This window comes from Squalius cephalus (assembly GCF_949319135.1).
Source record: "Squalius cephalus genome assembly, chromosome: 1".
NCBI classification, from domain to species: domain Eukaryota; kingdom Metazoa; phylum Chordata; class Actinopteri; order Cypriniformes; family Leuciscidae; genus Squalius; species Squalius cephalus.
In genome coordinates this window covers 8,921,534-9,044,173 of record NC_137122.1, presented here as the reverse complement: position 1 = coordinate 9,044,173, position 122,640 = coordinate 8,921,534, and the positions used below count along the sequence as shown (strand labels likewise).

The window sequence follows — 122,640 nt, the reverse complement described above, 5'->3', positions numbered from 1 at the left end:
TGGAAGGGAGAGTGATTTCATCATGCTGAAAAGGGGACTGGATAGTTTACTTGGTCCACACCGACATTTGACTGAAGATTATAAATACCAAGTATTACTTGATCATCTCAAACTGCCTAGCGCCTACCAAATGGCAAAGAGATACATACATGACCCCACACCATACTCCAGTGCAATGGACGCTCTGCAGCATCGATATGGGCAGCCAAGACAGTTGGTACAGGGAGAATTAAAGACCATATTGAGCTCTCCTCCCGTGAAACCTGGCGACGTAAAGGCTTTCGAAGATTTTTCTTCAGCTGTAAACACTCTGGTGGGGATGCTAAGTCGCATGGATGGTCCTGCTCAGTCTGAACTGCAGTGCGGCTCCCACGTAGACACCCTCCTTGGTAAGTTGCCTGGTAACTACAGGGATAGCTTTGCCGAATTCTGTATTAAAAGAGGCATCATCCGCAGTGGGAGCGATCAGACATACACCTTACCCGACCTCGCTGAATGGCTGGATATGAAGGTTCAGGTGCTCCAGGTGTCTCGACGTGCAGCAGAATCCAACACATCTGACCCCAGTCGTATCACACTGAGAGAGAATAAAGCAAGTAAATCACAGTGGGTCAAACCAGCCTCTGTTTACTTCAGCAGTGACTCTACAACAGTCAAACATCAGCAGACCTCTCCACAGCGACAAAGGACCAACCTCCAGTCGGGTTCAAAGAAAGATCAGCCCACAAACAAAGGGAGGGAGCGTTTTAAGCCCTATTGTCCATATTGTAGGACCACCCAGGATCATTACCTCAACGGCTGTGCAGAGTTTGAAAGAATTACTACTGAAGAGAAAGCCACCTGGATAAAGGACAAAGGAAAATGTTGGAGATGTGGGCGTGGACACTCTCCAGAGAGCTGCACCCTAAAGAAACTCTGCTCCATGTGCAACAAACAACACCTGCTGATACTTCATGAAGTTGTGGCCCAAGACCCGCAGCTAAACATCCTCACTGTCAGTACCCCAACAAATGCAGTGTATCTGGATCACGCCAGCCACTCAGGGCGTGTCATGTTAAAAGTGGTACCAGTGCTGCTCCGTCATGGCAAGAGAACACTAAAAACACATGCGGTGTTGGATGACGGCTCTGAGCGCACTGTGATTCTGGCTGCTGCGGTCAAACACCTTGGGTTGAGCGGGGAAGTGGAGTCACTCAAATTGAAGACCATCAGACAGGATGTATTGCAGCTCCAGGGAATGGCAGTGTCATTTGAGGTGTCCGCTGACACAAAACCACGTACTTATCACTCCATCAATCAAGCTTTCACTGCAACCGAACTCCAGCTGGCTGAGCAGTCATGTCCAGGTGACAAATTAGCAAGGAAATACAACCACCTGAAAGGAGTCCCCCTACACACATTCACTAAGGTGCAGCCAATGCTACTGATTGGATCTGACCATCCTCATTTAATAACTCCGATCCACTCAGTACGTGCAGGACCGATAGGAGCACCAGTAGCAGTCTGCACCCGACTCGGCTGGGCAGTGCAAGGACCCACTAACTTTCTTCAACATCCACCTGGTGAGAGTTCCTTCCTTCACCTGTCAGTTGACACACCTTGCTCCAACCTACACAAAGATGTTCAACGCTTGTGGCAGCTTGACATTTTGCCATATAAAAGCGAGAGGGAGGTGACGCGATCCAAGCAAGACCAGGCAGCTCTCACCATGCTTGATGAGAAGAGCACCACTGTAATAGTGGATGGTGTCTTAAGATACGCAACGCCCCTCCTTCGGAAGAGGAAAGTAGCTCTGCCCTGCGCATCACCTGTTGCTGTGATGCCCCTCCTTCGCTCTACAGAACGCCGTCTATCTACCAATCCTGAGTTTGCTAAAGTTTACAACCAGGAAATACACAAGCTAGTGGAGGCGGGATATGCTGAGCGGATCACCAGTGAGGAGGCCAGTCGCTCTGCCGAATCCTGGTACATTCCACACCACTTAGTACATCATAACGGAAAGGCAAGGGTGGTATTTAACTGCTCCTTTCGCTACCAGGAGAGTGCTCTGAATGATGACCTGCTACCAGGGCCTTCCCTTGGACCGTCACTATTAGGAGTTCTGCTCAGGTTTCGAGAACATGCCGTCGCTATCAGCGGAGACATACGGGCAATGTTCCATCAGATCAGACTCCTTCCTGAGGACTGCCCACTCCTCCGCTTCCTCTGGCGCGACATGGAGAGAGACAGGTCACCTGATATCTATGAGTGGCGTGTCCTGCCATTTGGCACGGTTTGCAGTCCGTGCTGCGCCATATACGCTGTGCAGCGTCACGTTCGTGATCACCAGAGCGGCAACGAAGACCTGCTGGAGACGGTAATTACCTCGTTCTATGTGGATAACTGCCTGAAATCGCTCCGCACGCCACAGCAGGCAAAGGATCTTTTCGACCGCTTGAGAGCCCTCCTAGCGAAGGGTGGATTTGAAATAAGGCAGTGGGCATCCAACAGGACAGAGGTAATCTCTCACCTCCCAACTGAGGCACGATCAACAACATCTGAGCTCTGGCTAACCGCTGAAGGAGATGACCCGAGGGAGTCCACTCTCGGCCTGGTTTGGCATTGCATGACAGACACACTGGGTTATAAATGTCAGCCTGTGACGCCTAAACAGCCCACCATGAGAAATGTATATAGGGTACTTGCCTCACAATACGACCCGCTCGGATACATAATCCCCTTCACTACCCGTGCTAAAGTCCTGGTTCAGGCTTTGTGGGCTACAGAAAGACAGTGGGACGAGCCTATTGCAGATGAGTTACTTCCAGTGTGGCAGGCCTGGGAAGGTGAGCTCTCTCAATTGCAGAACATAGTTCTTCCCCGTTGTTATGTTCCAGAAGCTGCTGACAATGATTCATCAGTGAGGCAGATTCACATTTTTTGTGATGCCTCGGAGAAGGCGTACGGATCAGTCGCCTACCTGCGAGTGGAGGATCCAGAGGAACGCATCACTGTGTCATTCATTATGGCCAGGTCGCGGGTTGCACCCAAACGACAACAGACGATGCCGCGACTGGAATTATGTGCTGCACTCACTGGAGCCCAGCTGGCCAAAGTGCTCCAGACCGAACTGACTTTGTCCATCCAATCCGTAGTGCTGTGGTCAGATTCAACAACCGTACTGAGCTGGATACAGTCAGAGTCCAACCAGTACAAAGTATTCGTTGGTACAAGAGTTACTGAGATACTTGATCTTACCAAGCCCGGGTCATGGAGATACATTAACACGGACTTGAACCCCGCTGATGATATCACTCGCGGGAAGACTCTCCTTGAATTGTCCCAGCCAAACTGTTGGAGTCAGGGGCCTTCATTCTTGTATCAGTCCTCAGATCACTGGCCAGTGAACCCCTCAGTGCACATAGAGGAACCAGATGAGTTGAGAGCTCAAACCTTCTGTGGCCACATGTCGACTATCAGCAGTGATGAGCCCGATCCTGCTAAATATGATACATGGACTGAACTACTGCAGGCTACATATCAGTTCCTTCATGGGGCGGCTGCTCCAGCTATGTCTGCCGTCGACCGTATTGAGATGGAGACTACTCTGCTAAGAAGGATACAATCTGATAGTTTCCCGGAAGAATTAAAGGCACTTAAACAGGGCAAACCAGTCCATTCAGGCAGCCGTTTAAGTGCTCTAAGCCCTGAATACGACCAAGCATTAGGCCTCATTCGGGTTGGTGGTCGACTACGCAAAGCAGAGAATCTGATTGAAGGCAGTCTTCACCCTGTAGTCATCAGCCCTGAGCATCCGATCACACAGCTGTTGGTAAAGGATTACGACAACCGTCTGCACCACGCTGGTACTGAGAGAACTTTTGCTGAGATCCGGAGAAATTACTGGATCTTACGTGGTCGACAGGTAATTAAGAAACACCAGAAACACTGTGCAGAATGCTGTTTGTGGCGGAGCAACCCAGTAACACCAATGATGGCCGATCTGCCTGCTGCGCGGCTCCGGATCAACAAACCCCCGTTCTGGTCCACCGGAGTCGACTGTTTTGGGCCTTATACAGTGAAAATCGGAAGAAGGCACGAGAAACGGTGGGGCATTATATTTAAATGTCTTACTTCAAGATGTGTCCACCTGGATCTGTTGCCACACATGGACACAGACTCGTTCTTACTGGCCTTGCGCCGATTCATCTCAAGACGAGGCAAGCCATACGAGATCTTATGTGACCGAGGTACCAACTTCCGGGGGGGAGACAGAGAGCTCAAAGAATCACTGGAAGATCTCGATCCCACATTGAAGCAACAGTTGGCCGACCAAAGCATAACATTCAAATTCAATCCTCCTCTTTCACCCCATTTCGGTGGCGCGTGGGAGAGGGAAGTAAGGTCAGTGAAAGCTTCCCTCCAAGTTGTGTTGCGGGATCAAGTCGTATCAGAGGAGGTGTTGGCGACTGTCCTCGTGGAAGTAGAGGGCATACTTAATTCAAAGCCTTTGGGATACTCCTCTTCCGACCTGGCTGACCCCGATCCTATAACGCCTAACTTGCTGCTGATGGGGCGGCACGACGCATCGCTTCCACAGGCTGCATATGGTTCCAGTGATCTTCTAGGCCACCGCCGTTGGAGACATAGCCAAATCCTGGCAGACCGGTTCTGGAGCCAATTCACCCACCAGTACCTTCCTGACCTTCAGCGCCGCCATAAGTGGAGGACCCCTACTGTTGCCCTCACTGCAGACCAAGTGGTTATGGTAGTAGATTCCCAGCTTCCTAGGGCACTTTGGCCCATAGGAAAGGTCATTAAACTTCATCCCAGTGGAGATGGGACAGTTCGTTCAGCGGATGTCAAAATCAAGGGGGCAGTTTACACTCGTCCGGTTACCAAGTTAGTACCTCTCCCCAAGATGCCAGAGGACCACGTGTGCAACAGGGACCTTTAACAACAGCAGGGACTTGTACTTCTTCTACACATTCATACATGAATGTGGGGGCGGCTGTTGTGAATTCCCTGCTGTGAGGAGGTCACGTCACAGCAAGCTGCTTCATACAGAGTCTGAGGGACTGTTTGCGCATGCGCAGTGTGTTCGGGGAAATTTTCCTGTGTAGTCAATAGTTGGCCTTCCACCGACAGTCCGTGGTCTTCATTATTACTTTGTACAACAGTGTGCGTCGGTGATGATGTAAGTTACATGATGAGTAGATGTTGTTTATATATTGGAATGTGGCGCGATCTATTAATATTACCGGGGTAATATGTTTATTTGTTAACTTCCTATTTAGCATGTGTTGCTGAGCCCCGTGAAACAGACGGCCCGACATGTAGTTAATTACCTCACATTTTATTTCCTTATTCTACTGTTTATTTAGCTGTGTAGCTTTGTTTATTGAGGTCGTTATTATTTTGACGTTAATGTGTCAAATTACAGATCGGTAGTTGACAGGGTTTTTTTCAGTTTAGCTTGGTCACGTGACCTACCCGTGGCGCGAAGCTGTGGTGTTGTTTAATGATCCTACACTGACCCCTAGTGGCGATTTGCAGTATTACACACTGTTCATATCTGTTGTAATTAATGTTATTTTATCATTATTACCATTGATGCCACTGAACTTTAATTAGTATTAATATTATTTTACTGTTGTTATTTTCTGCAGGCATCACAAACCACACATACACATATTACAGTGCCCTGTAGAGTTGTAAAAGACCAATAAATTCATCTAAAGGAAAGAAGTTGCTGCGTCTTCTCTGACCGGAGGATTAGGCCAGTATACATACAGCCAGCATTTCATCACCGCAGCTGTTCCGTTACACCCGCGCTGCGGCTTCTTCCGACCGTGTTAAAGACACAGCGTTTGATTTATCTGGCTCCGAGGAGTTAGATATTATCTATTAACACTGAATCACGTGGATAGGGGGATTCGCCACCCCATATTCCCGTTAGTGAGGAGTTGCTGGAGGTTGTAATCAGGGCAGTGGTTAAATTAAATGTTAAATAGCCATATAATAAGCAGGAAGCGACTAAGAAAAATAAAATGAATGAGCGCTTCCTGCAGACCCAGTCACAATCTTCGTGTCAGAGACTTCCCTTTTTCACTGATCTCCATACTGAGGTATCAAGATCGTGGAAAAATCCATTTTCATCTCAATTATTTTCCCCCATGTATATATTTACTCATCCATTAGGGAATCTAATGAAAATGGTTATTAGGTGATGGCTCAGGTTGAGGAATATTTTGCGAAATATTTTCTCCCTGACATTGCGTCACCCCTGATAGCTCAGACACTTCCCTCCAAATTTCGTACATCGAATTTGTTAGGGAAAGCATATATGGCGGTGGTCGAGCTGGTGCATGCCCACACACGATGGGGTTATTACAGGCATACCTGGCTGACCTCCTCAAGCAGGTGGATGATAACTGGGAGGTCTCACTCTATATTACTGAATATCGTAGAGTATCTGACTTATCTCTCCGTATTATTAAAGAGACGGCCCGTGCTATTGGCCGTTCTATGGCAGCACTAGTCGTCTCAGAGAGACATTTATGGCTTATTCGCTTGTGGATCGGGAAGAAAGGCAGGGCTTTCCTTCTCGATGCTCCCCTTTCACCTTCTGGCCTCTTTGGCGACGCGGCAAGAACCGTTGTCGAGAGGCTTCAGGAGGCAGAGCGACAATCAGCTATCCCCAGTTGTCAGTCCAGGTCTCATGGGGTTGCTGCCAGGGGGCAGCCTCATGGGACAGCCACCAGCTCCTCATATTTTGAGAAGGTTTCCTCTCGTGCCCCCCCCGTATAAGGCTTGGGGCCAGAAGAAACATTCTCGCACGAAGCTCTCCATACCGAAGACAGGTCTGAGGATTGTCTCTCGGGCTAAGAAGGCTTCAACTAAGAGGTCTTGTCGTAACACGCAGACCCTTATGGGCGTTCCCCCAGGAGAGCGAGTACAGGAGTCTCGCCCCCTTATGCAGCCCTTAGGAAATCGATGTTTGCTTCCCGCCGCCGATGGCGCTTCGGGACACATCGGCTTCCAGCGAACACAAATCGCAGTATCTGCCCGAAGACGTTGCGGCACTGTCGAGTTCGCCGCCTCTCAGGAGGTCTGTAGAGAGCATATTTCGGTTAGTTCCTGCCAGTTAGCTGCTTCAGGTCACCAAAGCCATTTGGAAATTTATAGCCGAGGCCAGTCTCGAGGGACTGGTCCCCATAATGGCATATTTAGACACCCCGAGGGGTCTTCAAAATATAGCCTAGGGGGTCCTGCTTATGGTGGAGCTAATATACAAATATTATCTACTAAGGGTGGTTCACATGTCGGCCAGTCCCGAGCAGGGTCAGTTTTTGGAACAGGAAGTCTAGTCCCTCTTAACACAGGAAACCTCAAAGTGGGCTCTTCCTTGGTTACGGGAGCCCGGGTTCTACAGCTGGCACTTCATAGTTCCTATGAGGGGGGGGAGTTAGGCCTTATTTTGGATCTCAGGGTACTGGATCAACCTCCGAGGGGGTTCAGATTCAAGTTACCGACTGTCAGTCAGACCAGCTCCGAGGACTGGTCTGTCTTGATAGATCCACAAGCTCCTTAACTCCTCTTTCCCTTCTAACCCCATCACAGGAAGTTTCCGAGATCCGCTTTTGGGGGGAAAAGCGCATCAGTTCATCAGTTCTGGCTCATTTTGGCTCAGTCAAAAAGAACTAGCAATTCAACATCGAGATGTTGTTTTGCGCCATCTGAGGTGCGTGGGGTTGAGACTCAATGTCAAGAAAGGTTCCTTAACTCCTCTTCAGAGGACTACGTCCCTGGGAGTAGAGTGGGACTTAGTCACAATGCGGGCACAATTGTCTCCTGCTTGTATAAATACTATCTTAAACACAATGAAGAGTATTAGGTTAGGCCAGGCTATAACTGTCAAACACTTTCAAAGAGTTTTGGGTCTTATGGCTGCAGCTTTCACGGTAGTACCCTTTGGTCTGCTCCATATGAGGGCCTTGCAGTGGTGGCTCAGAAACAAGGGATTTTCTCCTCTGGGAAACCCTTTTCGTACGATCAGAGTTACGCGCAGATGCCTTCGTTCTCTTGTCGTATGGAAGAAACCATGGTTCCTGTCTCAGGGCCCGGTTTTGGGAGCACCATGTGAGAGAAAAACTCTGACCACGGATGCGTCCCTCACGGGCTGGGGTGCGGTTATGGAGGGCCGTTACACCCGAGGTACTTGGAAAGACCATCATCTCACATTGTATATTAATCGCTTGGAGATGTTGGCTGTATTTTTTGCCCTGAGGCACTTCCTTGTAGACCTCAGAGGCCATCATGTTCTTGTTAGGACAGACAATATGTCGGTGGTCTCTTATATCAACCGCCAAGGAGGTTTGAGATCTCGCCCTCTTAGTTTGACTGGCGCATCAAATTCTTCTTTGGTCCCAGGACAAATTTCTCTCTGTCAGATCTATTTATATTCCTGGGGTTGAAAATATGGGAGCAGACATCCTGTCGAGGCAGGGGCCGAGGCCCGGGGAATGGTGGCTCCACCCTGAAGTGGTTGAGCTTATATGGAGAGAGTTTGGCCGGGCGGAGGTTGACCTGTTCGCTTCTCATGAGAACTCTCATTGCCCGCTCTGGTACTCTCTCTCACATCCAGCTCCTTTGGGCTTGGATGCCACGGTACAGATGTGGCTGAGGTCACATCTGTATGCTTTTCCCCCGATCGCTCTGCTCCCTGGGGTTCTAGAAAGGGTCAGGAGGTACGGAGTGAGACTACTCCTTGTAGCTCCGTACTGGCCGGCCCAAATTTGGTTTTCGGACCTTATTAGTCTCTTGGAGAGTCCTCCATGGAAAATTCCTATTAGGAGAGATCTTCTGTCTCAGGCTGATGTTATATTATTTCATCCCCGACCAGAGTTATGGAGACTATGGGTCTGGCCCCTGAGGGGGTCCCACCCATAATTAGGTTGCCCTTTCCACCGAGGTGGTCAGGACATCCATACTAGAACCCCACTCTACTAGGAACTAAACAATTAAGTTAGGGAGGGCATCGAACCCAGTGTATTACTGCCCACTGGCTTCAGTTCTGGTGTTCCATCCCGCTCTCTAACGGGATCTCCTGTTCATGCTTAGGGCCTCTGTGGCGGCCTTCAGTGCCCTCCGCAAGCCTTTAAGGGTGTTCTTGAAGGGACGTTCCCACTGAAACTCCATGTTCCTGTAGATTGGAGAATGGATCCTTTTCATCCAGCCTATTGGCTTCAGGCTGATGGGGTATCCCTGGCACCCATCATGTCCTGTGGATGAAGTATACGATTATATATTTGAGAATATATAAGTATATATAGGAGAATCTATTGAGTCTGCTTCCTGCTCGTCTTACTCCCTGGAAGAGTGGTGGTGCTGCCCCCTCTTACTTGCTAGCGTGGGAGCCACTCAACGTTATTTTTGCCCGGTACTGAGGTACTTGTAGGCAATGTTAAGATTCTTCAGGTATTCCATCCTCCATCGCATGTGTCGGATGGTCAAGGTCGTAGCCTTTGAGGTTCCTACATTAGGACTCAGGCTGAGAGGAGTCAGTCCATCTAGTTATGCATCAAGGGTTAGGAGCTATTCCCTTTATTAAGAGTACAGTTGGTTATCTAAAACCACTCATATTTGAAGTACAAGGTGCGCTTCTGCCTTCACCTCTCATCTAATATTTTCTACAGTTGGTTATCTAAAACCACTCATATTTGAAGTACAAGGTGCGCTTCTGCCTTCACCTCTCATCTAATATTTTCTACTATAGAAGATACTCAATTCTCCTCAAGTGTTGAATAGTGTTATTGATAGCTGCAGAACACAGGGTAGTAACACGAATCAGCTTGAAAACCAGGAGTATCGTTCCATAAGAGATGGTACCTACTTCAAAGAAAACCCTTTCCTGTCAAGTGACGAGTTAAGGTTTTGTTTAACTTTATACATTGATGACTTTGAATTGTGTAATCCTTTGGGCACTTCAAGGAAGAAACACAAGTTGTGCAGCATATATTGGATTCTCAATAACTTGGAACCCGGTTCCCACTCAGCACTCACCTCTATTTATTTAGCAGTTTTGTGCAAGAGTAATTATGTAAAGACATATGGATATAAAAACATATTAGAGCCACTATTACATGATCTTGTCACATTAGAAGAGCACGGTGTTTATGTTTCACAGTTAGGAATTTTTGTCAAGGGCACAGTGTACTGTGTAGTTGCTGACAATTTGGGTGCCCATTCTTTGGCTGGTTTTCTAGAAAGCTTCTCGGGGCATTACATTTGTCGCTTTTGTACTGCTCAAAAAGAAGAGATCCAGACAACTGATGTTTATTGTGGTGCATTTTCTCTGAGATCCAAAGAAATACATGGCACACATCTGAAGACTGCACAGGACACTGAAACAAGTTGCTTTGGAGTGAAGCGAGCTTGCCCTTTAACTGAGCATCTCAAACATTTTCATGTCAGCACAGGCTATCCCCCAGACTTAGTGCATGATTTGTTTGAAGGGATAGTCCCATTTGAGCTAGCACTGTGTTTGAACATTCTGATTTCTAAAAAGTATTTCAGTCTTGAGTCTCTTAACACACGTATCCTCAAGTTTCCTTTCAAGTGGAGCGACAAAAAGAATCGGCCTCAGCCTATACCACACACCTATTTCAGGAGGAAGACAGTAGGTGGCAACGCTCATGAGAATTGGTGCCTTATACGTTTCCTTCCATTTCTGATAGGAGACCTCGTACCAGAAGAAGAGCTTGCCTGGCAAGTTATACTAGACCTGAAGGAAATTGTAGAGTTAGTTGTGGCACCTGTTCACACCAGAGAGACAATCGCCTACCTTGATGTCAAAGTGTCGGAGCACAGGGAGAGACTACTTGAGCTAATCCCTGGTGAAACACTGAAACCTAAACACCACTATCTTGAGCACTACTCGCACTTGATCACATGCTTTGGCCCTCTTGTGGGTTTATGGACAATAAGATTTGAGGCTAAACATAGTTTTTTTAAACAAGTTGCCCGGCACACAAATAATTTCAAGAATATTGCTTTTACTCTGGCAACCAAACACCAGCAATTAATCAGTTACCATTTGCATTCATCTAGTCTCAGTACTTCAAATCTGGAAGTGACAAATATCTCCACAATCCCTATTGATGTTCTGAATGAGGAGATCGTAGTGGCTCTAAGACAGAAATATCCAGACATTAGTCAAGTTAATCTTGCTAAGAATGTCAAGACTAAGGGTATCAACTACAGAAATGGAATGCTGGTTGTATGTGATTCAACTGCTGGAGTGCCTGAATTTGCAGAAATTCTAAACATGTGTATAGTAGGAGATGAGTTGAGCTTCATAGTTCGTTTGTATTTTGCTTGGTATCAGGATCATTTTAGGGCCTTTCAATTGACTTTGTCACCAGATAGAAAGGTTGCCCTTGTTCAGTTTGAGGAGCTAAGAGATTGCTACCCACTTGTGGCCTACACAGTCGGATCTAGACGCATGGTGACACTGAAAAGACATATAGTCATCAAAGGTATGATTCTCATATGCTTCACTGCTGTGACTGCAACCTTTATGATCTAACGAGCCACTTTACCCTTCGGCCACGCTAAATTAAACCCGTTTAGAGCCGCAAATGTGATGCAGCTTCACAAACTTTAGAAAATCTTATGCCATTTTTACATGAAACCACATTTTTTTCCCCTAAAGTTTAAAAAAAAAAAAAAAAAAAAAACTTCAAAATTAAATTTAACAAAAAGAGAAAGAATGGACACCAAAGAACCAATTATAAGAAAGTAAAATAACCTTGCCGAATTTAACAAAAAGAATCCCTTATTTCTTTATATTTATTCTATTAAAGCAAATCAATGTTACTCTGTCCTTGGCAGATTATCTTTGTTTAAAACAAGAAAATTAAATCCTGACATTTGGCTCATTTTAAGCATTTTAACTTATCAGTTATAGACTGTCTCCTGTCTGTGCCTTCTACTTTGGTGTATAAGTGTTTAAATAACCAAACTATTACCTGTCCACTCTTTCTCTTTAGATTAGCAAATCAGAATGCCAGGACGCGTGACTTTCAGAGTCCTTTTCGGAGGTGAAGGCGATGCAAGAAAACTCATCATTGAATCAGGAATACCAAACACCTTGGATGAATAGGCTCCTCAAATTAAGAATTTCTTTCAAGTGACTGAGCCATTCAAGCTTCAGTTCCAAGACAGAGAAATGAACGATCAGTTCATGAACCTTATGTTAACTTCAGAACTTGAAGATAAAGCCACTGTAAAAGTTGTATACATGCCTTCTGAGACAACTAGCTCTAATCCACTCACAAGAGATGCCAGGCCCACAGTCCCAGGTACTCCTTCCAGTGTAAGCTCCGCTTCACATGATGCAAATGATTCAGATTCCTACAGCAGCAGTGATACCATCATCGTGTCATCACCTGAGACCCGGTGTTCTTCTTGGCCCGATCTCTTTGTTATACCTCGCTTCTCATACTGTGCTGAGATGATGCTCCAGACTGGACAAAATGAGTTCAATGCACGTGGAACTTCGCTATCTCCTACTCGAAAAGTCCAATCATACCCCTTTTCCACCAAGGCAGAGCTGGTGCTGGTTCGGAGCCAGAGCCTAGTTTCAAATCGGTTCTTTGTTTTTCCACCGCCAAAGCACCAGCTCCGAACCAGTAAAACTGGTTCTTAAGTAGCACCAAATCATTGCAGGGTCTAGAACGGAGCCAAGAAAGAACCGCTTGCGTCAGAGGCTGGGGGCGGGGTTACCGTGACCAACAAGACGAATAGAAACTTGTGACCGCCATTTTTAAATAGCAGCTAGTCGAGCTAATAGCAGCTCGATTATAATATCCGTCTATGTAAGTTACGGCGAGCTGCACGAACGCGCTGGATTCCGATGTATTTTTGCAAACCCATGAGCATCCATAGTATTGCAACGTCCGTTATTGTTGATGGCTTGTTCGAGATGCATCGGAGCGGCGAGGACCGATCGGAGCTGCGGGAGTGTTTGGAGAGCATACGACTCCTTGTGCTTTTAGATCGCTATCGCAGTGCTTTGATGTCATGCGGCGATCGATCTGCGAGAAGCCGATGCATCTCGAACAAGCCTGGCGTGTTTGTGTTTGGCGCTACCGCACTAGCGGTTGCTGGGCAACATGAGACGTATACAGTGACGTAAGATCTGGCTCTGTTGTGGCTCTCTAGCCGGTGGAAAGGCAAACCGGTTCTTAGTAAGCTCGTCAGTCGAACCAACTCTGAACCAGCTTTGGCTCTGGCTCTGAATCAGCACCCGGTTCTTGTTGGTGGAAAAGGGGTATCAGATATACTTGAGGGCTTAGCTGAAGAAATCATAAAATACACAGTGTATCCAAAAGATGAGCAGTTGGAGGAGGTCGTCAAGGCTTTGGTACAGTCTCACCCATGTCTTCTGGAAAAAGGAACTCGCAGTGGCTACTGCGGTTGGAAGCACTACTTAAAGATAAAGATGATGAACTTCAGATCAAAACTCAGGTATGTTTTAATCAGCTTTGACTCCATCCGAAGCACCCTTTCTTCTGCATTAACCAATTTATGCTGGCGCAAGGTGGTGAAAGAAATTAAATTACAATTCAACAGAGTCATAGAAGTCTATTTATTAAAATGTTTTTCTTCTCAGCCGAGCTGGACATCCTGAGGTTACAGTCAACTCTTTGAAAAATAAACAAATAGGCCAGGAGAAGCTTGCTGCTAACGTGAAAAAGCCCAGGAAGGCAGAAGTTAATTTCTGTCCAAGCATGCCCAGCGGTGAAACAAGAGAGAGTATGGAGGCAAAAAGAGTGGCTCTACTGACAGAAGTAAAAAAGAAGAAAAAAGATGAGGCTGAGATAAAGAAAATGATGCAGCATACTTTTTCAATAAGGAGGCAAGAGGTTCTTCAGGAGCCAGCAATTGCAGAGTTTCTAGACAGATGGCCGGCACTCTTTGACGTCTGTGAGGTAAGTGTGAAGTGTAGTAATTTGTTCTATCAATGTTTACAAACATTTAAAATCAGAATCCTATGTGTTGTCTTTTACAGATCAACTTTGAATTTATGCGACTGACAACTGTACCTCTGACCTCCAAATTCCTTGGAGAACTGGACCGTCACTCTGGCAAACTGATAGAGATTTTTAATGCCAAAGGTGGGGCTGCAGGAAGAAAGATCAGCGCCATAATGGGCCAGATGAATAATGTATGTGTTTGTCTAATCTGATAACTATATGGTTTGTGTCATCTGTGAAGCTTGGGAAGATCATGTCAGTTTTTTTCTCAGACCTCTGACGTTTGTGAGCTTTACTGAGGTACCTAGCAAAAACTTAATTTTACCAAGATTTTTTACCTAATTAGTAGTATAAAATACCTTATTACTCTTCCATAAACATTGATATAAAACAATATCAGTTGTAACAACATTGGCTATCGAATCATTCGTCGTTGGTTTGAATTAACAAATTCAAATACTCTGTGTTGCTAAAAACATTTCTTCCTGAATACAAAAGCTGGTGCACTTTGAACTCGTGAGTGCAAATCAGGCTTTGGCTCCATAAAGACTGGAACCAATTGACTTTTACGACACTAATGTCACCTCAGAGACATTCCAAACCCCCCCTTTCCCCTCTCTGGACCACAGAGAGATAACGAAACTTGAAACCTTCTACACACACACACACACACACACACACACACAAACATCCTCCTATAGAAATATAGTTTTAATGTATGTAACTCAGATTTGGGTTTGATCTTCCTGTACGCATGTTTTATTAATTCGTTTGACCATATAATTATGATTTTCTAGAGGTGTGGTTTTGAAATGTATTCTTTAATCAATAGTGTTTTAGTTAGAGAGGGTTCACTAACATTCTCTGGCAATCCCTTCCCCCCTGTGTGGAACTGTGTTTTATTACCTAACGGAATGTTAGCCAGAAGAGCAGAATTAGGTGTTCATCCTAGATGTTTTATATGTATAACCATTGAAGAAATATGTAAGCCTGAATGTAATTTCTCTTTTTCATGATTGTTCTTCTCTGTGATGGGTTTTTGTATTCTTGTAAACCGTAAAGGAATAATGTTTCAGATGTGCACCCTTTTTCAATCATAGATATGCCATGTGGATCTTTCTAAAGTCCAATCTTCAATGCCCACTTATCAATGTACACCACATGTTGGGTTCATTTTATTCCTAGGTTGTTAGTTTAACTTTTAAGCTTATTTTTACAGAATAATAATCTATCTCGACGTGTACCTTCGAAACATATCTAATTCGGTATCCACGTAAAGCTCTCCTTGTACTGGAACCAAATGTATGCATCAGGATCTGGTAAAATGTATGATACTATGTTTACCCTCGTTAGAGTATAACTGATCACATAATAACGCTGCCATAAAACATGCAAATTAAACTGGGAACTAAGACAAAGACATTTTTCCCGCTTCAGACCTTTGGACGTTCATTGGTTGTTCGCGCGAACAGAGGCGTCAACCCATATTGTCCATAAAAGACCGACTCAGAAAACCTCTCTCTCTCTCATGCCTACGCTACTCTCCTTCCTCCTCCAAAACCCAAGTCCGGACCGGCTTCGGCCTGCTTCTCTTTTCTTTTTATTTATTTCTTTTATGTTTTTCTATAGTCTAGTTTCGTTTTCCTCTTCGCCTCTGTTCATTCACGAGCTGAATAAACTTAGCCTGAATCATTCCCGGCAACTCTTTGAAGCTCCCGCGCTCGCACGCGCGCCGGAAGACAGCACGCGCACGCCTCCCCTCAGACGACTCGCGCTGCTTTTAAAGACACGCAGAACCCTGCGGTCCTACACACCTCATACAAAGAGAACCATATGCCATGCAAGTATCGATTATTGAATTGAACTTATGATGTGATTTCTTTGTTGTGTCTTAAGGGTTACTGTCTGTGATTTTGCCATAGCCAACTGCGATCTCTGATCGCAGATTTTTGCTTTCACTTCCGATCTCGTCCCCCATCCTTCTCTCCATCTCTCGCATCTTCCGATCTCTCTCTCTCTCTCTATCTATCTCTCTCTCTCTCATTTTCGTTATTCATTATCTTGTATTGTTTAACTGTATTTGATGTACATAGACATATAATCCGTGTGTATTGTGTAGTTTGATATATTCCTTAGTTCGATGTATTGGTCCAATTATTAAATTCCATATGCCATTGACTGACTCTGATTTAATTGCCCATGTTACTTAGTCCCTGAAATGTTCGATCTTAGCTATATGCTTTATCTTGGTAGGCTACGATTTAAGTAACCTAATTTTAGTCTACAAACACCGAGAGTGTCTTTTCAAGGCCTGGAAAAGATACTCTTTCTCGTGTTTGTAAGAAGGATAATTTTCCTTGAGAGTTAATTTAATCTTACGTACAATCTGTTCGCTGGACAAACAGATTGTTTGATAACTAAATTAATTCCATTAAAGTTATCCCATAACTTCGAGCTGAAATAAGAACAATTGATGTATTAATGACGAACCATAACCCGTTATGGTAATCGTTCATATATCAATCTAGTTCAGCTGCGATAAATTAATGTAACTGTAACATACAAAATATTAATCATATTCATGATTAATTATTAAAATTCCCTATAGATCATTTGAGCTAATATTAATATTAATGTACGACCCATTGTTCTTACACAGTGTTATTGAAACTTGTTTTTAGCCTTTTATACTTTAAAGCCTTGTATATAGAATAATAAAATTAAACAACAATTAAAACTGAAATCAACGGGAGTTTACTTGTTTGATAGAAAGATGTAACAATCATCTTATTTTAAGGAGTCTGCAGTGTAAAACAAGGTGACTGATGTGGTCAAGAAGAGAAATGTCTTTGAATCTGTTGGCTTTAACAGATTGTTTTTTTCCCCCAGAATGAAGATATCAATGTGAGGCGAGATTGTGTGATGAGCTGTCTGAGCTTCTACCTCAATGAAGACCTGGACACACTTGTTAAAGAATATGTGGTATGTATCGGAATAGTGTGCCGGTAATTATTTCCATCTAGATAATATTGGGTGTTCATGAGAATGGAGTGGACATGATGACACATTGACCACCAGTATTTCAACATTGAGTCCATTGGGTTGTTTTGAATTAAAAAATCATGCAAGGTAAATGGTGGTAGAGCTGTCAATCTGAGGGAATTAAATCCGCTTGGTCCAGAGGAACCTGAAGATGAAATTGTCCGGGTTCTGGCACCCACATGCCCCTTCTCCGCCAGAAACTACAATCCTCGCCTAAACAACAAGGTGAGGACACAGGCATTTCCTAGTGCTCATGAACCAGCGATTTTTACTGCATTGATATGATTTTGGAAATGTTTAGTAAGAAATGCCTTGTATCACCAGGATGCATGTTCTGGACTGTCTGCTTATGAACTCAAGCGCCTTGAGAACATCGCACAGAAGGAAGCCTTCTTGTCGTCTCTGAAGATATGGCAAGTATGTGGACATTTTAGTAAAGGACTAATCAGCTGTTTTCCATTTCACTTGCCCTCTCCCTACCTCAGTCTCCACCCTACTCTCCTCTTAGTCTCTTTTTCTCTCCTTCCTGCTCTTTCACTGTTGTCCCCCACTGTACTGTCGTTCTCTCCTTCTCATTTATTTCTCTTGTATTCACTTGTTATCTTACAGGTGTAACTTCACATATAGATTTTAAAAATATGTAAAGTTTGATTTTTGGTGGGTTCTCGTATCTTTTTAACAATGTAGTTTACAAAGATATTGTAATTTCTGTCTTCATCCATTAGCACACCTTTTAGTATAATTATGGTTGCTGTCTATACAGAAAAACAAGGAGATAATTTTTTCTCTCTCTCTCTCTCTCTCTCTCTCTCTCTCTCTCAAAAGGCAGCGGAGGATCTGAGGCAGTCAGTGAAGCCGAAGCCAAAGCCGAATGTCAAAAAGTAAATAAAGTTACAATTACAAGCATGAATTTTTTTACTGTTGGGGCTGATGGATGAGGAGTAAGCTCTATCGTTTTATGTAGTGATATGAGCTTTATAGCAGTAAGTGACGTCATGGTGCACCTGCGGCTTATTAGAGTAATTTCATTGGAACAAACCGCTTCATCAGGGAGTTAGAGGATGGAACTCTTAAAGGGATAGTTCACCCAAAAATGAAAAGTTTGTCATCAATTACTCACCTTCGTGTTGTTCCAAACCCGTATCCCCTCCATTCATCTTCGGAACACAAATTAAGATATTTTGGATTTAATCCGAGAGCTTTCTGATCAAAAAAAAGTATTCTTGTTGCTTTATCATGTTCACATTGAGTGACCCATGTCACATGGACTACATTAACTATGTTTTTAGTAGGTTTGTGTAATTTGAATGTGCACTTTCAGTGGTGTCTATGGGAGGATCAGATCCAAAATATCTTAATTTGTGTTCTGAAGATAAACGGAGGTGATATGGATTTGGAACAACACGAGGGTGAGTAAAAATTTTATTTTTGGGTGAACTATCCCTTTAAGTTTCAGGCTTGATGGACATTTACATTTATTAATTTGGCAGACGCTTTTATCCAAAGCGACTTACAAGTATTATCCAGTAGCCAATTATCACTGTAGAGCAAATGGGGGTAAGGTGCCTTGCTCAAGGACACTTCAGTCATTGTCTGCTGGCACTGCGATTTGAACCCACAACCTTCTGCTTACAAGTCCAACACTCTAACCACCAGACCACGACTGACATACTACACTCATCCTGACTTGATTATAAATTGTTACCTTGGCAGAAAGGTGCACAGCATTCATGAGAAGCGTCTCCATTTTTAGTTACTTTTTTTAACTGCATTTTTTTGTGGCAGGTCAACGGCTTCATTGGAAGACAAATCTCTGCAGTCTCCCCGTAAATCCCTCCGTTCTAAAGCACAAAACCTTACCCCAAGTGAAGGGTTGACCCATAATCAAGTGAGAACAAGACTAATACTTGGATAATTTTCAGATATTATATTGTTGTTGTTACATTAATAGGAAATTGCACAACTGGAGATAAAAATGCATTGTGTTGTTAACATTATCCACAGCCTTGTGACTTTTTTCCAGGCTTTTATGGGGTGATCAGGTCTTAAGGTTATTATCCTGAACTTGCATCCATTCCATTCTCATGAATGCATATATGCTGTGTGCTTTAATGAAAAGTTGTGTGTGTGTGTGTGTGTGTGTAATATTATATTTTAAGTGTGTGTTTATACATTCCAGGACATTGAATCCAGAGAGGCAGAGGAAGAAATGGCAGGAAAGACTATGGGCATCTACAAAGTACAATCAGAGGATCATGGTCAAGGTGATGGACGCTTCACTGATGTCTGTGTTGTGCTGGAAGGTGTGGAGGTTCTCCACAACCTGCAGAGTGTCACTCATGCATTTGTTATGTTATATGGCCTGATCTACGCGCTCAATTTGAGCTACCCTAAAAGCCTGAAGTGTACATTTGAGGTGTACCAGAAAATCCTGATGGACCTGGACTCAACCAAGCTTTCCCCAAAAGTACAGACACTGAAACTGAAATTGCTCCAGTGATTTGGCTGGCAATAATGAACTTATACAGCCCCTACCCATTTTTTTTTCTCATCGTGTTCCAACCCAGAAATATGTTACAATTATTTCCTAATTCTTTAATGATACGTTAATTAGCAATAGCAACTGAAAATGGATCTCTGTAAAGTTTTATTTTTATTTTTTATTTATTTTTTTGGGTGTCCAAGCAGTCATGTGATGTTCGAGTGCGGCTGTGTAAGTGTGTTCATGGATGGTTTCCTAAATGTTGGCTGATGTTAACTTGGCTCAATCCAGAGTTTTGTATCAAAGGAAAATATAAATAAATCTGGAATTTTCAAGTTGGTCTAATTCTATTTTTTTTTTTATAAGATGGGGAAACAATTGCATAAATGTGATGCATTGTTTAATTTGGTTTAGTATATAAGCATACATTAAACATGATTCAAATAAATGTTATTTAACTTTTTTAATTATCCTGATTTAGTTATCTTAATTATTATGCAATTTATACAATAAACTTTATGTATTTTAAATAAATAAACTTTTTATTATTAATTTAGAATAATTACACTTTACATAAACTAATTACATAAACCTGAGGATTATGCATTTAAAATAAATAGGTTTTATTATCCTAATGAAAATAAATTGTATAAAGTTTATTTGGTAGATTTGTGTTAAAATTATGAAAAAAATATAAATGGGAATTTGTCATGTAATAAAATTACATAAATCTTAAATTTTGGGTGAAATATTTCTGTGAGTGTATGAAAGACAACATTTCGTTGATTAGTTTTGGATAGATTATACATTTTTACTGTAAAATATCTGCCACCTCAAATAAGCTTTTGTTTGCCAATATTTGCTCATGTTAAATATAGTATGTTTTGTCAAAAATAAAGTAATCAAATAATCAATCAAATCCTTAACTTTGAAATATGTATGATAAAATGTATACTTTAGTTTTTACAAAGAAAGATTACACTTGAATTGTTGTTGTAATTGTAACCTTTTTAATAAAAAAATATATTTACAAGGTAGATGTAAACAAACTATTAAAAGGTAAATATAAGCCTTTTCTTTAAATAATTTTTATTGTGTTTTATTAGTGACAAATTTGGGGAGAGGATAAATATTCCAAAACTGAAAATACAGTATGAGAATTAACTGCACAATTACTAGACATGTTTTCCTTGGATATTATAGGCCAAATTGCAAGCACAATATGTGGAAAAATAAAAAAAATTGAGATGCTTCCAACTGTTGCTCTTGCATTCTTGTGGCTCAGTGACTCACCTGAATGAATGGCTAATTAAGTATGCGGGCCCCATTGTCTCCTCAGGTGTGAACCACTCCGCATATTGCCTTTCCAAACAGAAAGTGCTTTGCAAAATTCAAATCAATGTATTGTGTTATGTGAATGATAAGGCAGGGTGATTTTCACATCATTTTGAAGAAAAAACACTAGGCGATGACATCCATTAGACAAAAGTCTTATTGGCACATATTTAGAATGTGTTTTATGGCCTTATTTCAGAAACTTTAGTTTTTAGTTTTTTCAATAACTAGTTTTAGTTTTTAGTTTTTTTTTATTGTTTTTTCAATAAAATTTTTTCAATTTTTTTTTGCCATTAATATGTTTATAAGCAACTGAAAAAAACACAAATGTCAGGGCATGTCAGAACATCTAAAGGACCCCAAAAACACCTTAGACCCCAGAGGGTTAATGCTAATATATAAATTGCTCATTTGCCTCTGGACACAAAAATATTGCACTGGTGTTTGATTGAAATGTGACATCTATGCAAAATAACCCTTGAAAGATTTCTCATTTAAGGCCATTGCTGTTTGGAATATGTGATTGTGTATGTCAACAATAAGCAGAAACATTGTGCATTTCCATTTTGTACTGTGGATCATTCATTACAAGATTTATCCTCATTCTCATGTTTAAGAATCTGTTTTCTGCTTGACAAATAATTTATGCTACTGCCCACTGACATGCTTTTAAAGCTATTGTTATCCAATTTTTTTGGCCTTCAAACACCTTAAGATGCACATATGTAGGTCTGAGAAATCCAAATTTTCTCGGGGGAGCATGTCCCTGAACCCCACTAACTTCCTCACATTTGAATGCGTGTGTCTGTGTGGTAATATGGGCTGGTGTGGCTACATTGCCAGGGCTGAATTAATGAACCAGTCTGCTCCCTGTATATATGCCTACAATATACATTATTCTCTGTATCGAATCATGTTATCTTGTTACCCACCCCCAGCCCCTGATGTTTTGGGCTCAGCCCCTGATGTTTTTAAAACCTAGAAACGCCCCTGGCCCATGTTAAAGGAGCTGTATGTAAGAAATGTATATCAATTAATCATAAAATGGCCCTGATATGTCACTAGACATTAATAAATCATGTTCATTTCAAATACTTATATCACTGACAACAGTAGTACGGCCAGGATATTGTCATTTAAAAGTTATAGTTGCAGCCCTCAACTGATGTTGATGTTGTCATCTTGTGTTTTGGCCTGAAGCGCCACCCTCCACCTATCTACCAATCACGAAGTCAGTAGTGTTTGGGCATCCGGGTTGCCAGCTCTGCTCTAGTTACCACAGCTGCAGCTCCTTGTAGCAGCCTACGTTCCTGCTGGATCCTGCAGCATATCTGGCAACCTCGAGTCAGGGGGGAGGGGGAGGGGATACAGTGATTGCAGTACCAGTTTTGGCCACAATCTTACATACAGCTCCTTTAATGGTAGTGGAAAAAAGCAATGTAAAATATATTTGCTGTTATCACACTAAAGTTAAGTATATTTTGCTAAAGACATAAATGCAGAGTAATGTAGAGAGTTAAAATGTTTTGTTTTTCCTTATAAATGCGATTAATGCATGGTGGCTAATGCAAAGCTATGTATGATAATATCAGAAGCACGAGCTTGCTGTTGAATTGCATGTGCATTTAAATGTTCTTTGCTAGTTTAAAACTTAATATATATTCACTGTATATGTGTGTGTGTGTGTGTGTGTCTTTTTATTATACTGTATATACTGTATGTGTTTATATAACATATAATATACATGTGTTCATATAACAGTTTAATATGGTTAAATAATAAATGCTTAAAAATGTGCAAACTTTTAAGCAGTATATACATTTTCTGTTTAATCTCGTCTGTCATCATAGGTGGATTGTTGCCTACAGTATAGATGTAGTAGAAAAGTGCAGGTTTTTTTTTGTTCAGAATTTTGTACAAAAAGATCCACTCACCCTCTGACTGAATCTTCTCTTTTAACTCTTTCATTTTTTCCTCCATCTCACTCAGTTTCTCCTCCAGTTCATTTCTGGCTCTTTTCTCTTGGGCTTTCACATACATCTGAAGTGAATAGGGTTTAGTCTTCATGTTCTCTATATAATCCTGTAGATCTAGGATCTGTCTTGAGTGTCCATGCTCCTTTAACCCCATCACTCTGTACTGACCTCCACAGAGACTGATTAACCTCTGAGAGTCTGTGCTGGATTTGACAAACTCTGTCACCGGTCCTTCAACACTGAGATCTGTTATGAAAAGTACCATGAAGTGCACTCTGGAGTCAAATATTTTCTGGATCTTCTCTATTTTTGCTCTGTTTTCTTCAGACAGTGGACTAACAGGAACTATGAGGAGGAAAACATGAACTCCAGGATCACAGAGAGACACACAGCGGAGAGTCTGGCGCATCACTTCCTCCTCTGAGAGCTGAACGAGAGCTGGAAGCTCCACCAGACTGATCAGACGCCCATGAATCCTGTCCTCTCTCTTCACACACTCTTCAGTGATTGCTCTCTCATGTGAAGGATTTATTTTTTTCCCTCGTAACATTTTTGACACAGAGACTATAGGTGATCCATCACTTCCACACAGCACCAGGTTCAGCTTCTGTTTTCCAGAGACATTTGCTGAAATACAAATGAAGAGACATTAGAATACAATGTTTACACTCATTCCAAATCATTGCATTTTTAATTTTATATCTGCCTGCATCTACATCTACACAATGCAAGTGTAATGTTTAGGGTCTTTCTCATTGACCTGTTTTTTTAATACATTTTTGCTTTATTTATTTTTTCGGGCCATGTTTGGTCCAAGGTGTTAACTGTTTCTCAATTAATTCTTGTATTCTAGTTCCTTGTCAGGTTCTTTTAAGTTCTGAGTTTGAGTTTAATAAATATAAGCCTACACTCATATTTACCTTTTGTAAAACAGTGCTAGTAACTTTCCTAGATACAATCAATAAGTTGAAAGTCCTCCCAGACAAGTTTGTGTAGCGACAATGGCATCTGCTTTTCAAATTAAGGAATCATGTGACGTCAAAACACATCGTCAAATGTCCTTGCTGGTTAATAATTTCCCCAGAGGGACATTTGAACCATAAAGAGGACCCTGTTTTAAGAATCCCTTGTAAAACCCCCTAGTTCAGCATGGACTTCCTGTGACTTTACAGCCTCATGACATTCCAGAACACACACCCCCACACACACAAAACCTCCTTTGAATGCCACTTCATGTAGAAATATGGCTCTTGAATGTATACCTTCCGATATGTATGTATGTGATTAGCTTTGCTTTATAATAGAGATGTGGGTTGCTAAGAGTAAAATCTTTAATTCTGAAGGTTCATTGAAAGAAAATCACTCAATAGTGTCTTGTAACACGACCTCCACCTGGTCATAAACTTTTATGGCTCCAAAGCTGCTGCTCATCCTTTTCCTGCAAGCCCACATTCCATACACTTCCACACAGGCGATCCAAGAACCATGTTTCTGATATGTATTTTTATGTGTGTATAATTTCCATGGCAGATTGAGATTTCCTATGTTCTATCCTAAGAAATCAATTGACTCCTAAAATGCTCAGAATCCTACATTAGAAATGCATACCTGTATTCCCATATTCTGTACACCATGTCTGGTATCATTCTAATCGTAGTGATCTCACGGAATTACATATATGTATGAGATTACAATGAAATGTATTCTTACGGGTAGTATCTTGTCTGAAAGAGGAAATACGAATTCTACCTCTCACATGACAAAGTCAAAGTAGGCGTCTTCCTCTTCACACAAGGAAATGTTCTTGCTTCAGATAACAAAATCTGATTGGCTGTTGTTACAAACAGGGCGTAAAACAGATGTCTGTTAAAAGGACGAGACCCCCACTCTTTGCTCTCTTCTCTCATCGATCCCGCTGATCCCACTTCCTCGCTTCTCCGGTCCCTGACCTCCTCCTCCTTCTCCACGTGCAGCGCTGCTCCAGCTGGACAGGCCTTGCCTTGGCCTCTGGGACACATGGCCCGCGTCATGTAAAAGCCTGCCGTCTTTGCAACCAAGATTTGCAACCTCTCCCGCCCTGGGAGATGAATCTTATTTTCCGGTAACGTTAAATTCAAGTGAGCCTTTACATCGTCTTGCGAAACGACCCAGAAGACGAAGCCAGACGCAAACCAGCCGGACACGCGGACACGCGCACACGCGCGCCTCTTTTATAGCATCGCCCTGAAAGAGTACAACAGCTCGCAAGTATCTCTCAAATCTAAACACTGAACTCCTGGTGTCTATCTTGTAGGTCTGTGAATTAAATTACCCTCTATCTCTTATCTCTTTATTTCTTTATTTCTTTCATTTCATTCTGATCACTTATGTTATTGTTTGGTTATATGTTTGTTTGTTTATTGTTTGCATTTTTACGTACGTTTATATTCGTAGCTCATATAATCTCTAGTTTTGCATTTATTAAAATTCATAAATACTTTTCACTGTCTCTGTGTTTGAAAATCCACCTTATAAGTCAATGAAACTTGAAAGATCCAATTATAAGCTACAAAGCTCGATATATAGACTACTTGAGTAGTTTTAATTAATAAACTCAGAAAGTTTGATGTCAGAACATAAAACTCTCTTGGAGTTTGTGAATACCACTTCTTAACTGTACTGATCTTCCATTTACTCGCTGGACGAATTAAAGGTTGGTCAGACCAGTTACAGAACAAGGTAATCTCGATAATTGATAAAATAAATGTACATGCGACTTATGAATTATGACCATGAGTCATAAATATTAATATTCCCAGAATTCCCCATATTCTTGAGCTAATTCACATTTACCCAGAGTCGTATACGCTACATTTGTGTGTTAAAATATTTTTGGAAGCTTAGTAAATACTGGCAGTATTTTTTCTATAGCTGCAATTGTAGTTCATGATCATAATCTCAGAAGCACAATTTTGAAAACAAAAACAAACCAAATCTTTGAATTACCTTCATCACTTTTCTCTTTCTGTCTCTCTTCGGGTTTTCCGTCATCTCTGTAGAAACAACTCTCCTGATGTTCTTCCTCTGAGCTGCTCTGCTCTTCATCCACTGATGTTCCTTTAACATCTTCATACATCTCACATGTGAGATATTCTTCCAGGTTTTCCTTGAGTTTCTTATCTATCATGTTGAATATCAACGAATGCCATTCTGGTTTACTTTCATCAACCTGCAGATGCCCTTCTCCACACTCCTTTATTAACTGTTGGACCACACTATCCACAACCACAGAACTTATCCTTGTTCGTATTGTCTCTTTATCAGTTGTGAGCACTATAGTGCGTTTAACCGCTTCTTCGCTGAATTCTTTCAGGACAGTTTTCACTCTGTATCTGTCCTCCTGAGTGAAGTCATTGTGCTGCAGAACGAGTATGAAGACATGAGGTCCTGGATCAGACAGATTCACACACTCTCTCACGGTCTGTGTGATGTGACGGAGTGACAGATGTGGCTGGAGCAGCTGAGGACTGTTGATGAGGGCCACACGTCTGTCCATCAATGTTCTTCCGACTCTCTGACTGCACTTCTGGAGCTTCCTTTTAACTGGAGGAGCTTCAATGTCAAACACATCTGTCCCTAAGATTAAGTTTCCCACTCTTTTGTTTTCTGACACACTCTTCCCCAGAAGGACAATCCTGAGATCATACACTGAAACACACACACACACACACACAAGAGAGAACCAAATCCGATATCAAAACTTCTTTACATATACACAGATATTTGTCAATTTGTGAATTGTATTGTTTGGCATTCACAACACTGAACATTAAGAAGTGACTACAGTCTTAGTTTATATTACATTAAATAGCTTATCTTAATAGATTTATCAGTCAAGTCACCTTTATTTAATAGCGTTTTTTACAATACAGATTGTTTCAAATCAGCTTTACAGAGATAACAGGAAAATAATGCAAAAAGTATGTTTCTAGAAGAAAATAGCATCACAGTCCAGCTTAAGTAAGTTCAGTGATGGTTCACCATGCAAACATGGTGCTTAAATCCTTAAAATAGGGCCCAATGTCTTCATCATATCACACTTTTTTGTTGCTGTCTTTAAGATCATTCAGTGAACTTACTGTTGGGACGATCCAACTCTGGACTTGTGCTTACTACACAACACAAGAACACAGAGCTTATAATACTCATTATTGTTAGTGTATGGCTTCATCTTCATATACTGTAATTTCCATAAGCTTAGCCATCCAAACCTGTGATACTGTTGAACTGTAATATAAATATTGAAACTAAATGATATAAACTGAAGATATCCCCAATATATGCTTAAAATTATTTTGTTATATTACTCTTTAAAACATGATAATTTTACCTGAGAGGCATGGGATATATGAGACTATCTAGAGGAAGCATCTTGAACATAAATGTTTTACTTTAAAGCTAGGGTAGGTAATCCTGTTCAGAAAAAAAAAACATTCCAAATTTGTTTAAACTGTCTTTATATACCAATACATAACTAAAATGTAAGTACTCTGAAAAAGAAAGTATAAAAATCGAGTGTCTGTAGACCTCTCACGACTGTTGTAAACACAGCTCATTATTTCCATTCACTCCACCCCCTCCCTTCTGGGCTCCTTCCAAAGCCACGCCCCCAAAACACATGAACGCGCGACACCAAACGCTCAGCTGGAAGACGCATTTATTACCTGAGACGAGTGGAGAGGAGCGCAGTTCATGCAGTGACATCATGTCAGAATCACATGTAATAAAATACCTAACTTTATCACTATGAATATAAACAAATATGATGGCTTTTAGTACTCACTATCAAGCTAGCATATCGATACTGGTAAAGTTTAAAATATATTTTGTTTGATTCGGTAACGAGCTATATTTAGGCTATAGGTAACGAGCTATATTTATAAGGCAAAGCTAGGTTGCATTGATACACGTTTTTCCATTACCATCAGTTAAACTGTGATGAAGGTGAATTTCGTGTAAGAGTCATAACATATACGGTGTTTTGCATGTAAGAGTTTCCATGATGAAAACATTGTTGACTCTGATGAGGACTAACGTTACACTCCGGTGACAAGTACCGCATCGTCGGTTCGAGGACAGGTCCACTCCGGGGTCGGGGACGAAGCAGAGGAGGTCGTTCAAGAGTGCGGGCAGGGTCCGAGGAACAGGGCCGGATCTACCATATGGGCAATCTGGGCACGTGCCCAGGGGCCCTTGCGCAGAGAGGGGCCCTCCGTGATCGGAGTTTTTTTTTTTTTTTTTTTTCGTCACGTACGCTGCTACATAAAAATAGTATACACAAGGCTTGGCCTCGATCTTGATAATTATCCAATCAGAATATAAAAAAGTGTATATTACATTATATGATCTCTTATTCATGCAAATGCTTTTAAACAATTCATGTGCGACAAGACAAAAGTGTGACTGTGACACACACACATATACAGAAAGACGCGCGCCAGTATCTTGCGTACAGACAGCACGCCAGAATGCAGTTATCTTTCGTGCTTGAACTTACAATAACACACACAATTATGCCAAAATGTCAGTTTTGTCGAGTATCTTCATAACATAAGAGCTGTCTTATGATGAACGTGAAGAGTTGTGAGAGAATGAGACGTGTGTGAGATCCGCGTCTCCGTCAGCTGGTCTTAAAGAGACAGCAGCCAATAAAGCTTTCTGTCAGTAAAGTTAATCAAAGAACAAAAAGAACAGAGAAAATGACTCACTGCTGGTGACTAAAGTTTTTTTTTTTTTTTTTTTTTTTAATATAATAATAAGGATTAGTCTATCTATCTATCACCTGTTATAGGCACAGGTAAATATGACATTTATTTTTAACTCTTGCATTATTGAGACAAATAACAATATATATATTTTTTTAAAGGGGTCATATAATGCCATTTTTGTACAAGCTAATATGATTCTTTAGGGTCTAAATTAAAAGTTTGTAATATACTTTAATTAAAAATTCTCATTAGTATTGTAAGAAAACACTAATTTCACCTGGTCAAAAACAGCTCTGTTTTCAGCACGCCGTTTCAGTGCATGTGTCTTTAAATGATAATGAGCTTTGCTCACCCCGCCCCTCTGTTCTGTGCGTACACCGTTTCTAACACAATAACCACGCGTTGTTCATTATAAACGTGGGATTATGAATTATATTGAGAACGTCGTACATAGAAAACATGCCGTAATGTACCTGAGTGTAAACCTTAGATGCATTCATCATGAAGCGTGCAGCAAGGTTTGCAAATTTGCAAAGATTAATATAAATATTAATATAAAGGTTAATAAAACATCACACTCACTTCTGGAGGTTCAGCAGGAACACGTTGGTACCGATCCGTTTTTTCTCGTTTGTAAAGCTGTCTGGGTGTGAAATGATTCAGCAAACAGGAAAGCGAAGACGATCGTGGGGAATCCCCGTGAGGGAATCCCCGCGTCAATCCTTTGGGCATATCCCTTCAAAAACAAAACTCAGCCACTGCATCTTCAACTGTTCGGATTTAGGAACATCAAAATGACTGCTGTGTTCCTTGTTACACCGAAGAACAATCGCAGACGCCATTCTGCTCATAGACAGCGCTCCAGTGAGGGTATCAACAATGACGCGCGGACTATGATTGACAGCTCGCTCATGAGCGAGGGCGGGTCTGTGTTGAAACGCTGCAGCTGTCAATCACAATCGTGGGAGGGGCGTCCGACCGTGTGACGTCACACGGTCGAACGGCTTGATTTCAGAGAGTGTCAAACATATAAGGAGATTAAAAAAAAACCACTGGATGGATTTTTATCATTTTATGATGGTTGTGTACAGGCACTGCCAACACACATTTCAGTACAATCAACTTGTAAAAGTGCATGTACCATTATATGACCCCTTTAAATATTATTTTAATTTGAAAACACAGTGCATTTAGTTGTTGTTTCTAGTTTCAGTTGAGAAATAGGCTACAAATTTCAGCATTATCACTAATCTGTGTGTTCATTTTGCTTGAGAAATAAGCAAGTTAACTCATGAAACCATTTGTTTCCTATATCGCATATCGCAATATTGACCTCAATAATCACTATGACATTTTCCCCAAATCGTGCAGCCCTACTTTTCAGAAAAAAAAATATTTTGTATCATTGTCTTGTGAACTAGTCATTCAGCTTTTGATCAATAGTGATTGGCATGTTAAAGGGATACTTCACCTCTGGAAAGATGAATGTGTATTTAAAATTTAAAAGAAATGTGAAGAAATTTTTTAATTTGGAGCTTTCTAGACTGAGAAAAGCCAGAAAATGTATTTTTGGCTTATGTGGATGTAAGACACACTGTAAAAAATTTCTAACCCTCCCAAATCAAAAATTTCAAGTGACCGATAACATCTAAATTTTTCAATTGGCCCAAGTGAAAATCTGTGAATTTAATTTGATAATTTACAGAATTTCACTTGGGCCAAGTGAAAAAATTAGATGTTATCGGTCACTTGAAATGTTTGATTTGGGAAGGTTAGAAATTTTTTACAGTGCAACAACTCCCAGAATGCACTTGCTTCGCTGCCCTATGAGGCCACGCCTACCGGTTAGAGAGCGCAGTTGAAAACAACAAGGTTAGGCTACCAGTGAGTCTCCGTGACGAGTCTGCCTGGGATTTCGAGATCTTTCGAGGCTTTTGCGTTCTACAGTCGCCATTCATCATGTTTACTGTGGCGAGCAGGACGAGGCTGACGGCCGCGGGAGAACGACACGAGGCCGGTGGCGTCATTACTGAGACGCGTCGGTCTCGTATCTCTCACGGAGGTGCGGGAATTTTCTTAGCAATGTTAAAACGCACATCAACCGATCACTTGTTTAGCGTTCATGTAAACACTACATTCAGATTCACCAATCGGAATGAATTCAGTTAGATTGAAACAAAAGGTGTGCATGTAAACAATGAATGGCGACCGCAGAAAGCAAAAGCTGAATCCCGGACATTTTGAACAATCTCGCCCGCCCGACAAGTCCGGGAAAAGGAGGATGGTAACCCCTACTACTCAGCTTTCTCCTACTATTCAGCTTTCTGCACAGAACAAGAGCCTGCTAGCTTAGCTTCCAAAGAAAGACGGCTGACACTGTGTGTACATTCTGTGAGTGAGATCCCACCCTCTATGGGTGGATTGAACAAATGCGGAACAGCCCCTACTACTGGCTGTAGTCTTTAGCCTCTGGCCAGAAAATCCTCCGATGACGCAAAATGACGATTTTTGCGTCATCGGAGGATTTTTTTCAGACAAAAAATACATAAATCTCTCCTCTCAGGGGGATATGAGGGTGGAAAGTACGGTCACTCGAGAATACTACAGGTTTTCTACTAATACAAAGCTTAATGCTAAATCCTGAAGTATCCCTTTAAATCCCACACCTGGGCCACCTGTGTGTGTGTGTGTGTGTGTGTGTGTGTGTGTGTGTGTGTGTGTGTTTCTTTGGAGGGTGTGGTTGTCAGGTAGGGGAGGGGGGCCCATGAGCTTCAGTGCCCAGGGGCCCCTGGGGGTACTAATCCAGCCTTGCCGAGGAAGTAGTTTAGCAAAGTAGCAAAGCTGGCATTGGTACTTTTTGCTGCATTTTCTCAGCCATTGTGCCGCAAACTCCTGCTTACTCGGTGTAGTGAGCAGAATATTTCCGGGAACGGTGACATGTGATGATGAGTGCACGCAGGGCTGTGCACGCAGTGGTGCTCGGGCACGAGACATGAAGGCATCTGATTGGTTCTTTACATTCGCACCGAATGGCAGTGATTGGTAAGAGTTTTTACTGTCCTACAGCTGCTACAGAGGTCAGATTTTTTCCATTCCTTTTTCTGAACACATAATGTATTGACTACTATCAGAATGGAAGGACCATTTCACCCAGTATAAAAAAAAATGTTTCTGAACAGGATTACCTACCCTACCTTTAACCCACTGGTAAATTATCAACCTAAATTATGCAAATTGCTTCTAGTTTTCAGTTGCTACCAAATCCAAAATAAAGGACAAGAACTTCTTGAAATGCAATATTTCTTTGAGCAAACCTTTTATTTAACAAACAATTATTGGTATACCTTTAAAAAACACATTTTACTGTAAATTAAACCGGTTTGTTAAAAAATGTCTAACAGCAGTGTGATATCAGCTGTAATTGTAAAATACTTACTGTCCACTTGATCCAGTGACAAGCTCTGTTTTGTCTCCTTAAAACCACTATAAGTGATTATTTCATCCACTTTTTGAAGTATTTGAGAGTGTTGTGTGTTTTGAAGTTGAAGATGTCCTCCTCCAGATTCTTTTGATATTTGCTGAATCAATTTATTTTCTTTTTCAGATTTCTGTTTATTTATGTGCGTATTGTCATCAGTAGTCAGAATCATTGTGTGCTTCATCACCTGCTCACCAAAGCAGTTCAACACTGAAGTTAATCTATCTCTATCCTTCTCACTAAAACTCTTATGCTGCAGCACCAGTATGATCACATGAGGTTCTGGAGGAGACACCTCAGACACTTTCTGTGCTATTGTTTGTAGTTTGAGTTCTGGATTGAGCAGATGAGTTGTGTTGATGACAGTGATGTTTCTCTCCTCCACTGTTTGACTGACCGTCTGTACATCAGGTTGTGGTGTTTTCTTTCCAAATACTTTTTTAGCTAAGATTAAGTTTCCCACTCTGTTGTTTTCTGACACGTTCTTCCCCACAAGGACAATCCTCAGAGCACTCACTGAAACACACACACACACACACACACACACACAATGTTGTTAAATGGCAGTTGTAAAATCCTCTTTGTATAATAGTGAATTAAAAAAAATCAACAGTTTTTTGAGTGCACAAAGTTTAGGATTAACTTTTGTATGAAGATGTATGATTTACCATATTTCTACAGCTTCATTTATATTCCATTTATATGTCTCAAGTTGTACAATAATATAAATACTACACTGTAAAACTTTACTGTAAATTTACAGCGAATTTCCTACAGAATTGTACTGTATTTCCATAATACAGTATTAGGCTGTATATTTTACAGAACAGCTGTAAATATACAGCACATTTCTGTTTTCAACCCGATAAATTCGTAATACAGTATCATACTGTAAAAGCACTGCATTGTGGGATTGATTTCTTTCGCGCTCAATTCAGTTCAAATGTGACGCGAGCCGACATGTAGCTACTACAGGCAAACTTGATTTGTCAGCGGGATTCAACTGAACAGAATAATCATTCCTGTTAACAAGATAAACAGTGTCTGCGAATCTGTGAGCAATTTTTAAGCTTTTGTGAGCTTCGGTTCGTGTTTGAAACATTAGTTGTCTGTGACGCAGCAGAAAATGGGCGACATTAATGTTACATGAAGACGGATGGAAGAATTTGTCATCTGAATAACCTGCGCCTGTGACGATTAGTGGGATTTAGAGTTTGAGAAGATGGAAAATTGTTCAACTGAGTGATACGGTAAGCCAATATATTTTGTTTTTTTGCGTTCGCATTTCTACATTGTTTTCACAAATGCTTATTTGGTTTGATTTTGCGATCGCGGTTTTCTACCGCGGCCGCGCAAACAATTCACTCTGTTCCACCTGTTTACCAAGTAAGTTAACGTTAACTTCGATATTTCACATAATAGGCAACATATACCATGTTATTTGCATGACCTGCTTTTGATATATATTTTTCGTTTCAGGCTTTGTAATCTGATGACGGTCCAGTGCTAATGTAAGTGCTTTTAAGTAGTGTTACAGTTATAGTCTATGTGGTAAAAAAAAAAAAAAAAAAAATGCTATCAAATGCTGTCAGTTCTGTGATCGTGCTTTTGAATCGTTGTCAGAATTTTCAATTTTGCTAGCATAAAAAAATCCATGTTAATGCTGTTTTCAAATGTAGTATTCCTGATTGCCATGCCATATGTTCCTACAAATTGCCTAACAATTCAAAGAGAAGTTAGACGGTGTTATCCTTCAAGCAGATAAGTAGATGATATTCAACAAATCTCATTAATCTGTAATATATGTTTTATGTTTTGGTTCTGTTGATCATGGTTGTGCTGTCCTTTTTAAAAATTGTTTCAGGAATTTGCAACGCTGATGTCCAGCAATCTACATTTGCCAGAGAGTCCACGCCTTATTTCCTGGTATGTAAACATTAAAGGTTTAAGTTTAAACCTAAAATGAAAAGCCATCATTTACTCCACTGCAAAATATGTTTTTCTTAATTAGTGTTTTTTTCTTGTTTCCAGTCCAGATATCTAAAATTCTTACATGAAGAAGCATTTAATTGACAAGTAAAAAGTGTCTTGTTTTCTGAAAGAATAAGTAAAAATTTTGTGAGTTTATGCTTAAAACAAGCAAAATAATATGGCAGTGCGTTTTAGTGTTCTTCTAACCCTAATCAATTTTAATTTTTAGGTGAAAATTTTAATTTATAGAACTATGAATAGATAGACAACTACATCGAACCACAGTGGAACCCACAATAGTTATTTTAATTATTAATATTATTTATTAATTCATTTTATTTTATTTTTTTTCAATTACAGGTCAATCTCTAAGCAACCAGTGCTGGACATTACGTTTGGAAGGTCAAGGTGTGTGTGGAAAGGATCACAGCCTAGCTTCATCGCTGGCCTGGCAGCGCTGTTTGCCTCCTCCTATAACTTCAGCTTGCAGTACAGGAAGAGGCAGCACCTTGAGTTTGTTCAGAGGTTAGTCATTAGCATATTTGCCATTCATATAAATATTAGACTGAATTGTGACTTGTCTTGACAGTATTTATTAAGCTGACTGACTACTGGTATGAACAATATGGCCCTGGTTTCCATACTGGGCTTAGCTTAAAGGGTTAGTTCACCCAAAAATGAAAATTATGTCATTAATGACTCACCCTCATGTCACTCCAAACCCGTAAGACCTCCGTTTCTCTTCTGAAGACATCTTAAGATATTTTAAATTTATTCAGAGAGGATTTCTGTCCCTCCATTGTAAGTGAATATATACATTTTGGTCCAAAATGAACAAAAACTACGACTTTATTCAACATTGTATTCTCTTCCGGTCTGTTTTCCATCCGCGTTCACGAGTCCACATTGACGCTGCTGACGTGTTATCTGGTGCGTCAATATGGACTCGTGAACGCGGATGGAAAACAGACCGGAAGAGAATACAATGTTGAATAAAGTCGTAGTTTTTGTTCATTTTGGACCAAAATGTATATTCGATGCTTCAAAACATTCTAAATAACCCACTGATGTCACATGGACTACTTTGATGATGTCTTTATTACCTTTATGGACGTGAACAGTGACACGTCCATTGACTTACAATGGAGGGACAGAAAGCTCTCGGAATAAATCTAAAATATCTTAAGATGTCTTCAGAAGAGTTCAGAGGTCTTACGGGTTTGGAGTGACATGAGGGTGAGTCATTAATGACATCATTTTCATTTTTGGGTGAACTAACCCTTTAAGACAGGTCTAGGCCTTAATAAAATTAGGGTATTTAAGCAGCTTTTATAAAAATGTCTAATAAAAAAAAAACATTACTGGTGTGCATCTTGAGACAAAACAGTGGCAGTCACATATTTAAGATATGTCAGTGCAAGTTGTTTTCAGTTGAAGGATTAGTGAAAATTCTATCATTAATTACTCACCCTCATGTTGTTCCAAACCTGTAAGACCTTTGTTAATCTTCAGAACACAAATGAAGATATTTTTGATGAAATCTGAGAGGTTTCTGAACCAGCCATAGACAGAAATGTCTTTGCAACTTTCAAGGCCCAGAAAGGTAGTAAAAACATTGTTTAAATAATCCATGCAACTACAGTGGTGCAACCTGTTTTGTGCACAAAAAAAATACAAAAAAATAACGACATTATTCAACAATCTCTACTCTTTCACGTCATTCTCCTACGCTGTTGACGTAGTGTAAACAGTGTCAAGTCACCTTCATTTATATAGCGCTTTTAACAATATAGATTGTTTCAAAGCAGCTTTACAGTGATAATAGGAAATTACAGTAACATAGATTGTTTTGGCTTTACAGCAGCTCTAGAATATAGTTATTAGATCGACTATTTTTGACTGTCAAAATGCAGGCGGACACAGCTTCCGTGAGTTGTTCAAAATCTTTATTTTTGGTAAACTCTGTGTACACAAACACTGTTCTCAATGCTGGAGTTCATGTGTAGAGCCCCTGGTGATACTTCGAGCACAGTTTCATGTTGTGTCGAGCCTCCTTAGTGTTTTAAAAAATAGCGATTTTTAATGCTATCATAGTCCAAGCACTCCCATTCAAAAGGCAATTAGACCGAAAACGAAAATACGGTCAAACTTAAGTGGCGTTTCCATCCTAATTATGCTTTTAAATGAAAGTTTGCCTCTGGTAGATTAACAAAAAGACCCTAGGTTGCATTTTGGCGAGAGTTACCCTTTAATACACTCCGGCCTACTCATCCTCACAAAACAGTGTAGGAGAATGACATGTAAGAGAAGAGGTTATTTTGGGGTTATTTTGCACACAAAAAGTATTCTCGTCACTTCATAATATTAAGGTTGAACCACTGTAGTTATATGTTCTATTTACCAATGTTTTTACCACCTTTCTGGGCTTTGAGAGTTGCAATGACATTGATGTCAATGGAGGGACAGAAACCTCCCAGATTTCATCAAAAATATCTTAATTTGTGTTCCGAAGACGAACGAAAGTCTTAAGGGTGAGCAATAATGACAGAATTTTCATTTTTGGGTGCAAACATGCATTTTAGTCTGGTAAATGTCATGTTTAACATTATCATGTAGTCATGTATGCAATAAACATTGCAAGGCTTGCAATTAAAGTTAAATTATTTCTGTCACAAAGGTTTGGGCTGGATTCTGGCAATGTGTGCTCTATATAAACAGAGTCTATGGCTGCCTTTCCACTGATACTCTGATGGGACCTGATGAGGGGATGATATTAAAAGTTGTAGAATAAAACTTTAAATCTGGCAACCCCACTTCCAAAAGTTTAGTTAGTTGACAGTGCGCATGTAAACAGACACATTGAGTTGATGTATTTTAACCAGGGCAGAAAAAATATCAGTTATTGATCACAACATCCAACATTGCATTTTTTTTTATGTTGTTCAGTTTTATCCAAACAGATTAGTCGTTAAAACCGATATCTGTTTTTTATTTACACATCTTTTGTGCTGTCTCTCTCTGTCAAAATATATAAACTCAGTCTATAATATTTCATTGTTTTTTTTCCTTTCTTTTCTGCCTTTTAGACGATTTCCTGACATCAATCCTGAACGTGGATCAAAAACAAAGAAAGGACAAGTAACTTCAAACAAAACTGGCCAAGTTGTGCAAAAAAAGAACACTGTAAGCCTACAGGTGTCCTCACTTCTGCGAAAACTTGAAGACTTTGAATGGGATTTCGTTTGCACTTGTATGGACTTCAAAACAGAAACAGCAATTCACTGCCATTATAAAGCTTGGAAGAGCCAGGACATTTTTTAATATATCTCCGATTGTATTCGTCTGAAAGAAGAATGTCATATAGACCTAGGATGACTTGAGGGTGAGTAAATTTGAGCTAATTTAATTATTTGGGTGAACTATCCCTTTAATTAAGTGCTAAGTGTTACCTGTTTGTTGTTAAGTGTTAAAATTGCATTTTATGTTTAAAAAAAATTCAGCCAACATGTTCACAGAAGGCAATTTTCTGATCTTTGCTTTTAACCAAAATAAATGTTTTAAAACCCAGAAAATGTTGTTTTCTTTTTCCTAGTGTGACTACTATACAATTTATTGCTGTAGACAAGTTTAATATTGTAAAAATATGTGGTATATTCTGTATTTGGTAATTACAGTGGAGTACTGTAAATGCTGTTTACTGTACTAGTGCTGTAAAAATACAGTATGTGGCTGGCAACCCAGCTGCCAGTATTATAGTAACACCCAGTGCAATGCTGCGCCAAGCGCGACGCAAGTGTTTTTTGCTAGTTTCAGTCCGATGCAGTTTTCATTTTCATGCCCTGTGCCACGTTGTTTAAATAGCAAATGCATTAGCGCCCATTTGTGCACCCATGGGCTGCTGGTCTGAAAACGAGGTGTGTTCTGGTGCATTGTTGAAGCGTTGCTATTTTGAGGCAACAGAAATAGACTGAGCCATTGACCAACTGAAACCTGCTCTAAAGTCAATGGCGCAATCAATTTTTTTTTGTTATTGAAAGAACATGTTAGTAATGTACGGACCGACCTAAGTGAACTTGCGCACTGCGCTTTAGACCATGCGACCACCCACGTTTTTTTACTGGTCAATTTTGAGATTTTTGGATATTTGTCTTCAATAACATGTCTTCTTTCAGACTTGTGGTGAAAAAAAGTCTGAAATACACATTTAGGTCTTTATTTTACTACACTTTGTCTGTTTGCACCTGTAGATTTCTCATAAATTCAACAAAAGTTGGCGTTCTTAATCAACACGCTGCTCCGCGAATGTGGTCTGCACCGTCATCACATGGACTGCTGGAAAGCTCTCTCTTCTGTACAATGCTGTAGGATCCAAATATGGTCATTTCCTTTTTATCAGCAACCAGTCGTGAAAGTAAAAGGGCTGAATGCGCAATCTCATTGGCTGATGATAAATCTTTAAAGCCTGTTTTCTCAAAATGACTTTTCTCTCATACTCCAAGGGCCCTATCTTGCACCCAGCGCAATTGACTTTGTACACCGACGCATGTATCATTCCTATTTTGCACCCGCGCAAAGCGCGCTTTTCCCTCCACAGAAGCACGTCGCTAAACTAGGGAATGAACTTGCGCTCCCTGGGCGGTTCAGCGCAAAAAAGGAGGCGTGTTCTGGCGCAAACGTTCCTTCATGCTATTTTGCAGGTTTAGAAAACAATTGCGCCACTAACCAGGAAAAAATAGTTTAAAGTCAGCGGTGCGTTGCGCATGTAGTGTGTGCACAACGCGCATACACTTTGATTCTCTCATCTACACAGAAGCAGCAGCTTTCATTTTTGCAAATCATACATTATTACGATAGATAGATAGATAGATAGATAGACAATTTATTATAAAAGCATACATCTAGCTTACACATTTACCCAAATTATCATACGCCTTTTTAACCGAAGTTAATTTGGGTGGGTTTTTCCATCCCCAACGTCCCTGACGAGAGCGTTGCTCTCCTTGGCTGTGAACCGCTCCTGGCGCGCGCCTGGCGAATCCGCCGTTACAATACGAATCCGCTTTAGAAAAAGCTCGTCTGCTCTTAACCCCCTGAGGTCGACAATCGCGCCGGCGCGATAGGCTCGCTTTTTAGCGCAATTTTCCACCGGACAAAATTGCGATTGTTAACTCATGATTTCTGTTCTGTCTGTGCGCACCAATCTTGCACTTCTATCTACTCCTCAAACAGACCACCTAGAGACTTTGGGTTTTCGGCATTATGTTAAGGAAGGTCTAATCTCGGGAACGCACAAAAAAAATCCAGGAAAAGATTTACTATCTCTTAGTGTTGTGATCCCATGACGTGAGAAAATTGCGCTAAAACACTCATCGAGTTTTTATTACTTGTTTTTTCTTTTTCTTTCTTGTCTTGTTGCTCTTTTGTTTCCTTTTCTTTCTTGTCTTGTTGCTCTTTTCTTTCTTTTTCAGTCACTTCTTGCAGGTGTGTATAGAGCAGTTCCAGTAATTCATATTGTTCCTGACGTTCATCCAGCATCTCTTTGAGTTCCTCTTTTCTGTCTTTGAAATCATTCAGTTCTTCTGCTTTTTTTCTGGCTTCTTCTTCATATTTCTTCATCATGACTTTTATTTTCTCTTCATATTCATTTTTCATTTCATCTCGCTTTTTCTCTTCTCTTTCTTTTTTCTCATTATCTTCTGTTTCTCTCCTCCTTTTCTCTTCTTCTTGCTTTTTATTACTTGTATTCAGTTCAGTTCAAAAGAAATTAATTTTGCTCTGTGGACTTTGATATTACAAGCAAGTTTCATACATCAATCGATTATGTTAAATGTGTGTTATTTTTGTGTATACTCACAATAAAAACAAAGTGTTGTGCTTTTTGCCAAATAAAGAAAAATAAACGTGATGCGAGTTCTGCCTTCTCTCTGTCAGTGAAGACCATTCTGAAACGCGTCCAAAAATGAACTGTAACTCAGCGAATACTCAGTCAAACAGGCATACAGACACACAGGCATGAAGCTTGAATTCTCTTCTTTTAAATGAGGTAATTTATATAAAAAACAAATATTCTCATCTTGTGAAATCTGTATTAAAAGAGAGCGATTCCAGTCGAGCTAATTAGAGCTCATTCAAATGTAATGTGAACCCGCCCACGGAGAGCGCGTGCTATTCAAACGCAAATTACTGAGGCAATCCAAGCAAACCTGTGAACGCCCCCCATATCAGCTCCAAGAAAACACAAGTTTAATCATATCATCGTAGCCTACGTGTTTACACCATCTGGCAGCGCTGTGAGGAATAATAATAATGGAAAATCTACCTCAGAGTGCGGGTATTGCGAGGAGCGAGGAGCGAGGATCCGAATACTGTAGTAAGTTTTTTTTCCTTCTCAAGTTAATCGCGTTTCTGTGAATGAATGAACGGCAGAGATGCGCACAGTTTACCACAGCTCGCAAAAAGACAGTTTAAATTTAAATTGCGTCTCTGTGTGAATGAATGATGTTTTAGCAAACTGTATTGCTATACTGAGTTGAGTAAAAATCGACAGAAATATGTTGAAATAAAATGTAGGCTATTTGTATAAGCAACGTATTAAACTGAAAATTAACATTTATATGCCCTAATATTTCATAAAAACAACGTTACAGTCAGGCGTTTCTGTTTGTGAATGAATGTTTCGGTTTTAGCAAACTGTATTGCTATACTGAGTAAAAATCGACTGAAATATGTTGAAATAAAATGTATTTGTATAAGCAACGTATTAAACTGAAAATTAACATTTATATTTCTTATAATAAAAATGAAAGACCTATGTTACAGACATATGAAAGACAACATTTCATTGATTAGTTTTGGATAGATTATACATTTTTACTGTAAAATATCTGCCACCTCAAATAAGCTTTTGTTTGCCAATTTTTGCTCATGTTAAATATAGTATGTTTTGTCAAAAATAATCAAATAATCAATCAAATCCTTAACTTTGAAATATGTATGATAAAATGTATACTTTAGTTTTTACAAAGAAAGATTACACTTGAATTGTTGTTGTAATTGTAACCTTTTTAATAAAAAAATATATATTTACAAGGTAGATGTAAACAAACTATTAAAAGGTAAATATAAGCCTTTTCTTTAAATAATTTTTATTGTGTTTTATTAGTGACAAATTTGGGGAGAGGATAAATATTCCAAAACTGAAAATACAGTATGAGAATTAACTGCACAATTACTAGACATGTTTTCCTTGGATATTATAGGCCAATTTGCAAGCACAATATGTGGAAAAATAAAAAAGAATTGAGATGCTTCCAACTGTTGCTCTTGCATTCTTGTCGCTCAGTGACTCACCTGAATGAATGGCTAATTAAGTATGCGTGCCCCATTGTCTCCTCAGGTGTGAAACACTAAATATGCATGATTGTTGACGCCCACTCGAATATTGCCTTTCCAAACAGAAAGTGCTTTGCAAAATTCAAATCAATGTATTGTGTTATGTGAATGATTAGGCAGGGTGATTTTCACATCATTTTGAAGAAAAAACACTAGGCGATGACATCCATTAGACAAAAGTCTTATTGGCACATATTTAGTATGTGTTTTGTGGTCTTATTTCAGAAACTTTAGTTTTTAGTTTTTTCAATAACCATGCATAAACATTATTCTCTCAAAAATGCAGACATGTACATTCTTGATGCTCACATATTATGGTAGCCCGGTTTGTGCTAAATAGTGTGTAATTTTTTTTTGCCATTAATATGTTTATAAGCAACTGAAAAAAGCACAAATGTCAGGGCATGTCAGAACATCTCAAGGACCCCAAAAACACCTTAGACCCCAGAGGGTTAAAGGGAATGTAAGATGACACTCTGATTGGTTTATTTCACGTTACGCCCAAACCACACCTATGAATAATGAAGCTACTTCAGACCAACCCATTTTAGATTTGCGCCTGGCGCAAGAGTCATTTATCCCGCCGGGAAAATAGCAACAGCGCCAAGACCCGCCCACAAAGTTACTTGCGCTTTGCGCTTTGACATTTGCGTTTCAGATCGTTAAAATAGGGCCCTCAGTCTGAAATCTCCACTTCAGTAGCACCTATATACACCAAACTTTCCAGTCTTGTACCTAGTTATAGTATGAAGACGTTTTTGTAAATATATTATTCCCAGCCTGATTTATATAACATTTTATTTAAAAAAACATGGTGACAATCATTTTTTAAGGCTACTGACAGTATATTCTGATTTACAGGATAGAAAAAAGTAGATATCCATAAATCCCTCTGTAATTTTTTTCCCATCTAATATGTGAACACAATGAAAAAATAATTTTTAACCTGTCTTTATCCAATACTCAGATTTAGTGTTTAGGAGACTTTGACTGTCTGAATCAGATTTTAATTAGATGAGTGAACCCCTCTGGGTGCCTGTCAGAGCACAGTTTAATATATGGATGAGGAGACAGTTGAGCAGGTTTAGATGATGTATTAATATAAGATCAATCCACAGAGGTCACAGGTAGGTATTACAAGCAGTAGAGGAATTAGTCTGGAAAACAAGAAATACCATAAAAGGATAGTGAATAACAAGGTTAAGCTGGGCATATACAATATTAAACATCCATTGGTACATAAAGGCAGCCAAAGCATACTAAATCCTCATCAGTAACATTTCTCCATAGAATATACAATTCAATATGTTCATCACATTCTGAATTATAAACCATAAGCAACCATTTAAGATGATAAACATCACTCCATATATGAATAAGAGAGCACGTCAGATTTACATCACTCATCTGGTATAAACAGCATTCCAAAGGAATGATAAATTTCCATCAAAAAAAACAAAAACAGTGATATACATCTCAATAAAGAAGAATAATCACATATAGAACAGCGTCACTAAGCTAAACTAAGAGAAACAATAGCTGAGGGCATGTGTGGACATGCCTGCGTGAGGCAGTTATACATAACTAAACATTTCGATCTCTATAAACTCTATAAACTCAAACATAAGGCAAACATGCTTACTTGTAGGTCAATGACTAATACCTCAAGATAACGTAACCAGCAAATATCACAGGTAACAATGTCCCCTCAGCGATCGGCGCAACATAACCGTTCAGCAGGCAACAGCTACTTCACTCACGAGAGCGCTCAGTCCGAAAACGATTTTCGGTGTCAGAATAAAAGTCCTCTCTTAAAGCAGCCTCTCTTAAAGGAGCCTTTACAACATTTAGTTTTTTAAAATATATGCAAATTAGTGCATATTTAATTAGATATTGCCTAATTTGCATATTTAAACATTAAATTACAGAAAACTTGTAATACATTTTTTTTCTCATCTTAATGTAGTTAAAAAAAATTACCCTATTCACCTGTAGTGTCTCGCCTTCATTTTTAATTAGTCAGATAATTATACTTTTTACATATTTTTTATCCTTATTATTATTTATGGGCCTAACAGTTAATTCATTATAATCAACACCTGCAAGTGTGCACTTTGAAGAGCTAATTCAACTTTATTAAAACTGCATATGGTAATCAAATTACACTTCCATAACTCATACATTTGTGAAAAAAATAACTAAATATACAAATTTCTTTTAAGAAAAATAAATAAAAGGAGAGTCTAGTCAAAAGCCGGGCAATAAAAGTCGGTAACCGGAATCAGTCCAGGAAACACCAACAAATCCAGAGGAGAGATGCAAGCCCAGAAACCAGTAAGCAGGCATGAGTCAAAAATCAAGAGGACAACCCAGGACTAGAGAGTGTGGCACTGCAGGCATAGGTAAACTTGGCAGAGAACAAAGCAAAACTAGCAAGAGCAGACATAAGAAAATCTAGCAAAGAAACGAATGAGACTTAGCCTAAATAGCAGAAATAAACAGGTGTGCGAGCGGTTACAAAAAAAAATAAAAAATTATCTGTGTGTTTCCAAAAAATGAAAAAAAAAAAACCATTAACGTGCAACAAGTTTGCACTTAAGTCGCTGTCTGTTCATTGAGTGCTGAAATGTCAATTACTCGTCATTTACATAACATTTTAATCTGTCATATATGATCGTGTTATAATGTACTCCTCCAATGGGGCATGTTGTCACATTTCACTTACATTCTTCCGGGGTAAATCAAGAAAAAAGTATACACTGTATTAATTAAAGGAGTAGGGCTGGACCCGATTATTCGAATATTCGTTTGGTGGGTTGGCATTCGATTTGAAAATTTGACATTCGAATATTGTTGTTTTTGTTTTTTTAGCGCAATTTTCCACCGGACAAATTGCGATTGTTAACTCATGATTTCTGTTCTGTGCGTCTGTGCACACCAATCTTGCACTTCTATCTACTCCTCAACCAGACCACCTAGAGACTTCGGGTTTTCGGCATTATGTTAAGGAAGGTCTAATCTCGGGAACGCACAAAAAAAAATCCAGGAAAAGATTTACTATCTCTTAGTGTTGTGATCCCATGAGGTGAGAAAATTGCACTAAAACACTCACCGAGTTTTTATTACTTGTTTTCACACCTGGCATCCCCCTCGAAATGGTTCTCATTTGCGCTTGAATATGTTCAACACTATAAAATATGAGGAAATATAGATAGACATGCAAGACGCAACATGTTCAGAATTAATAAACTTTTAATAAACTACAGAACAGTGCAAGCGGGAAGCGGCGCACCTCACGTGGGCAGGGCTTATATGCTCCTAGAACTCTTTTTTTCAACTATCTTATATAGCCTAGCCATTTTTAATAGGATGGACAGTTGAAGGAACCCAACCTCGTTATTTGCTTCTTCTTGGCCTACTAAAGTGTTCCTGCAACGGGAGTATTCTCTGGCTAGAGTGCTGGGCTGGGTTTCCCGATAATGTTGTCTCTTAGTGCGCTACGAAGACTCTTAAGGTATAACTTAACTAAAGGTATACCATTTCTAGGCGTGTTCCCCCGAACTATACCTTAGAAAGCTGCTTAAGATATTCCTTCTTACGTGCGACGTTACCGGGTGCTGTCCGTGGCGATGCTGCTGAATCTGCTGATATCGATGGCTAGAGAATCAATTATTCTCTCGTGCAGGGGCTGTTTATGTGAGAAAGCGGTGTTCTTTATAAAATAAGCACTTCAGAAATAGTTGAAATTGCATTTATTAGGACTCATGGGATATTATAAAAAAATAGTCCAAACTATAATAATAGCCTAGCCTACATATTTTAAAATTGTATCATATATTGCTGCCACAATAACCAATTCAAAAATTGTATGTGCTTTCTTCTCTTTCCCATTTTTGTTCGCTGAGGTGGAGCTGCGATGAAATATTGTTCTTGTAAATACTTTACAGCATTTCAGTAAATAAAAGTGTACATCTTACATATGGTACTCGGTAGTGATAAAAAACGATTTAAACAGTGAATTTTGAATCTCTTCTTGTAAACTCAGAGATGTGGATTCAGACGGCAATTAAATTCCCACACGACCTGTTTGTTAAAAAAACAATTTGGCCAGGGTTGGGTGAGAAAAAAAGACTGATATTATGGATTCGGATGGCAATAAAATCACTTACCCCTGTAAATGTTTAAAATACCGTACGAGCCCATGAGAAACAATTAGCATCCGAATAGGACTTAACTGACAGTCTGCTTTCACTGGCCTTCAGGCACGTGCACACATAGACATCAAAGAACCTGCCCTTTTTATTCCTGGAGAGAAAGTGCCCTTTTTTCTGGGGTGCTTTTTTTTTTTTTTTTTGAAAAATAATATATATTCCTGTTTGCGCACAGCTTCCCTGTCATACAAATATATTTATTGAAGAATAGTATATCTAAATATCAGGTCATGAGTTCTGAAGCGTTCCCTCTCTCTCTCTCTCTCTCTCTCTCTAACTAAGTCCATGTCAGTCACCATCAGTTATTGTGTATGTGTGTGTGTGTGTACATGCATAGCAATAATGATATTAATGTGTTGATTTTAAAGTGTTATGTATTCTGATAACACCAAAATAATTAAAATGATGTAGTGCCTTGTGCAAAAATAAACAAATTATTAGTAAAACACGCCCCTCTGCTTGATGCAGTTATTTAGGTTATTCTAAATATATACTTGAAACTAGTAGCATAGAAAATGTTTTCAAAACATGCACATTGTGGAATGGTTTCCTTTGCTGCTCTATAAACCTAGTGAATACTAAGGAGACCATGGTTTCTGTGTGAACTGATTATTTTGTAGACATCTTTTAAAAATGAAACAATTGCGTGAGTTTGAGGAAGATAAAATTAATTAACTTTTTTAATTTTTTTTTTAAAAAGGAAGTCAGAGTTGTGTTAATATATATACTTTTTTGTTAAAAAAAAAAAAAAAAAAAAAAAAAAAAACGTAATTATGAGAAGTGCCCTTTATTTCACTTTAGCCCCTGCCCCTCAAAATGTCTGTGCACGTCCCTGCTGGCCTTTGAAAGCGTTCCCCGGACCGGGGACGTCTTTCAGAACAACTATGCGCTGTATCGCTGGCATAGTTTAAGTAATCTCCCCACCACAATCATTCCCTTTTAATAGACTATTAAGCCTTTAATGGTTCGGCAGCTGATGCACCTTTGGATAATATAATTAAAAATCTAACAACAATCCATATAATGACAATTTTATTCTTTGCATGAAAACACTTGAATCAGCCTAATTGAACACTGTCTGGGTGTATTAAAACTTCAGAATTATATTCATATAGACCTGCAACAGTGATAAGGTAAAGCTAAGAGTGGTCCAGACCAACCTTCCGAAAGTATGACTTACAGAAGGTATACTTAAAGGACAAGTTCGGTATTTTACACTTAAAGCCCTGTTTACAGATCGTATCTGATTAAATAGAACGGGTAAGATTAAAATTTGGACACATGCTGCTGTTCCGAGAATTTTAGGTTTATTTCGCTTTCCCCCCCACCCCCACAATGGATGTCTATGTGCACTCGAACATTCATTCCTAAAACACATTAAACTTTCGTTTACAAAGACGTGAAACTCACCGAGTGGTCAGGGGTGTTCACTGGTATGTTCACTCAAAAATCGCTGAAAATGATGCATTCCAACAGGTGTTTTACCATTCGTTGTAAAACTGTGGATCTATTTTTCCAAACGTCTCACACCCGTAAATTCTTCCGTTGAGAGCTTGAATAATAGACACTCCAGCCCAGTTGGTGGCGATAATGCACCTTTGCCAATTGCAAGCAAACCACTGGCATTTCATTGAATACACAGAAGAAGCAGAAGAAGAAGCGGCGGAGTAATACCGTATCGCACACAGCCCATCCAATTCAAGTCAACGGAGTTGGACAAAAACTACGATAAAACCTGTTGGAATGCATCATTTTCAGCGATTTTTGAGTGAACATACCAGTGAACACCCCTGACCACTCGGTGAGTTTCACGTCTTTGTAAATGAAAGTTTAATGTGTTTTAGGAATGAATGTTCGAGTGCACATAGACATCCATTGTGGGGGTGGGGGGGGAAAGCGAAATAAACCTAAAATTCTCGGAACAGCAGCATGTGTCCAAATTTTAATCTTACCCGTTCTATTTCATCAGATACGATCTGTAAACAGGGCTTTAAGTGTAAAATACCGAACTTGTCCTTTAACTAAGAACGTTTCGGGAAACACGTATTAAAGGTCCACTATGTAAATATTTTTGATCACAAGAGGGCGCAGTTTCCAACAAAAACAAAGGCGAAGCTTGATGACGCTATGAAGGAGGTGACGATGGGAGATGTCGTAGGTCTACAACTTTCAAGATCATTCAGGCTAGGTCTTTTAGATGTTGAAAATGAGTCACATTGATTTACAATGAGTAATAAATATACTTTTTTCAGACATTTCAGACATTGTTTTGACATAAATTTCACATCAATTTGACGTCTTTTTTCCTGACATCAAATCAACATCGATTTAATGTCAATGATATTGACCTGAGATGTAGGGACCAGAAAAAACATGTCAGATTGATACCTTTGTTAGGCATCTTTACAACCACAAGGAAATAATTACAAAATATAATGAAAATATGCATATTCATGCATGTCATACATGGTGGTCAAAGTCTTGACTATTTGTTGATGTCAAATTGACGTCAAGGTGCCTGCTGGGTAGCACGTAGAACGCGTTCTCGCGCGTTCATGTTAAGTGCATTTTTGGGAAACCGCGTGGAATTGCGGCGAGCGTTCGTAACCTTGCACGTAGAGAGCGCTCCTAAGAGCTAAGATACGGGAAACCCGGCCCTGAACAGCAGAGTTTGTATGGACAGAAGTGCATGCCTTATGAAGTGCCTGAGCTTGTATTTTTGGTTAAGCTGCGTTGCTTTGACATTGTGGAAAATAGAATAGAAACAAAATGTATTAAGCTTTTTACCCGTTATTATCTATCTAAATTAATCTCGTTTTTAATTGAACTTAATTTCGTTTGTATTTAAATTTAAATTTCGTTTTTCTTTATTTAAATTTCGTATTTTCTTTATTTAAATTTCGTTTTTCTTTATTTAAATTTCGTTTTTTCTTTATTTAAATTTCGTTTTTTTCTTTATTTAAATTTCGTTTTTCTTTATTTAAATTTCGTTTTTTCTTTATTTAAATTTCGTTTTTTTCTTTACTTAAATTTCGTTTTTCTTTATTTAAATCTAGTTTTTCTTTATTTAAATCTAGTTTTTCTTTATTTAAATCTACCCTTTACTGTATCAGTAATTTGTTAGTCAGAAAAATATTAGACTACCTTATTAAAAGTATCGCTTAAGTTAACAGACCTGTGTGTGTGTTACATGCGAGTGTATTTACTTTGTGTTGTTCATGGGGAAGATGTGTTTTATATCACTAGTGCAGTGTCCGTTCTCAGAGCATATAAGCCCTGCCCGCGTGAGGTGCGCCGCTTCCCGCTCGCGCTCTTCTGTAGTTTATTAAAAGTTTATTAATTCTGAACGTGTCGCGTCTCGCGTGTCAAATGCGACACTGCACTCCCTTGTGAAGTCGATTGGATGAACGGTTCTCGAAATAATCAAAATGCAAACGGACAGACACATAAAGATTTCTGCCTTTATTAGAGAGAAGAATATGTTCAGCCCCCTCTCTCCGAAGCTTCAAATATTCGATGTTCATTTACTACCGAAGCTTCGAAGCTCATAAAATGGTATTCGGACCAGCCCTAGAAACCACATAATTGTACTAGACATGCAAAATGAATGTGGGGGGAAAAATAAAAACTCTGAACCCTAAGTAGATTTACACAAACTGAGAAAGACAAAAAGTGTTAGATTGTGCCCCGCTCTCCCTACATATCAATAGTTCCAGGTGATTTAACCTAACAATCTACACTGGTGCCGGGTTCTATTTTCTGATGCTATTCCACTGAACGTGCAAATATAGCCTATATAGTGTATACATATAGTGCAGATAGTCAGTTAAGATCAGCATAATTTAGTGACATCACTATACGACCAGCGTTTAAGTTTGTTGCTCAGCTGAATAAAATTTTAAACCAATTAAAAATAAAAAAGGAAACAAAAACATTTAAATAAACTTAAGGGCCTACATTGATTTGGCTTTTCCTCCACATAAATGCAAGTTTTGTCTCTGCGTGATTTGAACGCAATTTGTTTTTCAGTAGCATCACACCAGCCAGAATGCACAACTCAAATCAACAGTTTGCTGTAGGCTATATTAGATATGTGAAGATTTAAATTCTGAACTGCTCTCTGGACAAGCACGTTCTTCTTCTGACTCTCCTGCCGCTGCACGTTAAATAACGAATTAATATAATCAAATAATAAAAAAATGAAAATAATTACAATTAGTATCGGATTGTACGGAAGCCCTGAACCACAGAGAAAAAAATTGTTTCTACAATTACAAGAATAAAGTCGTATCATTTCGAGAATAAAATCGACATATTTAAACTTTATTCTCGAAATATTTCAACTTTATTCTCGAAATATTTCGACTTTATTCTCGTAATTGTAGATTTTTTTTTTTTACAGATTTTTATTTTTTTATTTTTATTTTTTAGGTTCAGGGCATCCGTAAAAACATGTAATACATAATAGTTGAAATGAAAGTGATCAAATTGATAATATTAAGGAAATAAAGACAAACCTGAGTGTTGATTTCTGAGTGTGTCTTCTGTCCAGCCCCAGACGTCTAACAGTAAGTGAAAGCTCTCTGCTTTTATCACAGGCTTGTTGGACTGCAGGCAGCGCTGCGACATCAAAGTATCGCGAGAGCGATTGGAGAGCAGGCGCTGCATGTGCTGTTGAGTCGCTCTCGCGATACTTTGATGTCACACAATGACTGTGCAGCGCTACTTGAAGTCCATACACAGGTTTTCTTGAAATCACATGATTTATTTGAAATCACAACAGAGCAGTTCATTGAAATAACACGACAAAGCAGAAATAGAAAGTTTTTGTATTTGTACTTTTTAAAAAAAAAGCCTGGTATATATGATAGAAATAAGTACAAACAGTTTTGTACAGAACCTTTATGCTATTTATTTGATAGATTGTCACCTTTAAGTCATATCTTTTTTGCTTTTAAATTTACTGAAGACATTGAGTAATCATTCACACCTAGCCAACATTTATATGTGGGGCCATATGAAATGGGCATGTAGGATTGTCCATGGGTTCCATAATGGCCCCATGTTAATTGCCCAGATGAATTTCATGTAGGATTGCACTTGGTACTATGTGGGACCCAAGTGGGCAGCATGCACAAGACCCATCTCGGTCCCAGCTTTAACCCCGCCGACATTTATATGTGGGGCCCATGTGGGTTTGAAATAGGCTCAGTAATGGGCTCTGTATGGGATTGTCCGAGGGTTCCATAATGGCCCCATGCCAACTGCCCACATGCATTTCATATAGGATGGCACTTATAAACAGGTGGGCCCCAACTGGGCTACATGCACAAGACCCATCTTGGTCCCAGCTTTAGTTTTTTTGTGGGTACTACAAGGTTACTACATGGGCCGAAATACAGGCTGTAAGTGGGTTTGTCCATGGGTTCCATGTTGGCCCCAGAAAGAGAGATTGAAATCTTTTCAAATTTAAATTTTATTGAAATTACCCATCATAGTATATATTCTGAAATTCAAGAGACAATATTTAAAGAATCAGATTTATGTCAGATTAAAGAGTATTTCTTTAAAGTTATATATCTAATTGTTAAAATACATATTTTTAACCTGTATTTGCCCCAGTCTTTGCTGAAAGCTTTGAACATTTGAACAGGAAATAAATTGGACGACAGTCATTTGTGCATTCTAATAATAATAATAATTTGTTACATTTATATAGCGCTTTTCTAGGTACTCAAAGCGCTTTACATGGAAGGGGGAATCTCCTCAACCACCACCAATGTGCAGCACCACCTGGATGATGCGACGGCAGCCATATTGCACCAGAACGCCACCACACACCAGCTGACTGATTCTGGACACTGTCCTCCATCTCTTGTCCCAGACTAATTTGAGAGTTCCCTCTCAGTTTCTTGCCAGTTGATCTGTGCAGTCTTCTTAAGAGCCACTGCAAAACAATTTTTTTTTTAGAGATATGATTTTAGAGAAATCGTGTTACTTACACATGTCACAATACCTTATGAAAGAATAACAACTTTTACTCAGGATAAAAAAAACATTCAATTGGAATGTCACTGGAAGGGCATTTGGGAAAACAATAGAGAATTACTGTTTATTTACAGTACAGTATTTACAGACTATTCCGATTTAATTTTGTATTAATAAAACCAGTTTATAAAGTATGAATATGTGATGTGTTTGAAAGCATCAATTCATTCATTGATACAAGTTATCCATTAAAAAAAAAATATAAACAAAAATAATAATACTACATTATTTGTCTCCAGACTTTTTTGTCATTTTAATATTAGGTAGTTTCTCACAATCAGATCCTCAGTCCATGATAGAATGGGCCGACAAAATTATGCATAATTAAAGTATTTTAATTATTTTTTATTTATGATTGCTTTTAAAGTAAAAATATAAAAATATTATTCTTTGTGTCTTTGGAAAATAATTGAGGTGATCACAGGTGTGGATGATTCTTAAATTTCCAGGATGGCTCGACTTAAGAGTCACAGTTTTAATAAGTTAGAATTAAGTTAAAATGAGAATCCCGATTCTTTTAGTGTTTCAGACAGAGATCATGATTCTGAACAGACAACTTAACAACATAATATCACGAACTGCTCCGAGGAATGAAAGTTAGATCCAAACGCAGCTTCATTTAAGGGTATCCAAAAGCGTAATCCAAAGTACAGGCAATGGGTCAAAACACAGGTAGGCAGTCCAAACAAACAAACAAACAAACAGGGATCAGAGGCAAGAGAGTAATCCACAGAAAAGGCAAGAAATCCAAAAACCAAGAGACATGAAACCAGGGAAAACGCTCAGAAATGCAGTGCAACAACATTACAAAACTTCGCCGTGAGTGATGGGATGAACCAGGCTTATATGGGGTGAACTAAACAAGAAGATGAGATACAGGTGAATGTGATAATGAGTGCTGATGAGTCCAGGCAGAGAATGATGGGAGATGTAGTCTGTGAGTGAACGTGAGAGTCTGGTGTGGAGTGCTCTCTGGTGGCTCTCAAGGGCACTCCAGCTGGTGACCGTTACAATAACATGTAATTTACTAGAGGTTCTGACAAAATGTTAATTTCTGCAGTCGATTTAAAATTTCATTTCCTGAATGAAAAAAAAAAAAAGTTTGAATGAATGATTTAATGACTAAAATATGCTTTTCATTACTGGATGAATCAGCATTTTTGAGCGGATCTCTAGAATGAATGATTAGAGTTTCAAGTGTCAAGTTTCTTGCAAAAGTTGATGTACTTTTGATTGCTACTGTAGACAGTGTTTATATCTGAACTATAAACTTTTATCTCAGTACTTCTGTGATCATTTGAATTACAAGCTGATGTTGTTGTTATATTATTTAAGAATATAATAAATGACTGTTGTGTCAATCTAAAATGATCTTCCCACTCAACATCATTCTGTGAAGTGGTGCAGGACAACGTTGTCCAACAAGTGCTTGTTTCGGACTCTCATCTGCAGATGCCTTGTTCTGGGCATCTGGGCTTCATTTTTTTACTGCTTGATTAATATAAGCAGCACGGCAAAGCTTTGTGTACTCCGCGTCTCCTGATAAGGACCTGAAATAGGTCAATATAAGTGTGCTTTTTAAAACAGCGGAGGGTGGTTAGTTTGTGACAACAGCAGGAAACTGCATATTACGTTCACATCAAAAGATTAAATCAGATTTGAAGCTTGTGACTTATAAATGCACATCAACCCGATGACTTGGCATTCATGTAAAAACTATGTTCAGATTCATCAATCAGAATGATTTCATTCTGATCGAAACAAAAAATGTCCATGTAAATGTGGCTACTGACAGCGCCAATGCAGATATAAATGTTAACTGTGATCTTACTTGACAAAGGTTTAAGACAAATCGTTGTCATTTAGGAAAATATTACGTGGGTATTTGAATCGAGATCAAAATCTTTCAACAATTTCAGCTCTAATTTCTGATAATATATGTGGCTCTGTATTTCTGATATGTAGAGAAACATTACACTTAATTCAGAATCCTAACTACACATAGTATTAAAGTAGTTCACTTTAAAAATGAAAATTAGCCCATGATTTACTCATCCTAGGTGTGTATGACTTTCTTCTTTCAGACGAATACAATCGGAGTTATGTTAATAAACACATTGACGCTTCCAAGCTGCATAATGGCAGTGGATTGCAACCATTGCAACCATCAGATTGAAGCTCAAAAAAGTGCATCCATCCATTACATAAGAACTCTACGCGGCTCCGGGGGGTTAATAAAGGCCTTCTGAAGCGAAGCCATGAGTTTGTGTAAGAAAAATATTCATATTTACAACTTTATAAAGAAAAACAACTAGGTTGTGGGCAAACAAACATACGGATTCCACTTAAGGGTAAAGCGCAACTTATGCGAGTAATGTGACGTACTGCTGATATTTACTACCCCATGATGCACTACGCTACTGCTGACGTCACAAGTTGCGTAAGTTGCACTTTATACAAAAGTAGACTGTGTATGGCCGGAAGCTAGTTATTTTACTTTCTTAAGTTTTAAATATGGATATTTTTGAAAATATGGATACATTTTCAGAAGGCCTTTATTCATTTTTTTTTGTACCATTTTGTACAATTTGTACCATTCCTTTAAACAATATTAAACAAAACGTATTTAAATTGTACCAACATTTGCGATTATTAAACATTCAGACAACATGAACAAATGGTCCCCAATAGCTCCCTGCCGCAGCAGAAACGGCTGCCCACTGCTCCAGGTGTGTGTTCACAGTGTGTGTGTTCAATACTCACTGAACACACACACACTGTGAACACACACCCGGAGCAGTGAGCAGCCGTTTTTGCACATACATGTCACGTCACATCACACAATTGTAGCTTTGAAAAAAGCAAACTGGTACACCAAAATCAAACAGACTATCTAATATTTTTACCTGTCGCCACATTTATCCTGTTATGACACGTCTGAGGGTCTTTCCCTTGATGCTCTTCAGTGAACTAAATAAAGGACTGATGACGGTGACATGTTCTCCTTTCTTTGTCACTTTAGAGGAAGAAAGAGAAAAATGTCACGGTGTGACAAAAATTAGAGAAAAGACTAAAGTCCTTGTGAATGCAGTGTTGTTGTGGAGACCTCCAGTGGACACCCGTCTCTATTGCACTGCGAATCTGTTGCCATGGCAGCAAGGCCAATTGCCCGATTGACAGCAGGTGTGGAGTAATTACAGAGAGTGTTGTGAGAGGGACACGTATCCAGATGGGGCTTTAAAAATAGAGAGGAAGCAGACTGTCGTGTGGTTCTCCTCCCGTGAGATACTGTGTTTGTCGGCAGGCTGTTTTGTATTTGAGGCTGGGCTGTTTCACTCGCCGTCTCCAAGGAAGGTTTTGATATATCAAGCGCCCAACTTACCATTTTGAGATAGCCCGGCTCTGTTAATGCTGAATGTTTTATATGCTGTTGAACTGTTAAACCCTGCTACATTGTTACAGTGTACAGCTGAAGCGGAGCGTCTCGCTTAAAGCATCCTCCCTGCCTGGTGGTCTCCACACGCTCCTATCGAAAGTCGCTGCCCTGTTCAGAAAGAGAGAAGGTATTTCAACTGAATGTTTATTGTGCTGTTGAATAGTTAAACCCTGCTACCTGGTTACAGCGCACAGCCGAAGTGGAGTGTCTCGCTCAAAGTGTCCTCCCCGCCTGGTGGTCTCCACATGCCCCATTGAAGGCCTCCGCCCTGTTCAGAAAGAGAGAAGGTATCACTGTTGAGTGCTTGTATACCGCTGAACCGTTGAACTCTGTTGTATTGTTGCAGTACACAGCTGAAGGGGAGCGTCTCGCTCAAAGTGTTCTTCTGCCTGGTGGCCCTCCATGCCTACGTTGCAAGCCGCTGCCCCTGTTGAGAAGGAAAAGGAATAGCTGCGGCACGTGCCTCGATCGAAGTGTCTTCCTGTTGTCCAAGGTTCCCTCACGTCTCGGCTAAAGGCCCCCGTTCTAACTGGTTTGGCATAAAGGACACTTACCGGGATATACTTGCCTGTTTCCCCTCCTGGCCCGGTCCGCTCGCCACCTGTGTCCCTGTGCTTCGTCCGAGTCTGAGGCAACCGCTCCCTGGGTACTTGCCTCTGGGGCAGCATCCGGGACTTGTTCCACTCCCGCCCATGAGTACTTACCTGGTTCCAGTCCGAATGGGGTCCGTATAACCACGACTTCCTCTTGAGTCCTGTAAAGAGTACTTACCCAGTGACCTACCTAGACAGAGTGAGTTTCCTCCTGATCCCTCTCCAACGAGCTGCAGGGCCGCCACGATCGTTCTCCCCTCTACGGTCCAGGGGGCCATCGAATTCCCTCTGGTGACAAGAAAGATTTTAATTAGGATTCTTCAAATTACTGCTCTTAACTTAATAAAGAAAACTGTTATTCCTTTATTCCCTTGTCTGTCTGGTCCTTGACACGTTCCTCGAGGTGGTACCCGGTTTCCAGGGGTGGGTGCAGTCTGGCTTGGCCCACCCCGACCTGTGACAAAAAGGATAAAAAGTTACTCAGATTTGTCACTGGTAGATGAAATACTTTTGATGATGAGAATAGCCTAATACTTTTAACTACATAATGTTACTCCCAATGTAAGGTTTAGAAGCAATGGTTAAAATTGACTTGCATCTTACTGAAGTTGATAATCGTGGTGGATTTGTCTCTCTGTTGGGTGCCTGCTCTCCCCAAAAAAATCTTCTTCCAGTGCTTGAGATGTAAGTGACTGTTTTATCAGTCACTTTACTCAGTCGGATGCTCCTTCCCTAGTAAAAATAATTAACCTATACAAAAATATACATTTATTTCATATTATACTTCAAATCCATTAAAATATTTATTGACACATCACCTAAGACTTATATTTAATTTATAATTAAACTTTATTTGGAGCATTTCTTTAGTACACAATGCACATTTATTTAATATATGACGACTTTTTTTTTTTTTTTTTTAATATCACCATTAATAAAGTGTACCTAAAGTATACTTGCAATAGTTCCACTTTAGCACAATCAAATACACTTAACCTCAGCACTACTTCCAGAAAACTAAAGTGCATTAAGTACAACATTTGTTGTTATATACTCCGGATATGTTATATACTCCGGGTCCTGCCCGTTCCACAGATGATTAAATTGCTTAATTTTCATTTCAGTGCTTCTAACTCAGTGGCTGTGAGTTAGGAATAGGATTTCAAGTGATTTTGAAAAAATGGCCAAAAAAAGAGAATCACATACCCCACCTTTAAGTACATAAATAGATAGACCCTGACTTTTTGTTAATGACAGCTTAATCATATAAACACACACACACACTATATATATATATATATATATATATATATATATATATATATATGTGTGTGTGTCAATATCAATATATAAATTGAACACAAAGCAAAACACTAAAAATGAAAACAAAGCTTCAGCATTTGTACATTTATGTATTTTACATAAAGTTCTATTTTCTTTTTTTTTCTCTCTCTTTTTTTACTCAAGCATTTCAGAATTAACCAATTTTAACCAACTTTTTTTTTTTTTTGGAAACAATTGAATCAAGCCCAGTTTTTTCGTGTGTGTATAGATAGATAATGTAGAAAAAGTGACAACATTCTATGCAACTGAGATGAAGGGAACCATGTTTATTAACTATGGAGAAGTCGATGGAGTCATAAACCCATACGGAACGAAAATATTTTTCCCATATATGAATGATAAATATATTAAATGGTTTAACCGTATATTTGAAAATATACAGAATAATATATTGTGTTAATATATTACAATATTTGAATAATACATAAGGAATTGACACTGTGGTGGAAAACAATTTTCTAATACTGAATAAGAGACAAACAGGTATCAATTGTCTTTAACAATTATTTTTTCCCTTGCAAGGAAAGGTCAGCAGTCATACAGTCGTTACAAAGTGCCTGCAGAGTGACCACGAGTGGGGCATCCTTCATTCTTTATAGTTGTTCCTCCCCCAAGGTTGCTTACCTGAGGCTAAATTTACATTTATGCATTTGGCAGACGCATTTATCCAAAGCAACTTGCATTGCATTTCAAGGTACACATTTACATTCTTATCAGTTCTTGCTTTCCCTGGGAATCGAACCCATGACCTTAGTGTTGCAAGCACCAACACTTTACTGTTTGAGCTACAGGAAAGCAAATGAATATATCTCTCAGCCATAACTAATACATTGTTTATCATACGCTACCCTTGAGTCCCTCAGTCTCGGTCAACAATTTAGTCACACATTACTTTTTGTCTAGTCACGTATACAAGGTCATACACATATTCATAAGGGTATGTATCGATACTACATTCATCTGATTATCATCATATTTCTAAGATTCTATGAATATAATGTAAGCAAGCATATAGAACATATTAAAATTCTTCCACAACAAAATTCCATGCTAGATGGAAAGACATTGAACTCTCAATAATGAAGGATCCGCCAATCTATGCTGTTCTAGCTTATACAAATTTGGATAAACATATCAAAATGATTCAAAACCCTTGGATTAATACACAATTGAAAATATGGCGTAAAGTCAAGGGAGAATATAATTTGGATGACAAAATACAGATATTGCAGTGGTGTGCATTTGACCCTGGGTTCAGCCCCAACCAGATAGACAGAACATTCAAATACTGGATTTCAAAGGGTGTGATGACCTTTTATTCACTCACTCATAATGGGAATATGAAAGATTTTGACAGTCTTAAAAGTGATTTTAAGCTTAACAATTTAGATTTTTTTAGATATCTCCAATTGCGGAACTATTTCCAGCAGAATATTATCTCCAAAACTGAGATAGATGACCCAATTTTGACAATTTTTCTGAATGCTTTTAAAAACACTATAGTTAAAGGTGCTATCGGCAAGTTCTATAAAGGGTTTCTGACAAAGAGGTCTCACTCTACGGACTACATCAAAGAAAAATGGGAAAATGAAGGACATTTCTCAATAACTAATGAAGAATGGTATGAAGTATGTGAATCCTCTTGGAAATGTACGAATTCCCATAAATGGCGAGAGTTTAGCTGGAAATGTTTAGTGCGCTTTTTCCTAACACCAAGGCAAAAGGTACACTTTGGCACAGGCACGGCCTGCTGTTGGAGGTTGTGTGGGGCTCGGGATGCAGGGCATTGGCATATATTTTGGGAATGTCCAAAGATTAAACTCTTTTGGCTTGAATTTCAAAAAGCTTTAATTAGTATATTTAAGGTTAACAACATACCACTACAGTTTTCTACAGTTTTTTTGGGAAATTTTGACAATATGCATAGACATGAAGATAAATACCTGTATACTATTTTGACAGTAGCAGCCAAAAAGGCAATTACAAGATGCTGGCTCCTTCCCGAGCCCCCCGCGATGACTGAGTGGATAAACATAGTGAATGAGATTTATGTAATGGAATCCATAACATTTTCAATTCGCCTTAAAAGGAGCACTTTTGTTAAATTATGGAGCAAATGGGTTAGATACATTCAACCCTTACGACCAGATTTTGTAGAGGTTAGAATATAGAAAATAATCCTCTTTTTATTTATACCCTTTTTTTTTTTTTTTTTTTTTTATCCCCTTTTGTACTTGGTGTCGGATATGTGCATGTTGTTTATCTCTCCCTAATTGTTCAGTTTGTTTTACTTTTTTGTACAAAAAAAAAAAAAAACGAAAAGAAAAGTGGATAATGTTTGGACATGTCTTATTGTAACATTTTGTTATGCTCCACTTTTTGAAAATAAAGAATTAAAAAAAAATAAATAAATAAATAAAAAAAAATTCTTCCACAACGCTTTTCATATATTGAAAAATGTGACAAAATATTTACTAATATATCATAATGTATGTCATTTTATTTACAGTAATACACTTCATAATATATAGATGTGCTGTATATAAGATCAGATATGGCACTGCATGTGTAATACATTTCAGACATATTTACTCATGCATCATAAACACACATATATAGAGAAATATATAATGTAATATATTTTCAAGCTAGTTATCAAAAGCACCTGCATGTACTAACGCATTTAACCGAGAGACTATCACTGTGCTGAGGAGATGAAAGACATTACTTTAAAATATAATAATTATAATAATAATGTTATTTGTCCAATCATCAACCGAACCACAGGCTCGACTCTTCAAGACAATGGCAACCACAAAAACTCACACATACCAGAAAACATTATAAATAAAAAAAATAATAGAGCATTAAACACTAACAGATCTCCCTCTATATTAATATTGAGCGAAACACATTAAATAACACTTCATTTTAACATTTGCTCTCCTTTCAGAAGTCAGTCAGAAGCAAAGCATGCTGGGAACTAGAAATTACTAAAAACTTATTCCGTGAATGTGTGTGTGTATATATATGTGTATAACATACATTCACATTTATATGGGAACATGTAAGTGCAATATATGTGAATGTCGCACGGCTGGAAAAGGCTCTCAGCCAATCAGATTCGAGAACCAGACAGAATTGTTGTATAAAAAAAATGTAAATGTATTGCATTTGTTTATATAGAAATTACTTTGTCTATAAAATAGCACTTTTGTTTAGGAAGAAAATGAAATATATATTTCCAGATTTTTACAATCACAATGCAACAGATTAATTAATCTATAAAAAAAATCTGTTCAATTTACGGTAAAATACCGGCAGCTGTGGTTGCCAGAAATTTACCGTAAAAAATACGGTAGCAACATTTTAGATTTTACAGACTGTACTTAAATTTACAGTAATAAACCGTATTTAATTATGTGATATAATGTTAATTTACTGACCTATTGAAGAATTTATATCTGTTTTGTACCATAATAATACACTGACAACCACCAATCACAGTGGAGATGAGAGTCACATGATGATTAAAGATCATCACAAGCAGCTCTTTCACAAGAAAGTTAATACTAATATATAGAAGCTGCACGGTGTCATTCATACAAACACTAAACACCATCATGGTAACAGATGTGAAATTTTAAAAATGCAATAAACATTAATTTAACAACATTAAATGTAACATAAAACCCTAATGTCATAACTGATTAGAAAAAAAACTAAGAAAACTATGAAAAAAACAGTTATTTCAACACAAATACATCAAATGTGACGTGTCACGCAGGGAATTGCGGGAATGTCAATTTACGTTTTTTTTTTTACTGTAAATTATACAATGACTTGTACTTTTTCACTTCCAAAAATTGTAAATTTAACAGTATTTTACAGTAAAATTACATTAAATGTACCGTTAGATCCATCAAAGTTGTTTACCATATATAGTAAGCAAACTTTCTCTTAACCAATTAACAATTTTTCACTGTAGCATTTTTACAGTCTTTGACCGTTAAAATCATACAGTATATACTGAACATAGCAATCTCAAAAAACTCAATCCAATTCTCATCAAATCTTTTAGAGAGCCGAATTAGAAATTAGTAGATGAAGATTTGGCCTTCGTTGTTCAATCAGATTAACTGTGGCCCTTTTTTTTTTTTCTTTCGCTGTTGTTCCTCCTACCACTGCTCCTACTGCTGCTCCTACTGCTGCTCCTCCTACCCCTCCTCCTACCACTGCTCCTACAGCTGCTCCTACTGCTGCTCCTCCTATTACTGTTAGTGCTGTTTGCCCATAGTCTATCAGTTTTTGTTTAAAAGCCTCTAGTTCAATCTTTCTCTGGGCTTCTTTAAATCTCTCATTAGTGTAGTGCTGTCCTCCATTGATCCTCACTATTTCATCAATCTTCTGCAGCAGTTCTGTGACTTCAGAGCTCATGTCTTCATTGTTGAATGAGTGAAATCTGCCACCGTACTCATCAAGAAGAGCCTTGAGATCATTACTTTCACTGATATATTCATCTAATGAAAGCCCCCTCAGATGATCAGTGTGAGTGAACAGAATGATGGTGTGATGAGAAGCTTTTTCTCCAAAGTTTTCCTGGATCCATTTCACTGTTTTCTTCTCTTCTTCTGTGAATCCTACATCCAGTCTGATGACCAGCAGAAACACATGAGGACCAGGAGCAGACATGTAGATGCACTTCTCAATCTCTTTCTTTAGTTCTTCTTCACTCATTGACGTATCATATAGTCCTGGAGTGTCGATCACTGAGATGGTTTTATCCTCCTCCACTGAAGTCACATGTCTTTCACAGTGTCTAGTAGTAGACTCAGCGTAAAAAACTTGCTCAAACACAACTTTGTCGATGTTGTTTCCTGTTGAACTCTTTCCTGATCCAGTTTTACCCAACAGCACAATCCTCAGATCTGATAAAGAGAGAGGAATTTAATTCATTTACGCTTTAAGAATTATAATAACTTAGCATTTTGTCTTTGCTCAATAGGGGCCCTTTACTCAGTGGGCCTCAAGATCACTTAAAATGACTAAAGACAAGACAGAATAATATAAAATAAGTTAATTAACATTATTTGAATTTACCCCTCAGCAGTTATTTTCCAATCAAAAAGCCTGGGTTGCAATTGAAGAGCTATTTTCCAAAACGCGATAAACGCCATTTAAAAAAAAAAAAAAAAATTAGTTTGTCATGCCATTTTGCTGTGTAGGCCTACTGAACCTATTCACTGCTCCATCAACGTTTCATGGCAAATCGCTATATTTCCATGTTTAAAATGTACAGTTCCTTTCCAAACCGCGATAAGCGCCGAACCTATTTTTAGCCTAAACGCGATATCCTCTCGACTAATCCGAATTCGGTGAGCGTTCTACGCAATCCAACATGAAAAGAAAAATAAGACTCTCTCTCTCGCGCGTCTTTACATTGACTTAACATGGAAATCACTCGCGCCAGACACTCTATTCGCGTTTGGTGTTAACGCCACTTACTCTCACTCACACACACACACACACACACACACACACACACTCACTCTCTCTCTCTCTCTCTCTCTCTCTCTCTCTCTCTCTCTCTCTCTCTCTCTCTCTCTCTCTCTCTCTCTCTTTTACACACACACTCACTGGCTCTCTCTCACACACTCTCTCACTCTCTCTCTCTGTCCTCCCACATACTCAAAGGACATCTCATTAACACACACTATGTGATTTGTTTTATGTAGGGGTATAGACTGTGCCTACAGTTGAGACATGTGTACAGTTAAATAACTTGCGTTTCAAGCACAAGTTGTGTGATTTTTGCTGTGCACATGCGTATTAGTGTCCTCTTTGATCGTGGGAAATTTGAACAACGGACGCATCTCGGATCCGAAGATATCGGAAAAGTTTTTTTTTTCTAAGGTATGACGTTCACTTCACCATGCACTCTCCACAATGAATAGCTTATTATCCTTATGTGACTGTTAAACGTAACTGGTATCACCACAAACGTTATTATGTGCCCTAAAAACTGGCATATTTCATGGTATTGTGTCATGCAAGGTAATTGCAAAATCTAGAGAAATGTGCGAGGTGGCCAGCGGAGGAGACACACGTGTATTTATACCCCGATAGAGCTCTATTAGGTCACACACTGTTTAGGTGTTCAGTGTTATGATAACAGGTTAAAGCATAGGACACAAATGAAAATAAAATTTTATATTTGTGATATTTAAATGTATGTGTATTATTAATAAATATTGTTTCATATCTTGTTCCTGCTTTATAAATTTTAACCAGTGCTAATTTACAGTTTTTCTCGATTGTTTACACACATTTTCTGAAAGCATGCCTCATATTCTCAGAACTCTACACACAAATCCAAAAAAAACACACACAATGAGCAAAACCCCTCAATTATCCTGCAAAATTAAACTTTACATTCAAAACAATGTTATTTCTTCTCAAAATGGTATTTTGTTTTCAAATGACACACACAAACCATCACATGAATAGACATTTATAAGAACCAGTTGAACACTGATGTGCTCAATGTAAAACACTATGATGATTGGAAAACACTTCTTCTCCATTCATCATAATGACTTAGGCCTTTTTTTGGTTCAGTGTTCCACTTACTACAGACAGTACATACATAAATGTGTTGTAAAATATCTGAAAATATTGTTTTTATACTCAGAACACACAAATACACGGTAAAGAATATATTTTATTTTTCCCACAAAAACAATGTACACAGTGTACATCCCAACCAACACAAAGTTGTTCATACAGTGGTCTACATACAAAACAACAGAATAATTGACTGTATACAGTAAAAAAAAAAAAAAAAAATCCAATGTTGGCATCCATTGCTCCATTGAAGAGCTCTCCTGTTGCACTTTCATGCTAAAGCTCTGATTGCTAATTGTAAAACTGTGTGACGGGTGTTTGTCCATGTGATGAGTCATGTTTATTGTGAACTAAAACATTGTATTTCTGTTCTTGTAGAAACCACACGCTCACACACATACATTAATAAAGAAAGATGCTGTGTAATTGAAGTGACTGGACTGGATTGTTCTTACCGACACCTCCACTGGTTTTCAAGCCAGCCACCTACATCTCTCTATCAATCCTCCTTTTCAATTTATAGCGTTTTGAAAAAAATTGGATTTACAGCATTTAAAAAAATAAATAAAAATTAACTTTGAATTTATCATCAACAATATTGTTGTTTGATTTAATAATCAAAAAAAAAAAAAATCAATTGAATCAATCAATTGAATATTCACAAAATGTGTGGGTCTAGGTAAAAAAAAACAATTTTCCTGAAAACTATTGAAATGTATTTATAGCGTTTTGAAAAAGAGCTCCTCAATTGTTTTGAAAAACCTAGATATATTGCACTGTAAAAAAAAAAAAAAATCCGTAAAAATCCGGTACAATGTACCATATTATTTTGAAGGAATTTTCCGTATTTGTCTTTTACAGGTCTTTTACCCGCATTTTGAATTACGAGTTGCATTGTGGGAACCATAACCTGATCGGCGCGAAAAGTTTGAGATGCAAGCGCCATTACACACGCAGATGACGCAGCTAAAGTTTCTTTTTAAAGTCAGATTTCGGATGTGTGGAAGCCATTCTGACACTTCTGTGGTAAAAACCGAAAATTATATTTAGCTATATGTCAAATAAGCTGTTTACGTAACGTTATTTAGTTGAAATCTGGCATGTTAGGCAAATGAATGTCGGAGCCGTTTTATCATTTTATGCATATCGTCACACATTGAAAGATTTAGTTTACACTCGGGGAAGTTCCCTTATTGTATGTTATATTGTCCTCGTTGTAACTGGTGTATTGACTTTTATTTGTAGGTGGTGCGCATCCGTTAACCAGTTAACGTTATGATAAAGACGTGCAGTAAGTTAACTTATGTTTTTGGAGCAGTTTAATTTTTTCCTACAAAAGCTAACGTTACCAGAGGAATCGTCAAGAAAAGGAAAGGCCATTCAAGACTTAACTTAGTTGATTTAAAAGGCATGAAGATACATCATGATACGTGAAGATACAGTAAAACCGCCAGATGAGGTAAGTTAAGTTAACGTTAATGTTATGTTTATGTTAGACTTTTTGTTGTCTTGTTTTACACATATTATATGACTTTAAACCCCAAATAATGATATTGAAAGATTAATTTACACTTAACACGACTGCTGTAAATACTTCTGCCTGTAACATTAGTCATTCTTTACCAGCTCCCTCCTCATTAGTTTGTTTGTGTTTCTGTTGTTGCATGACGATACAGTACAACGTGAAGAGAGACTGTACGTGAAGATGCAGTTTCAGACTTAGGCCCCGTCCACACTACTGCGTTTTCGTTTAGAAACGGAGAATTAAAACGAATACGATCTCCGTCCACACCAGCGTTTTAGCTGCGTATTAGAATTGATCTCCGTCCACATTAAAACGACTGAAAACGCGGATCACGTGACTATTCACCAACACTGGGCATGCGCGTGCCGGTGTAAACATAGAGACTTTCAGACATAGACTGTAAAAAAAATGCTTTCAAACATCAAAATGTCATTTATTAATATGTATTTGTGTCAAAATTACATATTTTCCTATTCTATTTTGCCTGGAAACGCTTCCAACAGGTATCGCATGAAAAATAGGCGTCGGTTCTATTTATAACATATGCACGTGTTTACCGCGCGAGCCGCGGCAGTTTATTACTGTAAGAAACTGTTCCAGCGGGTGAAGTTTACTGAATATTACCTGTGTACTCCATGACTATTGACACCCAATCATAGAGCCGAGCGTGAGCCTCTGCGTCATCGTTTCTAAAGTCCTCCGTTTTGACCCGTCCACACTAAAACGCCCTCCGGAGATTCAAAACGAAAAACGGGTCGGCAGCGTTTCTAAACTTCTCCGTTTTGGGTCTCCGTTTTTGCCGTTTTAGTGTGGACGGGAGGTGCAAACGTAGCAAAAGGTCTCCGTTTTATAAACTAAAACGCAGTAGTGTGGACGGGGCCTTAGGTAAAGTTGGTTTTATATTCGCACATTCGCACTTTTTTGCTTAAAAACTGTCTCAATAACAAGCGCAATAAAGCACATTTTTGCTAAATAAAAGCAGCTACATGATCTTTAGGACAAAGATGGTGAACTACAACACTCTCCACAATCATTCAAAATGGGCAAATATTGTTTTAATGGCATACATGTTCACTGAACATTCAATTTGTGTGTGTTAAAGAAGATTAGGGACCGTCTAAAAAGTTCTATTTTTTTCCATTGTGTGCAAACAGACAACTACATTTTTGCAAAGTACAGATGTACCAGAAAATCTCTCTCACATTATGTGTTCTAATGCTATTGATTGTACTTTAGCAACAATAAAAAGTGCATTATAATGATTGTATTTAGGAAACCTGCCTCACTTTACATAATGTACATAAATATTTTTAGAATAAAATTACATTAATTCACCAAAGGGATTTTTTACTATCCGAAGGTTGTAGCATGTTCCTAGTGACCAGACTGACTTACTACAGGTGAAATTTTGACAAAAACTCCCTTACTGTACGTACAGTTGACAAATGTTTTTTTTTAAAATTACTGTAATTCACCCTAAGTATTTTTTCGTGTTCCAAAGGGTGTAGTGCTTTCCTAGTGACCAGACTGACTTACTACAGGTGAAATTTTGACAATACCTTCCTTACTGTACAATTATCAAACATGTTTATGTACTGAGCATATTATTACATCTGTTTATTACATATGTTTATGAAATAAACTGTAAATCACCTATAGTGGTGTTTTTTTTATATCCCAAAGGTTGTAGTACTTTCCTAATGACCAGACTGACTTACTACAGGTGAAATTTTGACAATACCTAATAATACTGTTTTACATAATAATATAATCCTGTAATTTTTTTTTTGTTTTTTTTGTTTAAGGTTGTAGTACATTAATAGGGGCTACATTATTATTAACAGTAGTGACTGAACCTGTACGCATTGGTGCAGCAAATCTGACAGATAATGAACTGCAAGATCATGGAGGCATTCAAGATACTGTACAGTGCACTGTTTTATTTCTATTATCTTTCTAATTGTTCATGGAATACCACACTGGGATTATACATAAAAGTTGTAATTAATTCCTCGTGGTCAGCGTAATATTTCAATTTCACCTCTTCAAAATTTTGCTGTTGTTGATCCTCTCTTGGTTTAAGTTGTTCTTATATTATCATAAACCCTTTAACTGATTGTTTTGTCAAGTACTTTTTACTTTACTATATTTTCTTTTAGTGAAGTGACGTAAAAGTTTAAGTAAAACAAATGTGTGTGTTTGAATACAATTTTTTCAAATGTTTTCAGTCAGGACTACTTTGGGTAAACAAAAATATTTAAGCAATTGAACATGTTATTTAATATTTATTCATTGCATTATGTAATTGGTTAACACACATAACTATAACTATTAGTGGTTTGTTACATAATTAATCCTTGTCATGTTTACCAACGTGAACAGTGCCAAAGATGGTACCCAGTGTATGCTGCATTGGACTATCACCAGACAAGCTACCTGGAAAAGATGCCCAATGGTTGTGCTCACTGTGTACCTTAAACAGTGGAACATCATTAAAGAATATCTATGTCCTTGTTTCAATATGGATTACCACTGTATATCTGTATTTGGGACTTACAGTTAAAGACCCAAGGACCAGATAGGATTTATTAAGAACGGGCGTTAGAAGTGCAGTCAATTTAAGACAAGAGTCAGAATTATAATAAATTAAAGGAAATTTACTGAAGATAAGTTTACAGTTTCATCAGGCAGAAGTCAGCTTCAAGAATCACAAGGAGTGATTACTCCAGTGATCTAAAGTAGGCCGCTTCCCCTTACATTTACAAAAATCACAGCAATTATACCCTTCACCAAGGTCTAAGCTTTGTCATTGCTTCAGGTTGAATTATTCTGATTGGCTAATAAATAATCACACTTTTTCTACACATAGATAGACTGAAGCATATCTCCATCAATTATGCGGCTGACATTCGGACCCTGCATTTAGGCACGTCGTGACCTTCCACACTTGTAGTGATTGTAATGATTAGTAATTGGACCAATTTTTGAGTCTGTAGGACCAACTCTATAGCACCACCACCAGTTCAAAAATTCCACATTAAAAGGCTTATAGCTTTTGAACCCTTTGATGTAGATGTGAATGTAAATAGATATAAAATGAAACTTAGTACACCTGATTCCACTCATTATGGTAATCACAATCAATATCTTACAATAAGACTCTGCCCATTACAGTAGTGGCCATTTTGAAAAGTACAGTGTTCAATTTTTTGTGTTACTCCTCATTCAAATTTTGTTCAATTTTTATGAAAATTGGCTCAGATGATCTTTGGACCGAGCCACATAGAAGTGACTGAACAGATTTTTGATTTTTGCTACCGTTCCCGATATATTTTTCTCCAAATTTGACCTGTATTTGTTGCCTTATGGTAGTTAGCTTAGCATGCTAATTGATTAGCATGAACCATGAACCATTCCGGTTGTGGGTTTGAATGCTGTGTGGCACATTCCCAGATCGCAAAAGGTATTGTGGCCTTAAGTGGTGGAAAAGTTGCTTCTGTTCCAGACATGGTGCCTATATGTGAACGAACTCGATAAATACAACATGCAGCAAATTTATACAAAAATTATTCATTTTGAATTGCTTCTAACTTGAACTATTGGACCTTCTTCATCTTGCCAAAAACACAACTTCCCAGTGGCGCAATGATATGAGTGACAGGTATCTGACCCAGAGATAATGGGTTCGAGCCCCACGTGGCATGATTTAAAAAAAATTGGGTCTCATTCATGAAACATGAGTAAATATGTGAGTGATTTGCACGTAAAGAGACATTCCCGAAAATTCTTCTCCTGATTCACAAATACTTCGTAAACGTCAGATTTGATAGTGAAATGTGTGTGTGGGTTAATGAATTCCAATCAGTTGTAAATGGGACGCGCGTGCACGCTCATTCTTAATTACCATAAATCCCGCCCATTAAATCCGACTGACAACTATGTATGGGCATCATATTATGACACGAAACGAAGGATTTCAACATGTCTTCTCAAAAGCGAACGAAGAAGAGAAATTTCTCTGACGCAGAAATTGAAGTTTTTATTATCAGAAGTTCATTCAAAACGCCACATTTTATTTTCAAGCGTACATAGTGGCGTATCAGGTCCTAAAAAAATTATTTTTTAGGTAATACCTAAATGCTTTAGGTAAAAATTCTTGGCAGCATATTACAGATGCAGTTAATGGAGTTTCATCTGTTAATCGAACAGTCCCAGAAGTGAAAAGAAAATGGTTCGACATGAAGCTTGACTGCAACACTTGTGACTTGCGGACTTGTGTTCCGTTTGCAGATGCTATTACTGGCTCACATAATAAAAGTAAAAAGAAAGAAAAACCGTATGTAATTACTATATATAATATTTTTTCAAAATGCTGTGTAAATATGTACCCGATTAAGGTGAAAATGCAGCCTTATTAATGAGCAAAACGTTCGGATGTTAAACGCACTATTTACGCGTGGCTGGGAGCAGGTGTAGATTTCTTTCGTACCAGCTAACATTTGGGAAATACGAACATTTTAATGAATCCGAAAATTTACGCCAGAACCACTTTACACACGATTTACACAAAAATTCGTTCTGCTCGTGTTTCATGAATGAGACCCAATGTGTGTAATTTTGTGTCATGTTGATTCCTTTATTATTCAACGTTGTACTAATCTTTCTTCCTCTTAATGTATGTCTTGTTCATTCTATGTTCATTCTCATCTGAACTTCTGTTCATTTTCACCTATACTTCTAAACCAGCTCTTTTTTCTTCAATTTCTGCTGTTTTTACTATTACTGCTCTTACTGCTGCTTCAGGGGCTTGGCCCCGTATCGCTGCTTGCAGCTATATTTCCACTTGTTCCTTAACCTGTAACCAAGAATACTAACACACACACACAGTTTCTTCAAGATTGGATTTGGTGAGGAGGAGAGTCTTCTCAAAACATTAAGATAACATGTTCTTTCTCTCAAGGAGAGGATACTTTAAATCTAACTGTAAAGTAAAGACTTTAACTAAGAAATGGTCTCTCAACTATAGGTTTCAATGACTCCTGAGACCATTGCTATCAGGGTAGCCTAGAAAAGCAGATGGATGTAGTGACACCTGTTAAAGAAGTCCATATTTCATCTCTGGAAGCCGGGCTAAATGAGCAAGCACTGTTACTGCATTCCTGGCATGGGCCAGACCCTTACGTTACACCTCAGATATCAAATACAGACATTTAAAGGATACATGAAATAACATTTTCGATAATCACACTGGTAATTTCTATAACAAAGTAAAATCTCATAAGCCTAGAGAAGTCATTCAACTCATTTGATATACAGTATAGAAGGAAAACTATTGATTAATACCTTGATTATAATAACTAATTAGATATACATTGAATTAACAGTGTGTTCCAGAATCCACTTCTTCAGGACTTCATAACAAAAACTTAACTTGAATCATTACAATAACGGTGTTGCTTATTTATAACATTGAAAACATGATTAACCTAAAATATCTGCTTTTTTTAATCAATGAAAGAATTGTGTTGTACAAGGAACAGCAGTTCTAATACATACTTTTACCTAATACATTTATCAAAGTTAATTGAGTGATCACTAGGAACATACTATAACCATTAGAACATGAAAAAAGGAGAAATTACAGTATTTTTTAATAATAATATGTTTGTACTATACTTACAGTAAGGGAGGTATTGTCAAAATTTCACCTGTAGAAAGTCAGTGTGGTCACTAGGAAAGCACTACAGACTTTGGAACAGGAAAAAAATACTTTAGGTGAATTACTGTAATTTTTTCTTAAACCTATTTGTTAATTGTACGTACAGTAAAGGAGGTATTGTCAAAATTTCACCTGTAGTAAGTCAGTCTGGTCAATAGGAAAGCACTACCTTTGGAACATGAAAAAAATCCCTTTGGTGAATTACTGTAACTTTTACATAAAACATATTTGCGTACTGTATGTACAGTAGCCTACACAAAAGTACACTAAAGCAGTCTAGGTGAATACGCAGCAAATATCAAACCTGAAACTATTTTTACCCTGGATGGCAACTTTTTTGTTTGTTTACTTGACTATGTTCATGGTGCTGTCCACAAATGTGAAACTGAGGTCCTACATGATCAAGTCTGCAACTTGGGTAAAGTTGGTTTTATATTTGCATATTCGCGGTAGTTCATAGTTCCGCGTTCAATATCTCATGAGCTGAATATTGTTACTACACAAATAACATTGTTTTAATATTTAAATCTTCCTCAAAACGAGCTTTCCTTCGGGTTTGCACTTTGCAGATGGTCCCTTCTTAGCAGCCTGCGCATAGAGATCAATGTATTTTGTCCAGTGCGAAGGGAAGATCGTTTTGAGGAAAATCATGTTGTAGCTTCTGGTGTTTTATCTGTAGTTATATGTGATAGGTGTTTTCTGCAGCAACAACGTTTAGTTCACGAGTTATTGAACGCGGAAGTCCGTGAATGTGCGAATATAAAACTAACTTTACCTAAGTGCAGTTCAGCTGGATCAAGGAAAGCACCTCCACCTTTTCTGCCAAATGAGGTAACAAAGTTATGTTTACTTTAGACTTTTTATTGTCTTGATTTTGTTTTAGACGACACACATGACTTTTAAGACCAAATAATAACCTTGAAATATTAATTTACATGTAACATGACTTCTATTATCTATACTTCTGCCTGTCACGTTAGTCATTCTTTACCAGCTCCCTCCTCATTAGTTTGTTTCATAGTGTTTCTGTTTTTTTCTCATCTATTGACAGGACTTTGCTGCTGTACTGTGCATCCCACCACCTTATGGGTTTGTATTTTGTTTTATTAGCATTTTTTTTTATCAATCATTATGAGTGTTCAATATTGGCAAAACTAAATTTAAATGTTTATAGAAAAAGTTGGTTGCTGAACACCCCCTTCAAAGATTTGTAAGCTTATATGGTCAGTAGAAAAACAAATTGTATAGGGAATATTTAAACTCTTTTTGGAGCAGTTTTCTGAAGTGATAGTGTAATGTTTTTCATTTTGTAATATCTTATTTGTTTAAGATGATGGGCATTCAAGATTGCTGTCATTCAAGAAGTTATTGACCACATCTCCTACCCCATTGAGGCAGTGAGCTACATGGCACTTATCCTGGAGTTCATATAAAGGTAAGCAACAGATTTTTAATCAAATTATTTATCTCTAGCATGTTGTTGTGTTGCCGTTTATGTAGTTGAAAATAATGAAACACATTATAAGGTATAGTTGAGCAGACAAACTAACATAACATGCAATTGGAGTCCACTGGAAACAGAAGTCTTAGCGTTTTATACAGTGTTTGAATTTGAAAGAATTAGGGATGGCACTTGATAATTTAACGAACGTAAAACACTGTACGATTGTTTTTCAACCTCAACCTGGTCTGCCTTATACTTTGTAGTTCAGTTTCTTTCATTTAATTTCTTGTGTAGCTAAAAACATATCCATTTTTTCTTCATATATCCATTTCCTCTGCAGAAATCCTGAATGAAGGTCGAAAAGGCTGAGATGAAGGAAACCAAATGTCCACACATTACTCAAAGACTTCTGAAGTTCCTGTATGAACAACTTCGAAAATCCATGTAAAGTTTAAGCTTTTGTCAAATCTCAAAATGGACCTTTAACTGAAAGTACCAAAGGAGGAAAGTTTTTCACCCCAAAATTAAAATAATGTCATTAATTACTTACTTCTGTTCATCTTCAGAACAAAAATTAAGATCTTTTTAATGAAATCTGAGAGCTTTCTCTTCCTCTGTTGACAGCTTAAATAACTACCACTTTCAAGCTCCAGAAAGGTAGTAAAGACATCATTAAAGTAACATGAGAATACTTTTTCTGCACAAAAAAACCCCCTAAAATAACGACTTTATTCAACTATTCATGTTCTTCATGTGGGCCTCTGAGAGTTCACGTAGTGTAAACAGCACAGAGCTGATGGGTTGTACATCGGAACGTAGACTCACTATTGGCCGACGTTGGTTATGCGTTTGATGCTGGCCAATAGTGAGTCTACGTGCTGACGTACAACCCAGAAGTGCTGCGCTGTTTACACTACGTGAACTCACTCAGAGTCCCACACAGAAGAAAACAAATAGTTGAATAAAGTCATTATTTTATTTTTTTTGCGCACAAAAAGTATTGTCGTCGCTTGATATACTTATTGTTGAGCCACTGTAGTCACTTGGACTATTTTAAACATTGTCTTTACTAACTTTGTGTGCCGGCAAGTTTCAATATCATAGAAGCCTATGGAGGAGTGAGCCAGTTCTCAGATTTAATCAAAAATATCTTAATTTTTGTTACAAATATGAACAAAGGTCTTACGGGGTTGGAACAACATGAGGGTGAGTAATTACTGACAGAATTTACATTTTTGGGTGAACTAACCCTTTAAGGAATATTGTGTTCTCTTACAGAAAAATGGCATCAACACTGTAACATTTCCCTCTACTACACTGCATGAAAAGTGGGATTTTCGACAGTTACCGGCGCTGTAGATTGTCGTGAAAGTTCAGGTTTACGACTGCAAACGGCAATTTACAGGCAACACTGCAAACTGTCGGAAATTGTCGGAAATTGACGTGGGACTTGCTTGCCCCATGACCCCCCTCCCTCTAATGCTTTAACATGTAAATGAGACTGCTGTGAGCTTTACAAATGCAAATGAGGGTAGCAGGGGGAGTTTTATCCCAGGTGACTAAAAGGTATTAACTTAATTCTAAAAAAAAATACAATACAATACAATATTTATTTATAACGCACAATTAAAAACAGCCAAGGCTGACCAAAGTGCTGTACAGGGCAATAGATAAAATGCAGGGCAGAAACAGGACAATTAAAAAAAAAAAAAAAAAAAAAAAAAAAGGCAATAGTTGTATCATAGTCAAGGGGTATTAAAAGCAAGAGAAAATAAATAAGTTTTCAAGGATGTTTTGAAGATGGAAATTGAGGGAGCTAGTCTGATATAGAGGGGTAGACTGTTCCAAAGTTTTGGGCCTGCAGTCGCAAAAGTGCAGTCGCCTCATTTTTTAAGTCTGGATCTGGGCACGATGAGAACACAGTGATCACTGGATCTCAAAGTACGAGATGGAGTGTACGGGCAGAGGAGATTGGTCAGATATTGGGGGCCGGTTTGTTAAGAGCTTTATACACAAATAGTACATTTTTTAAATCAATCCTGAATGTGACAGGTAGCCAGTGGAGTTTGAATAAAATAGGGGTGATCGACTCATATTTGCGTGTCCCGGTGAGACCCCAGGTAACATTTTTCTAAAAGGTATTTACTTAATTCTAAGAAAATCTCTGGTATTAATAGATCAGGCTCAGTAAAGCCTAATTATAGACTTTAGCTTAAATTGATATATTTAATGAAAGTAGCTAGATTAGTTACTATGTGTCATTAGCAATAGCCAATGTTATGTAAAAAAGACACAAAACCATTTATTTCAACAAGTAATTTCAATCAGGCTTTGCCACAAAGGTAAAATGTGCATTCCATGCAAACAGCATCACAATCTCTTAGAGCCCAACCACTGTGCATAATACAACACAAACAGAAGATTGTATTTGACTCATGCTGCATACACACACGCAATGACAAGAATTATGCCTACTGTACATATAGAGTTACAACTACGATTAGAGTTGTTTGCATAAAATGTACCGTGAACATTCACATGTTTGCCCTGTGATAGGCCACAATTTATCTCTATAGGCTAAATACTATTTTCTCAATTCTGTGCATATATTTTTACTTAGATCAATTGACATGATGCTGATAATGACAATATTGTGTGTAAGTAACTTTTTTGTTACTTTTCTGGCCTAGTAGTAGTGTAAATATACCTCGTTTCTATTTTGCATTAAAAATGTGTGTGGCCCCTTTAAGAAATCCTTCTCTTCTCGCGCTACTATTCACTTGTGCTGGACGCGTGCGCGCGACCAGAGACGCCATTTTACACTGTTCAGGAGAGCTCCATGACGGTGCGTGCATCGAGCGGATTCTGTGTTATACGTTCTTCTTTCTTGGTAAATATTACTCCAATATCTTTAATATGCACAAATAAGTTGTGAAGCGAAGTTAAAAGAACATTTGATGTGTACATTTTTGTTTATAGATTTATTTGGAGCGCATGTGTGACGAGTGAACCTCGTGGTGATCGGACGGTAAAGGATTGGGTATGTACGTTTCATGGTTTATGGGGGAAATTTTCTGATGGCATGTTTATTTGATAAATCTGTTAATTAGTTGAATCTATATTCTGTGATTATACAGTATAACTTAATGGTTAAATGCATATTTCTGGTTCCGCATGGCATGATTAAACGTGGGTTGTGGCTTTGTTAAAGTGCTTTTATTTCTCTTGTAACTTATGGTGCCTTCACGTGCTATGGTAATTATGGTAAATACCAAAAGCCGACATGGAAAATGCACATGAACACCCCCTCATGTGGTATTTTCCACTGGGCAACTCGTAGAATATTTTGATGCACGAGTTGCCGAGATGAGATAACCTTTGACCTTTTCAAAATGGCGGAGAGCAACGCAAGAGTCGTGAATACTGTTAGCGGATAGTTTTTGTAGCCTATACAATGTTGTGTCATTAACGATTGTAATATAATGCGTTAACACTCAATTTTCAACTTCGCCGCAATTTCCTTGGTTCATATTTAATCATTTTATGTCATGTTTTATTTTTTTTTAATTATTAATTATGTTTTAATAATCAGAATAGCACCACATTTACGTTTTTTTTTTGTTTTTGTTTTTTTTGTAAAGATAAAAAAGATACTCTACTGACACAGACCTTGCGGGTACTACATTACGACAACAAAAGCACTTGAACACAACACACTGGTAAATACCAGTTCACAAGTGGAAAATATCATCTTTTCCAGAGCACGTGAAGGCAGCATTAGGCCTAACGTTACCTCAGCCACTGCCATATTCCAGTTTGTGTTGTCATATTTAATTGTAACGTATTTTGGTTTGGAGAAATCAATTTAAATCTGACCAGTTGCAATGTATTACACTGCATTTCAGTTTGAATTGAGTTAAGTATTCTGTGGATTTGGGCATTGATCCACTGGTTAAGCTTTTTGTGACATTTGATTGTCATCTTCAAATTTACTGTAAACTGTTTCTACAATTTCTTTTTTTTTGTTGTTTTTTTGTTTAACTAGTGAAATCTATTTTTTTTTCTTGTGAAATCTCTTCGAACAAGGCAAACTTTTTTCTTAATCAGACTTTTATGTGTTTAATTGTGCTTCCATTGACCGCTGTCACTTATTTTAAACAGCAGTCAGAATAAAACCCCAATTTCAAAAAGCATAGTTTGCTTCCGGTGTGTATTTCTTGAATTTCACCCGGTTGCATTTTTTCTCCTTTATTGTTTAATATTACTGTGACTTATGTTGTTCTTATTAATTTAACTGTGACTTATGTTGTTCTTATTAATATCACTCTCAATTAATTGTTTTCCAGCTGCCTTTAAGACATTACACGACAGTGCGCAGGAGCTTCAGGTACAAACAACCAGATCTTGCATTGCAGGCGGAAGCTGTGGTGAATTCAGCTGTGGTGAGTCGAGCGATAAGAAAGACGGTACGATTTATTAGATTAGTTTTTGCTCAATGTGACTATTTTTCAGGTGCATTAATAGATGTGTGTTGTCCATACGCAGTGTATTGCGCAGTATTGATTATCTTTATTGGTTTTTACAGCTGCTAGAAGCGAGACAGAGTGTGCTAGCTGAGGATGAAGTGGGCCTTCGGAAGTGTGCTACCATAGACCTGATGTCTGATGAGGAAGACGGCATCGTCGGCGGGATGTCTGGATGGATTGTGCGACCTCCGTCCTTTCGCAGCCAGGAGCTCACCGAGCTCTGTACCACGCTGCAGTCGAGATTAGAGTCGACTTGTAAATAATCCTGTAATTTACAGGAAGCAGTATGCCATCTTCTCAACTCTGAGACAAATTGTGGGCGCTACGAACTGGAGCAAGGTAAAAAAAAAAAAGAATCTTACATTCTTTTATTTTTTTTTACTTTCATAAAAGCTTACAAACATTTTAAAGGTAAGATTCAAAGAATATGCTTTCATTCTCTTGTATAAGAAAATAGATCCGTTATAGATACTGATCTTAATCATACATTTTGTTTCCACAGAGTAACATCACCTCATAATGATGGCTGATGGCTATTATTTGTTTAATGTAAATAATCCTGTAATTTACAGGAAGCAGTATGTCATCTTCACAACTCTGAGACAAATTGTGGGCGCTACGAACTGGATCAAGGTAAAAAAATAAAAAAAGAATCTTACATTCTTTTATTTTTTTACTTTCATATAAACTTACAAACATTTTAAAGGTAAGATTCAAAGAATATTCTTTCATTCTCTTGAAAATAGATCCGTTATAGTTTACGATCTTAATCATACATGTTTCCACAGAGTAACCTCGCCTCATAACGAGGGCGTAACCTCACATTTACTCAGAGCCATGTCTGCAAGTCCAGATTTTCATGACGCTGATCATGACGACATTGTAAGTAACTTTTACTGTTTTCTCCTTGTTTCATTTTACTGTGACTTGTGTTGTTTTTATTCATATCACTCTCATTTAATTGTTTTCCAGCTGCCTGTAAGACATACTACGAGACAGCACGCAGGAGCTTCAGGTACAAACAACCAGATCTGGCATTGCAGGCCGAAGCTGTGAAGAGTTCAGCTCGGAGTCGGGCGAGAAGAAAGAGGGTAAGATTTTTAGTCAATGTGACTATTTTTCATGTGCATTAATAGATGTTTTGTGTCCATACACAGTGCATCACAGTACTGATTGTCTGTATTGTTTTTACAGCTGCTAGAAGCGAGACGGTGTGCTAGGTGAGGATGACGTGGGCATTTGGAAGTGCGCCACCATAGATCTGATGTCCGATGAAGTTCAACCACCAGCCAGGAGCTCACAGAGCTCTGTGCTACGCTGCAGTCGAGATTAGAGGCGACTCCTAAATACAGGGCAACACACCACAGACGTTTTCAAAGTGGATCGAATTCAGAGAGAGCGCCGCTAGTCACCTACAGCTCCGAAGATGAAAACAGACACTGAGCTTCCAATATGTTGTGTGTGCAGATGATCTATGCTTTGTACATAGGTGTATTGTTTTGTGTTTGTGCTAATAAAGCTCTTTCTTTGAATAAACAGCATGTCCCTGGCAAATTTTCCTTTCCTTTATAAATTCATGTCCTTGATGGTAATAGTGTAGTAGTCGATAGGTTAACAATGACATGAATATACCACAGAATAGCATATTATGAATATAAAAAAATAATTTATATATAATTTATATGAATATTATAATTTTTTGAATTTATAATGAGCGAGGGTGACCAATAGTAACAGATCTGCCAACCAATCACGAGTGATTTTTCTTGTTTAAACCACGTGGGTTCAACCAATAGTGAGTGAGGAAATTCAAGCCTTTCTCTAGCGGGAGCTGCTATTCATATGGTAATTAGAGCCATTCACACCTCCGGCGCGAGCGCTCTGCATACGTCATGGTTCGTTTCCGACAATATTCGGCACAGACGAACGCGACGTTCACAGGCTGTAAATTGTCGTTAACTGCCGAAAATTAGGGAGATTTACGGCCGTTTACGGGGTCGGAAATCCCAATTTTCATGCAGTGCTATTAACTATTAGTTCTCTTACGAGAGTTCTCTCGTACTGCGTTTTAACCAAAACGCTACGGGAAAAGTCTCTTTTTCACGAAAAACACTGAAGCAAAAAATTATCCTTTAATTTTCATATATGTAAAACGCGTTGCGGCAGCAGCAGTCAGCTATGGCGAGAAGGCTTGTTCGCTCATTGGCTGCTCTGCGGCAACTGCATAAGCCTATCGAGCGAGGCCTGAGGTGACGTCAGGCCAATGAGGGCGCTTTGCGCCCTCCTCGCCACTTCCCGCCGAGACGGGCGTGGCTTACCTCTATAAAAGGAGCTCGAGAAGGCTGATTCACTTGATTTTAATCTCTTCAGCGAAGCTCACGCATCGCTGGATCACGAGGAAGCACGCGTCGTCTGATGCAAGCACTTCAGCGGGACGAGCCCTCGAAGCCGCTGGCCAACGCCGCCTTCTACCGCCGTACATGCTGCGCTTTCCGACGCCATATCCTTTACATTCTTTGTTCTTGTGTATGTGTGTGTGTTCGCTTTGCAACACTCACCCCTAAAAGAGCTGCGTCTTTTTCAAGATGCCTTCTCATGCAGCGCTCGCGCTCGCTGACGGCGAAACGCCTTCACTCCGAGCCAATTGCCTACGGTGACTCTGAGGACTCGCCGGGCATCCTTTCCGAGGCTGCCCTTCCTGGAAGCGGATGGCGGGATTAGTTTTTTCTTTACGTTACAAGAAAAGCTACCCTGCCTCCGCACGCGTCATTCACCGGCGAAGGAGAAAATAGTGTTCTTAGTCCCACCGTTGGTCGGTCTGACCTCTTTTCTCTCACATTTCTCAGTTCCCTGTTCGGCAACTGGAAATATTATGGCAGCAAGTGAGTCTGTTATAGCACGCTTGCCTGCCAGCAAACGCCGAAGAATACATGTTGACGCCGCTTTCAAAAGCCTGTATCCCCCTGTGGCTCAGTGGTGGAATTATAGGTTTTCCACACGGGCAGACCGGAGTTCGAATCCCGGTCTAGCGGCATATATATATTTATGCCGCCAATGCTTGCTCTGTCAGTCCCCTGAAGGCGACTGCAGAGATGCATTTTGCAGCCAGCGAGCGCGTAGTACCCGCTTGCCTGCAACCGAACACCGTTTCTACGGTTCCCGTGCGTCACTGGCGAAAGGAGAATGGAGTGTTTTCAGCCCCGCTGAAACTGGGCGATATCCACTCTTCTCACATTCTGGCATTTTGCAGGCGTCTGAAAATGCAAATCACTCTGTTTGTTCCCCGAGAGGCAACTGCAGACGTGTTTTTTGCAGCCCACGAGCACGTGGTACATGGCCGGACTTCCACCGAAGTCCCGGCCACGGCCGATGATGCTATATGTGTAGAGAAGATGCCCACTGCCTAGTGCCCATCCCTACACACTAGCACAGCCCTTCACACAGGGCCAGCGCTCATATATTCGACTCGGGTCGATCACGCACACAACATAGTGAACGTGCCCACTGCCTAGTGCCCACAAACACTATGTTCTGCATCCCTTGTGGTTTCTGTAAAGACGAAACCTGTGTGCATTCACTCTGCTCAGACAGACAGTGCACTCATAAGGGCGTGATTTCTGGTGTCCCGGCGAGAAGCACCTGGCTGCAGCCTGCAGATTTGGGCGGGGGTGCACCTGGGGCGGGGCTGCACGTGCAGCCCCGCCCACAATGATTCTCATTGGTTAGTGGCAAGTGATGACGTCGATCGAGGCGGGGCCGCACCTGGGGCGAGGCTGCACGTCTCTTCCCGCCAATCTCTTCTCATTGGTTAGTGGCGTGTAGTCATGACGTGATTCTTCTAACATGTTTTCATTTCCGATGTTCATCACTGCATGGTGAGTACAGGCAAGCTACTCTTTTTTTGTTCTAATTTTATTTACATTTTATTTTACAATTTTTAGTGTGATGTTAATTGGTGTAAAAATGAGATCGTGTAGTGCTAACTTTACTCATCATATCACACAAATAACTAGGACAGCGTAGGTCTAAGTGTGTGTGTGTGTGTGTGTGTGTGTGTGTGTGTGTCTGTGATTTTGGTGGGATTAGGATATAGTGTTAAAACCATAGGTTAAAACATAGGCCCTTAAAAAGAAATACAGTGGCAAAACTAAACCAGGAGAAGAAATATAGGATTTAAGAGTTAATAGTAATATACAAAGATATATTGTAGGATATTTTTTTCTATGAATACATTGATTAAATGTATTTTGATATTATTGTTATTAATATATATAAATATATATAAATATAAGGTTATGAAAACCTTCAAGCTTTTAAAACTATTTCAAACTTTTAGGATAGGCTTTCTCAAGCCAAATTAAAGTTTGTGTTGACAAACTTTTTTAACTCGTTTGTTGTTCATAAACCAAGTAAGTCTCTTTTTACAGACAAGTAAGTATTTTACAGACAAAGCCAATAACACTCAAGCATATCTTGTCTAACATTTTCCTATAATATGTACAAAATATATAACAAATAAATTCCTTGTATGACTCTGTACTATGTTAATGCCTCTCTTTAAAATGATTCCATATTGTTTGTTCTGTATTTTATCTAAATTAGGTGTTGTGAACTGGAGTGCATTTTCCAGACAATATAGGCAAGAGTTCCGGGTGCCCTACTCACTGACTCTGTGCTTGCACTGCACTGAAGTATTCAAGGACTGCCCACCTGGGTCTGTGGGTGATGGCCGAAGGGGAGTCCTGCGGGGACTTTATTCTGAGAAGGAGGTTGAGGGCTATTGCTCTGTTGACTGTTTTTTTTTTTCAGGCTGAGTAGATTGTGTGTGTGAGTGTACGTACGTACGTACGTGTGTGAGTGTACGTACGTGTGTGAGTGTACGTACGTGTGTGAGTGTATATGCACACATACAGATAATCACGTACATCAACCGTACACAAACACGCGTAAGTACACACACACACACACACATACACACACACACGTGTACGTACGCATACGTATATACACAGACAGACGCGTACGTACACACACACACACACACACGTATGTAGTACGCACACTCACGCACTACGTACGTGTGTGTGTGTGTGTGTGTGAGTGTACATACGTACGTAGGTGTGTGTGTGAGTGTACAAAACATGTGTGAGTGTACGCACGTGTGTGTGAGTGTACGTACGTGTGTGTGTACGTACGTGTGTGAGTGAACGTGAGTGTACGTACGTGTGTGTGTGTACGTGTGTGTGTGTACGTGTGTGTGTGTGTGTGTGTGTGTGTGTGTGAGAGTGTGAGTGAGTGAGTGTACGTACCTGAGTGAGTGTACGTACGTGTGTGAGTGTACGTACGTGTGTGTGTGTGTGTGTGTGTGTGTGTGTGTGCACGTGTGTGTGCACGTGTGTGTACGTACGCGTCTGTGTGTGTGTATACGTACGTACACGTGTGTGTGTGTGTGTGTACGTACGTGTGTGAGTGTACGTACTTGTGTGTGTGTGTGTGAGTGTACGTGCGCATGTGTGTGTACGCACATACGTGTGTGCGTACGCGTGTGTGTACGCATACGTGTGTGCGTACGCGTGTGTGTACGTATGCGTCTGTGTGTGTGTGTGTATGTACGTACGTACACGTGTGTGCGTGTGTGTGTACGTACGCGTCTGTCTGTGGATACGTATGCGTGTGTGTAGGTACGTATGTACGCTTGTGTGTGTACGGTTGATGTATGTGATTATCTGTATGTGTGCATATCTCTTTTACACAATTATTTTTGTTTTGAAATAAAAGTTATCACTGGTTTGAGTTTTGTTTTTTTTGAGTTGGCATGCATAATATGGGATACAGACAGAGATTGACAATGTACTATATGTAGTTAGTTTAACTTAAAACTACTTTATTGGCATAAATGTTTTATAATAACCTAATGCACAAAAATAAACAAGAACTATTACAGAGGAATGATTAAAATAAAAAATATATAAGGTGCCATTAATGTTTACAGTAATTTTGTAATTTACACAGTGAAGTGCAACAGAATGTAAAAAAAAAACTCTGTAATTCCTTATGTTTACCTTAGATCAGACATAGTTAAAACTATGGGTATATGCTCAACTACTTTTTGCTGCTTTCATTATTACTTTAGAATTGTTTTAATACTTTATCATTTTATTAAAGTATTATTTAGAAAGAGTAACACCGCACTCACGAACAACAAGATGCCAGACAAACAAAACTGAAGATCTCAAAAAATAAAACTGTCTGCACACTTGAATCCTTTCAGATCCTTTCAGATCCTGCACACTTCAAATCCTTTCAAATTTAATAGCCAAGCTTTCGGTCAAACGACCATAAAGTATTATTTCAAATTTGCGCAAATACGACGCATGCGCTGTCAGCGCGATATGGCACAAGAGTTTTCAACCGCATTTCCTGTTTACCGTGGCGTCGACGTCATTACTGTGCCACTAACCAATAGGCTTGTTTGAGATGAGCAAAATCTGCGCAGAATCGATCACCGGTGATCAGCGCGAGATACATGCCGGTTAGAAATGTGTCCGAGTGCGGTCCGCCTTGCTCTGATGTCATGCTGACGTATGTCAAAAATCTCTCGCGAGCGCAAGGCACACCTGTCGGATTCTGCAGTCGAGCGCAGTTGCTCTCCACTGACTGCGCTGATCAAAAGCATGATGGGAAACGACTTGCTGACGTCACAGCTTAATGTTCATTGGTTTAAACAACCGTGATGTATTTGTTCTCTTTTAAAATGTTTGATTTTAAAACTCTGATATCATGGTTTATGTGTATACTGTACGTTATGTGTGAATATTCCTAAACTATCTAACAGTGCGACCACTATGGGTTATGCAATGTATTTTTTTATAAAAAAAAAAAACACACAAAAAAAAAACACATGTCTGTATTAAAGAAAAAAAGACTGATAAACATGTATTTGGAATGGAATTAAATAAGTAGGCTACTTTGGGTGTCTTGTTCATTATATTTACTTTTATATAAAAGCATGAACTTAAATTCCATCCAGTTTATTAGCAACAACATGTGCACGAGCGTGAATCCGGTGAATCCTGCGATATCCGTCTTTGATCTCGCAGGTGTCAGATCCACTGCGAGAAGAGAGATCTGTCCGGCTTGCCTGCGCTTTTTTCACTCCTCCCCTCACTGCAGCCGCCTACTCTCGACTACATTTCAGGCGAGGCAAGGCGCATCTCAAACAAGCCTAATGAGAACCAGGTGCGGCCCCGCCTCGATCGACGTCATCACATTACCCCTAACCAATGAGAAGCGTTATGGTGCAGCCCCGCCCCGATCTGCAGGCTGCAGCCAGGTGTACTTGGTCCCAGCCACGGCCGATGGTGCTATAAATGTACTGTCGATGCCCACTCCTCAGTGCCCATCCCTACACACAAGCACAGCCCTACACTTAGGGCTCGCGCACATAAAATCGACTCAGGTCGATTGCGCTTCCAACATAGTAAAAGTGCCCACTTCCCAGTGCCCACGAACACTATGTTTAACAGATCACAGGCTCTCTGTAAAAACGGGACCTGTGAGCGCGCGCTCTGCTCAGGCAGACAGCGCGCCCAAAGCAGTAAATGTGCCCGCTCCCAGCCCACATCTACTCGCACACTTGAGTCCCACGGGACTTTCGCAGTCCTCCTTCACTCAGCTAAGCACTGTAGTAAGGTCGAGGACGAGCGTTCCGCCCGCTGTATTAAGCGCGCCCCCCGCCTCAAATGCCACAGGCATAACGCCTATGTTTGTGAGCCCCGAAGCGCCTCTGTCGCACGGCGAACAGAGCGCGCTCTGTATCTGGCCCTTAGCCAACCATGCAGAGGCATGGGCAGCGCTTCCAGGGGTTTCGGACTGGGTCCTAGGCATTATAAAGAGAGGCTTCTCGCTACAGTTTTGTCGACGCTTCACAGCGCGCGTCGAAACGTCGGTGTCGTTGGAAGTAGCACACCTACTTCGCGCCGAAATATCAAAACTGATAAAAGGGGCGATAGAGCGTGTTCCCCGAGCTCAAAGCGAAGGGGGGCTATACAGCAGATACTTCCTAGTCCCCAAAAAGGACGGCGGTATCAGACCCATTCTGGATCTAAGACGGCTGAACAGAGTATTAGTGAAACGCAGTTTCAAAATGCTCACGACCAGCAAAATTCTCGCGCATGTTCGCCGAGAAGACTGGTTCATGTCGATAGATCTGAAGGACGCGTATTTTCAAATACAGATAGCGTCACATCACAGGCGATACTTGAGATTCGCCTTCGAGGGTCAGACATACCAGTATACAGTCCTGCCCTTCGGCTTGTCCCTGGCACCTCGTACATTTACGAAATGCATGGACGCAGCACTCGCTCCTCTCAGACTCAGAGGCATGCGAGTGCTGAACTATTTGGACGACTGGTTTATCCTAGCTCAATCACGATCTCAGCTCGTGGAGCACAGAACCATTTTACTCGATCACCTCGAGAATCTTGGTATCACGGTCAATTGGGCGAAGAGTTCACTGAACCCCAGTCAAACGATTTCGTTTCTGGGTATCGTTCTGGACTCGCAGTCTATGACAGCGCGGCTGTTGCCACAGCGCGTGCTGCACATTCAGCGCGCGGCGAAATCTTTCCGCTGCGGCGCTTTCACCCCGCTCAGGAAGTTTCAAAGGATGCTGGGTCTCATGGCCTCAGCATCATCAGTTCTCCAGCTGGGCTTGCTCCGCATGCACCCGCTGCAGTTCTGGTTGAAAGCGCGGGTACCGCGTGGAGCGTGGGTGTCCGGTCGATTACGCCTCAAGGTCGATCAGAACTGTGTTACAGCCCTGGTGCCTTGGACGGCGGACGACTGGTACCGATCAGGTGTAAGCCTGGGGACTTCCTCGGGAGTGAGGATGGTGTCGACAGACGCATCCACCTCGGGATGGGGAGCGCTGCTCGAGGGCAGACCGTTCTTCGGCCTGTGGTCGGAACGAGAAAAGCTCCAACACATAAACTGCCTAGAAATGCTGGCAGTGCACAACGCGCTGACACGTTTTTGTCCCCACATCAAGGACCAACACGTCACAGTCCGTTCGGACAACATGGCTGTGGTGTCCTACATAAATCGCCAGGGCGGTCTGAAATCCACATCCCTGTACAGGTTGGCGAAACGCCTCCTAATATGGGCTCAGCACAACTTACGCTCGCTGAGAGCAGTGCATATACCTGGGCTTCAGAATGTGGGCCCAGACAGACTGTCCAGGAACAACGTTCCCCCGGGCGAGTGGTCTCTACACCCACAAACAGTCGGCTGTTGTGGGAGAGATTCGGCAGAGCGGGGGTGGACCTATTCGCGTCCCACGAAAACGCTCACTGCCCCGCGTTCTTTTCCAAGAGCGACAGCGCGCTGTCCCGAAGGTGGCCGCGCTGCCCGCTATACGCTTTTCCCCCCGTCTCCCTCCTGCCACAGGTGTTGGAACGGGTCAGGGAAACAAAATGCCCAGTGCTGCTTGTAGCACCGTTCTGGAAGAACCAAGCATGGTTCCCAGTCCTGATGCAGTTAGCAGACATCGCTCCATGGCCAGTGCCGTTGAGGTGAGATCTCCTCTCGCAGGCCGGGGGCTTGATTTGGCACCCACACTCGGAGCTGTGGTCCCTTCATGTGTGGGCGCTCAACGGATATCCGTTGGTCTCGCAGAGGGAGTCATGAATACCATCACTCAGGCTAGAGCACCGTCGACTCGGCGGCTTTATGCTTCGAAGTGGTCGGTTTTCTCCGGCTGGTGTACAGCTTGGAGCCTTTCACCCCTCGAATGTGAGGTAACGGAGGTTCTCTCCTTCCTACAAGAGCTGTTGGATAAGGGCAGATCCCCTTCCACGCTCAAAGTGTATGTGGCGGCTATTTCAGCGTTCTCCGGTTCAACGCTGGGTCAGTCACTGGGAAGGAATGATTTAGTCATCCGCTTCCTCAGGGGAGCTAGAAGACTGAATCCACCCAGACCTCCTTCAGTCCCTATGTGGGACCTTTCTACGGTCCTGGCGGCCATGAAAGGTGCCCCTTTCGAGCCTATCCAGTCTATTAGCCTCAAACATTTGTCTTTCAAAACAGTGTTTTTGATGGCTCTCGCTTCAGTGAAGCGCATAGGCGATCTGCACGCGCTCTCTGTGAGCCCGGCGTGCTTGGAGTTTGGTCCTAATGACTCTAAAGTCATACTCAAACCTAAGCACGGCTATGTGCCGAAATCCCTCAACACGCCTTTTCGGGCTCAGGTTATTTCCCTGGCGGCCCTGCCGGCATCGAGTGAGGAGGGGGACTCGAGTTTTCTTTGCCCTGTTAGGGCTTTAAGAGCTTATATGTCCCGCTCTGCTGTCTTCAGACAGACAGAGCAGCTCTTTGTCTCGTTCAGCGGACGTTCCAAAGGAATGGCTGTTTCGAAACAAAGTCTATCCAGATGGATAGTTGACGCCATAGCGCTGGCTTATACTGCCAAGGGCATTCAATGCCCGTTGGGAGTTAGAGCGCACTCTACGAGGGGCGTTGCCTCCTCGTGGGCCTGGTCCAGCGGGATTTCCCTACAGGATATATGTACGGCGGCAGGCTGGGCCTCTCCGTCTACATTTATCAGGTTTTATAACCTAGAGGTTCCCGCCTTACAGGCTAAGCTTTTGTCGGTGTAATCTATTCAGCTGTCTAGTCAGACCTCTGAAATCGCAGGCGCAATGCGCTACCGACTATCTTGGGCAGAACTGTGTAAGACCCACATTTCCCACATTAGTTCAGGCTCCCTACCCTGTCTATGTGATGTCATATTTGCGTCTGTGGACATGTCTATATAAGGACGGAGGGAAACCCCTCCTGTCTTTAGACTCTCCCTGTGACACGTTAAGGTCACGTTAAGTCTGCGACGCTACAGTATAGGGAATTAAGGCTCCCCCCCTTATTCCCTGACTCTGTGTGAGTCAATCTGGTGATTATGCACTGTATGCCTGAAATAGCTTCCGGTGATCAGTGTTTTTATCCCAGCACGCACGGCGTTTTGCAAGGGGTTCCTGTAGCGTTTTGGTTAAAACGCAGTACGAGAGAACTCTCGTAAGAGAACGTACTCGGTTACTAACGTAACCTCGGATCTCTCTAGAAGAGGGAACGAGTACTGCGTTCCCTGCCGTGCGTTTGGTTCACTCTGGTTCGCTTCGGCGATCAAAATCAAGTGAATCAGCCTTCTCGAGCTCCTTTTATAGAGGTAAGCCACGCCCGTCTCGGCGGGAAGTGGCGAGGAGGGCGCGAAGCGCCCTCATTGGCCTGACGTCACCTCAGGCCTCGCTCGATAGGCTTATGCAGTTGCCGCAGAGCAGCCAATGAGCGAACAAGCCGTCTCGCCATAGCTGACTGCTGCTGCCGCAACGCGTTTTACATATATGAAAATTAAAGGATAATTTTTTGCTTCAGTGTTTCGTGAAAAAGAGACTTTTCCCGTAGCGTTTTGGTTAAAACGCAGTACTCGTTCCCTCTTCTAGAGAGAACCGAGGTTACGTTAGTAACCGAGTACGTCTAAAGCTATTTTTAATGTAAAAAGCAACAGCCCTGTCTTTGTATTCCATTTGGTTTTGTCTGTGTGTTTCTGTATTTGTATTGTTTTGCTTTTGAAAATGTTTTGAATCTTTCACAGTTTGATTTTTTTTTAAAGAATTTTTTTTTAGCTATCGGGTGCAACACCAATATTGTGCAAGTACCTGCTGATGTTTTTTCCCTTGTTTGTTTGTCTAAAAATGTATTCCACAATACAAGCACTTTTTAATGGTGTTTTGCACATTGTTTAATTGATGTAATATATATACCCATTGAATGCATTTAATAATGTTTACATGAAAATGTTTACAAAAATAAACCATGTTCAATTTGTATATATTGTTGTTGAATTATTTGCTACTAAAAGATATGCCATACAATTCTATAAAAATAGAAATTTCTGTATAAGGATTATCCGTGAATAGTACGGAAAATGTACTGTTAATATATAGAATTTTCCATTTTAGATTTGAAGGAATTGTCCGTAATTTAACAGAAAATGTCCAGGTAATTTTCTGCCAGTACATTTTCCGTTTTTTTACGGATTTTTTTTTTACAGTGTGTACGAGGTCAGCTAATTTTAAAACTGTGATTTACGTCTTAGTAATGGTATACCATTAGCATAATTCATGACCAGCTGTTGCTGGTTCTTTGCCTCAATATCATGTTTGTTTGTTTTTTGCCACTCCAATCAATGCACACCAAACCATAGATTATCACTTACATGTATATCATTTAACTTTTTACATGAAAATCTCTCAGAATTAAAAGAAATAAAACCACAAATGGCTAAATATTTACCCAATTTTATGAGCGAACTTTCTCTAGCAATCTTCTTTATCAGTCTTTGCATCTCTTCCTGACTCTCCACCTGTTTCCTGAGATCTCCCTGGTCTGCAGAATCCTTCAGGTAGATCTTATGGCTGTAGTTCTGTCCTATAACAAAAACATATTTTGTTATTTCAGGATATTAAGTCGTTATATGTCATAATGTCTCATTATTTCGACATAATAACTCACTATTTCGAAATAATAAGGGGACATTCTAATCTGCATTAAGCCACATTAAGCGCTCTTATAATGGTTTTCTATGGGAGGAAAATGCTGTTCATATTCTGGGCTCATCTGATTTTTTGTACATAGTATAGCCCACTTTATTATGATTTTAGCATCATAAAGATTAATAAATGCACGCACAATTATCCGTGAACTTGATAAATGTTGCAGATATGTTTTACTATGCACAAACAAATGCCTTTAAACTTATGTGTGCAAAATTCAGAATTAAATGAATGTGCAGTGCAGCAATTTGTACAAATAGAGAGTATGTAGGCCTACTATACGTGTAGCCATTAAATAAGTGCATTTAGTTTAATATTTGTTCAAATATTATAATGTTGTTTTTTTTCCATCTATGTTGATAATGAAAAGTGAACAGCACGAGTAAGATAGGATGTGCTATGTATCGAGAGACATGGAGTGGGTCATGATTTTGACCACCTTATTAAAAACCCTTAATCGCTGTTTGGGGTCAAAATGACCCCAGTGGACTTTTCCTTCATTTTTTAAAAGTGTTACCTTCATCGCAGGGGCATGAAACTCTGTGACTTTTCCTAAATAATTTATCTAAACATGCACAAAAAACTGGGCTTGATTTGGTTGTTCTAAAGGTGTGTAAATTTCTTTTTTACCATTTAAGGTGTTTGGGGTCAAAATGACCCCACATTGAAAATGAATGGGAAAATGAAAAAAAAGACTTTTTTTAATTTTGTTTGTCAAAAAAAAAAAAAAGTAAATCCATTATAAATCTGAAATTTTTTACAAATAAACCAAGGTCTGGTCCTAGAGCATAAATAAAAAGTAGAACGAACTTTCTATCTCATACACACACACACACACACACACAAACACACACATGTATGTGACTGCAACAGAGAGCATTTTTACAGAAATTGGCAAATAAAATAAACAAAACTGGCATAAATCTAAAAAAAATTACATTTAAATCAAGGTCTGGTCCAAGAGCATAAACCCAAAGTGGAATGAACTTTCTATCTCATACACACACACACAAACACACACGTATGTCACTGCAACAGAGAGCATTTTTATAGAAATTGGCAAATAAAATCAACTAAACTGGCATAAATCTGAAAAATGTCACATATGCAACATGGAACAAGCTTTCTTTAAGCTTTTCCTTTCTTTAAAGTGAAATTCGTTTTGTATAAATTGTATCTTAATTTTAATTAATTTTTCATCAACCAATTGAAAACTACTTTAAATTAAAACTACAAACTTTTTCATACATGATGCTGACATATTATTGTAGCAGAGTTTGTGCTAAATACAGTGTAATTAGACTTTAGCCATGAAAATGTCACAAGAAATAAGCACAAACGTCAGAGCCTGTCAGAACACCTCAGACCCCAGAGGGTTCATTTCTTTCAGTGCTTGTTCACAGCAAGTGTTTGAATGATTCAAAGAATGTGTCAGGAACATCATACTAACCTTAAATAACATTCTAGTAACATTAAGGAAACTGGACATTTTTAGGTTCTCACAATGTTACAAATGAACGTTTCTAGAATGTTAAATTGTTAATCAAAATAAAGTTAAAGTATGTTTGAGGAACATCAGACCTTTTAAGACACGTTAAAGCCCTGTCTTGGCTCTTCCCCGGTACGGTTCGTGTCGAGCCATTAGTCTGGTTGTTTGATGAGAAAAAGATGAAATGTAGTTGCAATAAACACGTTAAGAATCCGCACATCAACTGCAGCAGCGGAGGACTTTTATTCTGCTGTGGGGAACTGAGGAAGAACTGATGATGGAACAGTTTGATCTTCAGCTGAGAAATCAGAGGAAAGGCGCATTTCATTCCCACCCACGTGTAGAGATTGAATATTCAAGCTGTTTATTCATTTTTCTACCTGAGAACGAAAAACGAAAAATCAAGCTGGAACTGCTTTCTCGTTTTTCTACTTTCAATATTAAATCAAAAAATGAATGAACGTACACGGACCTGTGAATGATTTAACACTGTTTTTACAGGTTGTAACCTGACAAACTAGATATACAGTGTTCACTGTTATTTATTACTTTCTTTTCAACTATTTACATTTCTGTATTTAAACATAAACTTGGAGAACTTTTTAAGAGACTTTACTTTAGACAAAATTAGATGCATTTCTGGCCAGTTAAGGAAGATAAGTTCAGTTAGTTCCTGTTTCTGATCGTCAAGCACACTTACTTTTATTAGCCTATGTATTATTGTTCTTGAGAAATGCGTACTAATTGTAAGCTTATTTAACGTTATTGCATCTACACAGTGGGTATGTTACGCATTTACTTTGTGTTTTGTCGAAATGAACATGGTGTAAGAAGAAAATACACAAACATTTCCAAGTAAGATTGAGTTTGCAGTTTTACAGAAGTCTGCAGTCATGGGTTCAGTGGAAGGCAGTTGTATAAGAGGATTTGAGTGTGGCTGATGAAATACTTGCAGTGAACTTCAGCAGGACTTCCATCTACTGGACATAGTAAGTAACACTTTTAAATTAACTATATGTTTAACGTATTGAGGGCCTTTTGCACACTAATGCATACTAATAATAAGTTCATCCATTTTCTCCTTTACATGAATGTGACCGATGCACATGTTTATCTCTATTTAGTGGTTTCTCTTTTAACTGATCATGTTTGTTTTCATGTTGTTCTCTGTTGTGTTGAAGCTTGAAATGTTTTTGCATAAGAAAATGCAATTTATGATATATATTAGAACTCAGCCTGCATACTGTACAGCATTAAATACCATAAATAATCAATTACATTATCACATCATTTGGAGTATCAGTTACAGCATTAAAACAATGGATTTTCCTCCCACTGTGGCCAGCAAATAATTAAAAGTAGAAATAAGAAAGTACATGTTCTACAAAAAATATATCATACTTTTCTTTTAGACGGACTTACTTTTGAGTCGATCATCATCGCAATCTTCGCTCACTGCAAAACAACACAATAAAACACACAGTTAGTGAATCTGATGAACATTATGGCTTGCACTAATAGTGATCGACCGATATATCGGGCCGATATTTGCGGGTTTTGTGTATCGGCATCGGCCGGTACGCGGCTGCTGCGTTCGCCGATAGTTTTTTCCCGCCATTATTTACAGACAGGCGTCCGCGCGCGGGCAGCTTTGTGTTGCTGGAGACAGTTCAGGTGCAGCCCATGCACTGCCCCTCCCACACTAGCAAAGTGCTGGAAGCCTCTTCAAGACAAGGCAAGTTTTAAACTTTCAAAGCATCTTTTAACTGTTTGACTTAGCTGAAATATTGCCATACACTTTGAAAGTGGAAACACGTTGCTCTATATGTGCGTGCAACTATAGCTAAGCAAGTTTGTGGGTCCAAATGGAAAACGCGAATGCCAAATGCCTCGTATAATATAATATAAAACTGCTTGTCATTGTATTTAGGGAGCTGCAAATAGCTAAGTTTGAGGCTATCCATATGCAAACGACAGCTGTTACAAACACTGGTCAGAGGATTAAATAATGCCGACGTTGTTCCGTGATATTTGTGGGAGTTTAATTCAGTGACCACCTGGCTGAGATTTGGACGTGTGCTCATAAAAGAAGCGATGCGGCTGCGACACGCATGTTTGTCTATGCACGCATGCGATGCAGCGCGCTCGTTTGTCAAGGTGCTCCTCCTAACATTTAAACTTTTCAGAATGCAAGCGCATGCAGGTCATGTGAGAAAAAACAACTGACCTTTCCATGACAACATCGAAAGCTCGGCCGAACAGCTGATAGCTGGACAGGACAGGTTTTTATTTCTCATCTCCATAAATATATGTAGTTGTAAAGGGCTAGAAATAAATGAATCCTTACTTCCTCGTCATCATGGAGATCGCTCATGGTTGCATAGCAACGACAGACGGCACGGGAGAAAGGAGAAAGCTGTGCGGCCATGCTTTCCACACGTTTTTTTTTTTAGACACGATATGTGAACAGTCCCTAATTCATAATAAACTGAGAATCTATTTGGTTTAAAATCGTTTTTGTTTTGTTTAAAATGGAGATCACGATTACATATATCAGACAACTACAAAGAATAACATGTTCCAGTCTATTTATTCTCGAGGTCGGACATCCGGGACTTTCACTCCCATAATGCACTGCGCGCGCATAGCAACACGGCGAAAAAGCGCCAGCCATTAAGCAACACGAAGCGGAAGACAAACGAGCGCAAATCCTTCGGCAAATCATGCCGAAAAACTGTTCTGTTGTTGTCTATATACTGATAAGACATTCTGTAATAGAAGAAGAAGAATATCTGTATTCGGATCCCGAGCCACATCTGGCTCTTTGGCAAAAATCATGTGGCTCGCAAGGTCTCTCACCCTTTACCAACAACAAACCATCGATGAAACAATTAAGACACATCAACAAAGATCGGCTCTCTGCAGAAAAAGCAACCAATTACAATTCCCTTGTTGTAGCCTAGTACAGCCTACTAAAGTTAATGAAAAGTTTATGATAATAATAAGTACCGGCAAAAGTGTGTGTTCAGTGCTGTTCGCGAGTGTCACGAGTCACCACAGCAATCAGCTAACCACTTACGTTTCTGGTAACCTACAGCTCCTGCACTGGCGAAAATATAAAAGTAGACTTTATTAATTTTAATATATAATTTTATTGAAACGGGTACTTTTACTGCGCAAAGAGACATTTCACCCACTGACCGCTGGTACTTTCACTTTTGCCTCAGAGACCCTTTATGTCCTATACATGTGTCGTAACAATCTGCGCAGATTTCAGTTGACGATTCTGTTTAAAGTTATTAATAACAAAACATGAATTAATGAGAAAGAAAAGAACAGGATGTGCTATATATTGAAAATAAATATTAAAAGCGCGATAAGTCGCGAAAGAGAACTGAATTCTACTGACAGGATGCTGTGCGCGCTCCGAGCGCAACACGGACAAGCATAGTATAGCCTTTGTCTTCGGTTGCGCGCCTAAACGGCCAAATAAACACAGAAATATTTCAAAATGCCAAGCCGAGTATTCATGTAAACACAGCTGATGTAAGTAACTGTTACTGTGTGCATTCACTCTCTCTCTCACACACACGCACACAAAAGAGGATTTATGCTAGTCACTTGGTAACTCAACCTCACAGTGAAAGCCCTGCACAATTAATTCCATATTGCAACTTATTTATGGTTTGCTGAATATTTGTTTGTTTTTAGTTGTCTATGGACCGTTTTTTTTTTTACTTTGGCTAAAATGCATTATCCAATAGCCTAATGAAAAAATGTCTCTTTGGTCAAAAAGGTTCCTGACCCCTGATATAGCGCCTTTCACAGATATGTAACGTTAGCTAAGTTAGTCACAAATGCGCTTTACATGAGTGTTTTATTACATTCACATCTCACCACCGACATACATTCGCATACACGGATATAAAGTAGTCCGTTAGTATCCATAATCCACAGCAAAACTTCTGTGAATAGATACCTTTTTGATTTGGCTCGGGCTTTGCCTTCGGTTTGTTTTACCCTTCAAACATGGCGGTGGCTTGTTGCTATGCAAGTCACATGATTTGTGACGTAACGCCGACCAAGAGAATAAAAAAAAAATAACTAATTTGAATCATTAATTCAAACACGTTTAAAACGAATTAATTCAGTCTCAGCAGTAAATAGGGCTGCACGATTAATCGTATTTTAATCGCGATAACGATATCTGCCTCTCTCGATTAATTTTAAAAAAATCGTCGCGATATTTGCCCGCTCGTTTTTAATCCTGAAAACGCTTTTTTATTAGACATTTGCATAATCTTGCATTGTAAACAAGTCCCCACTAGCATTGATGTTTGTGGTTGCCAGATCTGAATATCTTAAATCTCCCAAATTACCCAAACAGAGCTTTTCTCTTACATTTTATGCCCCGTGTTGTACTTAGTCGGTGCAATCTGGCAACCCTGCGCGCGCGCTCTATACTGCGGAAAAAGCACTGATCTCCACAGCGATATTCTGTTTGCATGAAATTGTTATACAGCTAGACTTTCTTCACAAGCCACCTGTGCTGTTTGTGTGACTAAATCTGTTTCTAAATGAGTTTCGCTTTCTATTTTTTGATGTTTAAGTTAATTCATTTAAGTTTAAGTTTACCAGTTTGCATGATGTGTCGTGAATCAGTTGAAAACGACAGCCACTGCCCGTTTTGGTATCAACAAGTAAGTTATGGCGCGTTTCCACCGAGCGGTACGGTACGGTACGGTACGGGTCGGTACCCTTTTATTTGCGTTTCCACTGCCAAAAGTTGAGAATGGTACCAAAAAGCCGAACCGTACCGTACCACTTTTTGGGTACCCTTCCGTTGGGGTACCTAGCACAGTGGTACGGTACTAAAAGGTGGAGCTAGACTCACTGCAGGACGTTGATTGGTTGACAGAGAATCGTCACTTGCGCGTGCTACGAGGGGAATGACAACATAAGAAGCGCCATTTTTTATATACAGTTTAATATAATACTACTGTTACTGTGTCACGAAATGTAATTTTAAGAGTTTTTCAGGCGAGAATGTAGTTGTTTAAAGCTCAAATCTGTGGTTTATTTATAAAGATGATTTGTTTTTCCCCGGTTGTGAGATCCATGCGATCAGCGGGCGCTCGGCGCTCATGTTTCCCGGCTGGGTGAGCCTTTCCTCGGCTAAGTTAGTTCTTCTGACGTTCGCCGATGACTCCGACGGTAGTGGTTAAACATGAGATATAATTCGTCTTGTGTAGACCTAACGGGCGATCTTTGGTCTCGTGAATATATAATTCGTTCCCTGTCAATCGTTTTGGCTGAGGGCTAAGTTTAGTTTCATAGGCTATTTGTATTTAACGTTAAATTTACTGTTGAAATGTTAGACTAGAGCGCAGCATTTGGACATTTGACTGAATTGTTTGCTTTATTTCTTATTGTATAGCTTCTTGTACCTTTTACTTAAACTTTTATATTGGCTATTATTGATAAAACTGAAATTTTACTAAAAGAAATATGGTTTCTTGTCATTTTCTTATTACAAGATTATCACTGATGTTTATTGCAACATTTGTACAAATGCATATATTGCCTGTAATATGTGTAATTTTTTTTATTATTTAAACGAAAAGAGGTAACGTTAGGGTTGTGTTTTAAATTTCGTTTTGTTATAGAATAACGTATAACGTGCAGTGAATAATCAATATGCGTTGCGCATGAACCACATTTGTGTCCCTATAATGTTTAATTTATTTAAATGAAAACGAAAAGAGGCAGAGTAGTGTTTTATAACATATTTCGTTTTATTGTTGCTTAAAATGAACATACAGAGTAACAGAGATAAGTAGTAGCAGATCGCGAGCTGAGTGACGCTTTTAAGAACGCGCTGTACCATTTGCATGTAGGAGTCGCACATGGCAAGTACAAACTTTGCGTACTTAATAATGAGAAAAGCCAAATGTCGGCGCTTGTCTTCTTGTGACAAACATGTCGAGGAGCAAGAACAAGATCTGCTGTCATCCATTGTAGTTTACTATGTTCTTCTTCGCGCGAAAATGACGTCGATCGAAACACCACGCCTATCAAGTAAGGGTACTGTTGGCAGTGGAAACGCTAGCCAGATCATGGTTAACAGACCCGAACCGTACCGTACTGTACCGTACCGTACTGTACTGCTCAGTGGAAACGAGCCATTAGACTATTTTTCTTTGCAGTAGCGTTAGGCCTACGGATTTGCTGAGCGATCTGGATCTGTACTTTCTCATTTTCAACCGAAATGTGTCGCTTAGAAGATCTAATGTGAAGACCATAGACTGTAAAAAATATGGACAAAGCGTCTGCGACGTCACCCATAGACTTTCTGAAGAACGGGTTTGAAGCCGTTTATGGGGGGTATGGGCGGCGCCATCTTGGAAAATCTTGGGAAATCCTAACCCCGCCCACCTTCTAACGCAGCGCGCGTCACTCAGCTCGCTCTGCTACTTTGGTTATCTCTGTATATTTTAGGCAACGAAATATGTTATAAAACACCATACGAACTCTTTTCGTTTTCATTTAAAGAAATCTTTAAGGCAACGCATATTGATTATATTCAACTGCACATAACGTTTGCCTATTTATGAAAAAACAAAATATAAAACACAAACCTGCCTCTTTTCATTTTAAATATAATATAAAAATATTACACATTTTATGGTCCAGGCAATATGTGCATTTGTACTAAACAACAGATTTTGCAGTAAACAACATTACAGATCATCTTCGTTGTATTAAAATTTAAAATTAAAAACTCAACCCAGTCTCTTTTTGTTAAATTTCAGTTTTATCAATATTAGCCATTATAAAAGTATACGTAAAAGGTATAAGAAGCTATACAAATAAAGCAAACAATTCAGTCAAACATACAAAGTCAGCGCTCTATAGTCTATACATCGGTAAAGTTAAATAGCTTATAAAGTTATGAAACTTCCCCTCAGCCAAAACGATTGCCCAGGGAAAAAAATTTAGATTCACGAGACCAAAAATCGCCCATTAGATATACACAAGACGATATAGATATACACAATATCTCATGTTTAACCACTAAAGAGACGCCAGAGTCCGCGGCATTGGCGGCAAACCTCATAACGTCAAGCCGATGAAAGACTGTTCCAGGTGGGGTACATGAACGCCGAGCGCCCGGTCATCGCTGGATCAACTGGATAAAATTTTCATAAATCTTTAAATAAACCACAGATTTGAGCTTTAAACAACTACATTCTCGCCTGAAAAACTATTAAAACTACATTTCATGATACATAAACAGTAGTATTATATGTCAACTGTATTAAAAAATGGCGCTTCTTGTTGTCATTCTCCGTGGCGCTGCCTTGTCAGCTGTCAATCAAGCTGTCACTCAAAGTTAACCACGCCCTTATTGTCATATATTTTATATCTAAATACGATCAACAAGTTAGAAAAATATTCACCCCCCTCACAGTTGTCAGGCACTCGGAACCTATCGAAAAATACAATAAAAGTCCATGGGACCTGTCACAGTGAGGATCTGTGACTAGAGACTCTTATTTTGGAAAAGACTCTTAGTATGACACTGAACTGAGAAAATACATACATACAGACACTTTCACACTAACATCTTAACACACTATCTGTTTTGCGCAGTTTTACACCAGTTAACGCAGATATATGTGTGTCACTGATTGTGTATTGTTTCGTGTTGTACCTGTCTTCACCATGCCTTTTTTTTTTCATTTACTGAGTTATTAATTTCTCGTTGTTGATTTATATATTGTAAAGAACTCAAACAAGACCGGTAACCATGTTATATGTTTATTGATTTCAATTAACCTCTTACATAATAATAAATTGTCATACTTACGTATAGGAACATTTTACTTTACCAAACAGACGAAACCCGGTCACAGGAACTGCCACCATTTTGAATGTCTCTTTCCCGCCAATAGGCACAGTTAATTGTTGTCATGTGTGAGGGGGAGATTGGAGTTCTGTTTGATTCTTTGATAAACGTTGTTCAACATTAATAATTAATTGAGTTGTTTTGTTTTCAATGTTTATATATTTTTATATTATTCAAACTGTTTATCTCTTTGTTACTGTTAAATCTATTTTGATTTGTCTTCTTTAAATGTCATTTATTATCTTTAATTACCAAATGGTTTGGTCCAAGTAGGAGGGGCTTAGCCTTTTTAAGAAGGCGCCTCAGTGTGATTAAGAGGCTCGTAGAGTGAGTGTTTAGGAGTTATTGCTCTGTTTTTGGGCCGATTTACTGGTATAGCCAAATTTTGTGTGCAGATAACTTTAAACAGTTTATTTTATTTATTTTTGTTTGATTAGTTTTTTTTTTTTTTCTCTTCTTTGGATTTTCACTGTAAATACCAGTTGCACCTATTGGATTAAACACTGAACTTTTGACCTCATCATCACGTCACTTCATTTTTTCGCCTCCATCTGCCGGTACATACAGAGCAGTGGTGCTGCTGCTGTTGGGGCCTCTTTGTGGCACCCCTGTCTCTGTTACAGTTGGTGTCAGAAGTTTTTTGTACCGCTGAGGTGACGTGGACAATCTTGTTTTTATGCAATGCCACCAAAGACAAGGAATCAGCCTGATGAGAGCACAAGGCCGGATGTGGAACAGAGTGAAGTGGAGGAGGATCCAGATGAAGGAGTGAAGTCTACAATGGTTTCTGGGGCTGGAGCTGATACTGCTGTTACTGCTCTGGCGCAGATGTTCAAGTCCTTTATGGAATATCAAAAGGATCGAGACGATCGACAAGAAAGAGAGACAGTCCGACGAGAACAAAATTTTAAAGTGCTCAGTCACCATGTCACACAGATGCAACTCGACATGGAACGTATCAGTCATGGAGCAGTTTCCGACAAACCAGCACCAAGGGTGATAGACCGGGAGCCACGGCTTGCGAGACTGGAAGACTCCGATGATATTGAGCACTATTTGCTGACATTTGAGAGACTGGCAGAGGTGTACCAGTGGCCTAAAGAAGACTGGGCCATTCACCTTATACCGTTGCTAACTGGTAAGGCCAGAGCTGCGTTTGTTGCAATGGACCCTTCACATACACAAGACTATGATGTTGTTAAGACAGCAATACTGAAAAAGTATGAAATCAATGCTGAAACTTATAGACTGAGGTTCCGTAGCCTAAATACCCCGGTCGACGAGTCGCCACAGGAGCTTTACATCAGACTGAAGGACCTTTTTTGCAAGTGGGTGCACTATTCCAGCAGCAATAAAGAGGATATTATGGAGGCCCTTGTTCTGGAACAGTTCTTACGGGTCTTGTACCCAGACGTGAGGACTTGGGTCAAGGAGCGTGATCCAACGACTGCTGCTGAGGCTGCAAGACTAGCAGAGGCATATATCACAGCCCGTAAAGGAGCAGGAAACTTCCGCTATGCAGGGATCCTCCCTTCGGCCAGGGGTAAGTCTGAGGGGTTGAGGAGCTGTTCAAACTCTCAAGATAGAATCCTAAGACTCACACAAAGTAAAGCCACTACTCCGCATGTAACTTCACAAAGTGTAGTTAAGGAGGATGTTGTCTGTTATCATTGTGGACAGCCAGGCCATACTAGACCTCTTTGCCCCCTGAAGAAACCGAAAACGGCAAGCCTTTGTTATGTTCCTCATTCAGTTCAGTCATCCCCCATGAAATGCAACTCACAGCCAATTAGATCTGTCTTGTTAAATGGTAGACCAGTTTTAGCCTTGGTAGATACTGGTTGTACATATACGCTAGTGCAGAGCAGATTTGTGCCCAGACAAGACTGGAATGACACAGAAACAGTTACTGTTTGTTGTGTACATGGTGACAACACTCCATTGCCTACTGCAGAAGTGTATATTGAAGTCTTGAATCAGTCTTATCTGATGAAGGTTGGAATTGCTAAGACTCTGCCCTATCCCATCCTCCTTGGCACAGATATGCCAGTGTTGGCTGAATTACTGCAGGACACAGAATGGTGTGGGGTAGTGACAAGGGCTCAGTCAAAGCAGGCAGTGCAGACAACACACAACCCAGACCTAGACGATCCCTTACAAACCTTGCCTTTTTGTTCAGCTGATATTGAGACTGAGTCAGGAACAACAGAAGACAACAGGTTGCAACAGCGTAGAGATTGGGTAACAGACTTGATGGGCACCTCAGAACAGGCTAACGAGGATATTGCTGAACCTGAGTTATGTGAGTCAGACATTGTGATTCCGAATGGTCTAGCCCAGCTGCAGAGGGAAGACCCAACCCTAGCCACATGTTTTGATCAGGTTAAGAAGAAGAAAGACTCTGATGTATTACTTGAGGATGCTTTTGTGTTGAAACATGAACTCCTGTATAAGCAGACTAAAGAGGGAGATCTTCGACTTCTTGTACCTAATGCACAAAGAAGTGAGGTGTTACAGTTAGGTCATTCCATTCCATGGTCAGGTCATTTAGGGTTCGCAAAAACATGTTGGAGAATCTCTAAAAGATTTTATTGGCCCAGAATGTACACAGACATTAAAGAATACTGCCAAAAATGCCCTGAGTGCCAACTCACTACTGGTCGGACTCCTGCTTATGCACCACTAATTCCTTTGCCTGTGATTGATGTACCTTTTGAGAGAATAGGAGTGGATGTTGTTGGACCAGTTGAGAGAAGTCAGGCAGGAAACCGGTTTATTCTAGTAATCTCAGATTATGCCACGAGATACCCTGAAGCATATCCCTTGAGAGATGTTACTGCTAAGCAGATAGCTTCAGCCTTGTTGAAATTATTTTCGCAAGTAGGCATACCAAAAGAGGTTCTGACAGACCAGGGCACTAACTTTATGAGTCGCACACTGCAACAAGTTTATCAGCTATTGGGCATTAAGAGAGTACGAACAACCCCATATCACCCTCAGACTGATGGTCTTGTTGAAAGATTCAATCAGACTCTAAAGAATATGTTGAAAAAGTTTGTTTCAGACTCTGGCAAAGACTGGGATAAATGGCTGCCGTACCTCCTTTTCGCCTACCGTGAAGTACCCCAGGCTTCTACAGGATTCTCTCCGTTTGAATTGCTTTACGCCCACCAAGTAAGAGGTCCTCTAGATGTCCTGAAAGAGAGCTGGGAGGCGACAGACAATCCAAAGAGAACGAACATCCTCACTTACGTGATGAAAATGAGGGAGAAACTTCAACAGAGTACTGCCTTGGCACGAGAAAACCTGTTAAGATCCCAAGTACAGCAGAAACACTGGTACGACAAGACGGCTAGATCTCGAAGCTTCGAACCAGGGGATGAAGTCCTGTTGTTGCTTCCAACCTCCGACAATAAGCTGTTAGCGAAGTGGCAAGGCCCATACCAGATAAAGAAGAAGGTAGGTCCGGTGACCTATCAGATCGAAATTCCCTCAAGAAACCAGCCTCTGCAAACATTTCATGTGAACATGCTGAAAAAATGGCATACGCATCAAACTCCAGGCCAAGCAGAGGAGAGCAATGACATTGCTATGCTGGTGAGAGCCATAGAGGGTGAAGAGGAAGTAGAAGAACAGTATTTACCGACCTGTCGCAGTGACAGCAAATTGAATTTGCAGCACCTGAGTGAAGAGCAAAGACATCAACTATGGGAATGTATACCTGAACATCTGTTCATGGATACCCCTGGCAGAACAGGCTTGGTCGAACATTCTATCATCCTCACGGACCCTAAACCTGTCCGTCAGTCGGTGTATCGTGTCCCAGAGAAATTACTATCTGTTATGAAAGAGGAATTACAAACCATGAAACAACTGGGTGTTATTGAGCCATCGTCAAGTGAATGGAGCAGTCCCATAGTGCTGGTGCCGAAGAAAGATGGTACCCTGCGGTTCTGCTTAGACTTCAGGAAGCTGAACAGCGTAAGTAAATTTGATCCTTATCCAATGCCACGGGTGGATGAACTGGTGGAGAGGCTGGGAAGGGCGAAGTACCTGAGTACGCTGGATCTCTGCAAGGGATATTGGCAGGTACCGCTGAAACCAGCATGTAAGGAGCTTACTGCCTTCAGAACTCCCTTTGGCCACTTTCAGTTCCGAGTCCTTCCTTTCGGGCTCCACGGGGCCGCGGCAACATTTCAAAGGATGATGGATAAAATCCTCCATGGTACAGAGGACTATGCTGCAGCTTACCTTGACGACATCATAATCTTCAGCCAAAGCTGGGAAGAGCATCTGGAGCAACTTAGGGAGGTGTTGAATCGCATCAAAGCTGCAGGACTAACCATCCGTCCTGATAAATGTGCCCTCGCCAAACCAGAAACCCAATATCTTGGATTTGTACTGGGACACGGTGTGATCCGACCTCAGGTGGGGAAGGTGGAGGCCGTTAAAGGAGCAGGAAGGCCTGTGACAAAGAAGCAGGTTAGAGCGTTTCTTGGACTTGTTGGCTGGTATAGGAAATTTATTCCAAATTTCTCAGCCAGGGCAATAACCCTAACAAATTTGACAAAAAAGAGCCAGCCCAACAATGTAGTGTGGACGGAGGACTGTGAAAAGGCCTTTAAAGACTTAAAGGATGCATTATGTCAGGAACCAGTTCTGCGGAGTCCTGATTTTGGGAAACTCTTCACAGTGCAGACTGATGCCTCACAACGTGGCATTGGTGCTGTACTCCTTCAAGAGGAAGAAGGTCAACTCAAGCCAGTTGTGTACATTAGTAGGAAACTCCTGCCCAGAGAGGTAAACTATTCCACTGTGGAAAAGGAGTGCCTTGCTGTTAAGTGGGCCCTGGACTCTTTAAGGTACTATTTGCTTGGACGAAAATTCCGGTTGGAAACTGACCACCGAGCATTGGCCTGGTTAGGCCGCATGAGAGACACAAATGCTCGCATTACTAGGTGGTTTCTGGCCATGCAGCTATTTGACTTTGAGGTGCTGTACAGATCAGGGTCACAAAATTACACTGCAGACTTTCTCTCGAGGACACCATAGGCGGTGTCTGGAGAGGGAGGGGGAAATGTCACAGTGAGGATCTGTGACTAGAGACTCTTATTTTGGAAAAGACTCTTAGTATGACACTGAACTGAGAAAATACATACATACAGACACTTTCACACTAACATCTTAACACACTATCTGTTTTGCGCAGTTTTACACCAGTTAACGCAGATATATGTGTGTCACTGATTGTGTATTGTTTCGTGTTGTACCTGTCTTCACCATGCCTTTTTTTTTTCATTTACTGAGTTATTAATTTCTCGTTGTTGATTTATATATTGTAAAGAACTCAAACAAGACCGGTAACCATGTTATATGTTTATTGATTTCAATTAACCTCTTACATAATAATAAATTGTCATACTTACGTATAGGAACATTTTACTTTACCAAACAGACGAAACCCGGTCACAGGAACTGCCACCATTTTGAATGTCTCTTTCCCGCCAATAGGCACAGTTAATTGTTGTCATGTGTGAGGGGGAGATTGGAGTTCTGTTTGATTCTTTGATAAACGTTGTTCAACATTAATAATTAATTGAGTTGTTTTGTTTTCAATGTTTATATATTTTTATATTATTCAAACTGTTTATCTCTTTGTTACTGTTAAATCTATTTTGATTTGTCTTCTTTAAATGTCATTTATTATCTTTAATTACCAAATGGTTTGGTCCAAGTAGGAGGGGCTTAGCCTTTTTAAGAAGGCGCCTCAGTGTGATTAAGAGGCTCGTAGAGTGAGTGTTTAGGAGTTATTGCTCTGTTTTTGGGCCGATTTACTGGTATAGCCAAATTTTGTGTGCAGATAACTTTAAACAGTTTATTTTATTTATTTTTGTTTGATTAGTTTTTTTTTTTTTTTCTCTTCTTTGGATTTTCACTGTAAATACCAGTTGCACCTATTGGATTAAACACTGAACTTTTGACCTCATCATCACGTCACTTCATTTTTTCGCCTCCATCTGCCGGTACATACAGAGCAGTGGTGCTGCTGCTGTTGGGGCCTCTTTGTGGCACCCCTGTCTCTGTTACAGGACCAACTTGTAAAAACATGAATTTATGCTGTGAAAACGGACATTTTAACATGGGGGCTATGGACATTTGCTCCCTTTTGGGACCTCCCTCTAGCGGATTTTCGATGTATTGCAGTTTTTCGCACTTCCGGGTAGGCTTCATTTTTCAGATCAGAATGTTGCCGCTTGGTGAAGACGCATCACAAAGCGCTCATCTAACGTTAAAGGGGGGGTGAAATGCTCATTTTCACTCAATCTCCTGTTAATCTTGAGTACCTATAGAGTAATATTGCATCCTTCATATCTCCAAAAAGTCTTTTGTTTTATTATATTTTTGAAAGAAAGATAGGCTGTACCGAGTCTTTCCGGAAAAAAAACGAGCGGCTGGGGGCGGGCCGTGTGGGCGAAGCTTAGCTGTGCTAACGCGCCGAGCTAGTGACAACACACAGAGACATTTGTTCAACAGTTTTACTCACCGTCCGGTTCCAATGCACGACCGCAAACCTTTATCATTGCGACTGCTCGATCCTTAAGCATTAGACGATCTGCAAATCCGTCGATCTGGGCTTTGTTTATAAAACAATCATCGTCGAAATGCAGGGAACAACAGTCTTACACAACTCCATTTATGCTCAGGAAAACAAACTCCATCCACGCGTTCCTTAACGCTGGGTTCTTTGGGAATCTGTGCAGGGTTGTCTTGCCCTGGCAACCAAAAACACACTTCTTTGGTGACATTGGCTTCCCAAAAGCCGGGCAGGGCGTTTTGATGGCGAACTGCTTTCACTCTCTTGCTCTGGTCTACGAGTGCGCGCGCGCCCGCGATCTTACCGGAGAAGTGCCCTTAGGACCCATATAAGGAAATTCCGCTCTATCTTACGTAAGCCATACTCGAAAAAAACTTTCCGAAACTTGTGACAAACCGGAAGGAGTATTTTTGGAACAAAAATACTCCTTCAAACGTACAACTTAGTTTTTGAAACTTTGTCCATGTTTAGCATGGGAATCCAACTCTTTACCAGTGTAAAAAACTCAGTATGCATGAAATAGCATTTCACCCCCCCTTTAAAAGGGTGGTTGATTGTGATTTCACTTTTTTCATTTTAAATAGTGTGTAATGTTGCTGTTGGTGCATGAACATTATCTGCAAAGTTGCTGCGCTGAAAGTTCAATGTAAGCAGAGATATCGACTTTTAAAAATCAGGAAGTTTAATGCCTACAAAAACGACTCGAATGGGACTACAACGAGGTACTTCCCGGGTTTTATATGTAACTAACCCATGCAAAAAAGGGGGCATGGCCATATTTCTGCGGCTTTGTCGAAGAGGAGGAGTTATAGTGGAGAGCTGTAGCCATGCTGTCGAAAGTGTGTTATTTTCACCCAGCTGCCAGGTCTTCTGTGTTCGGGCTTCATACGGACGCTGTAGTTCGTCAACAATGGCTAAAATTTATGTTTGATTATGTTCCTGAAAATTTCAATCGTAATAGCTCTCTGTGCTGCGCATTTTACGGAAGACAGCTTCCAGAATCTCCACGAATTCAATGCCGGATTCAACAAGAAACTGTTACTAAAACATGAAGCAGTTCCAACTTTACAACCAGAGACAGCAGTTGTTGGGCCACAACCTGTAAGTAAGACTTAATAATTTGAAATGTATTTGCATGTATAATTTCAGACGTAATGTTTTAGTTTTATCAAGGACGTAAACAAATGCCAGCGCTGGCTTTAGTAGCCTTACACGTACAAACGCGTACAAACATTTTGAACCTGAATTTGTAATTATGCACTAATTTTGTCAATGTATTTTCCATGTATATTTTATGACGATCAATTTGATCAAGACCGTAAACCAATGCCAACGCTGTTTGTTTATAGCCAGTTAGTTCGATGCTATTTTGTGTGTATAAGACAAACGTGTATAAAGTAAAAAAAATATATATGTAGCCTAATCGCAACAGCAAACTTCAGCTGCTGAAGTTAAAACAATAACTTTAAAAAACGGTATTACTCAGTCATTTATTCAGTTATATTAAATGTTTAATCAGGAGAAAACCGTATCTCAAAAGCTAACAAGCAGCAGTAGCATTTTCAAGTAACAGCATATCGAAATACATATATAATAATAGTAGAATAGAATAGAATAATAATAATAAAAATGTACCATTCAGAAACGTTTTGTAAGAGCCGTGTTTGCGGAGGTTGCTTGACTCTCTTCTTTGCCACTTTCTGGGTCTGATATTTACATTTGACCGGAGCACATGCGACCGGAGCACATGCAACTTTCGCCCGTAAAGGTAATGGGCGTGAAGTTTCCAGACAACATGCGCTACGCAGTTTAGCCAATTACAACACACCAGCCCAACTAACCAATCTGAGCCCATTGCCTGTTTCCGAGGGAGTGTTTTCATAGAATCAGGAAGTCAACCGGTCGTTCAAATGACAGAGGAGAAAGCGGCTTACAATAAAGGAGAAATTTATGAAAAATAAGACTTAAAAAAAAAGAAAAACCCCGAAGACATGTTATATTGCACCCCATAAACACAATCATGCAAAGAAAAAAAGCAGTAAACCACCCCTTTAAATCATGCCATTTGTATTGACTTGCTGTCTGAGGAAGTTGTAACGTTAGTTGGTTAAATTAAGTCTGATGGTTTGAAATTAACACCCGCCAAATGAAAATGTTCAAAGTTCTAAAAATGAACTTTGGCGGGTATCGCTGTCAAATCACTGGCCAATTTGGCATGTTATTAGGTTTACTCACTTGCTGGGGAAATTCATGTAAACCAAATATGCTCGGATTTTGCGCAAATACTCGTGCAAAACCGTTAACTGTCTTCTCTTTCTCTGTAGTTTCTCAAATAAGAATAATCGTGATTAATTATCGCGATTATAATTTTGAGCAAAATAATCGTGATTATCATTTTAGCCATTATCGTGCAGCCCTAGCAGTAAAGCAGTATCTGCTCCAAATATCGGCCCAAGAAAATCGGCAGCCTGTATCAGTCATTGGCTAAGGCTGCTGAAAAAAAATCGGTATGGGCACTAAAAAATCCATATCGGTCGATCCCTAGAAATAATATCAACAACCCTAAAGTTGAAGACAATTCTCTTCCATGTGCATTTCATTTAGGGGTGTTACGGTTAGTATATAACCGTGAGACTGCCGGTTATAGTTGAACACCACATTAGATCTCTATAACCGCCAAAACCGTGTTATTAAAATTTCCAATATTAAAATACAGTTATTTCCAAATGTATTTGATTCTTTGCCAAGTACCAACGCAATTTTTGTTTTGTAAATCGTCAGACATGATTTTTACCACTTCATTAAGTTTTTCTTTGTAGAAAGCTTTTCTTTAAAGCGAATTTCGTTTTGTATAAATTGTATATTAATTTTAATAAATGTTTCATCAACCAATTGCATGTATTTAATATATAAAAAGCAAATGACAATATAATAACCGTGACATGGAGGCGCCGGTGCGCCGCATTCACTTGCATTCCATTGTTAAAAGCCTTTCTTTAAAGCGAATTTCGTTTTGTACAAATTGTATCTTAATTTTAATAAATGTTTCATCAACCAATTGCATGTATTTAATAAATAAAAAGCAAATGACAATATAATAACCGTGACATGGAGGCGCCGGTGCGCCGCATTCACTTGCATTGCATTGTGAACTAGAGCGCATCTCATCGTAAATAAATGAAACTCAGCGTAGGCCTATGCCTCATACATTAGCAGTAAATATTTTTGCTGCATCCTTTCTAGAACAGACAAGGGCTTTCTTGCGGCTGACATCAGCAGGTCAATTTTGTCTAAATTTGGTCAAAATGGTGCGGATGATGAGTTTTGTGATGCGGTTGCGGATTAAATAATACCCCATCAAACTCTCTATCTCTATCGATAACAACATTGAACACTACACAAATATTAATTTTATTTTATTTTATTTAGGCGATCAAATAGCTTATCAGTGTCTGCTCGTTTATTCAAACTAAGTTGTCCTATAACAGACGCACGTAGCATGTGCCTATTTCTGTTTGCATTTATTTATTAATGTTATTTAGTGCATGGTTTTGATCTTATTTTAAATGAATGTTTAAGAAGAAAAGAGCAAATTTATTGTCAGAATCATAATGAACATATTAGATGTTTTAGGCCTACTCAAGATTTCATCGTTTTAATACAAGGCCTGATATATTTCTGTTAAATTTAACTTTTTGAAGTGGCAGCGACATAACAACAACAATCAGTGTCAATGCATTGTTTGCTTCCAAAGTAAAGTTTAACTTTAATGAAACTTCCGTGTGTATCAATCCGTTGGACTCTCCGTTCATAAACGCCCCTTGAAATGCGCAATTCACAAATAAATCATTGCTTAATTAGGAAGAGGTTTGATGTCTTATATATCATAGACGCATTTAACATATAAATATACATATTTTGTTGTTAATCAAACCTTACCAGCATGCTTCGCCATTTTGTGTTCAACGTGGACACGAACAGAACCGAAAGTGAAACAGTGCGAGCTCTTCTTCTTCTTCTTTGTTTTTAACGGCGGTTGGCAACCAGCTTTTGGTGCATTACCGCCACCTTCTGCTCCGGAGTGTGAATCAGACAATAGGCTTACAATCTAGTTTCCACATAATAATAATAATAATAAAAAAACTTATAACATAGACACAATCATTCATTACCCAACACACTTTCCCATATCCCAGTTTATCCTCATAAGCTATTAAACAAACCTGTTTCCCTTAAGAAAGTTAACAATATTCTAACCTGTGCTCTGTCACCTATACTCAACAATCCTTTTAATGTTAATTCCTGCACCCCTAATTCCCTCAAATTATTCCTCATTATCACTCTCTGTTCCTCATACCTCCTACATCTTATAATTATGTGCTCCACTGACTCCTCTTCTTGACACCACTCACACAAACCTGTCTCGTGTTTTCCTATCATTTTCAGTGATTTGTTTAGAGCACCGTGCCCCAGCCTTAACCTTGTCATTACAGTTTCCTCTCTCCTGTACCCTACACCGACCTAACCTAGTTATTTTTACATTCTTTTGAATTTGATATAAATGCCTTCCTTTCTCCTCTCTCTTTCTTGCCACATTTGATTATTTTTTCCCAGATGATACTTTTGACCTCTGCTTTACTTATTTTAATTTGCATTTCTATATTTCCCTTCTTTAAAGCCTTCTTTGCCAATTCATCCACCTGCTCATTCCCTTTCACCCCTACATGTGCTGGTACCCACATAATTGTACCTGTCCTCCCTGATTTGCTATCCTTGTTACTGACTGAAGGACTTCATATAACACATCCTGACGGCTTTTTGAGTGAAAAGACCTTAAACTCACTAGGACTGAGGATGAATCAGATAATATCAGCACCTTTTCTTGTCTTGTTTTTTCCACCCATCTTAAAGGGGTGGTAAAACACCTTTTTTCGAAGGCTTGAATGTGTTTGTGGGGTTCACTGTAACATGTGTTCATGCTTCGTTTTTAAAAATTCGCATTATTTTTCACATATTTAACCATTATTCTACACTGCTCTGTCCCTCCTTGTAAAAACAGTCGGATGGATTCCGGGTTCTATGAAGCCCCGCCCTCAAAAATACGTAATGGGCTCAGATTGGTTAGCTGGCCCAGTGTGTTGTGATTCGCTAACCGCCAAGTTCACGTTGTTCAGAAACGCCCCTTACACTTACCGGTAGTTTGTGCTTCAGTAAACAACGGCGTTAATATTGCCATAGCTGCTAACGTTACCAGTTTGAGCCCGAATCAGACCCAGAGAATGTCAGTGGAGAGGATCGAGCAGAACATGTTCAAGAACGGCTGTTAAAGGACGTTTCAGAAAGGTATGTTTTTTTAAGACTACAGATCTATTGTGATCGTTATATATGACACTGTTAAGTTACTTTTGTATATTTAGAACGATTGTAGCTAAATATCTGTCGCCAGAACTATTAACCCAATACGAACACTAAACATTGGCTTTACAACAGTAGCAAAATCAAACACAAACCATGTTTAGCATGCCTGCAGATAAACAATACACAAAAGCTATAATCAAAGAATAATTTACAGTGATCGCATAAACGACAACAACCACGAACATTCCAAGTTCGCTGCGCTGGTGATATTAAACACACGTTTGTATGTGTTTGTCGGATAAGTATGAATTAGCATTTAACAAACTGGTTTGTGGAGACGAACAGCGTTCTCATTCGTTTACTTCCTCGCTACAACGTACAAATAACAATACGAACTATTACAGGAAAACGCATCAGCGAAAAAATCATACTTACAGGTTGTGGCTCGTAAACAACAGCTTCTCTTTTTAAAGTTGGAACTGCTCGATCTTTCAGGACAAGCCGTTGTGCGAATCCTGCATTGAACTCGTGTAGATTGAGGAAGCTTTCCTCTGGAAAATGTGCAGCATAGAGAGCGACATTATTATAATTTTGAGGGACCGAGTTAAAAATAAATTGTAACTGTCCTTAGGAAGACTGAACAAAGTGGACCTGCAATCTGGGTGAAAATAACAGCGTTTCGACGGCATAGCGGCAACGACTCTCTACTACCACAACAACTCTTTTCCACAGCAACATAAAATGGCCTCGCCCCCTTTATGTATTGTGTTCCCAGAGGAGGGGTTTATGTAAATATTGGGCTTAGTGATGTCAGCAAGCCCACAGGAATGTCGTGTAGTCCTTATCAGCCGTTTTCTGTAGTTCTTAGAAATTGATTTCTTTAAATGCAAATATCTCCATTTGCTTTAAACTTTGAACGTTGTAACTTTGCAGATGTTGTTTGTGCTTAAACAGCAACATTACACACTAACTAAAGTTAGAAAAGTGAAATCGTGTTTTACCACCCCTTTAACGCAACTAATACTGCCGCCATTTCCACTGTGTAAACTCCTAAAAAATCTGATGTTCTTCTATTAATTCCTATTCCTTTAGCAGGAATTGCCACCCCATATCCTGTCACTCCTGTCTCCGGTTTCTTAGAACCATCTGTATATATATGTATGTATGAATTCTTTATAATCTTTATTTATGTGGCGCTTGAATGCACTTACCAAATCTATTTGATCTTTTCCTTTCCTTTTTAACTCTAACAAATACCAGTCAATATCAGGCCAAACAAGTACCCATGGAGCCACCATCGGATATACAACTGCAGGGCTCATCTTCATATCAAATTCTCCAAATTCTATTGCTACCTCATTGCCTACTCGACTAAAATTATCTCCGTTATATCTTGCATTCTCCCATGTCTCCTGCAACACTACTTTAGTGGGGTGGAAATCATTATGTCCCTGCAAATTAGCCCAATAATTTGTCATCAACTGCCTCCTTCTTAATGCTAATGGCATTTCTCCCATTTCTACCTGCAGTGCAGGTACTGGTGAAGTTTTAAAAGCACCACTACACACTCTTAAAGCCTGTGCCTGAATCACATCTAGTTTCTTTAATAGAGATTTGGCTGCTGACCCATAAGCTACACTGCCATAATCCAACACAGATCTTATCAGTGCCACATATATTGTTTTTAATGCAGAGCAACTAGCTCCCCATTCCCTACCTGTCAAACATCTCATCACATTAATTACTTTTTTGCATTTTCCTTCTATTTTCTTTATATGATCTGCCCATGTTAACCGTGAATCAAAAATAACTCCCAAAATTTGAATGTTCCAACCCTTTCTAATTATTTCCCATACATATTTAACTTCATCCCTTCCTTAATTTGTTTCCTGGTGAAAAAGACTGTTTGTGTTTTTTCTATTGAGAACTTAAACCCCCAATCATATCCCCACTCCACCACCTCATCAATTGCTCCTTGTACTTTCCTGATTGCATGCTCCATATTCCTTCCCCTTTTCCACAAAGCTCCATCATCCGCAAACAGTGACCTCCCTACATCCATTGGCACCTTTGCGAAGACATCATCAATCATGATGATAAAAAGTAGTGGGCTAATCACACTGCCTTGAGGTGTTCCATTGCCCACAGCGTACTGACTTGACATGTCTGACCCTATTCGTACTTCAATTTTCCTTTCAAACAAAAAATTCTTTATCCAGTTAAAAACTCTTCCACCTACACCCATCAAATGCAACTTTATTAACAATCCTTCCTTCCACATCATTTCATAAGCTTTTTCTATATCAAAAAACACTGTAATGACTGATTCCTTATTGGCCTGAGCCTTTCTTATTTCATTTTCTAGTCTTATCACCGAATTCATGGTACTCCTTCCTTTCCTAAAACCACTTTGATAGTTTGCTAACTTTCCACTTTTTTCTAGTATATACGATAACCTTTCTGTTATCATCCTTTCCATAATTTTGCAAACATTTGATGTTAATGCTATTGGTCTATAACTAGTGGGTTTAGAAGGATCCTTGCCGTGTTTTCTAATTGGAACGACTACTGCCTCTTTCCATGCAATCGGTAATCTTCCCTCCTCCCACACTCTGTTATAAAGGTGCAGCAACTTTAAGAGCGCTCCTTTCCCTAGATGTTTTAGCATCACATAGCATATCTGATCTTCCTGGAGATGTTGGTTTAGCTCTATTTATTGCTCTCATCAACTCTGCCATATTAAAAGGTTAATCAATTTTATCATCAGTTTTTTTCCCTCCAGTCTAACACACCTGGATGCTGATCCATTGTTCTTTCCTTTCTCACTTTGCATACTTCTGATAGGTTATCTGAACTGTGAATTTTTACAAATGCTTTTGCCATTATCTCTGCCTTATCCTTATTGGAGATTGCTGTTCCTTCCTCAGTAATTATAGCTGGAATTTCCCATTCCCTTCTTACTCCTCCCATCCTTTTTATCATTCCCCAAACCTCTCCCACAGGTGTTGATCTTCCTATTTCATTGCAAAATTTCTTCCAACTTGCACACCATATTACTTTTTGTCTATTATTTCCTTGTATCCTTAATAACTTATCTATTTCCAACCTTTTACAAGGATTATAGTAATTTATTATAACCACTTCCTCCCCTCTTTCCCACAATACTACCACAATGTATTCTAGATCCTCTCCCTTTTCTAGTACCCTATATGGAATATCTTGCTTAATAAATGTAGCACATCCTCCTCCTCCTCCCCGTCCCCCATTATCTCTGTCATTCCTTATACCTAGGCTATATATCCCTGAATCACAAACTCTAAATTTGGTTTTAACCAAGTTTCTTGGATACATACTACATCTGGATTTACTTTCCTGTCTTTGATGAAATGTTTCAATTCCTGACCATTGGCCAGTAAGCTTCTAGCATTCCATTGTAAAATAAGAACCATTAATATTAACCAATACATGTTGCTTCCTGGCTTGACTGATTGGTGAGGTTCTCCCTCACTTCTTCCCATGTCAGTCCCACTAGTCCTAAATGATTTACTACTGCTTTGACAACCAGCTGTATTTTATCATTTTTTGATTTAACTTCAGCTGTACTGTTTATCACTCCTGCAATAAACGTCACTAAGTCCTTTTTGTCCACATAAATCTTGTCACTTGTTCTTTGTTGTTGTTCTTCCTCCCCCAATTCTGCTTGTTCTATTGTGATATTATCATGTACTCTTGACACTCTTGCTGCTTCTGCATAAGTATCATAAAATAAAATCCAGAAAATAAGAGTGGAAAAAAATTTCCACTCTTATTTTCTGGATTTTATTTTCCTGTGTCATCACCTCACATCCTCCATATGCCACATTATGGCTTCCTCCACAATTACAACATTTTGGTTGCACTCCTGTTCCACACTTTCCATAATCATGCTCGCCCCCACATCTAGCACATCTCTTCTTCTCTATACAATTATTGGCTATATGTCCAAATCTCTGACAGTTAAAACACCTCATTGGTTTTGGCACATACAGTCTCACTGGGTAGCTCATATAACCAAGGTATACCTTTTTTGGCATATTCTCCCCCTCAAATTCAATCAAAACCGTTTCACTATCCTTTTTCACTCCTCTTGTCATTTTTAATCTTTGTGCACTCACTAATTCCCCCCCTTTAATATGTCTCTTAAGTTCTTCCATTCCTACATTCATTGGTATCCCTGAGATCACTCCTTTGCATCCTCCTCCATTTCGTGCTCCCACCCTCCTTGTGTTTATCACTTTCAGTTTTCCAATCTCTTTTACTTTGAATGCTTTCTCAAATTGATCTTCATTAGCACACTTGACCAACAAATTTCCATCATTTAGGACCTTTGCATATACTATCTCCCCTATCTTACTTGCCAGATGTTTTGTTAATACAAACGGGTTGATAATCTTCATGTTCTCTTGATCTTTATCATTGACTCTTATTATGACTATAAGATTATCTTGTATTTCCTTCTTATTTTGCTCTTGTCCTTCTTCCTCACTTTCAGACCCCTCATCATTTTCATTTCTTATTCTTTTATTCCCTTTAACTTGACTGTCTTTCTTTTTTGAAAACTCTCCCTTCCTTTTTCCCTCATTTTCTTCATCTTTCCCTTCACTATAGTCCATTTCTGCCCACCTACCTACGTCTGATCCATTCACGAAGCAGTCGTGCTCAACCGCTCCTAATACAGTATTTCCAATGTTTTTTGAATTTCCCGCTTTCAGTCGATTACTATTTCCTTGATCACGTCCTGCTGATGTCGCCGCCATTCCAGCCGCTTCTCCCCCAGCGCGAGCTCGAAACACATCACTCTTCTTCTTCTTCTTTTCAAGTTTAATGGCGGTTGGCAAACCAAACTTAAATGGTGCATTCCCGCCACAAACTGGATTGGAGTGTGGATAACGTTATGGTAGTAGTGACCTAAATCCTGTTACTTAAATTAGTTTATTTTAAGAAATTAAATACTTCTTCATATATTTTAAATTGCTTTGGGCCATTAGGCCTACCTAATAAATCTTGGACAGAAAAAAAACTTCCATTTCCATTTCTCTTAACCCATTTGTGCCCAAATTTTTCTGAATGGTTTCATGCATATAATCCTGTTAATAGTGTCCTATGTGAACATGTTCTGCATTTATTTTCCCCAGGTTTTTTTTTTCTTTCTTGAAAATCACATTTGAATGTACGGCAACGATAGTTGCCGGTGGGCAAATATGTTGCACCCCCTCAATGTAAAATATGAATAGGAGGAGAACATTTGGCATTTATCTCAAAATAACTGCTTTCAACAGATCAATCTTAATTCATAAACAAATTTATTTTGTATAAAAGTCGAAGAACATTTGATGCAGACCCCAAAAAAAACTGCATCTATCTTATAATCTCTTGAATATGAAAACACAACAAACAACAAATCCATTTGCTATAACCATTGTGCGCTGTTCAGGGTCTTTTTGACCCACATTTCTAACTTTCATTCATGGGGATAACATGGATAATTTGACATGGTTTAGTGTAAGATTTTTGCCCATCTTTTGGAAAATGCTGTTTTAAAAGTAACAAATTATCACTTTAACCAGTGGATTATGGAGGGATTATTGGGTCAGATTTAAAACTAAAAGTCTAAAACTAAAAGTCTTAAACGAAAACTAAAAGTCTAAATTTGAAACTAAAAGTCTAAGTCGAAAACTAAAAGTCGAAAATGAATTTGGTATTTAGGATTGGGCATTTGGTATTTAGGATTGGGCATTTGGTCATTTAGGATTTAGGATTGGGCATTTAGGGATTGAGGAGTGTATGCAACAGTGTATGTTACAGCCCTGCTCACTCGCTCTGTTTGGTTTCATTACAGTGCTCCTTAGCACTAGGAGCTCCATCTGCTGTCCATAAGATGCCTCTGCGCACCAGCCATTTCAAACCCAGCCTCCAGTATTTGGGCCACGCCTCCTTATTTGCATGCACTCCTCAATCCTCAATCGTCAAATGCCCAATCCTAAATCCCCAAATTCCCAATCCTAAATCCTAAATGGCTAAATGATTAAATGCCCAATCCTAAATACCAAATTCCCAATCCTTAATCCCTAAATGCCCAATCCTAAATCCTAAATGACCAAATGCCCAATCCTAAATCCCCAAATTCCCAATCCTAAATCCTAAATGGCTAAATGATTAAATGCCCAACCCTAAATACCAAATTCCCAATCCTTAATCCCTAAATGCCCAATCCTAAATCCTAAATGACCAAATGCCCAATCCTAAACACAAAATGCCCTATCCTAAATACAAAATGCCCTATCCTAAATACCAAATTTATTTTCGACTTAGACTTTTAGTTTTCGACTTAGACATTGGCTGTGTCCAAATTCAGGGTCTACATCCTTCGGAGTACTCATTTGAAGGATGTTACGTCACAGCGCCGCTACGAAGGCTGTCCAAATTCGTAGGATCCTTCAAATGCGGCCCACAAATACGTCCTCCTTTTCCCCGAATTGGAAGGATGGGTGTGGTGGATCCTTTCCCGTCCTACCTATCCCATAATTCTTTTCGGCAGAGCGTAATGGCGGACGAAGCGAGCGGTTGCCATGGAGGTAGCGGAGTGGGAGAGGGAGAGGGAGAGGGAGAGGAGTAACGTTATGCTTTTCGATGTAAGTTTTTTAAAAACTGGCTTTTCAAAAAAATATATTTTTTCAGTGATTGTCTAGTTAGGCATTTTTTTTTTTTTTTTACATTTGTACGTTTATGTAAAAAAAAAAAAAACATTACTTTCCTAAACTAGCTTCTTCCTTACTGCCTGTGTGAATATCCCCTTACACACAGCTAATTTGTTAGTGATTGAAGCTGTTTTTTAACGCTTCTAGGGCGACTGTAAAAAATAGTTCTAGGGACGAAAGAGCAGACAGAAGTGTTTATGTCACGGTTGCTAGGCGACAGGATATGAGCAACGGGTAAGGGAGGGAACTGAAAGAAGGGTAGGCTGTCCAAATTCACAAACACCGACTTCCGGGTTTTGCGGTCGTCGGAGGACCCCTCCTCCTTCAACCGGGTAGGAAGGATCCTAAGGAGGATGCAGACCCTGAATTTGGACACAGCCATTTAGTTTCAAATTTAGACTTTTAGTTTTCGTTTAAGACTTTTAGTTTTAGACTTTTAGTTTTAAATCTGACCCAATAATCCCTCCATACTTTTGAGCCAGGAAAAGACCCAAGCAATCCAGGGAATTACAGACCTATAGCGCTGACTTCACATTTAGGGAAATTAATGGAGAAAATGATAGTGGCCAGACTAAATTATTTTTTGGAGAAGAAATGTTTCCTTAAAGATTCGCAAACTGGTTTCAGCTTTGGTAAAGTTATGTAATGAAGTGGAGAAAACATTGATTATGAGGGAGGTAATGGTGGCTGTGTTTTTAGATATTGAATAAAAAAAACATACAACACTATGTGGAGAGAAGGGCTATTGATCAAACTGGATGGAATGGGAATTGGTGGGAAAATGTAAAATTTTATACTGGACTTCCAGATGAATTTACAGTAGAGAGTGGAATTCCTCAAGGAAGTTTTATTTAATTTAATTTGATGATTCATGATATATTTGTAAAACTAGGACAAGAAAGTGAAGTATTACTGTATGCAGATGATGCTGTGATATGGAAAAGAGGTAGAAATATTCGATACCAATAATCATGCAAAAGAGAATTAAGTCATTAGAACAATGGGGAATTGACTGGGGATTTAAATTTTCCTCACAAAAATCAAATGTGATGTTCTTTACAAGAAAGAAAGTCGCTGATGACCACAAATTGTTTATTTATAACCAAACTCTAGAGAGAGTCACAAAATTTAAATCTCTAGGAGTTTGGATGGATGAAAAACTTAGCCTACATGGAAATATCATATAGCCTACAGTAAATCACATTGGCCCTCATTTATCAATCTTGCGTAGAAACGGGCGTATATATTGGCGTAAGATTATGCTTACACTCTTCTCATCGCCTGATTTATGAAGCTGTGCGTACCTTTGAAATTCTGGTGTACGCAATACCTGCCCTTGATAAATGCCGCGGCTGAAATCGATCGTCATTAGAATAACACGCCCCTATATATTCAAGTCTCCGCTTCCCCCACGCCCTCATTTTACGCCATGGACACACGGAAGACGGCAAAGAAGAGAAACTTCTTTGAGAAAGAGAAAGCGAAACCAGGGAAGTGGAAAGAAACAAAATTGATTTCTAGATTTTTATTATTAATGACGCTTATTGTTATTTAGAAGAAGAATGTCGTTATTATTATTATTTGTATTATTATTATTATTATTATTTAAAATAAGAAGAATGGCATTTTTATTATTTTGTCAGTCTGAATTATTTTTTTGGTCATTGAAAGCCTTTCATTACTAAACCCAGACAGTCCGTGCACACCTGCCGGGCCTAACCCTGGCCTAACCATCGTTTCAAAGAATAGTACAACGGCGAGCGCGTCGAGTATAAACGCCTCGTCCGTTTGGGGAGGTGCGCGTGCAGTCTGCGGAGACTCGCGCTGCGGAGCCAGGCGAAAGTATAAACAAGGCTTGAAACGTCAGGTAAAGCGCACAGGCTCGCAACTTAAGGAATACATATGCCTACAATTCAAATGCTTTGGTAAATTCACACAAATTAAACATTGAAGTCCATGTTGCACAAAAATAAACACTGAAGTTTATAATTACTATGTTGTTGTTGTTTTTTTACAGTGGGTCATAATATATTATATCTTTTAGTTTGTCAGTGCGTTTTGTGGTGTTAGGAATTGTTTTTCTGCGCATTCCCGCACTCAAAACGTGCGTACACCACCTCCTGAGCTGGCGTAGGATTTGAGCGTGCCGTACGCCAACGTCCATATTGATAAATCTCAAAGTCACCGTGGTTTTAGGTGTACGCCAGGTGTACGCTGGAAATTTGGTGTACGCACTTTTGATAAATGAGGGCCATTGAAACTAAATGTAAAAAAGTCATAAATATGATGAGAATGATTACTGGGCATAACTGGGGAGCAGATAAACAATCTTTAATGGATATAACATTAATCAGGTCCGTTGTAGATTATGGTTGTATAGTATAAAGCACAGCAAGTCAAAAGAATTTTAAAAAGATAGATATAATTCAGTTTTGAGCACTGAGAAATGGCCATAGGTGCTATTAAAATGACTCCAACAACTGCTATACTGGTAGAGAGAAAGGACGCCCCACTTACATTAAGATTCATTAAGCTGGCATTTACATATTGAGTTAGGCTGCTAGGAAGTAGTAATAATCCAGCAGGGTCAGTATTAAATGATTGTTGGGAATATCAAACAAAGGATAAAGGGTTTGGATGGGGCATACATCATTTAGCAGAACAGTACGACATTAAAGAGTTAGCATTTAGTCCTGCAATAGTTATGAGTGAAGTTCCTCCCTGGATGCTTCAATTCCAGAAGTCAACATAGAACTAGTGAAAGAAATGAGAGAACACTCAGATGATCAGAGTTTTGCATGGTATAGTGAAAGATATGTGTCTTCTTCAGTTATGGTTTTATTAACATTTACACACATGGATCAAAAGACCAAAATGGTCACTGTGGTATAGGAATTTAAAAAAGGTATGAAGTATAGACTAAATAATTACCTTTCAGTATATTCAATTGAAATGACTGGTACAATAACAGCATTAAAGTGGGTAGAAGAGATAAAACCATTAAAATCACTAATATGTTCAGATTCAATGGATGTATTACAGAGCTTAGAAAGTGGAGTTTCAGTCAGAGATGAGCTACTAGTAGAGAGTAGAAATATACTGTTAAATATTCAAAGCCTAGGAATAACAGTTCAGTTCTGTTGAGCTCCAGCACACACTGGAATTACAGGTAATGAAAAGGCAGATGATTAAGATAAATAAGGCACTAAAAATTAAAGAAATAGAAATGAATGTTTCAATAGGGAAAGGAGAAGCAAAAGCTAAAATAAAATTTGAAATGACAAAGACATGGCAACAAGAATGGGAAGCAGAACCTAAGGCTAGGCAATATTACAATATTCAGAAACTGGTTGGAGGAAAAATAATTAATATGAAAAATGGGAAGGAAGAAATAGTATACTCAAGATTAAGAATGGGACACACAGGACTGAATGCAACACTGACTACGTTTACATGCAGCCAATAACCCGTTCAAAACCGTGATATTAGCAATAACCCGGTCGCGCACGGCCATGTAAACGCCGGCAAAAACACGAATATGCTCATATCCCGGTTTTTAAAAACCCGGATATGATCCCTGGGGTACCCCTTTTCTAACCCGAATATTTGGTCATGTAAACGCGTATCGGCATATCCCCATCAAAAGGAACATTGATTTGTGTTCTGCGCATGTTCTATTCGCAAGGAATCTTGGTCTTTTGAGTAGAGACGGCGCATACAGGCCCTGTCCCAAATGGCACACTCCGGACTTGTGGACTTCCTCAGAGTCCACACTTTGGTGACGTCATGTAGTGCAGACCTATAGGGCCCTTGGCGCGAGCCCACGAGGGCGCATTGAGAAGTATTTTTGGGACAGACTTGATCGTCACGCCGGAAATAAAGGCCTGGTTGTTGTTGGACAGGAGAAATCACATTTTTGCACTCCGACGTCTTATCTGCATGTCAACTACACATCCTAATTTTACAGTTCTATATTTTGATATTGTGCATATCATGATATCAATATATATCATGATAGATATATCATGCTTATTTAAATGATGTATACAGTTGTAGCCCACATAATAATACATAATGTTCCATTTGAACTAAGATTACAATTTTAAAACATAATTTAAACATAATTTAAATTTTTCAATTTACATGTTTCAATATTCATACTGTGTAAATGACTCAGTAAAGCCCTGCCATTCGGTTCTATTCATTTAATGAATCATAATGCGATCGTATTATTAATGTTTTGAGACATCAACCACTGGTCGATGACCACAATGTTTGTATAAACTGTAGGTAAAATGTACATTTACAGTGTTCCTCCTGCTCCTCCTTGCACAAAGGCGGAAGTAGCGGTCCTGCTGCTGGGTTGTTGCTCTCCTACGGCCTCCTCCACGTCTCCTGATGTACTGGCCTGTCTCCTGGTAGCACCTCCATGCTCTGGACACTACGCTGACAGACACAGCAAACCTTCTAGCCACAGCTCGCATTGATGTGCCATCCTGGATGAGCTGCACTACCTGAGCCACTTGTGTGGGTTGTAGACTCCATCTCATGCTACCACTAGAGTGAAAGCACCGCCAGCATTCAAAAGTGACCAAAACATCAGCCAGGAAGCATAGGAACTGAGAAGTGGTCTGTGGTCACCACCTGCAGAACCACTCCTTTATTGGGGGTGTCTTGCTAATTGCCTATAATTTCCACCTGTTGTCTATTCCATTTGCACAACAGCATGTGAAATTGATTGTCAATCAGTGTTGCTTCCTAAGTGGACAGTTTGATTTCACAGAAGTGTGATTGACTTGGAGTTGCATTGTGTTGTTTAAGTGTTCCCTTTATTTTTTTGAGCAGTGTATTTACAATCATATCAAACAGAAATAAAGCACAAACATTTGCTTGACCATCAGCAACAGCAGCACATTGCAGAATTATTTATTTAACCCCAACTCTCTTTGCAGAAACACAATCATTGCTCTCCTCGTCTCCCTGAACATTTCCTCCTGCATAATCTATTTTTCTTGTTCTCCTTTTCACTGCAA

General features: G+C 39.4%; 2 protein-coding genes and 2 long non-coding RNA genes across 4 annotated transcripts; 2 read left to right on the top strand and 2 right to left on the bottom strand.

The window, feature by feature from the left end:
- Window positions 1-22,350: 22,350 nt before the first annotated feature.
- Window positions 22,351-27,602, bottom strand: LOC307171021 (GTPase IMAP family member 8-like; the record flags this gene model as incomplete). The annotated part of the gene is made up of 5 exons (XM_079892386.1): window positions 22,351-22,364; window positions 22,815-23,483; window positions 25,842-26,543; window positions 26,975-27,007; window positions 27,560-27,602. The coding sequence occupies 5 exons, from the start codon at window positions 27,600-27,602 to the stop codon at window positions 22,351-22,353; spliced, it is 1,461 nt and encodes a 486-aa protein (XP_079748512.1).
- A 5,328-nt stretch (window positions 27,603-32,930) lies between these two features.
- On the top strand, window positions 32,931-37,618 carry LOC307164031. Its single transcript, XR_013822194.1, has 5 exons — window positions 32,931-33,331; window positions 33,561-33,592; window positions 33,761-34,007; window positions 34,413-34,577; window positions 37,139-37,618. It is a non-coding gene; the product is annotated as an uncharacterized lncRNA (long non-coding RNA).
- Window positions 37,619-60,241: 22,623 nt separating this feature from the next.
- Window positions 60,242-109,513, bottom strand: LOC307163620 (GTPase IMAP family member 9-like). Its single transcript, XM_079879745.1, has 4 exons — window positions 109,452-109,513; window positions 92,431-92,463; window positions 89,260-89,394; window positions 60,242-62,004 (listed from the first exon to the last, which is right to left on the bottom strand). Exons 1-4 carry the CDS (start codon window positions 109,465-109,467, stop codon window positions 61,154-61,156), a joined length of 1,035 nt encoding a protein of 344 aa, XP_079735871.1. The 5' UTR covers window positions 109,468-109,513; the 3' UTR covers window positions 60,242-61,153.
- LOC307164021 lies at window positions 74,535-78,331 on the top strand. The gene is made up of 4 exons (XR_013822191.1): window positions 74,535-77,547; window positions 77,703-77,796; window positions 77,887-78,005; window positions 78,109-78,331. It is a non-coding gene; the product is annotated as an uncharacterized lncRNA (long non-coding RNA).
- Window positions 109,514-122,640: the final 13,127 nt, after the last annotated feature.

Bases quoted from the DNA above. Each gene is read 5' to 3' on its own strand.
- LOC307163620 (XM_079879745.1), bottom strand. The intron at 89,395-92,430 runs GTAAGTCCGTCT...TTTTTGTTATAG, and splicing joins CGATGATGATCGACTCAAAA to GACAGAACTACAGCCATAAG. The intron at 62,005-89,259 runs GTAAATATTTAG...TCTCTTTATCAG, and splicing joins AAGTTCGCTCATAAAATTGG to ATCTGAGGATTGTGCTGTTG.